The following is a 144,179-nucleotide window of genomic DNA, read 5'->3' on the forward strand; positions in this document are numbered from 1 at the left end:
CTTGGTAACCACTGGTCACTTCTCAGGGTCTTTGAGTCTGATGCTGTTTTGTTCCTTCTGTTATGCTTTGTTTTTATAGTCCACAAGTAAGTGAAATCATATGGCATTTATCTTTCTTCACTTAGCTTATGTCACCGAGCATAATACCCTCTAGATCCATCCATGTTGTCAAAGATGGCAGGACTTCTTTCCTTTTATGGCTGAATAAATTCCATTTTGTATATGTACCACATTTTTATTCATTCATCTATTGATGGGCACTTAGGTTGCTTCCATATATTGGCTATTGTAAATAATGTGGTGGTAAACATAGGGGTGCATATGTCTTTTCAAATCAGAGTTTTTGTTTTCTTCAGGTAAATTCCTAGAAGTGAAATTACTGGATCAAATAGTATTCCTATTTTTAGTTTTTTGAGGAACCATAATACTGCTTTCCACAGTGGTTGCACCAATTTATATTCCCACCAAAAGTGCAGGAGGGTTCCCACTTCTCTACATCCTTACCAACATTTATAATTTCTTGTCTTTTGGATAGTGGCCATTCTGACTGGTGTGAGGTGATATCCCATTGTGGTTTTAATTTGCATCTCCCTGATGATTAGCAATGTGGAGCATCTTTTCATGTGCCTGTTGCCCATTTGTATTTCTTCTTTGGAGAAGTGTCTTTTCAGGTCCTCTGCCCATCCTTTAATCAGGGTTTTTTTGTTGTTGGGTGTTCAGGCATATGAGTTCTTTATATATTTGGGATGTTAACCCCTTATCGGATGAAACATTTACAAATATATTCTCCTATATGGTGGGTTGCCTTTTTTGTTCTGCTGATGGTGTCCTTTGCTGTACAGAAGCTAAAGTTTGATGTAGTTCTACTTGTTCATTTTTTGTTTCCCTTGCCTGAGGAGATGTGTCCAGGAAAAAGTTGCCTATGCTTATGTTCAAGAGGCTTTTGCCTGTGTTTTCTTCCAAGAGTTTCATGGTTTCATGACTTACATTCAGGTCTTTGATCCATTTCAAGTTTACTTTTGTGTATGGAGTTAGACAATAATCCAGTTTCATTCTCTTACATGTAGCTGTCCAGTTTTCCCAACGCCAGTTGTTGAAGAGGCTGTCTTTTTACCATTGTGTATTCATGGCTCCTTTATCATATATTAATTGACCACATATCCATAGGTTTATATCTGGGCTCTCTATTCTGTTCCATTGATTTATGGGTCTGTTGTGCCAGGACCATACTGTTTTGATTACTGTAGCTTTGAAGTATAGCTTGAAGTCAGGGGGCATAATACCCCCAGCTTTATTCTCCTTTCTTAGGATTGCTTTGGCTATTCAGGGTCTTTTATGGTTCCGTATAAATTTTAGGACTATTTGTTCCAGTTCGTTGAAAAATGCTATCAGTATTTTGATAAGGATTGCATTGAATCTGAAATTTGCTTTGGTCAGGATAGCTATAATGATAATATTAATTCTTCCTATCCATGAGCATGGAATAGATTTCCATTTATTGGTGTCTTCTTTATTTTTCTCATGAGTGTCTTATAGTTTTCAGAGTATAGGTCTTTCACATCGTTTGTTAGGTTTATTCCTAGGTATTTTATTCTTTTTGAAGCAACTGAATATGGAATTGTCTTCCTGATTTCTTTTTCTGCTAATTCATTGTTATTATATAGGAACAGATTTCTGTGTATTAATTTCTTATCCTGCAGCTTTGCTGAATCCAGTCAACACCTATTTTTGTTTATTTTTAAAGAGGATAAAAGCCTTAGAAGAGCAGGTACACTAATATCAACCTTTTCAGAGAGCCCACTTAAAGTATTTTATGGTCATGTCCCATTCAATTTTTATCAATCACAGAATCAAATACTTATAGGTGATACCAATGCTTTACTTATGATGAAATGACATAAGGAACTGGAAGCCTACCCTGTTCATCTTTGTAAAAAAACATGGAGAAAAAAGTAATGAATATAAAATTATTTGGGAAGCCTTAGAACTGTACTAATAGTATTCTTATTGTAAAGACTATTATTGAAAAAACTTACCTAAACACTTCAAGTGTTTGAGAAGAAATATGGTTGAATTGTAAGATAGGGAGAAAGAACTGAATTGCATTATTCAGTTTCATTATTCATTTTGATGCTGATAAGACTGGAATAAAGTAAAGTATATGGCTTATGCAATCCCAGATTGCACACTGACACTTTTTCAATTATCAAGAGACACTTAATTAAGTAGCATCACACAGTTATGTGGGTCATTCTCACAACAGTAGCTGCACTCATAGCTGGATGAAGTGGGATTTCTCACAAAGGCATTCTGCCCTTGGTAGTATGTCTGACCTTTCTTTGAGACTTCCCTGCAAGGTCCCTGAAGGTCTCTCCTCTTGCACTGCTTTCAGACATGCCCTGAATAGAGCTGAAATGGAATCCTGCTATAAATCAAGGTCCATGAATGGATACCATAAAATTCCTAATTTATATGCTACATGGTATGTATTCCTTTGAGAGACATAATGTATGCAAATAGAGTAACTAGAAACCACTGATAGAAAAGGGCCACTTTGCTAAGAAAGGAAGAACAGAAACCAGTGAGATCCTTTCATGTGAGTGAGTGTCCCACCAAACAGGGTGACAGGGCAGCTGTAGAGGGCCTTGTAAGAAGTGTGGTGAGGCTATCAGTACAGAAGCTGATAAATTTGTAAAGCATATTGATGCTTGACTTTCATTTCCAAACTAGTTTGGTGTAGTGTGGTTGTCTTTCTTGCCATCTACTTGGAAGCTGTGAGAAACGATTTTGTGTAATTTGAGCCCAAACTGAAAGATATGAAAGAGTTGTATTTTCCCTTACTTCTTTTCCTGGGCCTCTCTCTCTTTGGTAAAAGAGTTGGTGGGAACATAAGCAGAATATAAAAAGCTATGTCCCTGCATATAAATGTTACGTTCCTGGTAATCAAGTCCCCATCTTTTAGATCCTGCTAGTCTGTAGATGACATATTACTTTCACAGTTCAAATGAGAAATAAGTTCAGAATTTTCAATGTGGCACTGATGTTAATGTGTATATCAAATATTCCACAATTTATGAATATTTGTCCAGCTGATTACTCAAAGATTTAAATTCTTTTAAATTTATCATAAGCACTCAAGATAGGGAACCAAACTGGTGCTTATTTATACATCTCCAAATCCACTTTTAAAAAATCACTTTTTAGTTTGACTTGTATGTTTAATCAGTCTTAAAAGTCTTGTAATACATCAAAGAATATGTCAGAAGAAATAAATTCAAGCAACTTTTCAGTATCTCTTGCTGCCTCAAAGGGCTAACAAATGATGCCACTTGACATTTTAATTTGTTAAACAGTATGGAGGGAAACCAGACTGTAACATGAAACACATATTTCAAATTAAACTTTGTGGTGCTTGGTTGATATTTATGTGCAGCATTGCATTTTAGAGTTGTGTTAGCACAGAATTTGAGTCAATTAATTTTGAGGCTAAATTATAAATGAAACGTGTTTTCTGTGAAAAATAGAGAATATTGTCCCAGGAGTTTGTTAGGCTTGTGAGTCCAGAACTTTTTCTCAGACTCTACTTTTTAGAAATGAATGTTGGAAAATCCCCATCTTTGAACCCCCTACACTGCTGGTGGGAATGTAAATGGGTGCAGCCACTGTGAAAAGCAGTATGAAGGTTCCTCAAAAAATCTGAAAATAGAAATGCCATTCAATCCAGTAATTTCACTTTTAGGAATTTATCTGAAGAAAACAAAATCTCTGATCTGAAAAGATATATACACCCCTATGTTTATCACCACATTATTTACAGTAGCCAAGACATGGAAGCAACCTAAGTGTCCATCAATAGATGAATGGATAAAGAAGATATGGTACATACATACAATGGAATATTATTCAGCCATAAAAAGAAAAGAAATCCTGCCATTTGCAACAACACAGATGGATCTAGAGGGTATTTTTATGCTCAGTGAATTAAGCTAAGTGAAGAAGGACAAATACCATATGATTTCATTTGTTTGTGGAGTATAAAAACAAAGCAAAACAGAAGGAACAAAACAGCGTTAGACTCATAGATACTGAGAAGTGACTAGTGGTTACCAATGGGGAGAGTTTGGGGTGGGTGGGTGGGAAGGGTGAGGGGGACAAAGGGGCACAATAAGTCACAATCACAATATAAGTTGGTCACAGGGGCAGTAGTACATCATGGAGAATGTAGTCAATAATTCTGTAACATCTTTTGATGTAGATAGATAGTAACTGCACTAGAGGGGCTGAGGATTTAATAATATGGGTAACTGTTGAAACACTGTGTTGTACATTTGAAACCAATATAAGATTGTATATCAATAATACTTCAAATTTTTAAAAATCCCCATCTTTATAATTGAACTGGGATTGAGAACTTGTGATGAATTAGAAATTTTTGAAAAAATAATGTGAGTTTCATATTATTATAAATAGCATAGTATGTAAGTTAAAGAAACAATGTTTCTTCTTTTTTTCAAGTCCTCCTTCATTTTAAGAAAGTGCATATTCATTAGCGATACTGGAAAATATAGAAGTTAGAGAAAAAAATCCTATTTGTCATTGTATCATCATCCAAAGAGAGGTATCATCTGTATTTGAGTTTCATGTATAATTTTTTTTATGCTTCTGAGTTTCTGTTTGTTTTCATAAATTTTTTTATTCTGCTCTTTTCAGTTAATATTATATAATGGCATTTGTCTATGTTAATACATAGCTTTAAAAACATGTTAAAGAATTGTACAATTTTCTATTAAATGTAGGCTCCATAATTTATTTATCTAGTCCCAGATTATTAGATATTTAGGTTGATGTAAGTTTTAACTTTCATTAAGTATACTACTATGAATATCTTTGTGCTTAGAAAATATTAATTTTGAATTTTAAATTATTTATTTAGGCTTTATTTATTCTCAGCAAGGAAATCATATTTAAGGACCTTTAAAAATAAGGACACTACAATCAGATACCATCAGAAATATATGAGAACACTTTGTTTTATGACACTATTGCAAGCATTGTATAGTGTTATATATATAACTTCCTGTAAAACATGGCACAATGACCATACATTCACTTAGTGACCATACAAAATTATATACATTCATTTTCATTACTACTCAAAGCTTCATTAAAAAGACAATAAAAGAATAAATTCAAAAAAGAATACATTCAAATTCAGAAGTTCAAAGAAAATGGGAACGAAACATGAGATTTGGACTAGAGGTAACTGTGACCCCAAGAGCTGACCAGGAGAACAAATTGACAATAATGCATACCCTTTGCTGGGGGTTGAGGCTATACGATATATACAACTTCTTGGCAGGAGATAGAAGAATTGTTTTCTTGACTAACTTAAGATCAGGAGAAAAGACCACCAAATAATAATATCTGGGGCTCCAAACATAAGTGGTGCTTACTGTCTGAAATATGGAGACAGAAACTTGGAAAAGAAAAGGGATAGAAAATACAAAGAAGAACATAATCATATGGAGCATGGAGAAGAAATTGAGTATATTGGAATACAATTGTTTTGCTTGTTCAGCATATTTTTTAAATTAAAGTATTGTTGATATACAATCTTATGTTGGTTTCAGATATATAACAGAGTTCAATTATGCACATTATTAAATCCTCATTTCCTCTAGTGAAGTCACTATCAATGTAGAAAAATATTATTGAATCATTGGCTATACTCTCCATGCTGTATTATGATTATCTCTGTGACCAACTTACATTGTGATTGTGAATTATTATGCTCCTTTATCCCCCTCACCCTCTCCTCCCACCTGCCCCAACCCCTCCTCCTTGGTAACCAACCACTAGTCAATTCTCAGTGTCTGTGAGTCTACTGTTGTTTTATTACTTTTGTTTTGATTTGTTTTTATACTCCACAAATAAGTGAAATCATATGGTATTTGTCTTTCTTCATCTGGCTTATTTCACTTAGCATAATACCCTCTAGATCCATCCATGTTGTTGCAAGTGGCAGGATTTCTTTTCTTTTTATGGCTGAATTATGGAATTTAATTTTAACTTATATTTAATGAGAGCTGTTGACTCAGAATTTTCAAAATCTGACAAGAAATATCAAGGCAGAGAACAAACTCTAGATTCCAAACAGGATAAATCCAAAGAAAATCATGTCCACGCACATCGTAGCAAAACTGTAAAAAACCAGGGACAAAGAGGGGCATCTTTTTTTTTTTTTTGCCAAGAGCAACTGACATTGTTTTTAATTATATCAATTGAAAAGGATGTTGCAAAAATACACATTTTGATGACCTAAGAAATGAATTCACAGGGAAACAAGCCAGAAAAATCATAAAATTAATCAAACTATCACATTAATAAGATATTTATTTATTATTGTATAAATTATAACACCAAAAATATTAATTGCAGTTTGTAATATTATGGTGTTACTCATGTATCACTATAACTCCCATGGCATTTTGTAAATCATTCAATAGTTTTAAAAGAGAAAGCTTTACATTTTAGTACCATTAGTGGCACTTCTCTTCTGCTTTTTTAACAAAGGATCCCATCTTTTTATTTCACACTCGGCCCTGCAGATTTTGTAGCCAGCCCTGTCTCCTACAGAGTGTTTTTCTGCTCCAAGCCACTTTCAAAGCTGGCAGCCTTTCATACCACTCAGTATATGGGCTCAGGCAGTATTCCCAGGTAGAATGGGCTGCATGCAGAGTGCAAAAAGGTCTACCAAGCACTGTGCTTCCTTCTTTGTAGATGCAGCTATGTTTTTCCATTGGAGGTAATGTCCTGCCTACATCTAGATTCCCTAAAATCCTTTAGTGCAGTGCCAAGTCCCTGGATTTTCCTAATGTCTATCCCCTACCCTGTGGAGCACATGTCATATCAGATTCCAGCATGTTAGCTGCTTCTTGTTTATCTTGCCTGATCGGCATGATGTCATCAATGTAATGAATGGATGGATATGATGTTCTACAGAATGCCCAGTCTAGATCTGTACAGACTATATCATAACATATAGTTATAATAGGTGTCTTAACACCCTGATCTGTTAATTCCTTCCTCTCTGCCATTTATTATCTGTTTCTATTGACTGATTTTTTTTCTAATTATTAGCGACATTTTCCTGTTTGGGGGCCTGTGTAGTAATTTTTTTAATTGCGGGCTATTGTGAATTTTATATTGCTGTGTATCTACATTTTGCAGTTTTCCTTTAAAGTGTACGTGTTCTTGTTCTGGCAGGCAAGTAAGTTTCTTGCAGATCAATTTGATATTTTAAGAGTTGTATTTAAACTTTAGTACTGTAGGTGCACAATACTTTTCACTCAAGATAGTTTAGCCCTATACTAAGGTATGAACTTTCTGGATTCTCTACTGAGTGCTCCTGGTAAACAACGAAGACTTTCCTTCTGGCTGGTTGGATCTCAAATATCTCTAACTCCTCTGAGAATTATTACATCTCCTTGGTCATTTCATTGCCTTACCTTATGATGCCTTTACCCTATGCATGCCCATCTTGGTGTCCAAAAATGTCTCAAATGGATATCTATGCAGATTTATGAATCTTTTCATCTACATAACTTCCTCCTCTTTGGAACTTTGCCCCACAATCTCCAATTGCCTCAGCCTCCCCCAAACTTAATCTCTGTATCCTTAACTCCTTTTTGTGGCTCCCTGGTTCAGAATGTGCCTCCAGGCTGAAAATTGGGGCAATTGTTTCCCTTCACACATGGATCATAGTCCTGCAATGACTGTTGTCCATTGTGTAAAAACATATATTTTGTGCTATTTTCTAGATGTTTATAGCAGGAAGGTTACTCTACTCCTACCACTCCATCATGATCAGAGGTGGAGATCTTGAGGTTATTAAATGTTTAAGTGAAAGATTATATATATTTCAGGCATCATGGTGAAAAGCAGTGTTGTATGCATAATGGAAATTTCATGGGAATTTTTCAACTAATAGCTGGATGTTTATCTTTTGGGAAAAAATGACTCTTTTTACCAAAACAATTATGAAAAACTAACTTAAATGATGGGAAGATATGTTTTTTAAATGTGGTGAGTCAAATACATAACTAGACCCCAAATAATATTACACATTCTATTCTGGATGTTACAAATATTGATCAGTTGTCAATTACTGTGTATTACGCTTCTAACAGGAATCCATAACAGCAATATTTAACCTTTTTACCCAACTGAAAACATTTATCTGAGACTTCATTCAACAAGGTGAAACAAGATTTGGGCTATTTTAACCTGTGGTTGAACAACATTTGCAGTCACAGGTCATCACAGCTATTATGACAAGTGAACTAAGGACTGCATGTTCTTTTTTTAAAAAATGTTTTATTAGGGTATTATTGATATACACTCTTATAAAGGTTTCACATGAAGAAACAATGTGGTTACTACATTTACCCATATTATCAAAGTCCCCACCCATACCCCAATGCAGTCACTGTCCATCAGTTTAGTAAGATGCCACAGATTCACTATATGCTTTATCTGTGCTGCACTGTTTTCCCCATGATCCCCACACCATGTGTACTAAACATAATACCCCTCAATCCCCTTCTCCCTCCATCCCCAACAGCCATCTCACACCCCCCAGCTTTGGTAGCCACTAGTTCCTTATTGGAGTCTCTGAGTCTGCTGCTATTTTGTTCCTTCAGTTTTACTTCCTTGTTATACTCCACAAATGAGGGAAATCATTTAGTACTTGTCTTTCTCTGCCTGGCTTATTTCACTGAGCATAATGTCCTCCAGCTCCATCCATGTTGTTGCAAATGGTAGAATTTGTTTATTTCCTATGGCAAAATAGTATTCCATTGTGTATATGTACCACCTCTTCTTTACCCATTCATCTACTGATGGACACTTAGGTTGTTTCCATATCTTGGCTATTGTAAATAGTGCTGCAATAAACATAGGGGTGCATATGTCTTTTTGAATCTGAGAAGTTGTTTTCTTTGGGTAAATTCCTAGTAGTAGAATGCCTGGGTCAAATGGTAATTCTATTTTTAGTTTTTTGAGGAACTTCCATATTGCTTTCCACAATGGTTGAAGTAGCTTACATTCCCACCAGCAGTGTAGGAGGGTTCCCCTTTTTCCGCATCCTCGCCAGCATTTGTTGTTCTTAGTCTTTTTGATGCTGGTCATCCTTACTGGTGTGAGGTGATATCTCATTGTTGTTTTAATTTGCATTTCCCTGATGATTAGTGATGTGGAGCATCTTTTCATGTGTCTGTTGGCCATCTAAATTTCTTCTTTGGAGAAGTGTCTCTTCATATCCTCCACCCATTTTTTTAATAGGGTTATTTGCCTTTTGGGTGTTCAGGCATGTGAGTTCTCTATATTTTTTGGATGTTAACCCCTTGTCGGATATGTCATTTACAAATATATTCTCCCATACTGTAGGATGCTTTTTTGTTCTGCTGATGGTGTCCTTTGCTGTACAGAAGCTTTTTAGCTTGATGTAGTCCCATTTGTTCATTTTTGCTTTTGTTTCTCCTGCCTGAGGAGATGCGTTCAGGAAAAAGTTGCTCATGTTTTTTTTTTTTTTTTGAGAGGACATCTCTCTTATTTATTGATCAAATGGTAGTTAACAACAGTAAAATTCTGTATAGGGGACTCAATGCACAATCATTAATCAACCCCAAGCCTAATTCTCAACAGTCTCCAATCTTCTGAAGCATAACGAACAAGTTCTTACATTGTGAACAAATTCTTACGTAGAGAATAAGTTCTTACATGGTGAACAGTGCAAGGGCAGTCATCACAGAAATTTTCGGTTTTGATCACGCATTATGAACTAAGCAATCAGGTCAAAAATGAATATTCGATTGATTTTTATACTTGATTTATAGGTGAATCCCACATTTCTCCCTTATTATTATTATTATTTTTTTTTTTTTTTAAATAAAATGCTGAAGTGGTAGGTAGATGCAACATAAAGGTAGAAAACATAATTTAGTGCTGTAAGAGGGTAAATGTAGATGATCAGGTCTGTGCCTATAGACTAAGTATTAATCCAAGCTAGACAAGGGCAACAAAACATCCACGGATGCAGAAGATTTCTCTCAAAACAGGGGGTGTGAGGTTCTAAGCCTCCCCTCTGTTGGTCCCCAATTTCTCTCCTGGTGGCCCCCCTGCGACTGTGCCTGTCTTAGGTTGTTCCTCCCTTGAGGAATCTTACCCGTCTCTGGCTAACCAGTCATCTTCCGGGGCCATACAGGGAAATGTAAAGTTGGTAAGTGAGAGAGAAGCAATATTGTTTGAAAAGGTTAGCCTTTTACTTCTTTGCAGATTTATGCCCTGTGGCTTCTATGCCCAGCATTTGTCTTGAGGTATCTTTACCACTTGGAAGAATTATGATACTCAATAATTTCAATATGAGGTACGAATTCTACTTAAGGGTTGTAATTTGGAAGGAAGAAGAAAAGCTATAGAAGTAGCAGACGGAAGAAAACATGGGAAGATTGATTATTTCTTTGACATAACTTCTTGTAGAGTAACATAAGCATGTATAGGTTTTAAACTACTAATTAAATTGCATACACACATTAACATAATAGGAATATAGCTACATGACCAAAGCAGACCTACCATTACCAGCCATCTCCAGTGAAACCAAGAAAACCAGTTAGGCACCCTAGGCATTTGTGAAAACTTATCTATGATATGATGGATATTGTCCAACAGAACTTGAACAGTCTGAGAGAAATAAGACAAATTAAAACAACCCATTCCTGGGAACTGTTCACATCCCATATGTTCTTTTTTTTTTTTTTTTTTTTAAATAATTATTTTTTATTGAAGGGTAGTTGACGCACAGTATCACATTACATTAGTTTCAAGTGTACAACACAGTGGTAGAACATTTATATACATAATTCTAGGTTCCAGCTATCACCCTACCAAGCTGTTACAATATCTTGACTATATTCCTTATGCTATACATTACATCCCGGTTACTTATTTATTTTACCATTGGAAGTCTGTCCTTTTTTTTTTTTTGTGAGGGCATCTCTCATATTTATTGATCAAATGGTTGTTAACGACAATAAAATTCTGTATAGGGGAGTCAATGCTCAATGCACAATCATTAATCCACCCCAAGCCTAATTTTCGTCAGTCTCCAATCTTCTGAGGCATAACAAACAAGTTCTTACATGTAGAACAAATTCTTACATAATGAATAAGTTACATAGTGAACAGTACAAGGGTAGTCATCACAGAAACTTTCGGTTTTGCTCATGCATTATGAACTATAAACAGTCAGTTCAAATATGAATACTCATTTGGTTTTTATACTTGATTTATATGTGGATACCACATTTCTCTGTTTATTATTATTATTTTTAATAAAATGCTGAAGTGGTAGGTAGATACAAGATAAAGGTAGAAAACATAATTTAGTGTTGTAAGAGAGCAAATGTAGATGATCAGGTGTGTGCCTGTAGATTATGTGTTAATCCAAGCTAGACAAGGGCAATAAAACATCCACGTATGCAGAAGATTTCTCTCAGAACAGGGGGGGTGAGGTTCTAAGCCTCACCTCTGTTGATCCCCAGTTTCTCACCTGATGGCCCCCCTGCGACTGTGCCTGTCTTAGGTTGTTCCTCCCTTGAGGAATCTTACCCGTCTCTGGCTAACCAGTCATCTTCCGGGGCCATACAGGGAAATGTGAAGTTGATAAGTGAGAGGGAAGCCTTATTGTTTGAAAAGGTTAGCTTTTTACTTCTTTGCAGATTTATGCCCTGTGGCTTCTATGCCCAGCATTTGTCTTGAGGTATCTTTACCACTTGGAAGAATTATGATACTCGGTAAATTTGATATGAGGCACGAATTCTATTTAAGGGTTGTAATTAGGAAGGAAGAAGAAAAGCTATAGAAGTAGCAGGCGGAAGAAAACATGGGAAGATTGATTATTTCTTTGACATATCTTCTTGTAGAGTACTTCAGCATGTATAGGTTTTAAGCTACTACTTAAATTGCGCACACACATTAACATATTAGGAGTATAGTTACATAACCAAAGCATATCTGTAATTACCAGCCATCTCCAGTGAAACCAAGAAAACCAGTTAGGCACCTTAGGCATTTGTGAAAACTTATCTATGATATGGTGGATATTGTCCAACTGAACTTGAACAGTCTGAGAGAAATCAGACAAATTAAAACAACCCATTCCTGGGGACTGTTCACATGCCATATGTTCTTTTAACAGTAAATAGTCTGTAGTTGTAAGACTTTGGAGCGCTACAATTTGCACTTCTCCTAATTCTTGGTTGAGTTCCAACAGTATAGATCCAGTCAAATTTGTTGTTTTACTGTATGCACAGGCCAGCTTAGTTATCTCCTTCCTCATTCCCATGGCAAGTCCAGGAGCTGGTGGGATGAGTGCATCTACAGCTGTAGCAGTGCGTGGATCTTTGTTGGGGTTTTTTGATGATGATCTTCTGGCATGAGTCTTCCAGAGAGTGCAGATGTTGGAAGTTCTTTTTCATATCGTATCTTAGTTCATTTTCGGGGTAGCCCAATTAGGCTTTGATCCTCTGTATAAACACAAACAGACCCTTTGCCAAAACTTTTATATGCCCTTTATACCCTTGTGTAGAACTCGTTGGAGGTTACCACACAGGAACTGCCCTTTTTTTTTTTTTGCTTTGTTTTTGGTATCACTAATCTACACTTACATGATGAATATTATGTTTACTAGGCTCTCCCCTATACCAGGTCGCCCCTATAAACCCCTTTACAGTCACTGTCCATCAGCATAGCAAAATGTTGTAGAATCACTACTTGCCTTCTCTGTGTTGTACAGCCCTCCCTTTTCTCCTACCCCCCCATGCATGTTAATCTTAATACCCCACTACTTCTCCCCCCTTTATCCCTCCCTACCCACCCATCCTCCCCAGTCCCTTTCCCTTTGGTACCTGTTAGTCCATTCTTGAGTTCTGTGATTCTGCTGCTGTTTTGTTCCTTCAGTTTTTCCTTTGTTCTTATATTCCACAGATAAGTGAAATCATTTGGTATTTCTCTTTCTCTGCTTGGCTTGTTTCACTGAGCATAATACCCTCCAGCTCCATCCATGTTGCTGCAAATGATTGGATTTGCCCTTTTCTTATGGCTGAGTAGTATTCCATTGTGTATATGTACCACATCTTCTTTATCCATTCATCTATCGATGGACATTTAGGTTGCTTCCAATTCTTGGCTATTGTAAATAGTGCTGCAATAAACATAGGGGTGCATCTGTCTTTCTCAAACTTGATTGCTGCGTTCTTAGGGTAAATTCCTAGGAGTGGAATTCCTGGGTCAAATGGTAAGTCTGTTTTGAGCATTTTGATGTACCTCCATATTGCTTTCCACAATGGTTGAACTAACTTACATTCCCACCAGCAGTGTAGGAGGGTTCCCCTTTCTCCACAGCCTCGCCAACATTTGTTGTTGTTTGTCTTTTGGATGGCAGCCATCCTTACTGGTGTGAGGTGATACCTCATTGTAGTTTTAATTTGCATTTCTCTGATAATTAGCGATGTGGAGCATCTTTTCATGTGTCTGTTGGCCATCTGTATTTCTTTTTTGGAGAACTGTCTGTTCAGTTCCTCTGCCCATTTTTTAATTGGGTTATTTGTTTTTTGTTTGTTGAGGCATGTGAGCTCCTTATATATTCTGGACGTCAAGCCTTTATCGGATGTGTCATTTTCAAATATATTCTCCCATACTGTAGGGATCCTTCTTGTTCTATTGATGGTGTCTTTTGCTGTACAGAAGCTTTTCAGCTTAATATAGTCCCACTTACTCATTTTTGCTGTTGTTTTCCTTGCCCGGGGAGATATGTTCAAGAAGAGGTCACTCATGTTTATGTCTAAGAGGTTTGTGCCTATGTTTTCTTCCAAGAGTTTAATGGTTTCATGGCTTACATTCAGGTCTTTGATCCATTTTGAGTTTACTTTTGTATATGGGGTTAGACAATGGTCCAGTTTCATTCTCCTACATGTAGCTGTCCAGTTTTGCCAGCACCACCTGTTGAAGAGACTGTCATTTCGCCATTGTATGTCCATGGCTCCTTTATCAAATATTAATTGACCATATATGTCTGGGTTAATGTCTGGATTCTCTAGTCTGTTCCATTGGTCTGTGGCTCTGCTCTTGTGCCAGTACCAAGTTGTCTTGATTACTATGGCTTTATAGTAGAGCTTGAAGTTGGGGAGTGAGATCCCCCCTACTTTATTCTTCTTTCTCAGGATTGCTTTGGCTATTCGGGGTCTTTGGTGTTTCCATATGAATTTTTGAATTATTTGTTCCAGTTCATTGAAGAATGTTGCTGGTAGTTTCATAGGGATTGCATCAAATCTGTATATTGCTTTGGGCAGGATGGCCATTTTGACGATATTAATTCTTCCTAGCCACGAGCATGGTATGAGTTTCCATCTGTTAGTGTCCCCTTTAATTTCTCTTAAGAGTGACTTGTAGTTTTACAAGTATAAGTCTTTCACTTCTTTGGTTAGGTTTATTCCTAGGTATTTAATTTTTTTTGATGCAATTGTGAATGGAGTTGTTTTCCTGATTTCTCTTTCTGTTGGTTCATTGTTAGTATATAGGAAAGCCACAGATTTCTGTGTGTTGATTTTGTATCCTGCAACTTTGCTGTATTCCGATATCAGTTCTAGTAGTTTTGGGGTGGAGTCTTTAGGGTTTTTTATGTACAGTATCATGTCATCTGCAAATAGTGACAGTTTAACTTCTTCTTTACCAATCTGGATTCCTTGTATTTCTTTATTTTGTCTGATTGCCGTGGCTAGGACCTCCAGTACTATGTTAAATAACAGTGGAGAGAGTGGGCATCCCTGTCTAGTTCCCGATCTCAGAGGAAATGCTTTCAGCTTCTCGCTGTTCAATATAATGTTGGCCGTGGGTTTATCATTGATGGCCTTTATTATGTTGAGGTACTTGCCCTCTATTCCCATTTTGATGAGAGTTTTTAACATGAATGGATGTTGAACTTTGTCAAATGCTTTTTCAGCATCTATGGAGATGATCATGTGGTTTTTGTCTTTCTTTTTGTTGATGTGGTGGATGATGTTGATGGACTTTCGAATGTTGTCCCATCCTTGCATCCCTGGGATGAATCCCACTTGGTCATGGTGTATGATCCTTTTGATGTATTTTTGAATTCGGTTTGCTAATATTTTGTTGAGTAGTTTTGCATCTATGTTCATCAGGGATATTGGTCTGTAGTTTTCTTTTTTGGTGGGGTCTTTGCCTGGTTTTGGTATTAGGGTGATATTAGCTTCATAGAATGACTTTGGGAGTATCCCCTCCTCCTCTATTTTTTGGAAAACTTTAAGGAGAATGGGTATTATGTCTTCTCTGTATGTCTGATAAAATTCCGAGGTAAATCCATCTGGCCCGGGGGTTTTGTTCTTTGGTAGTTTTTTGATTACCGCTTCAATTTCGTTGCTGGTAATTGGTCTGTTTAGATTTTCTGTTTCTTCCTGGGTCAATCTTGGAAGGTTGTATTTTTCTAGGAAGTTGTCCATTTCTTCTAGGTTTTCCAGCTTTTTGGCATATAGGTTTTTATAGTAGTCTTTAATAATTCTTTGTATTTCTGTGGAGTCTCTTGTGATTTTTCCATTTTCATTTCTGATTCTGTTGATTTGTGTTTTCTTTTTCTCTTAATAAGTTTGGTTAGAGGCTTATCTATTTTGTTTATTTTCTCAAAGAACCAGCTCTTGGTTTCATTGATTTTTGCTATTGTTTTATTCTTCTCAATTTTGTTTATTTCTTCTCTGTTCTTTATTATGTCCCTCCTTCTGCTGACTTTAGGCCTCATTTGTTCTTCTTTTTCCAGTTTCAATAATTGTGATGTTAGACTATTCATTTGGGATTGTTCTTCCTTCTTCAAGTGTGCCTGGATCGTTATGTACTTTCCTCTTAAGACTGCTTTCACTGTGTCCCACAGAAGTTGGGGCTTTGTGTTGTTATTGTCATTTGTTTTCATATATTCCTTGATCTCTTTTTTAATTTGTTCATTGATCCATTGATTATTTAGCAGCGTATTGTTAAGCCTCCATGTGTCTGTGAGCCTTTTTGTTTTCTTTGTAGAATTTATTTCTAGTTTTATGCCTTTGTGGTCTGTAAAGTTGGTTGGTAGAATTTCAATATTTTGGAATTTACTGAGGCTCTTTTTGTGAGGTAGTGTGTGTTCTATTCTGGAGAATGTTCCATGTGCACTTGAGAAGAATGTATATCCTGTTGCTTTTGGATGTAGAGTTCTATAGATGTCTATTAGGCCCATCTGTTCTAGTGTGTTGTTCAGTTCCTCCATGTCCTTACTTATTTTCTGCCTGGTGGATCTATCCTTTGGGGTGAGTGGCATGTTGAAGTCTCCTAAAATGAATGCATTGCAGTCTATTTCCCCCTTTAGTTCTGTTAGTATTTGTTTCACATATGCTTGTGCTCCTTTGTTGGGTTCATATATATTTAGAATGGTTATATCCTCTTGTTGGACTGAGCCCTTTATCATTATGTAGTGTCCTTCTTTATCTCTTACTACTTTCTTTGTTCTGAAGTCTATTTTGTCTGACATTAGTACTGCAACCCCTGCTTTCTTCTCTCTGTTGTTTGCCTGAAATATGTTTTTCCATTCCTTGACTTTTAGTCTGTACATGTCTTTGGGTTTGAGGTGAGTTTCTTGTAAGCAGCATATAGATGGGTCTTGCTTTTTTATCCGTTCTATTACTCTGTGTCTTTTGATTGGTGCATTCAGTCCATTAACATTTAGGGTGACTGTTGAAAGATATGTACTTATTGCCATTGCAGGCTTTAGATTCGTGGTTACCAAAGGTTCGAGGTTAGCCTCTTTAGTATCTTACTGCCTAACTTAGCTCGCATACTGAGCTGTTACGTACACTGTCTGGAGATTCTTTTCTTCTCTCCCTTCTTATTCCTCCTCTTCCATTCTTTATATGTTGGTTGTTTTATTGTGTGCTCTTTCGTGTTTCCTTTAACTGCTTTTAGTGGGTAGTTGATTTTATTTTTTTTGCCTTTAGTTATTATTTTGTTGGTCTGCTTTCTTTGCTGTGATTTTATTTTCTCTGGTGACATCTGTTTAGTTTTAGGAGTGCTCCCGTCTTGAACAGTCCCTCTAAAATACCCTGTAGAGGTGGTTTGTGGGAGGCAAATTCCGTCAACTTTTGCTTGTCTGGGAATTCTTTAATCCCTCCATCATATTTAAATGATAATCGTGCTGGATACAGTATCCTTGGTTCAAGGCCGTTCTGTTTCATTGCATTAAATATATCATGCCATTCTCTTCTGGCCTGTAAGGTTTCTGTTGAGAAGTCTGATGATAGCCTGATAGGTTTTCCTTTAAAGGTGACCTTTTCTCTCTAGCTGCCTTTAAAACTCTTTCCTTGTCCTTGATCTTTGCCATTTTAATTATTATGTCTCTTGGTGTTGTCTTCCTTGGGCCCTTTCTGTTGGGAGTTCTGTGTATTTCCATGGTCTGTTCGATTATTTCCTCCCCCAGTTTGGGGAAGTTTTCAGCAATTATTTCTTCAAAGGCACTTTCTATCCCTTTTTATCTCTCTTCTTCTTCTGGTACCCCTATAATACGATATTGTTCCTTTTATATTGGTCACACAGTTCTCTTAATATTGTTTCATTCCTGGAAATCCTTTTATCTCTCTCTATGTCAGCTTCTATGCATTCCTGTTCTCTGGTTTCTATTCCATCAATGGCTTCTTGCATCTTATCCATTCTGCTCATAAATCCTTCCAGAGTTTGTTTCACTTCTGTAATCTCCTTCCGGACGTCTGTAATCTCCCTCTGGACTTCATCCCTTAGCTCTTGTATATTTCTGTGCATCTCTGTCAGCATGTTTATGATTTTTATTTTCAGTTCTTTTTCAGGAAGACTGGTTAGGTCTCTCTCCTTCTAAGGTGTTGACTCTGTGATCTTTGTCTGCCTGTAATTTTGCCTTTTCATGGTGATAGAGATAGTTTGCAGAGCTGGCACGAGTTACGGCTGGAAAAACTTTCCTTCTTCTTGGTTTCTGGCCTTCCTCTCCTGGGATAACAGCATCCTCTAGTGGCTTGTGCTGGGGAGCTGCACGCAGATAGGGCTTCTGATTCCTGCCCGGCTGGTATGGAGTTTATCTGTGCTGTTGCTGTGGGCGTGGCTTGCCTCGGGCTGCTGCTCTGATATAAATGGAGCCGCGTTGGAGGGTGAGAGGCTGGGAGGCTATTTATCTCCATGAGGGGCCTCCGTGCTCCCTGCTGCCCAGAGTTTCCCCAATTCCCTGCTGCTGGACTAAGTGTCCCAGTTTGCTTCCATCTGGTTTTGGGGTCCCTGTCCCTTTAAGACTTCCAAAAAGCACTTGCAGAAAAAAAGAAAAAGCCGCTCGCTTTTCTTTGTCCCTGGGCGCTGGCCTCAGGGACCTGCTCACAGGTCTTGCTGCTGTCCTGTTTCCCTAGTATCCAGGACCCCATGAATGCACTGTGTCTGCGCTCTGGTCTAGATGGCTGGGGCTGGGTGTTTAGCAGTCCTGGACTCCCTTTCCCTCCCTGCTCCAACTCCTCTCCCCTAGCTGGGAGCTGGGGTGAGGGGCGCTCGGGTCCCTCCGGGCTGGGGCTTGTATCTTACCCCCTTCACAAGGCGCTGGGTTCTCGCAGGTGTGGATATGGTCTGGATGTTGTCCTGTGTCCTCTGGTCTCTATTCTAGGAAGAGTTGCCTTTGTTATATTTTCATAAATATATGTGGTTTTGGGAGGAGATTTATGCTGCTCTACTCACGCCTCCATCTTGGCTCCACCTCAAGTTGCTCATGTTTATATTCAAGAGATTTTTGCCTGTGTTGTCTTCTAAGAGTTTTATGGTTTTATGACTTACATTCAAGTCTTTGATCCATTTTGAGTTTACTTTTGTGTATGGGGTTAGACAATAATCCAGTTTCATTCCCTTGCATGTAGCTGTCCAGTTTTACCAACACTAGTTGTTGAAGAGGCTGTCATTTCCCCACTGTATGTCCATGGCTCCTTTATAATATATTAATTGACCATATATACGTGCGGTTATATCTTTGCTATCCAGTCTGTTCCATTGGTCTATGGATCTGTTCTTGTGCCAGTACCAAATTGTCTTGATTACTGTGGCTTTGTAGTAGAGGTTGAAGTCAGGGAGCGTGATCCCCCTGCTTTGTTCTTCTTTCTCAGGATTGCTTTGGCTATTTGTTGTCTTTTCTGGTTCCATATGAATTTTAGAACTCTTTGCTCTAGTTCGTTAAAGAATGCCGTTGGTATTTTGATAGAGTTTGCATTAAATCTGTAGATTGCTATAGGCAGGATGGCCATTTTAACAATATTAATTCTTCCTTTCCATGAGCATGGGTTTCCATTTATTGGTATCATCTTTAATTTCTCTCATGAGTGTCTTGTAGTTTTCAGGGTATAAGTCTTTTACTTCCTTGTTTAGGTTTATTCCTAGGTATTTTATTCTTTTTGATGCAATTGTGAATGGAATTGTTTTTCTGATTTCTGTTTCTGCTAGTTCATCATTAGTGTATAGGAATGCAACAGATATAATATGTTTATTTTAAAATTTAAAAAATACATTGCAGAAGAGGTACTCTATATAACATAGTTAAAAGGAAATACTGATTTCTAGGCAACTTTTAGCAAAACTTGCTAATTCTATTGCATTTCTTGAGTAAAAATTATTAGATATCTGTTGTCCAATGAGCACGTGGATATTATATATAAGCACAGGGACATGTTTTATGTTGTTCATGGCTGAAATGAACATTTGTCTGATTCCATTCTTCTGTTGTTACTCTGTACATATACACATAAGACATGCACAAGTATGTACATTGTTAATGTTAATTGTTGAAACCACTGTTTAGTAGAAAATTACGTACAGGCTAAAACTAAAGCATTTGAATCAAGGTCAAGCAGTGCATCAAAGTATGTCAGGCTATTTTCACAATTCCTGTAGATCTACACTCATTCTGCCTATAATAATAAAAAAGTATTTTACCATGCATTAGAAAAACTAGCATACATAAAATCTATTTTGCAAATACCTTACATAGGATAAGGCTAAATTTCCTGAAACAAGAAAAGTTGTAAGCACAGTACCAAATGATCTTTTGTTAAATCATTTGAGATTGAATTGCCTACCTGATATCACATCACCCCTTCATACTTTAGAGTGTACTTTCTTCAACCAGGACATTCTCCTACATACACACTATCATAAAAATTAGGAAATTACAGCTGATACATTACTACCATCCAATTTCTAGACCTTGTTCAAGTTTTGCTAGATGCTCAAATAGTGTCCATTAGAGCAAAAGGATCCATTTCAGAATCAGAATTGTTTTTAACTGTCATGTATCTTTAGCCTCTTTCTGTCCAAAGTATTCTTTAATCTCTGCTTTATTTTCATGACCTTAACTCTTTTGATCGTTACAAGGCAGTTGTTTGTGTAATGTTCCTCAATAGATTGTCTGATGTTTCCTCATATTTAGCTGTGGGTTCTGCATCTTAGCCTGGGACATACATTCTTCTCATTGCATCCATTACTTACGGAGGTATCTGCTAGGCTTGTGAACTCAAACTTTCCTGTTTTATAATTTATAAGCATTTTATGGGGAGCTACTTTGAAACCATGTAAATATTCCTTACCAACTGTCAATTTATCCTTTATTTTGTAGCAGTATGATTCATTGTTTCCTACTTTGACTAAATAGACTATAATTATTCTCATTCTCATTATTTTGGTTCCTTTGAGCAGAGACTGATATTTAGAAGCCAAGATCTGGGTACTGGGTATGACCCTGGCTACTGGGATACTGCAGGTCTCAGGCTTACTCAGTGGACTGAGCTAGGGGGCATATGTAGTTATATACACGTATACTTATATTCATATGGATATTTATGTCCATGTCCAATTATGTATATTGGAAACCATAAGTCATAGTGATTCCTCCAATTCCAATTCAACACTACAGGGTTTTAGTTTTCTACCTTTCCCTGTTTTGTAATTTCTTTTTCTGACAGAGAGAAAACTGGCTTCAGTTGTCTTTAACGTGTTTGTCTGACCCAGCATACACAACCCATCTCCATTGCCACTGCTGTCTTCTCTCTGCATGCTTTCTTCTCACTCCACATGGGCTCCAGCACCCCACACCAGTCTCCTGCTTCCTCTTGCATGACTTATTCACCCAAATGGGCTGACCCCCCTTTCCCGTGGACATCCTCCTCTAAGCATTCACATCTGCCTCTCAGGGGGGAGGCCACCTTATCCCATTAGGCTCTGACTTTCCCTGCTGAGCTATCCCCTTGCAGGGGGTCACCACACTCAAGGACTGACTCACCTTGCCAGGGTGTCCCTCTGTGGGGATGACTTTATTGCCCTGCTTAGGTCATGACACCACAGCTGCAGATATGTTCTTGTCACCATGCTGGGGCTCTGATACCCTAGTCCAGGCCATTTCCCATGGCGGGTGGGGGGGAACTCTCTTCACAGTAAGTGTGAGAGCTTGAGCAGGACACAGAGGGAATCCTCAAAGAGAGGCAGCCCAGTGTGGGTGTCGGCCTGAGTAGGGTAAGTGAGTGCTAGGCTCTGACTCTGACACTCAGCATCAATCTGCCTCCTTGAATGGCCTCCCTCCACACTGTTTAGGTTCTGACATCCTATCTGAGCTGCATGAACCCCTTCCTCACTTCTTTGAACTCTGACACCTGGTACTCATCCTTCCACGGACATTTTCCTCACCTCTCTAGGTGCTAAAGATTGAGAACCTCTTTAGAAAGACTAAGGAGGAGGACTTGCTCTTTCAGATATTAATACTTATTACAAAGCTATATTAACTAAGGCAGAACAGTATAGAGGCAAGGGATGGCCAGATAGATTAATAGCACTGAACAGTGTCAAGACACGTATGGATACTTGATTTAAGATAAAAATGGCATGCAGAGCAGAGGGGAAAGGGTGGACTTTGATAAATGAAGCATTAGTGTCTTGTTTAAAAAAATCATTGTCTTCTACAATGTCCCAAAGGTATTTTCCAATGTTATTACATAGAAGCTGTATTGTTTTGCCTTCACGTTAATATCTATAATCCTCTGATACTGAATTTTTATGTGCCTGTCTAGGAAAAAAGATAAGTAATGTGACCCCTACAAGAAAGTCTCAGGGTAGACTTCTTATCTTGTGGTTAGGTACTGACTGGAAGTGTTCCAAGAGGAGCTGTAAGTTCAAGATGCAGCTTTCTTAAGTATGACCTCATAAGTTTTAACATTCCCTTGATCCAGGGGTGCTCCTCTGTGAAGAAGATGGAGGTGTGAAAGATGCAAATCAAGTGGAGCCCTTGTTGTTCAGAATGGAATAGAAAAAGGCCAGCAGGTCAAAATTACAAGCTATCATATGAGATTCTGGAAGCAAGATTTCAAGAAAAAGCTTATGACTCTGTTTCCTTTGGAAGGTAGATACTGCCATGGTGTTTAAATTAGAGAATGGGTCCAGTAATGAGGCCTTAACAGTATTTGGTAATCAATACCTCCAACCCTACCTCTGGAAAATGGGAGTCTTGTGGAACTACTAGGTTCTCAATGGATCTTAAGGGCATACCGTGAAAACGCTGTAGGCATTTTTGCTGATTCAAGTTCACTATTAAAGCATTACTGAGAAATTTTAAAGAAGTGGACAATAGGTACATTCATATATGTATATTTTTTCAATTATTCTACAGTATTTATTAAATGTCATAGCAAAGACTGGCTAGATGCTGATCAAGTTCATTTTCTTACACTTCAAGGCCACAGCTAAACTACATTTTTGTAGCTTTACTTGGAATATGATGTTGCCAATGGAGTGGGTAGAGTGAAGTATACCTCTCCCTGGATTGGCCTATTAAATCTCATGCATGAGAAGGCTAATGTGCGAGCTTATCCTCTGGTGAGCATTTCAAGAATCTAGGATGTGGATCTGGAATCTCTGATTGACTGAAAGAGCAGGGCTTCCCAGGCTGGCCTGTAGCTGACTGTGATATAAAAGGTATGTGAACTTTGACTGTCTTAAGTCACCGAGAGTTGTGGGGTTGTTTGTCAAAAGTGGTTAGCCTTCCCTGATTAATACCAATACAATGCCTGTTCTGTGCCAGCCCATCTTCTGTACTAGGAACACAAGCAAACAAACAATAGGCAAGCTTCCTGCTCTCACAGAACATGTTATAGAAGGAGAAACAATAAACAGCGATTACTTACTTTCATATGATACTTTACAGTTTACAAAGCACTTTCATAGGCATCAACTCATTTGATTTTCATTACAATATTTATAGATGAAGAAACAAAAGCTCAAAGATTTTAAGTGCTTTGCGCAAGACAGAGTTGGAAACCAGACACATGGAGCAGAGTTTTCTGATTCCCAGACTGTTGTTCATACTGTGTTTCTCAAGTATGATGCTATGACAGAGTAAGGAGAGTGCTAGTCTTTATCAGAAAATTCCATTATTCAATTTAATTTTCAACATAGGATATTACACAGAAATATAAGAATCTTTTTGGCAGTACTGATTGTAAGAGACTGTAGTGGAAAATGAAGTAAATGTCCATCAGCAGGTATAATATTGCGGTATATTCAGAGAAAAGAACAGTGTATGGTAGGGAATATAAACAAACGAGTTGTTTCAGCAAAGATGAATCTCACAATCCTCATGAAGAATGCTGAAGGTAAGATGAGGACTATGACAGTATAAAGTCATTATGATGTTTGAAGGTATTCATGGGAATAATAAACACTGACTTTCTGATAAGGACTCCCCTGCAGGAGAGGGGGATGATACTGGGGAGGTTATACCAAGGACTTCGACTATATTGGCCATATTCTACTCTTATGATGTGTGGTAGGTACATTATTTTGGATTATCTTCCATTTGCCCCTCAGATCCACTTTCCACCCTCATCAATGGGTTCCTCTCCTTAAGAGGCCGACTTGTATGGTCCACTCCAGGTCAATGGGCTCCTTACCCTTTCAGCTTTAAGAGGATTGTAAGGAGGGAAGAGAATGAGGTCTCAGGTTCATGATTTTAAAGTGGCTAGCCAGTTTCTCCTAAACAAAGGTCATGCTCCTGCTAGAGGTCCCCTCTTCCAGCTCACTGTGGGTTTGGGTATTTGCGCAGTCTCCTCACTCAGTCAGGCGTAGAAGTGGAAATGTTCCTCCACTGTTAACTCTCAGTTACTTCACCTTTCCTTATGGTTTTCCAAAGCACTGCTTTTAATCCTTGCAACTAAGTAAAAAAGCAATCAAGGAAAAGTAAAAGTAATCTTTACTTTTAATCATTCATTTGGACCGATCCAACCCAGGTTCAAATGTTACATTTCATTGTCATGTCTCTTTAGTCTAGATCTAGAACAGTTCCTCAAATCTTTCCCTGTCTTTGGGACATTGGCATTTTGAAGAGGACAGGTCACTTATATTGTATATTGTGGATTTGTCTGTTATTTCTTCATGATTAGAATCAATTAAGCATTTGTGGCAGGAACATCACAAAAGATATACTGTGTTCTCAGTGTTTAATATCAGGGGATGCACAAAGTCAATTTGCCCCATTCCTGGTGATTTTAACTTTGATAACAGTTGAGAGAGAGTACCTGCAAGCTCTCTCCACAGTGAAGTTACTCTTTTGCTTTTTTAAATGATAAATATTTTGTAGGGAGTTACACTGGGACTGTGTAAATATCCTGTTCCTTAACAAACTTTCATCCAATTGTTTGAGCACCCATTGATGATTCTTGCCTGAATAAGTTACTATAACGGTTGCCAAACGGTGATACTCTTAATTTCATTACCCCCTGCAGGTTTATTGGTTGCCATTCTATATTGTACAGAAGAGCTTACTTTTGTCCCTCATTTATTTATTTACTTATATTAGTATAGGCTCATAGATTACTATTTTTTTAATGGGTTATAATCTGATACTATCATCATTTATTCTTATGTTCAAATTGCCTCCAGTTTGGCCATTGTGAGCCCTTTTAAATTAGCTACTGTATCTTTTTATAATCTCCAACACTTTTGGGCTCTGTGTTATATTCTGATACAATAAGACTTTGCAGAGTTATCTTATACTTCCTCTGCTCTGGGCCTGGAATGAGAACGTTTCTCCAAGAAGCGCTGATTCCTTTTCATGGACAGTGGAATTTAGAAACCAAGACCTGGAAATTAGGTGTCCTTATCACCATTAGGACCTTTTAGTGTTAGAGCTTTATACACACACACACACACACACACACACACACACACACACACACACACACAGAGTCTATAATAGCTATCAAAACCTTAAGTAACATCAATAATTTGAATATCAATGTAACACCACATGGTTCATTCCAGCCTTCATCCTTTCCATATTTGTAACTCCCTCCTCAATGAAAAACTTGGTTCTCATTATGCTTAACTTAGTTATTTGCTCATTTCTCCTTTATGTACTAAGACCCTGGTCTGCTTGATTATCTCCTTAGCTTTGGCCTTGGAGGTCCCACAGATCCCCTTAGCGCTGTTTCCTTGGCCCTAACTCTGTAGGCCATGGCCACCACTTTAACACTGACTCTGGCTCTGTAGGCCACATTAGTGAAGGACTTTAAGCAGGGGAAATACATGATCAGTTTTGTCTCTCACAACAATCAGCTTAAAGTTAGGATAGATTCAATGGATTAGGGGCAGTTAAGAGGCTACTGTATTAGTCTAAGCAAAGGCTTAAAATGGTGTAAACTAAATCTGAAGCCATAGGAATAGACAGAACACATAAAAGAAATATTCAGATGATAAACTCTATAGGACAGAGCGATTAATCTAATGTGGGGGTGATGAGGAAGAGGAAGGCCCCAAATTTTTAACTTGGGAGACAAGAGTAGACATATGATGTCACTAAGCAAGTTAGGGAGTCCAGGAGAAAAAGATTTTAAGGGCAAAATTGGGTAAACAGAAGATCATTGTTTCTTTTTGGTCATGTTGAATTTGAACTGTCTGTGAAACACTGGAATAGTAGTAGCTATTTGGGCAGAGGCTTTGGGCACAGGCCTAAACACTATTGCAAAAGTGCCTTTCTCTGTGCAGAAGTCCAGGAAAGCAAGCGACCTCCAAGGCCAAAGATTTTAAGAAATGCCAAGTTCTCACCTGCAACTCTGAAGTTCATTCTTCCTCCTGGAAGTTGGTTGGTTGAACTCTGCCCACAGTAGTTAAAACAGAAATCATCTGGCCAATGGGGACTTTGAGTTAAAACACTTAGGATGATGAGAAGAATAAAACAGGTACTGTGAGTGATAACATTTTATAAAAATCTCTTGTGTTTGTCCCTTTTTCATGCTTAAACAAAAGGGATCTGGGTGATTGTCTTAAGAACAGCCAGAAGGGCGGTTTTAGGAAGTTTATCTCACTCAACAGCTTGTTTTGTGGGGATAAAAAGGATGAAGGAAGGAGATGACAGCAAGGCTAACTAGTAAGTATCACAGATGGGGCTCTTATGCACTTGCACAAAATCCGTCCAATTAAATTATCACAAAACTCTACGAGGTAGACTTGTATTTTTCAGATACGGAAAATGAGGTTAAACAAGTTGCTCATGTAAACATGGGGGAGGGGAGCTGGAGGCAGAGGTTCCAACCCAGGCCTGCCTATCTTAATGCAACATCTGTGCTCTTAAGTGCCCCACAGCCCTGCTTTCCTGAAGATGCAAGGAAGCAGCAGCTTCCAAAACAGATGGCCAGCAAGCAGGAGAGCTTCCAGTCTCTCTGTACCTGAGAAGAACACTGAGGGTCTTTGGACTTGACTTTTCAAAAATTCCTGTTCCTGTATTTGATTAGCTCAATCCTGGGTCATAACCTATCAGGGGTCAACAAACTGGATTTCTCTAGAGTAAATGAACAAAGATTGCAAGTGATCTAAACATACTATGAAATACAAGGGGAAGTTGTCAGAAATGGCCAACCATAAAACATGACAGCCTCAAATACATAAGGAGTTACCATGTATAGAGCTTATTGTTTTTCTAAATCTAAGAGTAATCCATGAAATAATATTATGTGAAAATGTAGAAGTAATTCCATCAATAATTGGAAATATGTAAACACTGAATATGCATTTGGATAATGACTGAAGAATAAGGACAAATGAGACACTGATGTGTTTAGGTATGATACTGTGGCCAAACTGTGCCTTGGCTTTGTGTTGGTTTTTTTTGCTTCTTTTTAGTTTTGTTGTACAAAAAAGAAAATTTAACTAATAAAAGCAAACACAAGAAATACAAATGCTAACAATAAGAGAAAAGTGTTCAGCCTTTTAACTAATAAAAAAAAGTCGAACAAAATGCCATTTTCCATTTAACAAAACGACTGTCATTAAAAATAGATAATACTCAGCATTAGTAAGATCTCAGGAAATAAGATCTCTCTAGTACAGTTCTGACAAGCGTGCAAATTTATGCACATTCTGAAGAAAAATTTGACAAACTACATAAAAAACAATAGTGACAACCCTTCGATACAGCAATTCCACTTTTCAGAATATGTCCTAATAAGGATGTATGCAAAATTTTAGTTAAGAGGGTATTCACTGAAATATTGTTTATAATATATAACAAAATAACCTAAATGTTTATTATTAGTGAATTTGGTTCAGCAAATTAACCATACAGTAGAATACTAGGCAGACATTAAAAACATGTGGTAGTATATTTAATGACAATAAAGGCAGTTCATAATATGATAAACTGAAGAAAGTAGGTAGCTAAATTCTTTGCATGGTATGGTCCGATTTTTGTTAAAAAATATTTTATATATACATATACACACAGACACACAAATCACATATAAATATATAAAAATATATAAATACAAACATGTCAGTTGATTTTTGCTTCGTGTATATAAAACATTTCAAAGTATTTTACTTGACTTTACTATTTGTATTGCCTGTACAGCAAAAGTTATTAAATGTAATACATATGAGCTTTTCTCCACTACCAAATGTGGAAAGGTTTTTTAAAAAAATATGGATTAGGTAACACAAAGTTCACAGCACTTAGTGGATGATCAATAAATATTAGTTTCTCTCTCTTCCATCATGACAGGAGGTATTGAAGCACAAGTTAGAAAATGGCAGATGTGGGATGTAGCTGAAGAGATTTAGGCAACAGGTTTGCACCAGGGATCTCTAAAGCTCCTCTCAACCCTTAGTTATGAGTAATACAATTCTCCCCTATTTATCTTAAACAATTAACTGGGATAATACAAAAAATTACTGTTTTATTGAATAGCTGGTAGTTGTGTTGCTATTACCAGCACTGTCGATTGTGAATGGACGGGCGTGGTGGGAAAAATAAACTGGGGACCGGGAGGGCCGATGCCAATCTTAGCACACCTTCTCATTGACAGCTCTCTCACTCCCGTTTTCTTGAAGGAGCGGTGGTCCTAGGCCTCGACGCAGACACGATCAGTGAGAAACAACTTAAAACTGGGAATTACTTTCCTCCTCCGAGGAGCTGCAGGGCGGACAAAAGCCGAGTAGAGCACCCTTTCCAAACGCCTGCGAGTGTGGGGACTTTCAGACCCCTTGATTCAGTAGGGGCGAATTAATCAGTCAGCCGGGGAGCTACCTCTACCGGTGCAGTGAGAGCGCGGCGAGGGGGCCTCTCCTCGAAGGCGTAGGCGGGGCGGGGAGCGGCGGGAGGTCTGGGCTGGGCTCGCCGACAGCCCCACGTGCACGCCGGCCGCCGGGAGGCGGGGCCCGCGGGCGGGGGCGGGGCGCCAGTTGCGCGCGCTGGGCGGGGCGCGCAGCGCGGCCAGGCCTGCCCTGCGCTCCTCCTCCTACTGCGCTCAGGCCCGGCGCCGGAGCTCCTCCCCTGGCTCGGCCTCCCTCCCCTCTCTGCCCTCCCTCCACCCAACCGTTCCTCCTTCCCTCCTCCTCCTCCTCGGTAAGGCGTCCCGGCTCCCAGGCAGCATGGCGGCGGTGGAGACGCGGGTGTGCGAGACGGACGGCTGCAGCAGCGAGGCCAAGCTCCAGTGTCCCACCTGCATCAAGCTGGGCATCCAGGGCTCGTACTTCTGCTCGCAGGTAGACACCGCTCCCCCACGGCGCGGCCCAGCGGGCGGGCCCCCTCCTCTCCGCCTGCCCTCCCGGCGGGTCGGGGCGCGCTCCGGCTCTCCCCGCTGCGGGCGCGCGGGCGGCGCTTCCTCCTCCCCCAGCCGCAGCGCCGCCACCCCTCCGGCCTTCGGGGATCCTCGGCCCCTCCGGACGCGGGTGCGGTCCGCCGCCGCCATGTGGGCTAGGGGCGGAAGCAGGTTTGCCCCGCGTCGTCCCACCGCCTGGGGGCGCCCCTGGTAGGGGCTGGTTCGCGCCCAGTATCCTCTGCCTGGTGGGGGCGCCAGGTGTGCGGGCCGCCGGGACAGGTGGGGACTCCGAGGAAAGGGGCAGTCCCTGTCCTGCGAGTTCACAGTCGCACTCCCGCCAGGGCTCAGGTCTCGGTCTCCGTGGGGGTGGGAGGCGGGGCTGGGTGGTCACTCTGGGTCCCAACAGGACTGGGGGGTGGGAAGAGACCCGCTGGGCCTCGAGGAGTGGGTTGCCTGGGGAAGGTGGGAGGCAGAGAGGAGGAATGCTAGCTCCAGCCGCACTTCTGTCCCTGTGTTTTACTACCGCGCTTTGACACTTAAGGAACTTTGGGGGTGGGGATGGAGAAGGGTCTGTAATTCTTTTCCTTCGGCATCCAAAATTGTTAATTTAGAAAACCGTAAGTTACCGGTATGAGTCACCGCTCTCATTTACTGAATTCCCACTGAGTGAAAAAGACAGTTCCATTAAGGGTTATGCTTTAAGGCTGTAGTGTGTTTTAATAAGTTTTGTGCAGTGGAGCAAACCCATCATTGAATGGGCTTCTGACTGAAACGTGGGCTCGTGTTTATGTTTACTGAAGAATATTAGTGTTCTGGCGGCATTTCAGTACTCAGAATATTGGCAGGGCTGTAGTGGTATGGCTCCTAGTTACAGTCCAGGTTCGTTGAAGAGAGACACATGAATATTCAAGTTTTAAATTGGTAGTGTCTTGTGGGGCATGGCGCATGAACAAAGAATCTGAAGACCTGACCAGGGCCCTGCCCGTGCCAGTTACTGTGCCATCTTGAACTAGTCAAGTTACCTAACCTTTTTGAGCTCTAGTCCCACCACTGTACAGAGGGGAAGATGATACTTTTGCTTACATATTTTACAGGATTGTTCTGAGAACAACCAAATTATCTAACGAATGTGAAATGCTGGTAAAACGTTAAGGCTTAAAAAAAAAGGCTGCTAGGACAATTTAACACTGTCCTATATAAAAATATAAATGAATAGGATGAAACAAATTTATAAGAGCAATAAATACAAGTAATGTAAATATTTTAAATGTAAACATAAAGATGTATGGAAAATAAACATGTAAATAAAATCGTTAAGTCTCCACACTCATAGATAACCACTGTTAGAGATCTAGCTGTGTTGCATAGGTCTTGTTTTTACATAGGATATGAACCTTGACCTTGTTAGTATCATTTGGAAAAAGTTGCACATGGAGAAGTGTTGCTCCTTCTAAAAATAGGACTACTCAACATTTTAAACCTGGTGTGAGTCCTTTTGTATCTTTAAATTTATTTTCAAATTCTAATTTGGTGAGGCCTTTGTGAGACCTGGACTTAAAAAAACAGTAACTTCTTTTTGGAAATTGTGTGCCATCTGAGTAGAAAAAATACAGTTTATGTTGCATTTAAAATTAAGTGGCGTTTTGTAATGCTAGATGAATCAATATGTATAGATGCTTATATACTGAGATTTTTTTTTTTTTTTTAAATGTATATATTTTTTTTATTGACGGGTAGTTGACACACAGTATTACATTACATTAGTTTCAGGTGTACAACACAGTGATTCAACATTTATATACATGATAATTCTAGGTACCAGCTATCACCATACCAAGTTGTTACAATATTTTGACTATATTCCTTATGCTATACATTACATCCCGGTTACTTATTTATTTTACAATTGGAAGTGTGTACTTTTTTTTGGTTGTTGTTGTTGTTAGGGCATCTCTCATATTTATTGATCAAATGGTTGTTAACAACAATAAAATTCTGTATAGGGGAGTCAATGCTCAATGCACAATAATTAATCCACCCCAAGCCTAATTCTCAACAGTCTCCAATCTTCTAAAGCATAACAAACAAGTTCCTACATGGTGAACAAGTTCTTACATAGTGAATAAGTTACATGGTGAACAGTACAAGGGCAGTCATCACAGAAACTTTTGGTTTTGCTCATGCATTATGAACTATAAACAGTCAGTTCAAATATGAATACACATTTGATTTTTATACTTGATTTATATGTGGATACCACATTTCTCTCTTTATTATTTTTAATAAAATGCTGAAGTGGTAGGTAGATACAACATAAAGGTAGAAAACATAGTTTAGTGTTGTAAGAGAGCAAATGTAGATGATCAGGTGTGTGCCTGTAGACTATGTGTTAATCCAAGCTAGACAAGGGCAATAAAACATCCACATATGCAGAAGATTTCTCTCAGAACAGGGAGGGTGAGGTTCTAAGCCTCACCTCTGTTGATCCCCAATTTCTCACCTGATGACCCCCCTGCGACTGTGCCTGTCTTAGGTTGTTCCTCCCTTGAGGAATCTCACCCGTCTCTGGCTAACCAGTCATCTTCCAGGGCCATACAGGGATATGTTAAGTTGGTAAGTGAGAGAGAAGCCTTATTGTTTGAAATGGTTAGCTTTTTATTTCTTTGCATATTTATGCCCCGCGGCTTCTATGCCCAGCATTTGTCTTGAGGTATCTTTACCACTTGGAGGAGTTATGATACACGGTAAATTTGATATGAGGCACGAATTTTATTTAAGAATTCGTTGTAATTAGGAAGGAAGAAGAAAAGCTATAGAAGTAGCAGGCGGAAGAAAACATGGGAAGATTGATTATTTCTTTGACATATCTTCTTGTAGAGTAACTTCAGCATGTATAGATTTTAAGCTACTACTTAAATTGCGCACACACATTAACATAATAGGAGTATAGTTACATAACCAAAGCATACCTGTAATTACCAGCCATCTCCAGTGAAACCAAGAAAACCAGTTAGGCACCCTAGGCATTTGTGAAAACTTATCAATGATATGATGGTTATTATCTAACTGAATTTGAATAGTTTGAGAAAAATCAGACAAATTAAAACAACCCATTCCTGGGCACTGTTCACATCCCATATGTTCTTTTAACAGTAAATAGTCTGTAGTTGTAAGATTTTGGAGCGCTACAATTTGCACTTCTCCTAATTCTTGGTTGAGTTCCAACAGTATAGATCCAGTCAAATTTGTTGTTTTACTGTATGCACAGGCCAGCTTAGATATCTCCTTCAGTCCCATGGCAAGTCCAGGAACTGGTGGGATGAGTGCATCTACAGCTGTAGCAGCGCGTGGATCTTTGTTGGGGTTTTTTGATGATCATCTTCTGGCATGAGTCTTCCCGAGAGTGCTGATGTTGGAAGTTCTTTTTCATATCGTATCTTAGTTCATTTTCGGGGTAGCCCAATTAGGCTTTGATCCTCTGTATAAACACAAACAGACCCTTTGCCTACACTTTTATATGTCCTTTATATCATTGTGTAGAACTCATTAGAGGTCACCACATAGGAACTGCATTTTTTTTTTTTAATCATTAATCTACACTTACATGACGAATACTTTGTTTACTAGGCTCTCCCCTATACCAGGTCCCCCCTATATACTCCTTTACAGTCACTGTCCATCAGCGTAGCAACCTGTTGTAGAATCACTACTTGTCTTCTCTGTGTTGTACAGCCCTCCCCTTTCTCCCACCCTGCTATGGATGCTAATCTTAATACCCCCCTACTTCTCCCCCCCTTATCCCTCCCTACCCACCCATCCTCCCCAGTCCCTTTCCCTTTGGTACCTGTTAGTCCATTCTTGAGTTCTGTGATTCTGCTGCTGTTTTGTTCCTTCAGTTTTTCCTTTGTTCTTATATTCCACAGATGAGTGAAATCATTTGGTATTTCTCTTTCTCTGCTTGGCTTGTTTCACTGAGCACAATACCCTCCAGCTCCATCCATGTTGCTGCAAATGGTTGGATTTGCCCTTTTCTTATGGCTGAGTAGTATTCCATTGTGTATACTTGACTTTAAGTCTGTGCGCGTCTTTGGGTTTGAGGTGAGTCTCTTGTAAGCAGCATATGGATGGATCTTGCTTTTTTATCCATTCTATTACTCTGTGTCTTTTGATTGGTGCATTCAGTCCATTTACATTTAGGGTGATTATTGAAAGGTATGAATTTATTGCCATTTCAGGCTTTAAGTTTGTGGTTACCAAAGGTTTAGGGTTAGCTTCTTTACTATCTTACTGTCTAACTTAACTCGCTTGTTGAGCTATTATAAACACAGTCTGATGATTCTTTATTTCTCTCCCTTCTTATTCCTCCTCCTCCCTTCTTCATATGTTGGGTGTTTTGTTGTGTGCTCTTTTTAGGAGTGCTCCCATCTAGAGCAGTCCCTGTAGGATGCCCTGTAGAGGTGGTTTGTGGGAGGCAAATTCCCTCAACTTTTGCTTGTCTGGGAATTGTTTAATCCCTCCTTCATATTTAAATGATATTCGTGCTGGATACAGTAGTCTTGGTTCGAGGCCCTTCTGTTTCATTGCATTAAGTATATCATGCCATTCTCTTCTGGCCTGTAGGGTTTCTGTTGAGAAGTCTGATGATAGCCTGATGGGTTTTCCTTTGTAGGTAACCTTTTTTTTCTCTCTGGCTGCTTGTAATACTTTGTCCTTGTCTTTGATCTTTGCCATTTTAATTATTATGTGTCTTGGTGTTGCCCTCCTTGGATCCCTTGTCATGGGAGTTCTGTGTACCTCTGTGGTCTGAGAGGCCATTTCTTCCCCTAGTTTGGGGAAATTTTCAGCAATTATTTCTTCAAAGACATTTTCTATCCCCTTTTCTCTCTCTACTTCTTCTGGAATGCCTATGATTCTTATATTATTCCTTTTATATTGATCACTCAGCTCTCTTAAAATTCTTTCATTCCTGGAGATCCTTTTATCTCTCTCTGCATCAGCTTCTCTGCATTCCTGTTCTCTGTTTTCTAGTCCATTAATGGTCTCTTGCATCTCGTCCATTCTGTTTTGAAGTCCTTCCAGAGCTTGTTTTATTTCTGAATTCTCCTTCCTTAGTTCTTGCATATTTCTCTGCAAGTCCATCAGCATGGTTATGACTTTTGTTTTGAATTCTTTTTCAGGTAGACTGGCTAAATCTATCTCCCCAGATTCCTTCTCAGGGGAAGATGTAGCAGATGCCGAAGCTGTCTGGATTAGTCTTGTCTGGATCATATTTTTTTGCCTTTTCATGTTGACAGGTGCTATTGACTGTCAGCTGGGAGGGCCAAAATTTTCACTTACTACTGGCCTTTCTTTACTGGGGCAACTGCGACCCCTAGTGGCTTGTGTTGGGTAATTGCGTGTAGAGTGGGTCTTTGTGTCTTGCCTGGCCGGGAGGGAGAAATTTCCCTTTCTGTGGGCGGAATTTGTCTCAGGCTGCTTCTCTGCTTTCGCAGCGCCCGATGGGGTGATGGATGGGGGGGCTGCTTGACTGTTTGCCTCCGTGAGGGGTCTCAGAGCTGTTGCCCAGGGGGTTAGTGCACCCGGTTTTCCCTGTAATTTCCAGCTGCTGTACTGTGACCTGGGTTGTTTCCGTCAAGCTGTTAAGTCCCTGTCCCTTTAAGACTTTCAAAAAGCCCCCGCTTTTCTTTGTCACAGGGGCATCAGCTTCAGCACCCACTCAGAGGTCTTACTCCCTGTTCCCCCAGTATCCAGGGCCCCCTGGGCATGTACTGTGTCTGCGCTCTGGCCCGGATGGCTGGGGCTGGGTGTTCGGCAGTCCTGGGCTCCGTCTCCCTCCCGCTCTGCCTATTGTTCTCCCGCCGGGAGCTGGGGGGAGGGGCGCTCGGGTCCCGCAGGGCCGGGGCTTGTATCTTACCCCTTTCACCAGTCGCTGGGTTCTCACTGGTGTAGCTGCAGTCTGGCCACTGTCCTGCGTCTTCTGGTCTCTCTTTTAGGGCTAGTTGTGTTTGTTGTATTTTCAAAAGTATATATGTTTTTGGGAGGAGATTCCCACTGTCCTACTCACGCCGCCATGTTGGCTCCGCCTCTATACTGAGATTTTAAAAAGATCCTATGAAACTGTTACCAGCAGACTCTAGAACAGGGTCCTTGGTCGTTGTCTTCACATATGAAAAGAATTTAACACCTAGACTTAAGAGTATGCAAGGAAGCAGTGCGCTTAGTTGGAGAAGTGAAGAAACAGAAACACCCTGATAGACCAAGGTAGACTGCTCAGGAGAGAGTCAGCCCTGAGAAGAATCAGCATAGCTCCCATTATGGGGAGCGAGAAGGTTCACTCATTAGTTATTAGGTCACCTAGCATGAGTAGGGAGGGTTTCAGTTAGCACATGCCCAACTGGATTACATACATACACATATGTTGCAAAGACATCTCATGTAGCATTAGCACATAAACTCTTTACCCAGGGGTGGGAAATTTAGTAGTATAATGAAGAAAAGGCAACTATTGGACACCAAATTTTCCTTATTCCCTTGTTTCGGAACAAACAAGTTGTTTCTTGGTCCACTGGTCATCTGACCAAGGGGTCTCTAAACCTAGGACATGGTGGCTATAAAACTTATTAAAACAATAGGTTAACATGAAAAACAAGGCGTAGTGGAACCTTACAGAGCTAGTGGTCCGAGTCACAAGGCATTTTGTCAAGACTTAGGTATGTGGGGTTGGACTGGTCTCTCCATTTTTTTCTACTTATCTCAGAACCATGTTCATCAAGCATAGATGATAACTCTCTTTGACATGGTATTATTTAGTACAAAGAACATTGGCTCATAGAGTTTGTGGAAAAATGTCAACAGTTGTGAAAACATGCAGGGTTTATTCAATATGGTGGGATTGGAGGTATTCATATTGGGTTCTGCAGGTGATTTCTGGTACCATTGCAATCAATACCTGTAGTCAAACATATCCCGGGTGGCTTTCACAGCTGTCTCTCTTCTTTCCTATTACCACCTCCTATAGTCAGTTTTTAAAATTTCTTACTAAGTCAGTTGTGGTCTCTTGACTCCATTCCCTACTATAGGTCCCCACCTTGCAAACAAATACCTACAAACAAACAAAACATTTTGTACAGAAATAATTTTACTCCTAGCATAGCACCTCTAACAAGTAGAATTACTATTGCTTGCAGGATTCTAGCCCCATAATCAGGGCACCTCTTCTGAATCCAGCTTTATTCTCTTGCTCTAACCAGAGGCTATATTCTTTTCTTCACTCAAAATGTCACTTGTCTTCTGAAATCTCAGCCATTCTTTCAGGCCTAGCTTGAGACTTTGATCAGATCACTAGTTTTCCTAAGCCAATTTCCACATTTGTGATGAACTAGGGCTTCTCCTTGCGACTTCTCTGATCATCTTCACTAGGACTGGTCTCTCTTCTCTTTACTCCTTACCTCGCTGGTCCTCGCTGCTTGGCTGTCTGGCCAGCTTGACTTTGGGAACAAACTGAGAACAAAGCTTCAAGAGATTAACAGAAGTAAACCTTTCCCAGTTACTCTGTCACATCACCGTGTGTATTAACATTTTATACAATCTAATTATCTCATTTGTTTTCTTGTCTTTCAGTCAGAAGGTGAGCTTCAGGAATAAACTCTCTTAATCCCTGCCCTCTCCTCATTTCTCAACACAATGCTCTGTGTGCAGTAGGTGGTCACTAAATAAATGTATTAAAAGGCAGAGTAGAGAGGTAGATGCCGCATGTGAATCACAGTGCCATCATTTACTAGCTGTGTGACTTTGGGCTAATAACCTCTGTTTTCTGTTACATCCTTTCAAAATGGGGCCATTAATAGTATTTACTTCAGGGTTTTAGTGAAGACCAAATACTAACTATATGCAGAACACTTAGCCCATTAGTAAATTTAATCAGTTAGCTCTTTTTATTGTTACACTGCATTTTGTGCTTAAGATAGAAATGTGTTTATCTAAGACACAATTGTAAGAAAAGTTTTGGTCCCTTAGATGCGTAAAACCTGTTTTACTTGAAAATTGAGCTTTTCAGTTCCTGATGTTTGATGGCATTTTTTTTATAGAAGCGTCTGTTCTTACTTAATAGTCATTTACGAGTTATAATAGTAGTTTAGTAGTTTACTCCTAGTCCCTGGGAGTTAGAGTATTTTGAGAATGGAGGCTATGCTTTACTCATTTTTGTATTTCTCATAAGTGCCTTGCACACAGTAAGATACTCAGTTCACTAAGTGAAAGGAAAGATCGATGGACCTTTGAAGGAAAGCAAAGAGCATTTAAGCCCTTAGTGAACAGCTGGGGACAGATGCTATCTTGTCTTTAAAGGATAAGCTAAGAAGGATGGGAGTGATTTGTAACCATTGATAAGGTGTAAGTATTTTAAAGGTAGTGTAATGTAAGTGGAAGAAGCCTGGGGTTGTAGTTGGATCTGGGTTTAAATCTTTGCTCACGTGTCCTTGGGTAAGTCATTTCCTTCTTGTATGAAGATTAATGGTGTGCCTTCTTCATGGGGTTGAGGGTTAGGTGAATAAGAGAGAGCATGCAAAGTGCAGTACATGGTTTTATAATGCATATAGCCTCCCATTTACTATAGTCAGTTATACGGAAGGTTTAAAAATGTTTTAAGAGAGGTATCATTTGTTTACGTATGTTTTTGAGTAAGTTCTTGGAAGAGGTTCTTTCAAAGAAGCAGTGGCAAGGTAAGGTGATGAGCTAACTGGGTCTCCAGGAAGACAGTAAGTGGCTGGGCATCTTGTAAGTTGGAGTTGGAAATTGAGGAAGGAATCGCCCTTCCAACACATAGCATCTTTGAAGCGCAGCCCTATCTTCTAAAACTGTTCTCCTTTGGTAACAAAGTTCCTGACGGTGGGGAGTGTTCCTGAAACTCATTTTCATCATCAGTGGAGACATTACGATATCCTTAGGGATTTTCTTTAATTCCTTATGTTACCTCACACTGCCCCTAGATATTGCTGTAAGTTAGGTGATTGGGTACAACTGTCATAGCTTCTTATAAACAGAAGTATAGGATGAAGGTATAGAGAGGTTGTGATTTTTTTGTTTAAATAAAAATAACTTCACTAGTATGTTTTTTTGTAGAAAAATTAGAAAGTATGGGTGCAAAGTTACCCACTGATGATATCTGTGAAATTTTTGATGTGTAATCTTACATATTTATGTATTATATACATTTATGTGCATGTACTTGCATATGTTTTTACAAAAATGGCACCACAGTATACATAATCTTAGGAAATTTGCCCACCCTATATCTTAACCAATATACTGAGGGTGTCTGTTAGAGCTATATTTATGTTATCCTTTGTATTGGCTGAATAGTTTACTATAGTATAGATATACTGTCCTTTATTTACTTACCTATGGTTGAATTTAGTTCCTTTCAATTTTTTAGCTGCTGTTTACATACTCTTTAGTAAGTATTCATGTAAAATTTAAATCATTTTGATTTACTCAGGGACATGGAAAAATGGTGGGACTGGTACAGGACACTGTGTAGGGTACTGTGCATATAGCCCCCAGGACTGAGCCATTCAAGCTGAGAGTAGTTCTCACAGTGCAGTCACTGGATCATTGGTGGTGTGAGGACCTTCTGGTGGTCAGTGGAGAGCACCTTTTATTGACATGCTTGTATTATAAATACCTGTGTTGGGATTTTGTCATGAATAGATCTTGTATTCCAGTAGAAACTGTAGAAAGCAAGCATCATTTGGTTGGTTTGTAATCAAAAGTTGCACAAGTCTTTACTGAGTTAATTTTTTTAAGAGAATGGAAGGACTGTTGGAAGTAGGTGTGATCTTACACTGGTCATGTAATCTGTGACAACTTTTGGTCACTTTTATCTTTTTGGTATGTCTTTTTCAGGTTTGGCATATTTGCAAAGTTTTTAGTTTAGTTGTGTATTTGGTGGGAGTGACAGACATAAGCACATACCTAAGCATGTATCCAGGTTTAGGTGTTAGGAGGGAGAAGCAGTAGTGTGGTAGGTAACTTCTGAATTAATATAGAATTGTCTTTGGTGTTAATAACAAACCTGTTTATTAGATGTAACATAGGCAGGAGTACTGTATAGAGAACCATTATGATTTTCTCTGAATTAAAGTTTTAATGTAATGAAATACTAGTATAATTATTAGTCTCTGCTCAATCCTGAACCTCTCCTGGCCCCATAGTTTTAATGTCAAGCATTTGCTTTTTCACACTTGGGCAGGCAGTGCACCTGCTCAACACTTAGGTCTTTTTATTTTGGTTTCTTTGATTGGTAATGAATCTTGTGTCTGGCTTTGAATAAAGAGCAGTTCAACACAGTGTAAGCTAGGCCTGCCTTCCTCAATGTGTGTGTTTGACAGCTATAGTTGAACCTGAGAGAGGGACCCTGTGGAACTTCCCCCAAATTGTATACACATTATGAATAAGCTCTGTCCTTGCAGTTAGGCTAAGGAGAAGAATAGCTTGCAATAGCTAAGTTGTAGAAAGAACCTAAATGTCCATGGAATGATGAATGGATAAACAAAATGTAGCACATACACACAATAGAATATTATTCAGCCTTAAAGAAGACGCAAGTTCTGCAGTATTCCACAACATGGATCACTCTTGAGGATATTATGCCAAGTGAAGTAAGCCAGTCATAGACAAGTATGGCATGATTCTACTTACATGAGGTATCTAAAGTTATAGGCCAGTTCGTAGAATCAAAGAGTGGAATGTTGGTTGTCAGCGGGTGGAGGGAGGGAAAGTGGGCAGTTACTAATCATCAGGTATAAAGTTTTAGTAGGGACTTCTTCCTCATATACCAGAGCTGTCCATGTCTGTTCAAAGTATTTCTAAAAACCCTGTTAGTAGGGGTCTGCTAGAGTGGCATTATCTAGGTCATAGGTTTAGACCTCTAAAGAGTGGTTAGGGTATAAATTATAAATTAAATTATGACTTAAAGCAATTTCCTTATCATCATAAAGTGGGAGGCAACAGAGACTTCATACTGTAAGCCTATATTTAATGATGCTGCCTTGATAAAAGGTGGAAAAGGGCAAACTTTTGTATCAGATTCTGAAGATTTCCCTGTCTTAGCCATCAAGTTATGAATTTAAATCGTTCAATAAAATAGATAAATATAAGTGCCATTAGGTTTTAAACATGGCATGGCTTTTTTTCCCCCCAGAGCATGGCTTTGTGTGTGTGTGTTTGTGTGTTGTGGTGGGGGTGGGGTATTTATTTTATTCCTAATTTTGTTAGTTGGTATTAGTGATGGATTTGACCTTTTTGAGTACTGATACCTTTGCACTGCTCACTACTAAACAAATGTGGAGAAAAATACAGGTGCTGTTATACATGAGTAGTTAAGTATTATTTTTAAACAAGCTTTTAAGTACCTTAAAGATAGACAGGATCTATATATAAGCATTATTATTTTTTGCTAAATTACTTTTATTAGATGTTGAGTAGAATTAAAAACTAATAGTAAATCAACTGTGGGCTCTAAAGAAACATGCCATAGTAAATGCCTGTGTACTTACCACCTAACTTACTAAAAGGAATATTACTAGTGAAATAAGTAAGACCAGAAGGCTCCCGTGTGTCCCTCACACAAGAGGTACTCCCTATCCTGAATTTTGTTTATCATTCGTTTTACCATATTTTTGATTACTTGGATAATGCATTATGTACTTGATATTTTTGAAATTTTATAAATGAAATTATTGTATCACTGCTTTCTTTGTTTAACATTATGTTTCTGAGATTAATCTGTATTGCATGCAGTGCTAGTTCATTCATTTTCATTGCTGTATGATATTCCAGTGAATGAATGTATCATAATTTATTCATTCCTTTGTTAATGGGAATTTAGGCTGTTCCAGGTTTTTGCTACTAAAAACAGTGCTGCTCTAAACATTCTCGTACTTAACTCCTGCTGCCTGTGTGCAAGAGTTTCTCTTGTTATCCAGGAGAACATTTTGGTTCATAGGCTATGTACATGTTCAGCTATATTTTGATGGTGCCAGATTGTTTTCCAGTGTGATTCTACTTACACTCCCATCATCAGGAACTATATTGTTCCATACATATTCTAGCTAGGGCTTGGTAGTAATAGCCATTTTGATTTTTGTCTGTCTGGTCCTTTGTATTAGTTATGATTAGCAGCATTCATTGGGGTATTTTCATATCTGTGAATCTGAATTTAAAGGTGTACAGTTAATATGTAAGCTAAAAACATTTAACTATCCTGAAGAGGTTTATGGTTATTTGTATAGACAGAAAGTACTTAAAAAAGATAAATGACAAGGCAGTGCCAAGTAAAGTTATAGACAAGGATTTATTTTTTCCCTTTATTAAGCTTCCCTAGCTTTTTATTTTGATAAATTTCAAAAAGGCAAGTTTAAATAATAATATTAGAACTAATTGCAGTATACTCATCATCTAAGTTAAGATTTTGCTCTATTTGCTTTATTTATGTGTGCTGTATGTGGTCATGTATGTATTTGTTGAAACATTTGAGAATAAGTCACAGACAGTATGACACTATACCCAGTAAATATTCAACATGCATCTCCTGAAGACAGGACATTCTTGTTTGTTAACTACAATTGAAGAGACTAGTCAGTTGTCTTGTAGAATGTCACACATTCCCGATTATCTGATTATTTTCTCATAGTTTCCTTAAATTGTTCTTTTTTCCCCTTTATTTTCTATAAGCCAGAAATTATGTCCAAAGGCCTAATTAGATTCTGTCAAGATCCACTTGACAAGAAAACTCATAGGTGATGCTTTGTACCTCATATTGTTTCACATTGGGAGGTACAGATGCCTGGTTGTCCCAGTCCTATTGGAACTAAATTTGATCACTTGGTTAAGCAGGTTGTTACCAGATCACCACTGTAAACATACATTTTTCATTTTGCCGTTACCGTGTAGTCCGTGGGATGATACTCTGGCACAATGATAATTTCCATTTTTTCAGCAGTCTTTCCCCTAGTGGTTTTAGCATCCATGATGATCCTTGCCTGATAATTATTTCAGTGGGGATTGCAGTGGTGATTTCCACCCGCTACTTCCACACTCACTCCTCATTCTGTCATGTAATAGCTGGTATTTTTTTCCCTGTAAGGAAAAGTTTTGCCTCATTAACTGGTGAATAAACTATATCCCACCTATTCCTACTACAAAGACAGATAATATGTTGGTCACTTCCAATGGTCACAAGTTGTTATTTTCTCATTTTTCAGTTTAGGTACCTTTGGACTTTTTTCCTTCATTAAATATTAAAATTGATTACAGTCCCTTTTGATGTTTCAAATTGTCTCAAATTCTGTCAGTGGTACTATATTCAAAGTGGGTTCTATATCCTTTGGCCCTCTATTAGTCTCTGATTGCTTCCTAGCTTTCTGGCACAAGACAAATCAGATTTACCTTGTAATTTCCCTATCCTATTTACCTTGAATATCCCTATTGATCTGGAATCAATCCTGTCTCCAAGGAGCCCTGGTTTCTCGTAGGAATGCCTTGAGGAATCTAGGTTTGGGAGGTAAGTGTGCAACATGCTGCTAGGAGGAAGAGTAGTCTTCTTCAAGGAATTTTGTGGATGGCTCTGGGGAGGACACAGAACTGCCAAAGGGCAGCTCTCAAAGTAGCATAGTAAATGGGTGAAAAATGGTGTAGGTAAGGACAGGTCCTAGAAGGCCTCCTGGGAGAGGTGAGTTCTGAACTGGATTTCGATAAATTACAAAATTTGAAAAGGTAAATCAAAAGGTGTGTGTTAAGGTGAAGGAGAAGACTTTCTCTCCAGGGGAAGGATGTGTTACAGCAAGTAGATTTATTGTAGTGGAGAGTTTGAGGTACAGAAATAAAAGGAAATAAAATTACTTTTAGGGATAAGAGACCTTGCTGTTCCATTGAGTATATTTTTTTAAAGCATAAATATCTCATTTTGTTTTTCCTTATGAAAAGCAGTACATGATCTTTGCATAAGTTTAAAACAGAAGTGTATAAACTGAGGACTCCATCATGATCATTTAATAAGAGAATGTTGACTGTTTGGTTATTCTTTTCCTGACTTTTATCTATGTATTACATAGAGGTTAAGAGCATGGATACTGTCTTAAGAGGGCCTGCATTTAAAACCTGGTTTTACCATTAATTAGCTGTTTGTTTGTTTGACATGTTAACTAATCTGTCTGTACCTGTTTTTTCATCTGTAAATGGCATAGTAATAATTGTACCTACCTCTTAAAGTTGTCATGAGGATTAACAGCATTAACACATAGTTCCTAAATCAGTGCTTGGCGTGTAGTAGATGTTAAAATGTTAGCTGCTGTTTTATTTTTCCAAAACAAAAATGGGATCATTGCTCTTATGTTGAGCTATATAATTGTGTAACTTATTAAAAAATGGGTGTCTTTTTTCTTATTGTGGTAAAAACCATATAAACTTTTCCACATTAACCAGTAAGTGTGCAGGTCAGTAGTATTAAGTATATTTACATTGTTGTGGAAGAGATCTCTAGAACTTTCTCATCTTGCAGTATTGCAGCTCTGCATTTATTAAAACAACAACTCTCCTTTGCTCCTTCCTCCCAGTCCTAATAACCATCATTCTACTTTCTATATCTATGAATTTGACTATTTTAGGTACTTCATACAAATGGAATCATACACTGTCATTTTTGTGACTGGCTTATTTCACTTAACATGTCTTTGAAGGTTCATCCATATTGTAGCATGTGACAGGATTTCTTTCCTTTTTAAGGCTGCAGAGTATTCCATTGTTTGCTATACCACATTTTGTTAATTCATCATTTGGTGGACATTTGGGTTGGTTTCACCTCTTGGCTGTTGTGTATAGTGCTGCTATGAACATAGCTCTTTGACCTGTTTTCAGTTCTTTTGGGTATATATTCACAAGTGGGATTGCTGGGTTATTCTATTTAAAAATTTTTGAGGAACCATGGTACTATTTTTCATAGTGGTTACACAGTCTCACCATGCTTTACAATCCCACCAAAGTACCCAAGGGTTCCAACCTCTCCCCTAATACTTGTTAATACAGGTTTTCTTTTTCTTTTTTTGATAGTAGCCATCCTAGTGGGTGTAAGATGTTATCTTATTGTGGTTTTGATTTGTATTTTTCTGATAATTAGAGATGTTGAGCTTTTCATTTGTTTGTTGTCCATTTATATATATATCTTTTGAAAAAAGGTCTGTTCAAGTCCTTTGCCCATTTTTAAATCAGGCTGTATGATTTTTTTCTAGTTTATTTGTAGGAGTCTTTGTATATTCTCTAACTAGCCCCTTATCAGATATTGGTTTGCAAATATATTTTTTTCCATTTTCGAGGTTACTTCACTGTTGATTGTGTCCTTTGATGAACAAAAGTCTTAAAGTTTTGATGTAGTTCCTTTTGTCTGTTTTTGCTTTTGTTACCTGATTTTTTGATACTGTATCCAAGAAATTATTGCCATATCCAATGTCATGTCATGAAACTTTTCCCCTATATTTTCTTCTATGAGTTTTATAGTTTTTGGCCTTATGTTTAGGGCTGTAGTCTATTTTGGGTTTATTTTTGTATATGGTTTAAGATAAGGGCCCAACTTCATTATTTTGCATGTGGATATCTAGTTTTCCCAGCTCCATTTATTGAAGAGGCTGTCCTTTCCCCATTGAGTTGTCTTGACACCCTTGTCAAAACTCATTTGACTGTATACCTAAGAGTTTATTTCTGGACTCCATTTTGTTCCAGCAGTCTATATCTATGTCCTTATGGCAATACCACACTGTTTTGATTATTGTAGCTTTGTAGTATGTTTTGAAATTAGGAAATGTGAGTTTTCCATTTTTTTTCTTTTTTCAGTATTGTTTTGATATTTGGGGTCCTTTGAAGATTCCATGATTTTTAGCATGATTGCTTTAAAATTTCTGCAAAAATGTCTTTGGGATTTTGCTAGGTATTCTGTTGAATCTGTAGATTGCTTTGGGTAATAATGACATCTTAAGAATATTAAGTCTTTCAATCCATGAATATGGGACATCTTTCCATTCATTTGTATATTTAATTTTTTTCAGCAGTATTTTGTAATTTTCAGTGTGTTAAGTCTCTCATCTCTTTTGTTACATTAATTTCTAAGCATTTTATTCTTTTAGATGCTATTGTAAATGGAATTGTTTTCTTAATTTCCTTTTCTGATTGTTCGTTGTTAATACATAGTAACACAATTTTTGTGTGTTGATTTTTTATCCTGCGGCTTTATTGGCTTTGTTTATTCTAACAGCTTTTCACTTTAGAATTTTTGAAAGTTTTCTACATATAAGGCCATGTCATCTGTGAACCAAGATTATTTTACTTTTCCTTTCTACTTGGATGCCTTTTATTTATTTTTCTTGCCTAGTTGCTCTGTCTGAAATGTCTGATACTATGTTGAATAGAAGTGGTGAGAGTGGGCATCCTTGTGTTGTTCCTGGTCTTAGAGGTTAAAGCTTTCAGATTTTTACCATTGAGCATGATGTTAGCTGTAAGCTTTTCATACATGGTTTTTATTATGTTGATGTAGTTTTTTCCATTACTTGTTTGTTGAGTGTTTTGTCATGAAAGTGTTGAATCTTCTTATATATTTTTTCTGAATCAATTGAGATGATCATGTGGTTTCTGTCCTTCATTCTGTTAATATGGTATTACATCAGTTGGTTTTTCTATGCTGAACCATCTTCGCATTCCAGGAATAAATCCCATGTTGTCACAGTGTATAATTCTTTTAATGTACTGTTGAATTTGGCTTGCTTGTATTTCGTTGAGGTTTTTGCATCAATATTTATCAGGGATTTTGGTCTAGTTTTCTTATGGTATCTCTGGCTTTGGTTATCAGGGTAACACTGGCTTCATAAAATTAATGCATTGGAAGTTTACTTTTCTATTGTTAGTTGAGTCTTCTCTTTTCTTAGTTAATTTAAGGGTTTGTCAGTTTTTGTTGATCTTAAAAGTAATCAACTCACTTTGGTTGATTTTTTTTCTTGTATTTTTCCATTAATTTCTGCTGTTTTATTATTTTCTTCCTTCTGCTAGCTTTAGGTTTAGTTAATTTTTTTATTTCAGTGTTAATTTGAGGTATTTCTTCATTCTAATATACGCATTTATAACTATAAACTACCCTGTAACACTGCTTTTACTGCATGCTGTAAGTTTTGTTTTTGTGTGTGTGTGTTTCATTTGTCTCAAGGGATTTTCTAATTTCCCTTGTGTCTTTGACCCATTGGTTGTTTAAGAGTACATTGTTTAATTTCCACATATTTGTAGATTTTCCAGTTTTCCTTCAGATTTACCCATTTTTAAACCCTAAAACATTATAGACTTCTTTATATTCCCATTTTTTATAACTTATAGAGTTGTTTTGGGTCACAATTTATCTAACCCATTGTATATTGATGGAGAACTAATAATTTTTCATAATTATAAATAATGCATATATCTTCACTCATTTGGTTAAATTTCTGGAAGTGGAATTTTGGCTCAAAGTATGCTCTCGTGTGTGGGTATTTGTTTTTCTGTATTAGTATTTATATACATGTCATACTTTGATAAATACAGCCTTTTTAAGTACCAGTTGACCATTCAATGCTCTAATGCTGTATGGTGTGTTTGTTTACTCATACCTTCAGTAACATGGATTGATTTTCATTTTGAGATGGTGGAGAAGAGAAAGATAGTACAGGATCTTGAGATAGGGGTGGGTAGGTGGTGACATTATGAAAACCATTTAATGTTAATTCTAACAGCTGCTTGTAGGATGGCTGAAATCGGAAAAGTTTAGAGAGAGGACAGTGTTGAGGTAATGAGACAAGTTGGGAAGCTGTTTTAGTAGTTTGGCAAGTCAGGCCTAAAATGGGGTGGGGTGGGAGATGTTGAAATTAATTAGATAAGAGTAAAATAGGAAATAACTTGTTTTAGCAGTGAAATGAAAATACAGATTTCTTAACTCTGGTATAATTTTTTCACTCTCAAGTGATTCACAATGCTGAAAATAAATAAGAATCACCTAACATGGCCTTTCCAGAGATTCTGATTTAATTTGAGATGGGGGGATAGCAGGAATATTTTTAAAGAAAAGCTTTCCAGGTGATTCTGATATGTAGCTAGGACTAAGAACCACACTACCCTGTAGGAGATTCTAAAATTGGTAGATATCTTTTGGTGCTAAAGAAAAGTGTCTTCTCTTGGGGTGAAAACTCAAGTTTTACCTACTATTTATAAGAGGTAATCTATAGACAATGCTTTGGTACTATTAAATAGGTGGAGAATAAGGCAGTGAGACAAAGTGCTCTCAAACAAGTACTGAATAAGTGCATGTGAACTGTTAGGCCTCGGTGTGAGAGGGGTGTGGTGTGGACACTGTATGTGGAAGATAGCATTTGAAATAGACTTGAACAGATTAGTAAAGCATCTGTGGGAACAGATATAAAGGTGTGAGTGTTGGAAGCAGATAGACCGGGTTGTGCAGAAGAAATTGTGGTGTTGGTTTGGGGCACTCGAACCTACTTTAGTTAGGTCATTGGTGCATTTTTTCAGCAATGAGGAGGGAAGGATTGCCCAGTGAAGGAGTCAGAGGTTGATTCTTCAGGGGAATAGCTCAGGCTTTTGAGTGGTTTTACTTTGATATTGAATAGGAGAAGAAAAAGAGTGAGATTGTGGTTGCTTCATGGCCTCAGCGTTTATGAGGAGAGTGGGTATTCTTATACAGGTTAGAGGTGTTTATTATGAATACTTTGTTTCCTTCAGTACTTGAATCCTCATATATCTTGATATACAAGCCTTTAGCTAATTAAGCTATTTTGTGAGACAGTTCCCTAGTTTATTTAATGAGAATAGTCCTTTTTATATTCTTACTTAAAAGCCAGGATTTGATGTAAGTTTTATGAACCAAATATCAAGCACTCTGCAGTCCTCTGAGGAAAATACAGGGCTGTTTTGATAGCTACTTCTCAGTGAATATGAAGAATTCCAAACTGTTAGTTGATGATGGGTCTATCGAAAATGCAGTTGGAGAAAAATCAGTGTGGCACAAAGTTGATCCAGTGAATTGTAAGCTTCTTCAGAATACCAAGTAGTCTGAAAAATGTAAAGCATATTGTGCTTTTCCAGGAGTATGTTCATAATCTTATTCATAATGTTCTTTGTTTAACTGGAATCAAGGGTGATTATTTTTAAGCCTTGATATTTGCATGACAGCTTATGATTTTTCAGACTGAATATGAAAAGAAAATAGTTTCCCATGAATACTTAAGGTGTGCCCTAAACATTGGTCTTTAAAACACATTATGTTGGGTTTTTTACACTGCCCACCAGGAACTGAGGATGGAAAAGGGTATTGAAACATGGTTCCTTTAAAAAACTTATACTGCTTAGTTCAAAGTTTATCTGGGAATCGCATCAACAATAGAGATCACAGTAGAATAGATTAGTAACTGAATTATAGAGGCAGCAATTGCTAGAAGGTTTAGAAGTGTCTGTTCCCACTGGGGGACAGGAGGAGTTTTACAGAAAAGATGGTATTTAAAATCAGTTTTCATCTTGATTAACTCTGAATAAGAAAACAATTTGTTGTTTAGATGGAATTTTCATGCAGCTGGAAAATCACTGTAGGAAATGAACTTTAATATGTATGCACTGTACATTTTAGAGATTATATTAGTTTTCAACTATGGTTTTGGTTCTTGCTAAGACATGCACATGGCTTAGGGTTAAATATTCTATAATCCTCACACCCCCATACAATGTAATCTTTTTCAACACTTTTCCCCTAATTTTATTGAGAAATAATTGGCATAAAATGTTGTGTAAGTTTAAGGTGTACAACATAATGATTTGATATATGTATATATTGTGAAGTGGTTAACACAATGTTTATAGTTAATATCGGTTACCTCACATAGTTACAAATTTTTATTTCTTTGCAATGAGAACTTACAGGATTTTCTCTCAGCAACTTTCAAATATACAGTACACTTCTGTTAATTATAGTCATCATGTGTGTACTAATATATCTCCAGAACTTACGTTTCTTTCAACATTTTAAACAGATTATTTTGACATTTAATTCCCTATTTCAGAATAGCATGATTATATGGCTATGTCTTAATAATTTGTTTTTAGGCCTTCTTTTAGGCTTCTTGGAATGGAAAGAGAGAGTTTTAGCTATTTCACCCTTCACCTGTCACATGCCTGTGTTATGTCTTGTAAATTGTTTTTAAAACAGTCATGTAGTCTACTTGCCACATAATAGCTGTGTGACATTAGGCAAGTCATTTAATTAACATCATACACCTCAGTTTTCTCACCTATAAAATGAGTATGTAAATAGTATCTAACTCATAAGATTTTTAAGTTAATACATGTAATTAGAATAGTGGCTAGCATGTAATAGGCACCCCTTAAGTGTTGTCTATCATGATTCCTTTTTGGTTACTTTTCCTTTCCTGTGCAACTCATTTACTTAGGTTTCTACATACTTATCTTCAGTTGGCCTCAACCCTTCCTTTGTAAATCTCTTCTTGGCTTATTTAAGTATACTAGGTATTCTGTCACTTGATTTCATTTCATGTTTTTTGAAGAAGTCTCTTCCAGAGTCTTCTGACCATTCTAACCTGGTAAGAGAATTAACATATTTACAGTAATTTAAGTTCTGCGGATGAAAACATTTAATCTTCTGTAGGATGTTTATTAAGTGGTAAATATGATTCTGCTTGTGAGCAATCTTAAGCTTCTTCCTTTGACTTTTGCCTTTTCCCAGTTCTTAGTACATACTGAGAAATGTCTATATATTTCCATATATATATTTTCAAAGTTAAAATTATAATTTAGCCTTTTTTCTTAAATCTGTCTCCTTTTACCTCGATCTTACCTGCTTCCTTGTCCCTCTGTATGCTGCTAGACTGTGTTTGTTTTTCTCCATATTTACTGGTTTATTATGAAGTTACATTTCAAGGTCAGCCAGATGGAAGAGATGTTTAGGGAAGGGTATTGGGGTGTGATGGGGGTTGCAGATCAGTATTTTTTCACATTCACTGAGCTGTTCTTCAGAGCACTGCCCTGTGAGCCTTTTGGCTTTATAGAAAGAGAGCAGACTTTCTCTCTTTGGAGGCAGAGAACCCTATATTTAAATTTTAGCTCTGCCACCCAGAAGCTGTTTGAGCTTTTCAAATTATTCAACCCTTCCCCACTTTAGTTTCCTCATCTGTAAAATGGGAATATTAATAACCAGTTCCTAGGATTAGTGTGAATTCTGAATGAGATAATACAGGTAAGGTGCCTGACAAAAGAAGAGCTCTCAACTAATTGTAGTTCTCCTTAGCAAATGTCCAATGGAGGCCTGACAGGTTTTTGTTTATAATGAAGGGTGATGTTCTGCTAATCCAGCTTGATGGAACTTTCCTCTATAGATGTTCACCACCTGGTCTTTTTTACTTGTTAAGAAGATGACAGGGTTTTTTTTTTGAGAGAAGACTCTGAAGCAAAAGTAATGGCTTCTTCCCTATTATCTATTGTCTAGTAATAATAATGATTGGTGTTCACTCTGAAATGGCAGGTAGATAAGAAAGGAAAGAAAGACCAGTAAAAACACTCTGAATTAAAATACCCAGTAAAATATATTGAGAGACAGAAAATGCCCACAACTTTGCAAAATATTATCAAGTTGTGTTATTCAGAATAATCCACTGCAATCAGCTAGCTTATTTCAGGGAGGTAAAAATCATTAAATAATAGAAAAAAACATTAGTACATCAAATCATTATGCCAAATACAAAAAAATATAATTGCTTCCATAAGGGCTTTAAAATGTATTTGATAAGATTCTATACCAGCTGCTAATAACATTATTTTTGGAGAAAAAATAGAAAAAATTGTCTCCTTAATATAAAAAAGTATGATCACTACAATTTTGTTTTTTTCTTCTCAAAATTGTTTCAGCTATTCTAGTTTGTCTTTTCATGTAAGTTTTAATATCATCCTTTTATATATATATATATATATATATATATATATATATATATATATATATATATATATATATATATATATAAATCCTGTTAGGCTTTTGATTGAAATTGGTTAAAACATATATGAATTTGGGGAGGATTGACATCATGTTTAGTCTTCCATTCCATGAACATAGGAATCTTTCAATTTTTTTATTTATTACTTAGTCATATTTGATTTCTTTTATGATTGTTTCTTAGTTTTCATCTTACAGCTCCTATATGTGTTTTGTTAAACTTATACTGTTTATCTGATTTTGGGAGGAGTGATTATAAATGGTGTTGTTTTTGTGTAATTTTGCAATTATACATTGCCAGTATATAGAAGTACAGTGGGTTTTTGTATGTTGACCTTGTGTTTGTGACCTTGGTAAACTGATTTTAGTTCTGGGAGTTTTTTTCCTTTGTATTTTTATTTATATACTTTATATAACTATGTCATCTTTGAATGGGACAGTTTCATCTCTTCTTTCCCAGTCTGTATGCCTTTTATATTTATTTTTCTTCCTTTGTTGCATTGTAAGACTTCCAGTGTAATGCTGAAATGGAATATTGAAAGTGGACATCCTTGTGGTTCCTCATCTTAGGGGAAAAGCATTGTGTCCTTCACATTAAATATAACGGTAGACTTCTTTTTATTGAAGTATAGTTTGTATACAATCTTATATTAGTTTCAGGTATACAGCACAGTGGTTCACCAATTACTCACATCATTAAATCCTCACCCCAACTAGTGCAGTTACTATCTGTCCACATGGGAAGATATTACAGAATCACTGGCTAATTCTCCATGTGTACTGCCATCCTCATGACCAACTTACATTATGATTGAGAATTTTTATGATTCTTTACCCCCCTTGTCCTCCCCACCCACCCATCCCAGCACCTTCCTCATGGGAACCACCAGTCACTTCTCAGTGTCTCTGAGTCTACTGCTATTTTATTCATTTTGTTTTGTTTTTATATTCCACAAATAAGTGAAATCATATGGTATTTGTCTTTCTCCACCTGGCTTATTTCACTGAGCATAATACCCTCTAGGTCCATCCATGTTGTCGCAAATGACAGGATTTCTTTCTTTTTGATGGCTGAATAGCATTCCACCATGTATATGTAGCACTACTCCGTTATCCATTCATCTATTGATGGCAGTTCAGTTGCTTCCAAATCTTCACTATTGTAAATAATGTGGCAATAAACAGAGATGCATATATAATTCTAATTGGGTTTTTAAATTCCTAGAAATATGAAATTACTGCGTTATATGGTTGTGTTTTTTTAGTTTTTTGAGAAACCTCTGTGCTTTCTACAGTGGCTGACAGTGTAGGAGGGTTCCTTTTCTCCACATCCTTGCCAAGGCTTGTTATTTCTTGTATTTTGGATAGTGACATCTGACTGGTGTGAGATTATATCTCATTGTGGTTTTGATTTGCATTTCCCTGATGATAGAGCATGTGGAGCATCTTTACATGTGCCTGTGGCCATCTGTATTTCTTTGGAAAAATGTCTGTTCATGTCCTCTGCCCATTTTTTAATTGGGTTATTTGTTTTTTTTGGTGTTGAGTCATGTTAGTTGTTTACATATTTTGGATGTTATCCCCTTATCAGATAATTGTTTACAAATATATTCTCCCATATTCTATGTTGCCTTTTTGTTCTGCTGATGGTGTCCTTTGCCGTACAGAAGCTTTTCAGTTTGATGTAGTCCCACTTGTTCATTTTTGATATTTGTTTCCCTTGCCTGTGGAGATATGTCCAGGAAAATATTGCTCATGCTTATGTTCAAGAGACTTTCCCATGTTTTCTTCTAAGAGTTTTATTGTTTCATGTCTTAAATTTAGGTTGTAATCCATTTTGAGTTTACTTTTGTGTATGGAGTTAGACAGTAACCCTTCTCTTACATGTAGCTGTCCAGTTTTTCCAACAGCAGTTATTGAAGAGGCTTTCTTTTCCTCATTGTATATTCATGGCTCCTTTATCATATGTTAATTGACCATATATGCATGGGTTTATAGCTGGGTTCTCTGTTCTCTTCCATTGATCTATCTATCTGTTCTTGTGCCAGTACCATACTGTTCTGATTAGTGTAGCTTTGTAGTATAGCTTGAAGCAGGGGAACGTAATTCCCCCAGCTTGGTTCTTTTCAGGATTGCCCTGGCTATTCGAGATCTTTTGTGTTTCCATGTGAATTTTAGGATTATTTGCTCTATTTTATTGAAAAATGCCACTGGTATTTTTACAGGGATTGCATTGCTTTGGGCACGATGGCCATTTTGACAATATTCTTCCTATCCATGAGCACAGGATAGATTACCATTTGTGTCTTCTTAAAAAAAGAAAGTTCCTCATGAGTGTCTTACAGCTTTCAGAGTACAGGTCTTTCACCTTTTTGGTGAGGTTTATTCCTATGTTTCTTATTCTTTTTGATAAAATTGTAAATGAACTTGTTTTCTTGATTTTCTAGTTCATTGTTAGTATATAGGAATGCAACAGATTTCTGTGTATTAATTTTGTATCCTCCAACTTTGCTGAATTCAGTTATGAGTTCTAATAGTTTTTGGTGGAATCTTTAGGGTTCTGTATGTATAGTATTATGTCATATATAATGACAAATAGTGACATGCAGATTCTCTCCCTGAGCTGTGTCTCTTCTGCTTGTGGGCTGGAATGGGGAAGGGCTTGGGTCCTGCTTGATCGTGGCTCTGCCACTTTACCCTTCTCTGTGTGGTCTCTTCTTCCTCATCAGGTGTAGATGGTCTGTTCTGCAGTCTTCAGATTGTTTTAGGGTTAGTTAACATTTGTTTCACTGTTTAGTTAAATAAATATTTAACTAGTTAAATAAATAGTGTAAAATATGTGGCCAATAAGTACTCAATTCGGATCATGAATTTTATTACTTTTAAAAGCAAGGGCTTGGGTCCTGCTCGATCATGGTTCTGCCATTTTATCCTTCTATTCAGTTTTTAAATAGGGTCCATCTATTTAGTGTTTTATTTTGGCTTTTTAAAATTTTTCAGTTTTAAATTTTCATTTGGCTCCACTTCATATCTTCTATTTGGGAAGATTTTGTCTTTCCATTGGTTTCAAGTATGTTGGTGATTGCTTGTTTTGGAGCATTTTAATAATAGCTGTTTTGAAGTCTGTCAGTTAATGACAACATTGGTGTCCTCTTATTTAGCATTGGTATCTGTTGACTCACTTCCCTTGTGGGTTGAATTTTTCTTGGTTCTTTATATGTAATAATTTTAGATTGTATCTTGAAGGTTTTGGAAATTACGAGATCTTGAGTCTTGTTTAAACCCTATGGAGAATGTTGATATTTTTGTTTTAGCAGACTGCTAATCTGGTTAGATTTAGGCTGCAAGTTCTAACCTGCCTTCTTTGGGCTGTGGTTCCAATGTCAGTTTTGTTTTCAGAACCTTTGCAGTGCTATTCACATCTGTCCCAGTGCTTGATTGGAGACCTGGATGATGGTCGTACCTATCAGTTCTCTTCTCACAAGCATTAGTATTTTGTATTGTGAACAACTTTATGAAGTCACTTTCTGGAGTTTCTGGTACTTTCTGGTTCCTTGGGAATCCTCTCTTTTGGTCCTCTGGCCAGAAAGCTGGGGTTTTAGTTAACTGCCCTTCTGCACACTCCTATTACTGTGCCTGTGTCTGGTGACAAATCACAGGAGGACAGAGAGGAAAAAAAAGCAATGGGGTTTGGCCCTAGCCTTTCTGGACCATAACTTCACTGATCAGATGAAAATGCCTCTTCTCTGAATTTAGGTTCCCACAAGCTAATGTTTTGGGTCGTACCTCACGATCCCTTGGGGAATGGGGTATGAGCAGACAAAAAAGAGAAGGTGGGTGTTTGTATTCTTTGAGTGTTAGAAATTTATTTCCTGTTCCCTGAGCCACAGCTAGAGGATTTCCCCTGGAGTGCTCCGAGTGTGTGCCCAGGTGGTCACTCCCATGTTGCCCCTGCTGATTTTTGGGGAGTTGGTAAGCTCATCACCAGTTAGTGGTAGTTCTAATTTTGGTCTTCTGTAAGCAGGCAGGTTAGAACATTTTGGAGCCATCAAATAGAGCTATTCCATGCATTCTGTTCAGGTTTTATAGTTGAACTAAATTTGTGAGTCTGTGACCTTTTTGTGTCCTTTACAGTGTAGCTACTGATGTCTCTGTTCAATGTTTTCAATAATATTTTTTAAAGCCTTTTAAAGGACAACCTAAGGATTGTCTTTGTGTCTGCATAGCTATTCTGCAAAAGATGAGTCACAGGCTGCGCTCAAACACCTTGAGCCAGTAGCTTTCGGATTCTGTGGTGGTCTGTGTTGGCCAGAGAGCATGTTTGAATTTCACGCTGCATCCTCTTCCCCAGTGTGCTGCCTCCCTGGTCAGGGATAGTGAGACTAGTAAGATACAAAGCCCACAGTAACCAGTAGCTGCCTAATTGCAGTAAGTCTTTCAGAGCCAAGAATTTGGGTCAGGATTGCCACATACATCTTAAAGATAAATACTTAGGTTTGTCACCTTTTCAGATATAAAATTTCGATTGCTTTTAAAAGTAATAAAATTCATGATCAGAATTAAGTACTTACTGGCCACATATTTTACACAGTTGTTTTCCCTACATAATAGTTGAGGAAAGTGGAAATTAGAGATACTGAGATATTTTTCCTCAGTGTCTCACAGCTATTAAGTGACCAAGCTAGGATTCAAGTCTGGCTTGACTTCAAAGCCCATGATTTTAGCCACTGCCTAAACTTAGTTTTGAGACTGAATGTTTTAGAAAAACCATGTATGTTTTGAGTTATTCCTACTTATAAGTCCCTTATGAATTATGAATTATCCTTAGTAGTAAGCAGGCAATGTGGGGTTTTTTTTGTAGTATTAAAAAACTAGATAAATACTAATTTTTTGTAATATTTTAAATGCTGCTTTTACTTCTCCTCTTTGATGGTTCCTCCCCCACCCCTGGTTCTTAACTGAAATTGGCTTGTAAACTCCAGTGTTCTCTAAATGAATCAGTTTGAATAGAGATTTTTCTTATTTAAGGAAACATGTCTTGGCTTCTATGAGGGAAAAAAAAGATGCTAGATGATGCAAAACTATTTTGTTCATACTTTGAAAAGTTTTATAAATAGGTTGTATCAGATTGCCAACTATATAAAGGTGGGCTTTATTTTACAGTTTTGATATTCATGAATTTAGTTACCATAGTGAAGTTAAACAAAACCAGTCTCCCAACAACACAGTAATTACATAAACTACAAATTTCACTGCTAGCTCTCCAGTCTTGTGATCAATACGTAAATTACAGGAGTGCATCTTGATCACTGACCAGTGGCTCCACTTCTTGCAAAATGTGTCAGCAATTGCTCCCTCTGTATCTGTCATGCAGCCCTCCTGTAAAATTTATAGTTGTGCTACTTTCATGTTTCCCAGTGCTAAACATATGTGACATTTTACTTTAAAAATGGATAATAAGAAGAGGGAATTGACCACCAAAGATGAAAGTACAGCAAAGACATGGTGAGTGATAATGCTGGAAGGGAAATCTGAATCCAGCATAAATGAAGCTGTAGAAGAGATAGCTGACCACTGGGGTGTTGCATTGCTACCATTGTAGACACTCTAGACATGCAGCCAGAGGAACTCCATGAGGTAAACATTTTGACATAAATGGTGAAAATAGTTGTGATGACAGGAGGGACAGTATCTCAGGGAAAGTGACATCAACAAAAAGCTTTACATTAAAGGCACTCTCAGAGGTATTAAAACTGCAAAGGAGAAAGTTTGGAAGCTGTTTCAAACCTAGAAAGGAGTATGACAGTTTGCCAAGCGTAAAAAGGATGCTCACTCCATCTCATAAGTTATACAGTGGGAAGATGGCAAAACATTGTTCAAACAAGTCTTGATAACTTTTTAAATAAAGAAACATAACACGTGGATTCTCAGTATTTCCAATGTTTTTCATAACAGTGTACTGAAAAAACACTAGTTTTACTTTTTTTCCTCCAGTTCCCTGTATATTTATAAATGACAAGAAGAGAATTTTTAATGTTTTGACAAAAAATTTTAAAGGTCATGGGACATTTGTTTTTTTCCCTATTGATTATCAGGATTACTGTACAATCGTGCAGAGCAAGGATTGCGTATACTAAAATCCAGTGTCAGTCTTCAACAAAATACTAGCAAAGTGAATTCAAAAATACATCAAAAAGATCATCCAGCATGGCCAAGAGGCATTTATTCCAGGGATGGAAGGATGGTACAATATTCATAAATCAATCAATATCATACATCACATTTACAAAAAGGATAAAAATCATGTGATCATCTCAACAGATGCTGAAAAAGCATTTGACAAAATTCAACATCCATTCGTAATAAAAACTGTCAGCAAAGTGGGTATAGAGGGTAAGTACCTCAACATAATAAAGGCCATATATGACAGACCCACAGCCAACATCATATTTAATAGCAAAAAGCTGAAAGCTTTTCCTTTAAGATTGGGAGGAAGACAAGGATGCACACTCTCCCCACTTATATTCAATATAGTAGTAGAGGTCCTAACCACACAATCAGACAGCATGGAGAGAGAAAAGGCATCCAAATTGGTAAGGGAGAAATTAAACTACCACTATTTGTAGATGACATGTTATTATACATAGAAAACCCTAAAGACTGCACCCAAAAACTACTAAAACTAATAACTGAATTCAGCAAAGTTGCAGGACACAAAATTAATACATAGAAATCTGTTGAATTCCTATTCACTAATGATGAACTAACAGAAAGAGAAATCAAGAAAACAACTCCATTTATAATTGCATCAAGAAGAATAAAATACGTAGGAATAAACTTAACAAAGGAGGTGAAGCACCTGTACTCTGAAAACTATAAGACACTCAGGAAGATTAAAGAAGACACCAATAAATGGAAATTATCCTGTGCTCATGGATAAGAAGAATTAATATTGTCAAAATGGCCATCCTACCTAAAGCAATTTATGGATTCAATGCAATCTCTTACCAAAATACCAACAGCATTCGTCAACAAACTAGAACAAATAGTTCTAAAATTCATATGGAACCACAAAAGACTCCAAATGGCAAAGCAATCCTGAGAAAGAACAAAGCTTTCTTCTTGTCCAGGGGGATTATGCTCCTGGACTTCAAGCTGTACTGCAAAGCTACTGTAATCAAAACAGTATGGTACTGGCACAAGAACAGACTAGATCAATGAAACAGAATAGAGAGCCCAGATATAAACCCATGCATATCTGGTCAGTTAACCTATGATAAAGAAGCCATGAATATACAATGGAGAAAAGAAAGTCTCTTTAATAACTAGTGTTGGCAAAACTGGACAGCTACATGCAAGAGAATGAAACTGTGAATTATTTTCTAACTCCATACACAAAAGTAAGCTCGAAATGGATCAAAGACCTGAATGTAAGTCATGAAACCATAAAACTCATAGAAGAAAACATAGGCACAAATCTTTTGAATCATGAGCAACTTTTTCCTGAACACATCTCCTTGGGCAACGGAAACAAAATAAAAAATGAACAAGTGGTACTACATCAAACTAAAAAGCTGCTGTGCACAAAGGACATCATCAGCAGAACAGAAAGGCATCCCACAGTATGGGAGAATATTATTAATAAATGACTCATCTGATAAGGGATTAACATCCAAAATATATAAAGAACACATATGCCTCAACACGAAAAAACAAAGAAACTGATTTGAAAATGGGCAGAGCACCTGAACAGCAGACACTTCTCCAAAGAAAAATACAGATGGCCAACAGGCATATGAAAAGATGCTCCATATCACTAATCATCAGGGATATGAAAATAAAAACCACAGTGAGGTATCACCTCACACCAGTTAGAATGGCCACTATCCAAAAGACAAGAAATAATGAATGCTGACAAGGGTGTAGAGAAATAGGAATCCTCCTACACTGTGATGGCACTGAAAATTGGTGCAACTGGTGTGGAAAGCAGTATGGAAGTTCCTCAAAAAACTAAAAGTAGAAATACCATTTGACCCAGTAATTCCATTCCTAGTAATTCAGCAAAAGAAAACAAAATCCCTGTTTCAAAAAGACATATGCACTCCTATGTTTATCACTGCACTGGTGCAATAGCCAATATATGGAAGCAACCTAAATGTCTATCAATAGATGAATGGAAAAGGAAGATGTACATGCACGCAATGGAATATTATTCAGCTATAAAAAGAGAAGAAATCCTACTGTTTGCAACAACATAGATGAATCTAGAGGGTATCGTGCTCAGTGAAATAAGCCAAGCAGAGAAAGACAAATACCAGTGATTTCACTCATTTGTGGAATATAAAAACAAAGCAAAACTGAAGGAACAAACAGCAACAGACTCACAGACTCCAAGAAGGGACTAGTAGTTACCAAAGGGAGGGGTGTGGGAAGGATGATTGGGAAGGAAGGGAGAATGGGGTTAAGGGGCATTATAATTAGTACACATAATATAGGTAGGTCACGAGGAAGGCAGTATAGCACAGAGAAGACAAGTAATGACTCTCTAGCATCTTACTATATGCTGATGGACTGTGACTGCAATGGGGTGTGGAGGGAGACATGATAATATGGGTCAATGCTGAAACCACAGTGTAGCTCGAGTGAAACCTTTATACAATGGTATATCAATGATTCCTTAATTTTAAAAAAATGGGAAATATATGGCCATGAACAAGCATTTTGAAATCATGTTGTCTCCAGTATAAAATTCATTTTTAAAAAGGTTATCTTCCTTTTCTCTAGAAGCTAAATGGATCTTCTCTTGTTCCTGGTATTATGAAATTATGTAGGCTATGCCCTGGGCAAGTTGATTTTTATTCTTTAGGGGCCTTTTCAGTCTGGAAATTCCTGTCTTTCATTTGTGGTTAACTTTGTTCTTTCTTTGATCTCTCCATTTCCTTTCTGCAACTTACATTATTCAGATGTTAGACTTCATTTAATCCTCTGTTTCAACAATACCATCTTTTTATTTTCAACTTTTTGTCATTTCGCTATGCTTTTGGAGGAGATATTCCTAATTTTAAGATAGTTGTTTTGCTGTCATATTTTTAAATTTCTAAGAACTTATAATCTTCTTCCATAATTACTTACTAGATGGAACCATAGGCTTGTGGAGTTGAAGAGTATCAAAAAGATGATCTTTGTTAACTCCACTTTGTCCAGAAGTCTTTTCTATATTGTTCTTGACATTTTTTCCTCATTTTTCATGGTCTTGTGTTTCCTCCTATCCTAATTTCAGTGCAGGCAGGAGAAGGGATAGCTAGGCTGAGGGTACAAACTGCTGGTGCTCCCCCAACAATTGGGAATACCTTAGATTTTTAGATAGGGTGGTTTACATAAGGGACACAGAATCTGTCATTAATTTTTTCAGGGAAGACTATTCACAGTGGTTCTGCAATACTGGTTACATCAGTACCTGGGAGACATACAGGAAGCCACTTTAGCTGTACATAGTTCTCACTGGGCAGACATTAAATTGATTTATTTTAATCTGGCCTAGTGAAAATTGTACCAGGCATAGTTGGTGTGCAATGATGTGCCTGGTGCTAAGGAAACTTTAGAGTTAAGGCCATGATGTGAAGAAAAGCAGTGGTGCACCTTACATGCAGCCACTGTGGGATTTTGCTTCTGGGCCTGGCAGGTTGGGGTTCTCGGAACTGCCCTGAGCTGCTCTCCCCACTCCCTCCCTTCCCCATCCCTGGTCTCTCCTTGCTGACCTTCTTACAGCCATAAACATCTCTGCTATAGGCTAGATCGGAAGAAGGAAAAACAGTGACACTCCAGTCTGTCTTGTCATGTTTGCCATTCATAATCTATGATGAGAGGTAGTTTGGAATGGGGAGGAAAGGCTGAAATTGCTGACTGAAGCTAGTTGTATGCCTTTGCTCGCCCCATTTAAAGATATGGATAATTGGGAAGTTTACTCTTGTATATAGGTACATGTTAGCGAAAAAGCTTCAGAAAGACTATAATTAGTCTCTCACCCTGTTTCAGTGTAATAATTGGATTTATTCTTCTGGTGTGCCCTGATGTATTGTTAGTTATGTGGTTCATTTCCTGCTGCTGCTGTAACAAATTGCCACAAACTGAGTGACTTAAAACAACACATGTATTCTCTCACAGTTCTGGAGGCCAAAAGCCCAAAATTGGTTTCATGGAGGTTAAACCAAGGTGAGGGCCGTGCTCTCTGCAGAGGCTCTACCACATTACTCCGTTTTCTTTCATCGTACCTAACCTCCTTACCCTTCTGAGGATTAGGACGTGGATATCTTTGGGTGCCATTCTGTCTACCACATCTCCCATTCTCCTCAAAAGGTTGAGGTCAGTTTTAGCTTCACATCTAAAAACTAAAAAAAGCTTAGTTTTTCAAACTTTAAAACTTCAGAACTAAAAAAAGCAAGTAAGTAAAATCTTGAATTGAAAGAGTCCTGAATGTTCTGGATACCTTTTCATACGTTTGAAGACTGCTGAAGTCATAGATTTTGTAGGAAGTAATAAGTATGACCTAGATTTTCTTGACGTAACTGTTGGCAGACAGAGGAGGCAGGGAGAGGAAAGAGGAAGCAGTGAAGATGCTGGCCCCCGAGGGAGAAACTAATCTCCCAGAGACCCGTGGGCAAACCTGTAAGGAGAGCAGCCTTAGCATCACTGGTGTAATGTGGCTTGATTACTGTATAGTCTTAGGGATATCTTTTCTGTGTTTTTCTTTGCCTTATCCATGACATACTCTTTTATAAATTTGCAAAGTCAAACATTTTTAGGAATTTGTGAATTTTCTTATTATTTGTAATGATTTATTTAAATATCAATTCTTGGTAGGAAAGATTATAGAACTCAAAGCATAAATAAAATCTGTGGTTGAATTTGTTGATTGAGTTCATTACTTGAAGTCAGTTTATTACTGAAATATGTCATATGAAATATGTCATATGAACATATTTTCCGAAGTGAAAAGTCTAGTCTTTTTAGTCATCCATCCATTCTGATCAATCAGCAAATACTGAAACTCCACTGTGTGCCCTTGGCTCTGGGGATATGATGGTATCTGACACAGTCAGTCCCTTTCCTCATAGAGCTGACAGAGTAAACAAAGTGGGCAGGACTAACTAGGAGTAAAACTACTAAAAATAGTGAAATAATCTGTAAAAATTTCCTTTTTTTTTTTCTTCCCCTAAGTATATGATTGATTAATTGGCTCATGGTTCTTTTCAAATACTTAAATAATTGCTGGCATAAAATTGAAATACAACTACTATTTATAATATAAGCTAGCGTTTTTTGCTTATTTGAAGTAGTCTAAAATTTAGGTTGCTTTTTGAATCTTTAAATAGATATCATTATTTCTTAAGCTTTTCCAAATATTTAATGTAGTGAAATCACAGATGTTGATTTTTGCAAATAATGTTTCCAGTAACTACTTATATGTAACATTCCTTAAAATGTTTCTAATTAAGGAAGGCCTGACACTAATTTTCATGTTTGCTCTTTTAGGAATGTTTTAAAGGAAGTTGGGCAACTCATAAGTTACTACATAAGAAAGCAAGTAAGTAAAATCACACATCTCTTACCATTTGTCTTAGAAGTGGCTTTTTTGCAGAAGACAATGGTCTTCAGTTCTGAAAGTGTAATCCTGAAAGCTAGAATTGGGACACTTTTTTTTTTCTTTGTGGTGTGTAATCATGAAAATAAAACATGGTCTAGTGTATCTTTGTTAATCTTGTGTCACATATGTAACATGAAAGCCTCAGACACTTGCTGAGATACATGAATCTTGCTTGAGCAACCCCTGAGTGTCCCAATCTTTTGACCTCTTTCCTTGCTGAAAGTGTTTGCATATTGTAGGCAGGGGCACATGAGCTCTCTGGGCTATAAATTTAGCTGATCTTTTGTTTTTGTTTACTTTTAGTTTTGATTACTTTTTCCACTCAAATCATATTACTTCATTTTTTGGTGTTTTAATGTTATTATGTGCAGTCTAATATTTAATTTCTGTTTGGGAGTTACTTTTTGAGACACCACAAAGTGAAACTTGGCTGCTGCTTAGCTATTGCTGGGAGCCACATGGATCTGTCTCTGATTCAGATGGCCTTTTCTGCTCCAACTACTTACCTGTAAATTCATGTCATTAGTGTGGCTGGCTTTTTTTTACACAATTACGTGAACATTGACAAGGGCTTCCTGATCTTACTAGCACTGCCACTCTGATGAATGAAGGTTTGGGAGACAGCACATTGTTCTTGGTAATTGATCTTGGGATTTTTTTTTTATTCATTTACTTGTATATTTTTAAGGGATTTGCTGACTTACTAAAGTTTAGTAGAATCTCATTGAGGTCAGTTTAACCACCATTAAGGAAAGGAAATAAAAATTTAAAAAGACATTTTCTGTGGTTGTGTAAGGTGAAGTCTATAGTAAAGGAAAAGCTGAGCTACTTGGGGAGGAAATGTGGTTAGAATTGAGGAAAAGTGTGAATAAATAAAAGATTATCAAAGCATAAATGACAGGATTTGTTACATCAAAGTATAGTGGTAGGTTTGAATAATTACCATTTAACTTGTCCACTCATACGTTAAATACTTTAATTCTAAACTGTTAGGTATTTTTAGAGCTCTTTTGGCCAGTTATTAACATTTTATACCCAAGAAGTTAAAGTTCAGGTAAGTGAAGTTTGAGGCGAAACAGTATGTTAGTAACAGAGCTTAGAAAGGGTCTCTAACCTAAGCATTGCCAACTCATTGAAGTGGCCTTGTTTCTTCAATACTAGATTTCTAAGAGTAGTTAAGGGTCGTTATGGCCTACACTACAAGGAAATTAAACAACTGATGTTCCCTAAGTAAAAAGAACATAATTACTACCACGTGGACAGAGACTATTTGGGTTGTACTTACACCTCTAGAATTTAGTATGGTGTCATCTTTTAGATGGTACCCGCTTGCGTCTTCTGGGATGATTTTTCTTCAATGGTGAGCCTTGTGTTTGATCCCTTTGGGCTGTGTTGGATAGAGGCAGCTCTCAGCTGGCCAGTCCTGTATCGTTCATACACTATTAAATTGACTCCAACTATACCATTACTATTTTTGGATGACAGTCCTGGAGGAGGGAATGGTGTAGGGAAGGGTGATCTCTAGGCCAAGAAGAGTATCAGGAAAGGGATTAGGGAAAAAGAATGTTGGATTAGGATGTAACCAGGACATCTTAACGATCTTATTCCACAAAATAATAGTGAGATAATATATAGCAAGGGGTTCATATCATGAAGATGATGTCCTCAGGCTTTTTCTTTCTCCTTTTAAATGTAATGTGTACTGATACCTAATTAAAGATGCCCGATTTATATTTGTGGTCATGTGGGATATTGGTCTAACTTTTAATATCTTTGGTTTGGCTTTAGAGTAATTCTGGATTCATAAAATGGGAAATGTTTCCTCCTTTTCTGTTTTCTGGAAGAGGTTATGTATAATTGGAATTGTTTCTTCTGTGAATGGTACGGTTTACCAGTGAAACCACCTGGACTGGAGTCCATGATTGCACAAGTGAATTAGGCCTTAGGAAAATGTCAAGTGTGAGTTAGATAAATGAGTTGAAGACAGACTTTATTGTCTATGTGTCATAGTTAAAGAAAACTGATTCAATTGTAAAGCCCTTAGAGGCACATAGTGCTGATGCCTGGTTGTGTATTTCCCACACTCATCTCCTGCCAGAGTGTATGTAAATAGCGTTTGCTTTTAGTCTGATTTGTAGAAGTTGTAGCACTTCATATTTCACTACTATATTATTCTACACTCTTTTTATGTATCACTAACATATTCAGTGTGTTTCTCATTCTCCCATTTCCCTAAAGTATGAGGTAAAAGCATTTGGTAGGTATGTTTTGAATAACTGAAAATATGTTTAAAAATTCCATTAAAAAAATAACCTCTAAGTAATACTTTGTATTTTACTCCTCTAACCCTCCAAACTAGTGAGTGTGCTTGGTTTTGTTATGCAGTATTTCAGAACTAGTTCCACCAAGCAAGCTTTGTGAGCATGGATTACTTTAAGCCTTACCTCCAAAATGTTGAAATCATAGGTTTGTTGTGAAGATTAAATAAAGAAATCCATGTAAAGTGCTTAGCATATGTGTCAGTGCATAGTAAGTGCTCAACAAGTGTTTAATAATCATCTCTGGAAGAATGAGTCAGGGTTGTGATCAGAAAATTCTGTCCCAGGCAAAGCTTAGATGTGCAGCTCCTTTGTGTCAGCTGACTGGAGGAGGCAGCCTGCACAGAACCTTCTGAAGAGTAAAGCCCTGGGTGTGCTGTCCTCTGAGCCAGACCTTGCAGGTATCAGGTACTCTTTGACGGTACCTGGAGCTTACCTAGCTCTGTTTGAGAGGCAATTTACAGGTGTTTGTTTACACTGTCTGATGCCTTCACAGTTTTTTGAAAAAGACCAGTTAGTGCAATTTTTTCAATCCAATTCTTATTTATTAGGTGTCTTTATGTGTGTTGAACTTAGGGCTTCGATCAAATTGATCCTAAAATGTAAACTAACTTACTTTTGAAGTGTAAATTTCCCAAAGTAAAATTATATCTGGAGGTTAGAAGAGAAGAGAACTTGCCATATTTCAGTCTTGACTTGTCCAGATTGCTTTTGGATTATATTATTTGTTTGAGGTCTGCTTTCAGTTCTCTTTTGAAAATAATGGAAAGGTTGGAATTCAGGTCAGTAGGAAGCTTTTAGAGATTTTACATTCCTCCTCCTCCCTCTTCCCTCCCCAGGTTTCAGGTGGAATTATTCTTGAGGCTCATATTTCAGATAAAAGCACTTGATGCAGTTCGTAGCTGAAGCAGTCATCAGTTGGCCTGCATTTTGAACTATTTTCTATAACGTGTGACCCTGTGGCAGTGAAATGGAGTCCGTTTTTGTCCTAGAATGAGAAACAGTTTCCCTGTTGGCTTTCTTGAATTCCAGACAGAAAAAACATTGCCTACAATTCAGTAGCATAGTAGAGCTTTTCTTTTCCTTTTTTATTCTTGTTCTTATTTCCTATTCTTACTGTTTTCTATTCCTTTACTTTATGTATAAATATTATAATTCCAAAGTAATGTGAAGAGATAAGCTGTATTTTTGCATTCTTGTCAATTATACTTAAAGGGCTTCTCAATCCCAAACTGATCACATGCTGTGTGGAGGGAGTACTAGGCTAAAAACCAGCATCCCCACCTATCTCTGCCCACGTGAACCACATTGCCTCAGTTTCCCCATCTGTAAAATAAGCAAATTAGGTTGTCTTTGTGGTGTTGTTAGCTTTTTAGTCGCCAAGCCGTGCATTACATCCCCAGCACATAACAACTGCAATTTTGTCCCTTTTGACCACCATCACCCATTTCATCATTCCTTTCTAGTTAAACATTATATGATTCCGTCTATTCTCCCCATTTTGTATTTTAAATAGAATGTTTAAAGGGGGAGTTTTATTTGTTTTGTGCACTTCTAAAATTATTTAAAGTCTGACTTTGAAATCCTATGATAGCAAGACAACAGTCAGGAGAAGGTCCGTGTGCATTGGGAAGCACGTAGGTCGATACTTGGCGATAAATTCCTGCTATTTAAAGTCTTCAGTTAGTAGTTTTATTTTCCTTGTGGAGGAGAGATGTAGTCAGTGCTGACACCAGATGCCGCTGAGGGTCTGTTCTGTGTGAAAAGGATTCTTCAGTGTGTTTCAGTAAATACATTATGTATTAATAACTGGCAGAGAAGGGTTATGTGTGATTTTTATTCTTAGTTTTTCTACTGAGTTTTAGGTAACTTTCTATTGATTGATCTCTCGCCTTATCTTTGCCTTTTCCTACCTTCTTCTGTTACCCCTTTCCTGAAAAAAGGTAAATGATGCTCATACAGTTTTCAGAGCAGTTTGAAACACTGACTTGAAAGCTGTTCATCAGCTAAGTAGGAAATTTTTGTCTTTTACTTTAAATTTGCTTTGGCATTATTTAGAATCTGTTCTTTTAGTAAGAGCACAGAATCCATTTGTAGTATCTGCTCTCAGTTGGGAAGTTTTACCTACACTTGGATTTTGTATTTCAAAAAAATGGGCTGTCTATAAATCGACATTATGTAGAGTGAACATATTTATCATTTTCTCAAGAAAAGGAGTTCTGTGAACTGTTCCTATTCCATATTGTATAAAAACTTAGAATATGTTTAACTTGGGCTTTTCTCCTAAGACACTTAGATTTTTGAGGAGTCGGGGTTCTGAATATAGCGACGAAGCAGCAGCTTAGGTGACAGGCTAAGGTGGAAGTTTGCTGGGCTTTTGTGCCTGGGTCCTTTTTTTTTTTTTTTTTTAATTAAAATTTTTTATTAAGTTGCACTGTAAAGCTTAGCTATAGACAGTCCTCATGAACCCTAATATCATTTAATTACCACTCATCAATAAAGAACATGAGACCAGTAACTAAAAGAAATTAATTACAAATCAAAAAAAAAATTTTTTTTTTTGAGAGGGCATCTTTCGTATTTATTGATCAAATGGTTGTTAACAACAATAAAATTCTGTATAGGGAACTCAATGCACAATCATTAATCCACCCCAAGCCTAATTCTCATCAGTCTCTGATCTTCTGAAGCATAACAAACAAGTTCTTACATGGTGAACAAATTCTTACATAGTGAATAAGTTCTTACATAGTGAACAGTACAAGGGCAGTCATCACAGAAACTTTTGGTTTTGATCACGCATTATGAACTATAAACAATCAGGTCAAATATGAATATTCGTTTGATTTTATACTTGATTTATATGTGAATCCCACATTTCTCCCTTATTATTATTATTATTATTATTATTATTTTTTTAAATAAAATGCTGAAGTGGTAGGTAGATGCAAGATAAAGGTAGAAAACATAATTTAGTGCTGTAAGAGAGCAAAAGTAGATGATCAGGTGTGTGCCTGTAGACTATGTGTTAATCCAAGCTAGACAAGGGCAACAAAACATCCACGTATGCAGAAGATTTCTCTCAAAACGGGGGTTGAGGTTCTAAGCCTCACCTCTGTTGATCCCCAATTTCTCACCTGATGGCCCCCCTGCGACTGTGCCTGTCTTAGGTTGTTCCTCCCTTGAGGAATCTTACCCGTCTCTGGCTAACCAGTCATCTTCCGGGGCCATACAGGGAAATGTAAAGTTGGCAAGTGAGAGAGAAGCAATATTGTTCGAAAAGGTTAGCTTTTTACTTCTTTGCAGATTTATGCCCTGCGGCTTTTATGCCCAGCATTTGTCTTGAGGTATCTTTACCACTTGGAAGAATTATGATACTCGGTAAATTCGATCTGAGGCACGAATTCTATTTAAGGGTTGTTATTAGGAAGGAAGAAGAAAAGCTATAGAAGTAGCAGACGGAAGAAAACATGGGAAGATTGATTATTTCTTTGACATATCTTCTTGTAGAGTAACATAAGCATGTATAGGTTTTAAACTACTAATTAAATTGCGCACACACATTAACATAATAGGAATACAGTTACATAACCAAAGCAGACCTACAATTACCAGCCATCTCCAGTGAAACCAAGAAAACCAGTTATGTGACTGGGTCCTTTTAACTTGGTTTTCAAACAAGTGATTAAACTATGCTGCTGCTCAGCAGCTTGACCACTGAAGTATTTCTTTATCTCTCTCTTGTCTGTCCATTTCCCAGAAGATGAAAAGGCCAGGCGAGAAGTGTCTTCCTGGACTGTAGAAGGTGATATTAACACTGACCCATGGGCAGGTTATCGATATACTGGTAAACTCAGACCACATTATCCACTGGTGAGTAAATAAGGTAATAAAAATTTAATTTTTTTTTAAACCAACTTTCAGTTTCCTAAAAATGATAATCATTTGTATTCCATTTATGAATCTTGTAATCAAGATTAAGTTTATATTTTAGCTCTTTAGTTTTTATGGTACATTATTTGGAAGTTAGGAGTAATTGGCAATCATGGAGCAGGAGAAAAAAGTTTAGATGAAAGGATTAAAACACTCTTTAAAAAAGAATGAGGGGCTCTCTTGTCCCCTCCTGGCATGAGCCAGGAGCTCTTTCCTCTCATTTTATTTCTAAATAAAAACCTGTACCTTGCTCTCCTACCTTGGGTGTTTGTGAAGCTCATTCTTTGGCTTCGTGACCAAGAGCCCTGGCATCAATAGCACAGAGACAAAATGTAATAAATTGAGCAATAAAAAGTCTTTTGAAAATACACACTCCAAGAAAGGGGAGTGTGGGCAATCTCAGAGAGAAGGAGGTGCACCCCCACCACCCAAAAAAAGAATGAGTTAGAATAGATATTTTCTGGCTGGCACAATGGAAGAGTACATTATTACTTTAAAAATAATTTTTAACTTGATGTATTTCTACCTTCACTTAAATATGGCATTTCTGCCACTCCTATCCTTCCTGTGTTGGGGCAGACCGATCTGAGTCTTAACATAAGAACTGACTTGAGTTGAAATCTATTTGTCATCCTCAAATATTTAAATTCTCTTCACTGATGGTTTTTCTTTCTATAAAAGGAATGCATCTTTAATTTTTAAAAGTTGTAAAATATCAGTGTAAGAAAGTCTCTTTGCTCCTACGTCCAGAGACATGGCCAGGAGTATGTTGGTGTATATTTACTCTGAGACATTATTACTGGTTTTGGTTTGCTGGTTTGTTTGGAACAATACAGGTACCTAGTTGTCTGTATATAACCTTAAATCCCCAATGGCCTTGGCCACTCTCTCCCTTTCTTACCAAATATTCTAAGAAAGGAGGTGGCATTAGCCCTGAGAAAGCAAATTTTTAATCTTCATGAAATAGATACGATATTGAAGATGTCGCTTAAAACTTTTTTTATTTAAATGAAATGAATGCAGTTTAATCTTTAGTCCTTCTCTTCCCATTTTTATTTTCTTAGTTAGTAAATTTTAGTAGTGAAAGCTGCTTTCCCATTTGAACTGGTTTTAACTAACTTCTTCGGTGTTTTTAGATGCCAACGAGGCCGGTGCCAAGTTATATTCAAAGACCAGATTATGCTGATCACCCTTTAGGTAAATTCTGCCGTGCTGATTCTTCATTTTTCAGTGTGTGGGTTTGGCTGCTGAAAAGTAAAGGAGTGGTTGTTTTTTTCTATAGAAATTTTTCAGTGCTGGATTTCTAATAAATGTAAACATGTTTTGTTAAGACACACTAGAACATTTGAGGGAATTAAAGATTCTTTCCTCCCATTAGAAATCTACCCAATTCTGAAAACATTGTTCATATAGCTGTTAAAAGCTGCATTCAATGTAATTTATTTTGTGGTGTTAAATCAAGTTCTAGATTAAAGAAATAGCTTTGATTTTAACATGTTCTCCCTTAATTAAAATAATACCTGTTTAGATAAAAACTACCTTTGCTTTGTTCCCTAAGAAGTGGGAAACCATATTAAGTTCTTATGAATATAATTATAAAATTTAGTTGAACTCCACTATTTCAGCCAAATTGAAGGAAAAGATAGTCTGAATGATAGGTACTGCTGAGAATGTATAATTTCATTACTCTGTATTCAATATTCTTGAATAGTTGTAAATAATTAAAAATACATAGAAAAAATAAATTATAATAGTCTGAAATGTTATACAGTGAAAAGTAAGTTCACTCTCCAGATGTAACTACTGCTAACAGTTTCTTGCAGAACTTAACAGAGGTATTTTCCATGTATACATTAAACCTCCTGTCGCACCCCCCACCAGCCCCCCAGAACACATAAAAGGAACAAATTATATACACTTTTGACCTTGTTGCAGTCTCCTAATATATCTTGGAAAAATATTCCATAAAAGTCCATATAAAACCACTTCTTCCTTTTTAATGACCTAAGTATTCCATTGTGTGGGTGTTACAGTAATTTCTTAAACCAGGTTCTTGCTAATGTATGTTTAGATTATTTCCAGGTTTTTACTTCTTCCAGTTTGACCCCACTAATTATTCTTGTAATTACATCTTTGTGTTCCACAGGTTAATTGCCTAAACTAAAATAGCTGGATCAAAGGATACATACATTTTTTATATTGAGAGAGATACTGCAAGTTTCAGAAATTTTGTCAATTGTTACTCCCATTTAAAACATATGGGAGTGTCTTTTCCTGTATCTTCCTCAGCATAGCATGTTTTCACGCTTTACAATTTGTTAATCAGAAAGATGAAAAATGATATTTTGCTATTAATTTACCTTTTTAAATTTGAGTAAGTTTGAGCATCTTTTTATATATTATAAGTCATTTGTATTTCTTTTCCTTCTGAACTTTCTATTCATAGCCTTAGCCTTTTTTTTTTAACCCTGGTGAGGCTACTAGTTTTTTTCCATACTTACTAGTAAGTACTCTTTCTATATTATGGAAAATAATTCTTTGGTGTATGTGTTACACATATTTTCTCCCAGTTGAACACTTGGTTTTTTTTTTTGTAATAACATTATGTTTATGACAAAGTTTCAACATTCTTCCATAGTAAAATTTATCAGTGTTTTGTTTTAAGGTGTCGATGGCTTTATGACCTAGAAAGGACTTTCTGGCTCAGAGATTTAAAAAATATTTTCCTGTGTTTTCTTCCACTATTTTTATGGTTTCACTCTTTTTGTGTGGTGATGAAATTTTTGATCCATCTGAAACATTACAGGAGTTAAATAGGGATAGAACTTAATCATTTTCCTAGAAGAATATGTGGTTGTCCATAATTAGTTATTTTTAAAAAATCAGTTCTTAGTGATTTAAACTGCACCCTATATCATTATATTAAATATCACATGTCTTTGGGTCTGTTTTTTGTCTGCTCTGTTTCATTAACCTATTTGTCTAATCCTGTACCATTGCCAAACTCTTACTATTATTATAGCTGATATAATGTTTTAATATTTGGTAGGCGTTGTTGCCCCCACCTTTCCTCTTTTTCAGAATTTTCCTGGCTATTCTTGCATGTTTGTTTTTCCATGGGAAATTTAGAATCAGCTTGTCTGGTTCTAAAAAATATCCTTTTGCCATTTTTTATTGGGGTAGTATTAAATTTATAGACTAATTTTGGAAGAATTAACACCTTTTCAATATTGAGTCTTTATAGCCAAGAACAGGGTATATTTTTCTATTTTGTAGAAGTCTCTTTTTATGTCTTTTAGTGGTATTTTCAAATTTTCTTCATTAGGTCTTTTATTGTTAAGATTATTCCTGGATACTTTATCTTTTTAAGTTATTCTTATGAATAATATCTTCTGTTGTATTTTCTAGCTCATTGTTTGTATATGGGAAAGTTATTGATCTTGATTTATTTATTTTATAGTCTGCCAACTTGCTGCATTCTTTTTTCTCATCATTTACCAGGTATTCCTTGTTCTAGAGATATATAATCACATCTGAAATTGATAGGGATTTTGTCCTTTCCTTTCTAATTTTGTCTTACTTTCTCTTGTTTAAGTTACATCTGCTAGTATTGTCAGAACAATGTTAAATAGTGCTGTTGATAGCTGGCATTCCATGATGTTGGTCCTAGACTTGAGCTTTATGTTTATCATGTTAAGGTGGTAGCTGACCACGTTATGTTACTATCTTTGTAGATGATCATTTATTTATTGTTTCTTCCTTAGTCTGTAGCTATGATGAATTATATTAACAGATTTGTTGTTACCTATTCCTGCCTTTCAGATATGAATCTCACTTAAGTCATAGTTTACTATATATTTTTTGGATTCTGTCTGATATCTTATTTGGAATTTTTATGTCAGTATTTATAAAAAGGTTTATGATTATATTTTTTGTCACATTTTGAAATTATACTGGCTTTAACACTTTTAAGTATATGAATAACTTGAATTAAGTGAAATTTTTTTTTTAGTTTCTTTTTTTTTTTATTGAAGGGTAGTTGACAACAGTATTGCATTACATTAGTTTCAGGTGTACAACACAGTGATTCAACATTTATATACATGATAATTCTAGGTACCAGGTATCACCATACCAAGTTGTTACAATATTTTGACTATATTCCTTATGCTATACATTACATCCCAGTTACTTATTTATTTTACAATTGGAAGTGTGTTTTTATATATATATATATATATATATATTTTGTGAGGGCATCTCTCATATTTATTGATCAAATAGTTGTTAACCACAATAAATTTCTGTATAGGGGGGTCAATGCCCAATGCACAATCATTAATCCACCCCAAGCCTAATTTTCGTCAGTCTCCAATCTTCTGATGCATAACGAACAAATTCTTACATAGTGAATAAGTTACATGGTGAACAGTGCAAGGGCAGTCATCACAGAAGCTTTCGGTTTTGTTCATGCATTATGAACTATACACAGTTCAAATATGAATATTCATTTGATTTTTAAACTTGATTTATATGTGGATACCACATTTCTCTATTATTATTATTTTTAATAAAATGCTGAAGTGGTAGGTAGATACAAGATAAAGGTAGAAAACATAGTTTAGTGTTGTAAGAGAGCAAATGTAGATGATCAGGTGTGTGCCTGTAGACTATGTGTTAATCCGAGCTAGACGAGGGCAATAAACATCCATGTATGCAGAAGATTTCTCTCAGAACATGAGGGGGGAGGTTCTAAGCCTCACCTCTGCTGCTCCCCATTTTCTCACCAGATGGCCCCCTGCGACTGTGCCTGTCTTAGGTTGTTCCTCCCTTGAGGAATCTTACCCGTCTCTGGCTAACCAGTCATCTTCCGGGGCCATACAGGGAAATGTTAAGTTGGTAAGTGAGAGAGAAGCCTTATTGTTTGAAAAGGTTAGCTTTTTACTTATTTGCATATTTATGCCCCGCGGCTTCTATGCCCAGCATTTGTCTTGAGGTGTCTTTACCACTTGGAAGAATTATGATACTCGGTAAATTCGACATGTGGCACGAGTTCTATTTAAAGGTTGTGATTAGGTAGGAAGAAGAAAAGCTATAGAAGTAGCAGGCAGAAGAAAACCTGGGAAGATTGATTATTTCTTTGACATATCTTCTTGTAGAGTAACTTCAGCATGGATAGGTTTTAAAGTACTAATTAAATTGTGCACACACATTAACATAATAGGAATATAGTTACCTAACCAAAGCATACTTGTAATTACCAGCCATCTCCAGTGAAACCAAGAAAACCAGTTAGGCACCTTAGGCATTTGTGAAAACTTATCTATGATATGGTGGATATTGTCCGACTGAACTTAAACAGTCTGAGAGAATTCAGATAAACTAGAACAACCCATTCCTGGGGACTGTTCATATCCCATATGTTCTTTTAACGATAAATAGTCTGTGGTTGTAAGATTTTGGAGTGCTACAATTTGCACTTCTCCTAATTGTTGGTTGAGTTCCAACAGTATAGATCCAGTCCAATTTTTGTTTTACTGTATGCACAGGCCAGCTTAGATATCTCCTTCATCATTCCCATGGCAAGTCCAGGAACTGGTGGGATGAGTGCATCTACATCTGTGACAGTGCGTGGATCTTTGTTGGAGTTTTTTTTTTTTTGCTGATCATCTTCTGTCATGAGTCTTCGCAAGAGTGCTGATGTTGGAAGTTCTTTTTCATATCGTATCTTAGTTCATTTTCGGGGTAGCCAAATTAGGCTTTGATCCTCTGTATAAACACAAACAGACCCTTTGCCTACACTTTTATATGCCCTTTATATCATTGTGTAGAACTCATTAGAGGTCACCACATAGGAACTGCTTTTTTTTTTTTTTTTTAATCATTAATCTACACTTACATGACGAATAATTTGTTTACTAGGCTCTCCCCTCTGCCAGGTCCCCCCTATATACTCCTTTACAGTCACTGTCCATCAGCGTAGCAAACTGTTGTAGAATCACTACTTGTCTTCTCTGTGTTGTACAGCCCTCCCCTTTCTCCCACCCCGCTATGGATGCTAATCTTAATACCCCTCTTTATCTGCCCCCCCTTATCCCTCCCTACCCACCCATCCTCCCCAGTCCCTTTCCCTTTGGTACCTGTTAGTCCATTCTTGAGTTCTGTGATTCTGTTGCTGTTTTGTTCCTTCAGTTTTTCCTTTGTTCTTATATTCCACAGATGAGTGAAATCATTTGGTATTTCTCTTTCTCTGCTTGGCTTGTTTCACTGAACATAATACCCTCCAGCTCCATCCATGTTGCTGCAAATGGTTGGATTTGCCCTTTTCTTATGGCAGAGTAGTATTCCATTGTGTATATGTACCACATCTTCTTTATCCATTCATCTATCGATGAACATTTAGGTTGCTTCCAATTCTTAGCTATTGTAAATAGTGCTGTGATAAACATAGGGGTACATTGGTCTTTCTCATACTTGATTGCTGCATTCTTAGGGTAAATTCCTAGGAGTGCAATTCCTGGGTCAAATGGTATGTCTGTTTTGAGCATTTTGATGTACCTCCATACTGCTTTCCACAATGGTTGAACAAGTTTACATTCCCACCAGCAGTGTAGGAGGGTTCCCCTTTCTCCACAGCCTCGCCAACATTTGTTGTTGTTTGTCTTTTGGATGGCAGCCATCCTTACTGGTGTGAGGTGATACCTCATTGTAGTTTTAATTTGCATTTCTCTGATAATTAGCGATGTGGAGCATCTTTTCATGTGTCTGTTGCCCATCTGTATTTATTTTTTGGAGAACCGTCTGTTCAGTTCCTCTGCCCATTTTTTAATTGGGTTATTTGTTTTTTGTTTGTTGAGGCGTGTGAGCTCTTTATATATTCTGGACGTCAAGCCTTTATCGGATGTGTCATTTTCAAATATATTCTCCCATACTGTAGGGTTCCTTTTTGTTCTATTGATGGTGTCTTTTGCTGTACAGAAGCTTTTCAGCTTAATATAGTCCCACTTGTTCATTTTTGCTGTTGTTTTCCTTGCCCGGGGAGATATATTCAAGAAGAGGTCACTCATGTTTATGTCTAAGAGGTTTGTGCCTATGTTTTCTTCCAAGAGTTTAATGGTTTCGTGACTTACATTCAGGTCTTTGATCCATTTTGAGTTTACTTTTGTATATGGGGTTAGACAATGGTCCAGTTTCATTCTCCTACATGTAGCTGTCCAGTTTTGCCAGCACCATCTGTTGAAGAGACTGTCATTTCGCCATTGTATGTCCATGGCTCCTTTATCAAATATTAATTGACCATATATGTCTGGGTTAATGTCTGGATTGTCTAGTCTGTTCCATTGGTCTGTGGCTCTGTTCTTGTGCCAGTACCAAATTGTCTTGATTACTATGGCTTTATAATAGAGCTTGAAGTTGGGGAGTGAGATCCCCCCTACTTTATTCTTCTTTCTCAGGATTGCTTTGGCTATTCGGGGTCTTTGGTGGTTCCATATGAATTTTTGAATTATTTGTTCCAGTTCATTGAAGAATGTTGCTGGTAGTTTCATAGGGATTGCATCAAATCTGTATATTGCTTTGGGCAGGATGGCCATTTTGACAATATTAATTCTTCCTAGCCATGAGCATGGGATGCGTTTCCATCTGTTAGTGTCCCCTTTAATTTCTTTTAAGAGTGACTTGTAGTTTTCAGAATATAAGTCTTTCACTTCTTTGGTTAGGTTTATTCCTAGGTATTTTATTTTTTTTGATGCAATTGTGAATGGAGTTGTTTTCCTGATTTCTTTTTCTGTTGGTTCATTGTTGGTATATAGGAAAGCCGCAGATTTCTGTGTGTTGATTTTGTATCCTGCCACTTTGCTGTATTCCGATATCAGTTCTAGTAGTTCTGGGGTGGAGTCTTTAGGGTTTTTTATGTACAGTATCATGTCATCTGCAAATAGTGACAGTTTGACTTCTTCTTTGCCAATCTGGATTCCTTGTATTTTTTTGTTTTGTCTGATTGCCGTGGCTAGGACCTCCAGTACTATGTTAAATAACAGTGGGGAGAGTGGGCATCCCTGACTAGTTCCCGATCTCAGCGGAAATGCTTTCAGCTTCTCGCTATTCAATATAATGTTGGCTGTGGGTTTTTCATAGATGGCCTTTATTATGTTGAGGTACTTGCCCTCTATTCCCATTTTGCTGAGAGTTTTTATCATGAATGGATGTTGAACTTTGTCAAATGCTTTTCCAGCATCTATGGAGATGATCATGTGGTTTTTGTCTTTCTTTTTGTTGATGTGGTGGATGATATTGATGGACTTTCGAATGTTGTGCCATCCTTGCATCCCTGGGATGAATCCCACTTGGTCATGGTGTACGATCCTTTTGATGTATTTTTGAATTCGGTTAGCTAAAATTTTGTTGAGTATTTTTGCGTCTACGTTCATCAGGGATATTGGTCGTTAGTTTTCTTTTTTGGTGGTGTCTTTGCCTGGTTTTGGTATTAGGGTGATGTTAGCTTCATAGAATGAGTTTGGGAGTATCCCCTCCTCTTCTATTTCTTGGAAAACTTTAAGGAGAATGGGTATTATGTCTTCCCTGTATGTCTGATAAAATTCCGCGGTAAATCCATCTGGCCCGGGGATTTTGTTCTTTGTTAGTTTTTGATTACTGCTTCAATTTCGTTGCTGGTAATTGGTCTGTTTAGATTTTCTGTTTCTTTTTGGGTCAGTCTTGGAAGGTTGTATTTTTCTAGGAAGTTGTCCATTTCTCCTAGGTTTCCCAGCTTGTTAGCATATAGGTTTTCATAGTAGTCTCTAATAATTCTTTGTATTTCTGCGGGGTCCGTCGTGATTTTTCCTTTCTCATTTCTGATACTGTTGATTTGTGTTGACTCTCTTTTCCTCTTAATAAGTCTGGCTAGAGGCTTATCTATTTTGTTTATTTTCTCGAAGAACCAGCTCTTGGTTTCATTGATTTTTGCTACTGTTTTATTCTTCTCAATTTTATTTATTTCTTCTCTGATCTTTATTATGTCCCTCCTTCTGCTGACCTTAGGCCTCATTTGTTCTTCTTTTTCCGATTTCGATAGTTGTGACATTAGACCGTTCATTTGGGATTGCTCTTCCTTTTTTAAATATGCTTGGAGTGCTATATACTTTCCTCTTAAGACTGCTTTTGCTGCGTCCCACAGAAGTTGGGGCTTAGTGTTGTTGTTGTCATTTGTTTCCATATATTGCTGGATCCCCATTTTGATTTGGTCATTGATCCATTGATTATTTAGGAGCGTGTTGTTTAGCCTCCATGTGTTTGTGAGCCTTTTTGCTTTCTTTGAACAGTTTATTTCTAGTTTAATGCCTTTGTGGTCTGAAAAGTTGGTTGGTAGGGTTTCAATCTTTTGGAATTTACTGAGGCTCTTTTTGTGTCCTAGTATGTGGTCTATTCTGGAGAATGTTCCATGTGCACTTGAGAAGAATGTGTATCCTGTTGCTTTTGGATGTAGAGTTCTGTAGATGTCTGTTAGGTCCATCTGTTCTAGTGTGTTGTTCAGTGCCTCTGTGTCCTTACTTATTTTCTGTCTGGTGGATCTGTCCTTTGGAGTAAGTGGTGTGTTGAAGTCTCCTAGAATGAATGCATTGCATTCTATTTCCTCCTTTAGTTCTGTTAATATTTGTTTCAGGTATGTTGGTGCTCCTGTATTAGGTGCATATATATTTATAATGGTTATATCCTCTTGATGGACTGAGCCCTTTATCATTATGTAATGTCCTTCTTTGTCTTTTGTTACTTTCTTTATTTTGAAGTCTGTTTTGTCTGATACCAGAATTGCAACACCTGCTTTCTTCTCTCTGTTGTTTGCTTGAAATATCTTTTTCCATCCCTTGAATTTAAGTCTGTGCGCGTCTTTGGGTTTGAGTTGAGTCTCTTGTAAGCAGCATATGGATGGATCTTGCTTTTTTATCCATTCTGTTACTCTGTGTCTTTTGATTGGTGCATTCAGTCCATTTACATTTAGGGTTATTATTGAAAGGTATGAATTTATTGCCATTTCAGGCTTTAAGTTTGTGGTTACCAAAGGTTTAGGGTTAGCTTCTTTACTATCTTACTGTCTAACTTAACTCGCTTGTTGAGCTATTATAAACACAGTCTGATGATTCTTTATTTCTCTCCCTTCTTATTCCTCCTCCTCCCTTCTTCATATGTTGGGTGTTTTGTTGTGTGCTCTTTTTAGGAGTGCTCCCATCTAGAGCAGACCCTGTAGGATGCCCTGTAGAGGTGGTTTGTGGGAGGCAAATTCCCTCAACTTTTGCTTGTCTGGGAATTGTTTAATCCCTCCTTCATATTTAAATGATATTCGTGCTGGATACAGTAGTCTTGGTTCGAGGCCCTTCTGTTTCATTGCGTTAAGTATATCATGCCATTCTCTTCTGGCCTGTAGGGTTTCTGTTGAGAAGTCTGATGATAGCCTGATGGGTTTTCCTTTGTAGGTAACCTTTTTTTTCTCTCTGGCTGCCTGTAATACTTTGTCCTTGTCTTTGATCTTTGCCTTTTTAATTATTATGTGTCTTGGTGTTGCCCTCCTTGGATCCCTTGTCATGGGAGTTCTGTGTACCTCTGTCGTCTGAGAGGCCATTTCTTCCCCTAGTTTGGGGAAATTTTCAGCAATTATTTCTTCAAAGACATTTTCTATCCCCTTTTCTCTCTCTACTTCTTCTGGAATTCCTATAATTCTTATATTGTTCCTTTTCGATTGGTCACTCAGCTCTCTTAAAATTCTTTCATTCCTGGAGATCCTTTTATCTCTCTCTGCATCAGCTTCTCTGCATTCCTGTTCTGTTTTCTAGTCCATTAATGGTCTCTTGCATCTCGTCCATTCTGTTTTGAAGTCCTTCCAGAGCTTGTTTTATTTCTGAATTCTCCTTCCTTAGTTCTTGCATATTTCTCTGCAAGTCCATCAGCATGGTTATGACTTTTGTTTTGAATTCTTTTTCAGGAAGACTGGCTAAATCTATCTCCCCAGATTCCTTCTCAGGGGAAGATGTACCAGATGCCGAAGCTGTCTGGGTTAGTCTTGTCTGGATCATATTTTTTTGCCTTTTCATGTTGACAGGTGCTATTGACTGTCAGCTGGGAGGGCCAAAATTTTCACTTGCTACTGGCCTTTCTTTACTGGGACAACTGCGACCCCTAGTGGCTTGTGTTGGGTAATTGCGTGTAGAGTGGGTCTTTGTGTCTTGCCTGGCCGGAAGGGAGAAATTTCCCTTTCTGTGGGCGGAATTTGTCTCAGGCTGCTTCTCTGCTTTCGCAGCGCCCGGTGGGGTAATGGATGGGGGGGCTGCTTGACTGTTTGCCTCCGTGAGGGGTCTCAGAGCTGTTGCCCAGGGGGTTAGTGCACCCGGTTTTCCCTGTAATTTCCAGCTGCTGTACTGTGACCGGGGTTGTTTCCGTCAAGCTGTTAAGTCCCTGTCCCTTTAAGACTTTCAAAAAGCCCCCGCTTTTCTTTGTCACAGGGGCATCAGCTTCAGCACCCGCTCAGAGGTCTTACTCCCTGTTCCCCAAGTATCGAGGGCCCTCTGCCCACGCACTGTGTCTGTGCTCTGGTGGGGGTGGCTGGGGCTGGGTGTTCAGCAGTCCTGGGCTCCGTCTCCCTCCCGCTCTGCCTACTCTCCTCCCGCCGGGAGCTGGGGGGAGGGGCGCTCGGGTCCCGCCGGGCCGGGGCTTGTATCTTACCCCTTTCACCAGTCGCTGGGTTCTCGCTGGTGTAGCTGCAGTCTGGCCACTGTCCTGCGTCTTCTGGTCTCTCTTTTAGGGCTAGTTGTGTTTGTTGTATTTTCAAAAGTATATATGCTTTTGGGAGGAGATTCCCACTGTCCTACTCACGCCGCCATGTTGAATTAAGTGAATTTTAGTAGAGTAGATTCTTAGGGCAGTATTTTTCAAACTTTATGATCTAGAGTGAGAAGTGTATTTTATAACATGACTTGTGTATGTGTGTATGACCAGTAAACTGTTGTTTGTGCATACTTTTATGCAGTAGTTTTCTGCTTCAGTAGCCTACTTGAAAATTAATATTATAAGTAATCTGTGGTTAGTTGAAACTTTATTTCATTTACCCCTTGTTTTTTTTTTTAAAGAACAAGTATTTTATATTTGTCATTTTATTTTTAAGTATCATCATAACATAGGACAAAGTTTAAGGCTTTATATAAAGTTAAGCTAAAGCTCTTATTGTGTGTCTTTGTGTATAAATTAGCAATCAAACATTTCACAAGTCCACGTAACCCTACCCTGTATGATATAGTTTAATATTGTCTGTTCCATTTATTTAATTTAAAAAAGTGTTAGTCATAGCCCACTAAAGGGTCACAAAGTGCAGTTTGAGAAACACTGGTTGAGGTTGCTGTTTAAAAAAATAAATAAGTGTAATGATTTATCAATTGTGAATATAAAGTTGCTTCATAAGTGATGATCATGAAAGCAGTTTGTAAATTGTATGGTACTATTCAAATATAAACCATTTACTCACCTTATCAGCACACTGCCTGTCATAAGTACTCCATATTGACTCCTTTCTAATAGATCTGGAAGTTGTTTTTTAGAATTTTTTTAGCAAGTTTCTTCTCATGTTGAAAATATTTTTTCATAAAGTCTGACCTGGAATGTCTCAAATTATGAAATACCATTGTGTAAAATACTGAAGCTTGACTTTTATTATGTCATCAGGGAGAGAATTATGCTAATAATACACATCTTTTTGTTCACTTTGGTTTTACTCACTGATTTTCCTTTCCAGGAATGTCTGAATCTGAACAGGCTCTTAAGGGTACTTCTCAAATTAAATTACTTTCAGCTGAAGATATAGAAGGGATGCGACACGTATGTAGGGTAAGAGTTATTTTTTCCCCATGGGGTCAGACATGTTAAAGCAGTTACTAGGTGTGAAGCGGATGATTTGCTAATTTACGGAGCAGGTGTTATATTGTAAGACTACGTAAGACAAAGTATTACATTGTAAGATATTGTTAAGACTAAGATTAGCTACACTTTTCAGTACACTATTGTTTGTGCATAATTTTATGCAATAGCTGTTTTCTGTTTAAATAGCCTACTGGAAAATTAATATTAGAAGTAATCTATGTTTCAATTTTTTTTTTAAAGAACCAGGTTTTATATTTTGTCATTCTATTTTTAAGAGTCATCATAACGTAGGGCAAAGTTTAAGGCTTTGTTTAGAGTATAAAGCTCCTTTTGTGAAATACTAGACATTGGTTCCCCCTTATCCATGGTTTCAGTTGCCCATGGTTTCAGTTGCTGTGGTCTTTGCAGGTAAAACTTCTGATGTATCATCAGAAGGTAAATAATAACCTAACTCTATGTCACAGTGCATATATCACTCACCTCACACTATCTCATCTCGTAGGCATCTTATCTCATATCATCACAAAAAAAAAGAAGAGTGAGTAGAATCCAATAAGATACTTTGAGAGACCACATTCGTATAACTTTTATTGCAGTATATGGTTATAATTGTTCTGTTTTAGTATTAAGTTCTTACTGTGCCTACTTTATACATTAAACTCTATCATTAAGTATGTATGTAAAGGAAAAACATTATATATAGGGTTCTTTACTATCTGTGGTTTTAGGCATCCCCTGGGGGAATCTGGACGTCTCTCCTGTGGCTAAGGGGAGACCACTCTACCTATCAAGTGTGGTAGTGGCTGGGACTTACTAGGTGAAATTACATGTTTATATTTTTCTAAGGAAAAATAATTGGTACATTGGTATTGTTCATTTAGATGTGATGCTTAAAGTTTTTATTCAGTGCTTAAAAGTGATTCGGTAGTAATTTTCTTTTGATAATCTGGAGAAATTTTTATTTCTATCACTTACTTGCTGTGATTCTTAGAGGAAAATCATTAGTCTGTTTCTTTTATTTCCCTCCCAATTATAGAAATGTGGGGAGACTCAAACCTCCATCAGTTGATTGTTTTGATTATTCCGGATATGCATTTTCACATAGAAATCAGTCAAGCTTACTTATTTGCAAAGCTATTTGCTAGTTAGCCCAATTTCTTATATATATTCTCTCTCTCTCTCTCTCTCTCCCTCCCTTTCTCTCTCTCTCTTTCTCTCTCTCTCTCTCTCTCACACACATATACGCACACACACACAATTTATTGATGGATGTTAGAAATACAAATGGTTTGAAAATGAAAATTCAGAATTATAATACTCAAGGTGAGATTCATCTTATGAATCTCCTACAAAATCTAAGATAATACAGGTTTCTATTTCTCTTTCATTTCTTCTTGAGTATATGAAGGGTTTCTCTTTTCCAGCTTGCTAGAGAAGTATTGGACATTGCTGCTGGGATGATTAAACCAGGTGTAACTACTGAAGAAATAGATCATGCTGTACATTTAGTAAGAACTTTACTTTATGTTTTGAAAATGTTTTTCACGTTATTAGATGTTTTAGACTTCTAAGAATTAAGTAAGTTCTGAAGATCTAAAGTAATATGCATGGCTAAGCTAATTTAAAAGTAAATTTTTACTTTTGTTTCAAGTATAGAAAATACTCAACAGTTATTCCCATATTTGAGTATCAGTAATATTTAGGTCTGAGGTGAGTTTGAAATATTTTGTTTCTGGGACTTTACACTTCATAACATTTTCAGTTTAGCTTTATGAGATGATTAATTTTATTAGTGCTTCAAATATATCATGCCACTACATCAAATATTCTGAAATAAAAAAGAATACAACTTCTGGAACTGGATTAATAGAAAAAATATTCAATTTCATATTCACAATAAGGCAGTAAAAGACCAGATAAATATTTATAGTAAACATGGTATAGGGATACCTTTTTAATAAAAATTGCCTATGCAAGGGGACACCTTAAAACCCTAAGCAGATATATAGTGCACACATTACATGCATAGATTGTTCACAAAAGAAGGGTAACAACTAATAAATCATGTGGAAAACTAATTAAAACTGCTCAGGTAAACAATGTAGATCAGAAAGACCCACTAAATTAGTATTTTTAAGATGTTTATACCCAGTGCCTATGTGGAGGTAATGAAACTGATGCTCTTTTACATGATGGTGACACTGTAAGTTGAGACAACCCTTTTGAGAGGAAATTTGACAATGTGTCTTTAGCTATAAAATTTTTTTATTTAGAATTTGTAAATCCTGATTTTGGGGTATTGTTCTACATGTTACATAGCTCATAGAATATGCAGTAATAGCATTCTAAATGCTTCCTATGGGCCAGGTGCTCTTTTACGTGCTGCTTTCACTGATTCATTTAATCTCCCCAACTTCATGAGGTAGATACTCCTGTCATTTCCATTTTGTAGATATGAAAACTGAAGCAAAGGGATTAGTTAATTAATTTGTCCAAGTTTACACAACTTGTAAATGATGGAGTTGGCATTTTCAGTTAAGACAGTCTGCTCTTGTATGTCTTGCCTGCTATTTATACTGCTATGAGAAATATAGAGGATATCATTAAATGAGGGGAAACTCACAAGTAACTATTGGTTGTAGTATTTTTTGTAATTGAGGAAACTTTAAATTTCCAATAATGGAATCACAGTAAATGGTATATTCCACAAGTTGTATTATATGCAAATATTTAAAAATTGCATTATATGCAAATATTTAAAAGTTGTTAGTTTGAGGATTGTGTGAGAAAAAAAATTAAGTATGTTATGACTGTCATTGTGTAAAGACATTCAAGTAAAATAAGACTTATGGAAAACCAGATCATTTTCTTTTTTAGAAGTTTCCTTGTTCCATATGAATATAGTGATTAAAATGTCTGGAAATACTTCATAATCTCTAAATGATACTAGTATTCACTTTTTGGTCATATGGATATAGGCTTGTTTCTATGTAAGAAATTACAATTACATTTGAAGTACGTTACTATATACTTTAAATATTAAATTTAAATAATACGTTTTTCATAAGTAATAGTTAATTCTAAACTAGTATATCTTCATATAGTAGCATTTGTGTATATTTGTAAATATTGGTAATAATGTGTATTTGTTTTTTCTTTGAAATTACTAGTAAACTGATTTGTCTACATTCTGTGACACAGACTCTGCTGTTTAAGATAATATCTACAACAATTGCTAAAATAAAATTAAGCTTTTCATTATGAGATCTGTACAATAAATGTTTTCACTTTCTTTGAATTTTAAAATCTGCTTAATTGCATATAGATTAGTTTTTTCTTTTGCACATTCCAAATTATTTTCTCTGTATTTTAATTTATGTAGGCATGCATTGCAAGAAATTGCTATCCTTCTCCCCTGAATTACTATAATTTCCCAAAGTCTTGTTGTACTTCAGTGAATGAAGTGATCTGCCATGGAATTCCAGACAGACGGCCTTTGCAAGAAGGTGATATTGTTAACGGTAAGAAATATTTAAGTGTGACTTTTGCCACCACAAGCAAAGAAGCCATTTTTATGGCTCTAAGATACTTCCTGCTTAAGAGATGTATGGTGTATTTGGTACAGCATGTATTTCTTTAATGTGATTATAGTAAATAGGTGAAAGATGTCATTGAAATGTGGAGGTAAGGTTGATTCAAGTGAGATTTTTTCTTCTTTAGTCCACTAATGGTTTTGAAGAGATGAGGGCAGACTTTTCTTACAGATAAAGAGAAATCTTTAGTAATATATAAAGACCTTAAGAAAAAAACTGTAAGTCCTGCAGAAGTGCCTCCCTCCATGTAAGTTCAGAAAGTGGCTTTAAGGACCACTATGTTAAGCTTTCTTGGGAAGCTGCATGTGTAGGGCAAGAAGCTACCATGACATTTCCCTCTGTATTGATGAAGAAGGCTCCCCTAGGTGGTATTTTTTTTTAATTGAGGAATCATTAATATACAATCTTATGAAGGTTTCACACCAGCAACATTGTGGTTTCAACATGCACCCAATATTATCAAGTTTCCCCCACACCCTATTGCAGTCACTGTCAATCAGCGTAGTAAGATGCTATAGAGTCACTACTTGTCTTCTCTGTGCTATACTGCCTTTCCCATGCCCCCTCCCCCCCATTATGTGTGCTAATCATAATACCCCTTAATCTCCTCCCTCCCCCACCACTTCCCTTTGGTAACTGCTAGTCCCTTCTTAGAGTCTGTGAGTCTGCTGCTGTTTGGTCCCTTCAGTTTTGCTTTGTTGTTATACTCCACAAATGAGTGAAATAATTTCATTCTTGTCTTTCTCCACCTGGCTTATTTCACTGAGCATAATACCCTCTAGCTCCATCCATGTTGTTGCAAATGGTAGGATTTGTTTTCTTCTTATGGCTGAATAATATTCCATTGTGTATATGTACCACCTCTTCTTTATCCATTCATCTACTGATGGACACGGGTTGCTTCTGTACCCTACATGTATTTTTAATATAGGTGAATATTAATCCTATATAAGTAGTCATGTAAATAATGACTTAGGAATATATAAGTAACCATGTATCTTCAAGGAGCTACATATCAAATGAGGAAGTGTGAGCCCATGTTAGAGGCTGTGGAGAGCACACCAGCTCTGATGGTGGTGAAGAATAGCATAAATTTTTCTGTTTACTGATTTGGTAGGAGGAGGAAAAATACTTAAATAAGTAAAAGTATTTTCTGAGTAATATTGAAATGTAGTGAAACCCTCTATTTACTGTTACTAACTCAGGTTATTAGTCTTGCATTTTTGTATCTTGGATACATTTTCTTCTGCCATAAATTATCTAATTACTATTATAAGCGTATAAAAGTTGTATGGTCATGTCCCTGTTCTCCAGTGAGTTTAGTTGTGTTAATAGACAAGGAGTGCCTGTTGGCTAATAACTATATGTCTTGGTGTCTACTTTAAGAATGCATAAGTTTTCTTTCTCATTAAGCTACATGATGCTTTCCTATTGGAGAAAAACTTGACCTCAAATTTGAAATAAAAACAAATATTGCTCTGTATTTGCACATTCTTTTGCAGTGGACATCACTCTTTATCGCAATGGTTACCACGGGGACCTGAATGAGACATTTTTTGTTGGAGATGTGGATGAGGGAGCACGGAAACTGGTTCAGACCACGTATGAGTGCCTGATGCATGCCATCGATGCAGGTTGGTGTCAGGGCTGCTGTGTGGCCGGGTGGTGAGTGACTGGCCACTGCACTGTGCATCCTCCTCCCTGCCTGAGTGCACTCTGGTTTTTAGCAGTCACGGGTTTAAGGATGATCTGGGAATCTCCTGAGGAGGATGGACTGGATTATTGTGTGTCATCCTTTGTCTCTTTTGTGGTTTATCTTCTTGGCTTTGTCTGATAAATGAGGAGGAATATAGAAATAGTCCTTGAGTGTACTTTTTTCCCTACTTCATTATTTTGTAATTATAATGTTCTCATTATAAAAACTGGTTCACTAGATTATGAGAGAAAAACAAATGATCCTCCTTTACACTTGTCTGTCCTCTTTCCTTTTTGTATCTCTCTTTTCTCCAGAGATACCCACTTTTAACGTTTAGGTTTTTTTCTTCCCTGTGCATTTATTAACACACACACCTATGTGTATGTGTTTAGTTAGGTTAAATGGAATCATGATATTTGTCGTATTCTGTAATTTGGTACTTTTCCAACTAATATCTTTTAAGATCTTTCCAGATTACCATATGTACCCACATTCAAATGTCTATCCCATTCCTTTAAGGCTGAATATTTATTCTGTAGTATAAAAATTTCTCGAACTAACCCCTTCATGAATTTGGTGTTTTCCAGATGTCTAACTATTGTAGTGAGTAATATCTTTTGGTAAGTGTGTAGGAGTTTTCTCAGGTTGTCTATCTTTGTCCATAAAAACAATTGCTCCAAGTGTGTGTGTGTGTGTGTGTTTGTTTGTTTATGCTATATCTTGTGAGGAGAGAGAAGCAAAGTCTTGTGGTGAATGTTAACAGACTATTACTAAAAGGACAGTTTGAGGACAAATAACATTTCATTTGAAATCCACAGCATTTCAACTTTATTGTTCAGTGTATTGTCTGTCCTGCTCCATCCTCCTCAACCCCAGCCCCAAAAATAAACCTGATACATCAACAAAGTATTGGACAGGGCATGGTCCTTAGGCAAACATAATTATCTCTAATAATATAGATGCACTATATTATTTGTACTGTTTTTAGTCCACCTAAGATGTGTAGGAGATGATGAAATTTTTACTAATTTAATAAGGAGTAAAAAATGAAAGCATGTGATATTTTCATTTATCAGTATGTAAGATTTCTGTTTATTTATTATTCCCTGTTGATTATTTTAAAACTTTAATATTCTCCTGGTATTATTGTGAGATGAGAACTTGAGTGTTTAGCTTCTCATTTATGGAAACTTTCATTTTAAATCTTAAGGTTTCTGCCAGATAATGTTTTCAATGTTTATATCCTTTTTGCTTCTCTCTGAGTTGATTGAAGTACCAGACAGCTGGAATGTTGTTTTACAAAGACATAGGAATAAGACTTGCCAAGAAACTACCAGAAACCAATCTTCATAGCAGTAGCCAGAAAAGAACAAAAGCTGCTTAATCTCTGGCAAGTGCTGTTACACCCTTTGAATGCATCATCCCTGCCCCTTATTTTCCTAGTTTGGCTGTCCACCGTGGTGCAGACCACTGGAGAGCTGGACCAGTTGTTGAGATTATCTTCTAGAATAGGGCTTCTCAGCCTACACATTACTGGCACTTTGAGTGTGAGAGTTCTTGGCTGTAGGGGCCTGGTCTGTGTGTTGTAGGACGCTGAGCAGCATTCCTGGTCTCTCCTTGCTGGATGTTGGTTGCATCACCACTTCTAGTTGTGAAACCAAAAATATCTCCAGATGTTGTGAAGTATACCTTGTGACCAGAATGGCCTCGCATTTGAGAATTAGGGAGGAATCTCCTCTCTTACCCTCTGTCATTACTGTGAAACAGGGATTTTCTTTGTTCTACACTGTGCAACATGGGCTAAACTTTTGCTTTACTCCGCATTGACTGCGGGTGACAGGAAGGCTTTGATAGGAATGCAAGAAAATTATTAGGAAAGTCAGCATGGTTCCTCAAAATCATTAACCTTCCACCCCCCAAAAAGTCAAGCTGGAACATAAGGGTAATAAGAGTAAGTAATTGTTAATTAAAATGATTCCTTGAGCCATTTGCCCAGAAACTTGATTGGTTGGAGAAGATACATCGTACCTGAATCTCACGTTGGAAATGAGGCGGAGTAGGAAACTATAAGGAGTCAGAGGACCTTCCATTACTTCTTGGACATTCCTTTGTTCCCTGGTGCTCTTTCCTCTCTTACTTCTTCTGCTCACTTTAGTAGAATAGCACACTTGTCCTTAGGGAAAGAGAGAAAGAGAAGTGTTTTTTCCACTTTCTTGTTTATTCAGAAAGCAAAAGGTACCTCTCCCAACTCATCCCCTTAGGTACTGTGTACGTGTCTTCTTTTCCCGTATCAAAGGAGGAAGTACAGGTGCTCCTGGCTTGGCTCCATTTTGTCATGTACTGGTGGTCTGACCTTTCTTCACCTCGGTTTTCTTATCTGAAAGTTGGCATGTAGGCATATAAAGCATTCAGAAAGGTTCCTGGCACATAGATAGAAATTGCTTAGTAAATGTTAGTTATTATTAACTCTTTGTCATGAATATTTTCTTTTCCTTTTAGTGAAGCCCGGTGTTCGATACAGAGAATTGGGAAACATTATTCAGAAGCATGCCCAAGCAAGTGGGTTTTCAGTTGTTCGAAGCTATTGTGGGCATGGAATCCATAAGCTTTTTCATACAGCCCCCAATGTACCCCACTATGCCAGTAAGTACTGTCCAAAGGTTTGGTATTTGCTGACCATTTATTCAACAAATATTCATTCAAACACTTAACAGGACCTAGTAGTTTGTATTTATTAGAGTAAGCTATTAGCTGCTATAAATAGACCAAAGTGTGTGCTCAAACACTAAATACACAGTCATATCCTGTGCACATAACAGTTCAAAGCATGTGTGTTTGGTCACTTTTGGGGGCTGGAGCAGGTATTCTGTGACCCAGGCTTAGGCCTTTTTCTATCTGTAGCTTTCAGGTCACTTTGGGAATTGCCCTTCTAATCTATAAATGCTGAGGAGGAGGGGGAGAAGCGTAGAGGTGGGTATGCATGGAAGGTTTTAATGAGCCAACCTGGAAATGGCATATATCACTTATATTTTCTTTTCACTGGCAGGAATTCAGTCACTGACTACACTAACTTCAGGGGAGGTTGGGAAATGTAATCTAGCTGAGTACTCTGGAAGAAAATTAATTTGGGGGAATAGCCAGCAGTCTCTGTCACATGTCTTGCCACCATTATTCTGATTACTTAAGTGAAATTGGTTCAGCTTGTTTGACTTGAGTTCTTAATGGGTGCCAGATACTCTATAATGTGTTACTATAGAGGAGAGTAGGCAGCCTTCCCTCAAGTTGAGTATCATTGATGGAATGACATGGAAGTGTAGGATAGTTGATGACTTCCGGAAACCTTTTCTCCTGGAGGGAAAAGACATGCAGGAATAAGTCTGTTACTTAGTGCTAGAAATGAAAGCTGTTCACAGTAAGTGACAGGCATTCCTAAGAAGGAATTTTAACATATATGAGCCACCGCAGTATAGACACTCTCATATATCTCCTTGTGCTTGTGCATAAATTTTCTCATCTGTACAATAGTAAGGATGATACCTACCCTAGAACTGTTACTAGGATTAAGTGAGATAATATGTGGAAAATACTTAACATTAACTTTTAGAATGATGGTGATGATATCCATTATCTCATTTGATCATCACAACTCTATGAATAATTCTTTAAATCTTATTTTATAAAGCAGATTCTGTGCTTAGCTAATTTATTTACTGAAGTTTATACAAACCTAGTATATAAGTGCCAGGGCTATGACTGGTACCTGGGTTCTGTCTGGCCTTCTAGAATCAGTCTTCTTTCCTATGCTTGATGTTGCCTAGTAGGGACCAAAGCAGTCTTGTGCTAGGTTCTGTGGGAGAAATAAAGTGTGGTTGAGATTTTGGTTTGGTGAAGAAGATGAGGAAGAGCATTCCAGGGGGAGGTTGAGACTGGACCAAAGAAAAGGTAGGTTGGGTTATGTTAAGAACTACCAATGTCAGTGCCAGACTGATTTGCAGACACATTTTTGGGTGGAAGAATGGCCAGGTGAAGCTGCTTTCTTGGGAAGACAAATTGGGCAGTGGTGTCTGGGATGTATGGCAGGTGTGGGCAAGTCAGCCTGATGTACAGTTGTCACTGTGGTCCAGGTGTGAGGTGTTAAAACCCGACACATAGGTAGTTGTGAATAGAAAGGGAAATGAGTGAGACCTCTTAACAGGAGAAGCAGGACAAGCTATTTAGATCACATCATTTGATGTATTTCAATAAGCATTTATTAGAAAACCACATAGTTCATTTTATTTAAGCTGTGAATTGTGCTTGAAAAACAGACTTCAACTCCTACCTGGTAAACCTTGTAGTCACCTTATATGACTTTAACAGAGTGGAAGGAACTGTGCTGTTTATAGTGGTTCAGAGAGAGAGAGAGAGTGAGAGAGAGAGAGAGAGAGAGAGAGAGAGAGAGAGAGAGTGTGTGTGTGTGTGTGTGTGTGTGTGTAGAATGTGCAGGGGAGAGACTGAACCGAATTTATGGAAGAATGGGATGTGAGTCAGTGATGACAGTATCAGCAACATATGGTGCCACTGATAGAGATGCTGTTTGAGTTTCATATTAAACCATTTAATTAGAAATAAAAAATAATTCTGAAAGAAAAAAGCAAGGTCTGGGTATACTTCATACATTTGATGTGTTTATGAAAAGTCAAGCATAAAGCAGATTTATATAAATCAAAATATGGTGTGATCACTTTAGTTTAGACAAGTATTAAAGGCAAGTATTAAAGGAAACCACTGAGACCCTTTGTACAGGAGGGCCTTTTAAAAATGTGAACGATCTCTGTTTTGGCTTATAACTCCATGTTCCTAATCATCTGAGGTTGGAACCAGGAAGTGGTCCTGTAACTTTCCTCCACCCTCTGTATAAGGAAGTCCTGGTTAAAGGAGAGTATTTGCTGCTTTATTTAAGTCCTTAGGGTTGGAAAGTAATGATAATAACCTACATTTAGAATGCATATTATAGTAGTTCTGTGGGGTAGACATAGAGCAAGTACAATTTTTTTATGAAAGTACTTAGCATAGTGTCTGTACTAGTATAGTCACTCAGATAATATAAATTTGTTGAGTGAGATATGTTGAGAAACTGAAAGCATGAGTTGAAATGAATGGGAGTTGTAACTTACAGAATAATGACTCAGTGGCAGAAACAGGAGTGGGACTTCAATAAACTGAATCAGCACTGCCCAGTAGAAAATATATTAATGTACTTAAAAAGTTTCTAGTGGTCATATTCAAAAAGTAAAAACAAATCAGTGAAATTAATTCTAATAGTATGTTTTATTTAATTCATTACATTCAAAATATTTGCATGTCAACATTCAGTCAATGTAAAGGTTGAGAAATATTACATGCTTTTTTTGTCTTTGGAATATTGTCATTTTTCTTCTACACTTACATCCCATCTTACTCTGACCAGCCACCTCTCAAGTGCTCAGTAGCTACACGAGCCAGTGCTGCTCATTGGGGCAGCTCTAGATTCCTTTGTCCCGTTTTCTTTCCGTGACACCACCTGACACTCTTCACTTCTTTGTGATACCCCCAGGGAGTATGACCAAGTGTGTATGCGTACTGAATTGCATGTTATTTGGTGAGAAAGTTTATGAGATTAGAAATGAAGGGTTGAAATCTGCCCCTCAGATTTTATAACAAGAACTCCAGATATGGAATATGCAGAGAGTGTATTTTGACAATACCTAGGATAGTGGAAAGCAGCATGATAGCTAATTTACAAGGAAAGATGTGCAGCAATAGAAATGTGGGGGAGATCAGACCATACTTAGAAAGAGTGGCGTTTAGTAGATTCAGTCTTGGTGGACACTTAAAAATGTCATTCATTGCCAGAGTCGCTATCCTGAGGACCAATAGCTTTACCTAGAAGCCCTAAAGCCAGTGCTACTGCCATCTAGTGGTCAGTCCGAGCAAATGCAGTTATTTGTTTCTGGATGGCTCTTGTTTTTTAATTTGAAACTTAAACTGGTTCTCCATTTCTGTCTGAGATTGTCTACAAAGGTCTATCCTTAGGTTAAGATTTTGGCCTTTTTTGTGTGGATACTTTAATTCACAGTTGTGTTTTACAAGATGGCCCTGAAAAATACTGTCATATTAGTGGATTCTGACAAAAAACTACAAGTTTTTGGAGGGAAAAATGGAATTTCTATTTTCAAATAAAAACGAATGGTCTCATTAGCATTAAAAAAAAGATAGTGTGCAGAGCTTTGTACCCCTTTGAATACAAGAAAAAGAAAACAACTTACAAACTGTGTGAAAATCACGCAGTCGTGTCTGGGCTGTGCCCCTGCCCTCGTCCCCACCCCTGGACCCATCTGCCCACCCACCTATGGGGTGGGCGATTGGAAGCGTCTGTTGTTTCCCTTGCATTGTTGTGCATGGATGAGTAATGGAAGTTTGCTTGGTTCCCTCATAGCTGTTCTAATCCTGCTGTAACTTAAATGATGGTACTTTTCCTTTTAAAGAAGTGGTAACCACATCTGAAATCCAGCCCACGGGCATCTCTTTTTCCCAGAGAAAACATAAGCAGAATGAAGTGTTCCTAGGTGGTTATCGGTGCAGTACTTATGGCTGAGTGATCTGCTCAGAGGAGGGGAGAAGGTATCACTGATGGGATGTAGGGTGTATACTCTTCCCAGGGAGCTGTTGAATCGTACACACTAGTGTTTTGCTATGTTTTGAGATTTTTTTTTCTTTAATTTCAGAAAATAAAGCAGTTGGAGTGATGAAGGCGGGCCACGTGTTTACAATTGAGCCTATGATTTGTGAAGGTGAGAGAAAGGGCGCTGTCATGTCCTTTGGTGGATTTTTATTTATTTTGGTTGCTCATCATCATATTGGTAGTTGCTTTATTTCCTTTTGCTTCACTTCTACCCCCTGTTCCATCTTGAACCTGACTCAGTATGATGTGGAGAACTGGACGTTGTAAGAAACCAGTACCTCCATGGTAATTCTGCTATCAGGAGATGCTGAAGTACTTGAGTCTTGGTCCCTTTTCATGACAGTCCTGTCAAAGGGTGTGCTGTGATAATCAGGAGGCTCCATCAAGCCTGTGTAGAAACTTTTGCTTGACAAGTGGTTGGAGGAGGAAAAAAGTAGAGCCACTCACTTTGAGGCAAATATAGTTATATGATTTAACTCTCCACAACTTGGGAAGCAGGTGCTACCCCATTATACAGAAGAGCAGACTGGCCTTTGAAGAGGTTGCGTATCTTGCCTAAAGTCACCTAGCTAGTTATGTGGCAGAGTCTGTCGGACTATAAACTCGTGAGCTGTTGGGCCTCTTCAGGGTCTGCAGGTATGACCTGGCATCGTACAGCTGTTTTGGAGAGAGCACGGCACAGACACACCCAGGGCTGGTGGCCTTATATCCACTGTTGTTATTCCCTCGACAGACACATGGCCATGATGATAGACTCGGTGTTGTGATTAGAATTCCTCACTGAGCTTGTCAGACTGGTAACCCAGGCCTGCATTGTGAAGCTTTCACCTTTCTTTGCTGCCAGTTGTTTGTTGGACTAGGGGATGCAGAGTGAGGCAACACTAGGGGGGCTCATGTGCCTGAGCCCTGTGTTAAAGGGCTCTTCTCTGGATCATTCCAATCTTTTATGACCTAATCTTGGGAGTGACATCCCATTACTTCTTCCAGATTCCTGCTCTTAGAAGGGAGTCAGTAAACCCAGTCCACACGCACAAGGAGGATGGGAGCATGGGAGGTTGTTTAGAGGCTGCCTTCTTAATCTGATCTTCTGTTGCCTCTGTAAAAAGGAAATTACATTCTTTATCCTGACAACACCCCAAAGCTGCTTTAGGAACTAAGGGAGATGTTTTATATTAACACAAAGTACCTTGTGTAATTTAAAGGGATGTACAAATGTATGGTACTGTGTTTATCATTCTCATGGAACAAGAATATTCTGATCATGTGTAACCAATTGCAAGGGCAGGAAGTATATTAGCAAAGAAAGGCATGACAGACTTTTTAAATTCTAGAGAGGAAAATACTGTTTGGTTACATACCTATTTTCATTAACTGGCATCTGGTTGGTGAGACATAATGTGGTATTTCCAGGAGTAAGCAAATCACTTTCTATAGAGCCAGTTCAGATAACCATTAAATTATAACAGATACACTTTAGTGTAACTCAGCTAGGTTACATCCCAGCTCCAGAGTGTAAAGTCTCAAATCAAAGAGGAATTTGAAGTTCCTGAGAATAGTAGCCAAATAGGTTTGACTATACACTACTAAAGAACCTGTTTTAACAAATCATAATAAAATCAAAGAAATATTATATCTTAAATTCATTTGTGAGAAGGTCATTCATTACATTGAAAAATAACCACTTACTCTTCTTAGGATGTTTGACAAAACATGGATTAACTTTAAGTTATCTCATACTTCCTTTTTACACTGTGATTTGGTATCGGAGCAGTAGGTTACTTCAGTTGCAGAGGGCTGGGATTGTCCGAGTCAGTGAGACCTAATCTTTGATAGAGATTAGTCAAAATGAAGAATGAATTGATTTTTTTTGACATCTAATTTGGAGACAAGAAAGTCTCTTTTAAACACATATTTTTCTAGTAATATCCAGAATCACCTTTCTCATTTTCTCCCCCCACTTCTGCCTCCCCTCACCCCTTCTTCCTCTCTCCTCCCCACTCATGAGTGGTCTCTTCCATTGTCCCCCAGCTGCTTGTACTTGTCCCTTCATTTCCTTGCCTTACTTTCAACCACACCCTGATCTGACCCCTCTGCCTCATCATAGTGTTTTTATTCCTCACCATCTCCTATGATGTGCTCTTTGCCTCATTTTGTGGTTACAAGGGTCTACAAAGATTTCACAGTAATATCTGTTCTTACCATCTGTGTGCTTGCCATTTAAAAGTTATGTCATGGTTGAAATGCTATAATAAAAGTATTAAAAAGTTACATTCTTTCACAGTATACATTGGCTATATTTTACAGATGCCAAAGTTATACCAGGAAAGATCTAATAAATTCATTAATTCAGTTTTTTACTTGTTCTGTGGTGACTTGTATCAGTATGTTTCCCAAAATGAAACTCAGTGCCTTTCTTGTAGAAATAACCATCTTGATATAATATTTGAGAAGCATAAAAAATGTGAAGTTTTAATACACCTCAGGAAATTTAAATGTCATTACTTCATTGGACTAAAGACCAAAAGGACGTTGGAAAGGCTTTAGCTAAAACAATTGAACTGTAGGTAAGAATCTTAATGGTGAATTTTCTAATTCGTTTTCTGAGGTATCCAAGGATATCGGAGTACATGCAAAGACACTTACATAGAAAGTTCAGAAAACTGAGTGATTGATAAATAAATGATTTTTGTTTGTTTATTTAAGGCGGATGGCAGGATGAAACCTGGCCGGATGGTTGGACTGCAGTGACAAGAGATGGAAAGCGGTCTGCTCAGTTCGAGCACACCCTGCTGGTCACGGACACTGGCTGTGAAATCCTAACCCGGCGGCTTGATAGCTCACGGCCTCACTTCATGGCCCAATTGTAATTTCTTTGAGATGGTACATCTCAGTAGGACCTTTTGGCTGTACTATGCATTTTACTGAGAGTACAGAATGGGAGAGGACATTTTTTATTACTTGTTTTGTTTTGACTATAGATAAGGAAGGACTACAGCATTTGATGTTTGTCCTCAAGAACTTGTCTTGAGTCTGAAAAAGCTGAGAAGAATAGAGGAGACATTTCTTAACTCCTTTCAGTGCTCCTCTGTCCCCCTCAAAATCCCCACACTCCTCTCTTCTGATTTGCCCTTTGAGCACTTTTACTTAAACCTGCTTCTAGTTGCTTTTATCACTGCCACGATCGGGCCATCAAGAGCCAGCTGCTTTCCAGGTGAATGTTGAAGATGAGAATCCTTGCAACTTCAGCAACATATGTTGCTCCAGATTTATTATATATGTATGGATATATATGTGTGTACATTTTAAATTCCATATATGTAATTAACGAGTACAATGTGTTCTGGGGTTTGTGCTTTGACAGGTCATATGCTGTCATAAGTGGACCCATAGTTTGCAGTGATTTAATTCCTAGTTGGGAATTGGCCTCCCTCCTCCCCTGTGCTAATTATTTACTCTTGTGTGTAAGGAAGCACTGGGTCAATGAGACTCTCTCCAATTTGGACTCTGTGTTGGTGAGTAGATATGGCAAAATTCACTTTGGAAAAAGGTCGTCAGGCTTCTTAAAATCTAATTTATGGCAAAAATAGCCCTGCTCTAAGTGGTAGTGCTGGCTGTTGCAGAGCATGAGAATTCTGTAATACATTGCTCTTTCCGACCTCTATTTGGTCAAAATGGGAGGAAAAAAGTCCCTTGCTTCCCCTATTTTATTTCAAGGTCATCCCTTGGAGGTAGTCAGAGAAGGGTGGAGGTTGCACTATGGAGGTTGGTGGGGAAAGATAGCTCTGAAATCTGTCCAGCAGGGAGCAGAATAAGTCAGGTGGGCTGTGAGGTTCTAATGTTTAGTAAGGCTGGTGATGAGAAAGCAACTTCTTGAAGACTGGACTGTTTTCCTACAGTAGGCATGCAACTGTCCTTCATGTGCTGGTAACAGACTCACCTAAACATGGCTGGGAACCTCATTAGAAGTGACCTCAACTGCCCAGTATCTTACGTTCCTTTCAGTAGTTAGTCCAAATGGGAGTGTATCCAGTGAAGACATATAAGATCTAAGTCATTGTCATTAGAGAGTACTTGATTACTGCATATTTGGTAACTTACTTGTAAGATAATTTGATACCACTGACATGTTATATTTGTGTGAGAACATGTATCCCAGAGTGCCTCAGACCTTTATTGCTTTAAAATAATTATAATGTTTTCATTACTTTTATTATTTTAATGATTTAGTAAAGTGACCGAATCTAGTATAGACTTTTGGGGGTATGTGTGTGAAGTTTTTTATCGAATTGTAATATTTGTGAATGGAATGCCTTGCAATATGAATGTTAATATAATGTGTAAAGGGAGATTAAAAAGTTTGAATGATTATCCCGCCATGTAGTCATTAACTTTGCTGCATTTGTTTGGGATTTCAGAGGGAGGTGGTGGAAATGGGTGGCTGATTTCGTAATCTAAAATACACTCATGACCATTTGAATAAAAATACTTTTTCAACTCTAATGGCTTTATAAAAAGTCCAGTAACGTGTTCAGGTCAGCAGTCGACCAGCAGCATTTGAGATGCAACCATATTTTTGGGCATTTTTAAGACAGAGATTGTGAAATATGTAGGGGAGCATTTTATGTGCGGACAGTGGATTTAATATTGTGTGCTTATTCAGTGCCTATCATTAGAATATAAGCTCAAGGAAAAAATATTGGTGGGATAGGTTTTTTTATTATTTAAAACACAATGGTGGTGATGCTTTTCTCAGTTTGGGAGATTTTAAAATGGTATGGGCTCTAGTCTGATTGTATATACGTAATTACAAGTGTTTATTAAGTTAGATGACAAAACATCTAGTTTCATGATTCTGTCAACTTTTCAAAATAAGTCAGTGTATTAACTTTATTTTTGTATTGTTTTAAATGTTTTTGCCTTTTATCTTCATTTTTTGTCTTGCTGATACAGTAGATTAAGGTACATTACCACTTACTATGCACATGTCTAAATTAATAGGAAGAGGAGGTCTAGGAGTCTGTTTTGCCCTCATAGCTTAATTCCTTAGTTTGTTCTTTAACTGCCTCTGGTTTTTAACTGAGTTTGGTTCATATTGAGAGTAGGATGCTTCATTTTGCTAAAGCCCTCATAGTATATGTAACAGCTATTTCTTTTTTAGTTGTTTTTGCTTTTTTACTAACAACTTTTATTTTGAAAATTTTCAAAGTTACAGAAAAGTTGAAAGATATAGTACAATCAAGTAATCCTATCTTTTCCTGTATTCAGCAATTGGTATTTGCTACCTTTCTCTCTATAAGCACTTTTGTTTTGAAAGTGTGGCGTCATACTTTATTACTGTATTACAATATATCTCTCTTAAAACCTAAGTACATCTCCTGTGTGATCATAATACAGTTATCACACCCAAGGAAGTTAACACTGATACAGAATTGTCTAATGTATAGTACTTCCTCAAAATTGAGTCACTTCCCTTAAAATGTCCTTTAAAACTTCTTTTTTTAAACCCAGGATGCAAACCCAAGGCATTCTGCTGTCATGTATCTTCTTTTTTTGATCTTTTATGAACTTGACACTTGACAAAGCAGGCTAGTTAGTTTGTAGAATTCTGTATTTGTTTGCTTCTTTCTCCAGAGTAGGGTCAGGATAAACATTTTGGCAGAAGACTCCACAGATGGCATGTCCCATTCATTTTACCATGTTACATCAGGAGACTCATAATGTTGTCACATTACTGCCAGTGTAAATTTGATCACTTAGTTTCTGTCAGTTTTTTCCCCATTTTAAGAGTATCTTTTTCTTAAGCTATGATCTGACAGGAGATAATTAGAGACCGTTTGAATATCCTGTTCACTCAGTGGTTTTAGTGGTCATTGATCATCCTTGACAGAATCCATTCTTTAGTTACATTCGTGGCTGCAAATCGAGTTTCTGAATCTAGTATTCCACGTACATTAGCTGACACTCTTTTATAGAGAAGCACTTTTTTCCTTCCCTCTACCCACTCTTTTTAAGTAATAATGTGAGCGCATTGATTCTTTTAAAAAATTCTTTGTAATTTAATTGGTCCACGTTTGTGGGAGTACCTTGAAGCTTATTCATGGGTCTCAGTAAAGGGGTAGAGAGTACTGGTTGAAAAATTCTTTGAAGTAAATTTTGATCCTATTTTATTCCAAATTTTATAAACTGTAAGCTACTTTTTAACAATGCATGCAGTGGATTTTAGAGGCAAAACATGCAGTAGGAGTGGGGAGGAGATGTTGGCTGAGAAATAGAAATATTGGAACCTGTTGAGATAGTGTAAAATTCTATCTATATTTACTGGTGTTTGACTTCTACCAAGCTCTCTCTAGTTAAAAGATGAACAAATTATACCACTTGTAATGTGGATGTGTGGCCCATATTCCAGTAGAGCAGAGAAAAAATTCTGGACATTAATTTTTTAGGAGTAAATTGTTTTACAATATGGGCTGCATTATGCTAACATTCTAAAAGTCATTAACGTTCGTTGTAAAAATGAACATCTAAGGAAAGTTTAGCTTAGCAGCACAGGCTTCACGCATGGAAATTCTCTGGCCCCACTGTGTTTGAACTCTTTAGGGGCAAGCAGCTGTTGGTGGCAGCCTCTCTTAACCTCTTGGTGCTAAGCATGAAAAAAGTGGTTTGCATTTGGTTACTTTGAAAAAGAAAGGAATAAGGTGGCTTGGCTACCTATTGGCCACTGCTTTTCATTTTCAGGACTGTGGGTGGGCAAAAACAACTCTGTATATGGCAATTCTGTTGTTATATTAAAAATGTCAACACTGGTATATCTTACTAAAATGTGTCAAAAAGTCAATATATGGAGCACCCAAGAAGGGCTTCCAGAAAGATTTCCACTTATCACTAATAGGTTTGTTATAGTTCAAAGTATTTTAGTAATTTTTCTTATGGGTGGTAAGCCTTTTTACTATTACTCCAGGTTCCTCATCCCACTCCCAACAAGAAACACATGCCAACACGGAACTTGAACAAGACACATACAAGACCAACATTCGGGATACCAGGTGATTTCTCTAATTTTTTACCTAGTTGGATGGCTAGGATAAACCACTATACTTCTCACTGGAGACCTCCTATCTGTGGGATAACACAACTTTATTATTCTATATATAATGGGCCTATAAAGGAAATTTGCTTTATTTCAGTATTTGGGTCCAATAGAAAGTTCAGGCTAGATTTTTTAAGACTTTATCAGTAAATCTGAGCTGTGGGTGACTCTGAGGAAACAAAATAGCCAAATATAAAGACTTTGGTATTAAGATACAGATTAGAGAAAGAGCAACAGAGACTTCAAAGCACATTTCTGCTATTCTATCTTGCTTAACATAATCTTGATATTTTAGGCAGTCTCAGAGTATTTCAGTCTGTGTCTAAACTGGAGGTAATTCTATGGTGGATTGGCACTCCTTTCTTGAAAGAAGCATGTAACATATTTACCTCATCCCAAGGGATTCTGTTGGAATGTCCCTTTGATAAAAATCAACCTGCTTACACAGTGAAGACAAGTAGTGATTCTACAGCATCTTACTACACTGTTGGACAGTGACTGTAATGGGGTGTGGAGGGGGGACTTGGTGAAGGGGGGAACCTAGTAAACATAATGTTCTTCATGTAATTGTAGATTACAAAACAAAACAAAAAAAAAATCAACCTGCTTAAAAGCCCATTCCATCTACTTTGTTCCCATAAAGAAAAGTTCCACCAGAAGAAATTTGTGTAATGGACTCTGTTTGTATGTTCCTGTTCACTTCATAGTGATTTCTTTAAAGACAAAATTCCCTTGGTATATCTGTGCATTTATTGTCTAAATAATTGTCTAAATATACTTAATAAAATGTTTTCCAGATGTCTTTGTAGTACACTTTTTCTAGGGAATTTTCTGACAAAGAATCTGATCTTGTATGTTAATTGAAACAAAATTGGCTGAATCCAAAGTTTGTCTTTTCCCTGGGTCACAAAGTGTCTCTAGGGCCAAAGAGCTGTCAGTTACTTCAGGACTTTGATCATCAGCCTAATTGGAAGATTGGTATCCAAGCAGAAAATATTCTGAAGCATTCTGTACATGTAAAATATGTTCCCCCTTCCTCAAAACAACAGAGAATTTTGAGAACTACAAGCTATTTTGTATTCAAATGGGTAAAAAGGAAGTAGCATTATATATATTTCTGGAGCTGTAGTTGTATATGTTAACTGGCTCCACTGTGATAGTATTTTGGACGTAGTGCAGATTTTTCCTTCCCTCCATCCTAAAAAACCTCCATCATTCCACATGTTCTACTTTATATGTTAGTTCTCTGTACATGTAATAAAGAACTTGTTCCAAATTAGACATGTTTGTATATGGACTGTCTTTCTCCAGTGAACATCACTAGGTGTGTGAAATAGGAAGCAGAAGAGCCCAATATGCTGAAGATGGAACTGTAGGCGAGATTTGAAAAGTGCAAGGTACATGAAAAGTTGTCAGTGAAAAAGTTCCTTGAAGTTAGTTTCTAATTCTGGAACATTTTAGTTCCTCTAATTAAAGAATTTACTAGCATTCATGAAGTTAGCCATTTATGTTAAAGTTCCTTTTGTCCAGGAAAACAGTTTAAAGATACTTTCAAAAAAACTGCCAACAATATACTTATAAGGTGTTAAAATCCTAATGTTGGGAAACCAGCAGAGATTTGCTGACATGTACATAGTGGTTTTTACCCTGTGTTGTACCTATACTTTCTTATAAAAGCTACTGCAGCAATATAGGCAACATCCTAGATGCCACCCAAGAGGATGTGTTAAAAGGATCTTAAAACTACTTTGTCTTTATAGTTCATAATTCAAGAATCCTTAAGTAAGAATCTTATAAACTTGATTCTTTATACTAGTTCTTAGAAAGAGACTAGTGCTTTCAGCTGGAAAATGTTACTTGTTAAACCAAATTAGCTGGCTCAAGAATACATAAACTGACGAGTGAAAAGTAAACTCCTTAATTGGAGTTATATCATTTTAATGTCTTAAAACTGCTTTTTTATATTGGTGAACATAAAATGCTTGCCATTCTCAATCATGTATACCTTATGTATGAGAAGAAAAAGGGGGAAAAGAAACTTCAAAAATAACTACAAGCTCCCCTCTATATTACCTTACATACCCATTTTATTACTGCAGTTGCTCAAGGCAATAATAAACAGTTGATCCTTGAACATCACAGGTTTGAACTGCATGGGTCCACTTAAACACAGATTTCTATCAATAAATATGTTGGAAATTTCTTGGAGATTTGTGACAATTTGAAAAACTTTTGCTTAAAGAATACAGTATATAATACACAAAATAATGTGTCAGTATATGTTATTGTAAGTCTGGTCAACAGTAAGCTATTAGTAGTTGAGTTTGGTGGGGAGTCACAAGATATATGCAGGTTTTTGACTGTGTGGGGGACTTGGTATTCTAACCTCCACGTTGTTAAAGGGTCAACTGTACTTTACTCCTAGAAGGCTGGGTTAAACCTGATTAAAAGCACACTTCCTAAAGGTGTGTGTGGATAAAGTGAGAGTTCCTGTGACCAGGATTCTCACCTGGCCCTGGTTGGCTAGCTCACTGCACATGTGTGGGCAGTACGTTGCTATTGACTTGATATAAAGAGCTCTGCCTAGTGGTCTGGGCAACACGGTGGCATGGCTGCAAGGCTGTATGAAAGTAGAGCAGAAGCCAGAGTGCTGGCATCACCAAGGATAGAGGCCCAGAGGTGGGCTGTGTGAGCAGAGAGGCCCAGAGGTGGGCTGTGCTGGCAGAGAGGCCCAGAGGCAGAGACCAACTTGCTGCATGCAGACTCGCTCTGAGTGAACAGGATTTTAGTGATTGACCTACCACTGTGGAAATAAACCCTTAAACCCCAAGAACATTTTAACTGTCATTTTCTTTGGTCACACTGAATCCATAGTGAACTTGCTGGGGACTGAAACCCATTGGCAAGACAATTGGCGTAGTCAGTAGGATTCATTGTTGACCAAGGAAAAAGACATGCTGCCCTTATGGGAGGGGTGCTTCAGCGGGCTGCCCCTATGAATGGGGAGACAGTGGATTGTCCCCTAGTGAGTATGTGGTCTGAGGTGGCTTGCCTCCTAGAGGACTGGGCCCCACCCCAGGACTGGAGGCAAGTGGAGGTGAGACCTGAGGCAACAGGGGTGGCCCTTGGTATAGTAAGTAGGTCTCTTGAGAGAGAAGCGTGCTCATGAGGCAGTGGGAACTGTAGATTGGGTGCTTCTCACGGTATAAAAAAAGTCTACATAAGAGAAAGACACGCTCCTGAAAAAGACTCAAGAAATGGCAGCATGAGAATGCAAGTTGCAAACTGCTGTGAATTCACTGAAGAAGGAAATGGCATTGATGTGAGAGGAGGCAGCACAAGAACACTGGCAGCGAGGTGCAGTTGAAGAGGTAAAAGATTCCGTACAGAATAAGATGGTGGCGCTGCCAGGTGCTCTGAAGGAAGAAAAGGCCATAAAGGAAAAAGACGAACTCCTGGGGGAAGTACAGGCAGAGGTGGCATGAGAATGCTAGCTGCGAAGCATTGAAGTAAAGGTAAAAGAGCTGCTGAAGACTGAGCTAGTATTTCTGCAGGGCACTGTAGTAGAGGAGGCACTTGAGGGAGTGGAGAGAAAGGTGCCATCAGCCCCGGAAATGGAGGAGCTGGGGAAGAATGAAGGGGTGGTGCTGGGGGTGCTGACCCCTCCTACTGAAAGCAAGCCCAGTGGTTGTAAAGAAAATAAAGACCCAGCAGCCGAGTGTTCCCCAAAGAGAGGTGCAGCCCCTTCCCCAGGTTGTGGAGCACTCTATGCTCTGCCCCTATACTCAGGCTGAAGCAATAAGAACACGGAAATAAATGAAGTCTGCTACTCACAAGAAGAAGGTAAAGGGCTCCATGAAGGTTATGAGGACCCAGATGTGGGTTGATTTAATATGGGCAGGAGCAGATGGAAAGAAATTAGATGGAAAGCCAAAAGGATCTTGAGCTATGTAAACAACTGAAACCAGAGCAGCAGTTCAAGCCATTAAGACAAAGACGCAGAGGTTAAGAGACAGAGCAACAATATATGCCTGTGTCACACTCAGTCCAGCAGGCTGGGAACTAAGGAACTTCAGGCGCCCTAACCCCCTGGGTGGCGATGCAGCTCTGAAGCCGCTCATGGTGATAAGCAGCCTGTTGTTCCTTCCCCGCCGCCAGCACTGCAAACAAACTGGCTGACCCGCCATTGGCTGTGGAACAGCTGGGGAGCAGCCTCACCTACAGCAATGATAAAGCTTAGCATAGAGGCTTCTCCCTGAGCGTGGCTAACTGGCCCAGACCGAGAGGCTGCTCCCTGCCTGTGGTTGACCGGCAGAGATAGTGGAGACTGGCACAGGATCCAGGAGGCACAAAGGAGCTCTGTTCTTGCAGGAGAACACACACTGCTTGCCTGCAACCCCTTCCAGTGCCCCAGGCCATTCCAAAGGCTTCCCTGCCCACAGCAGCTTGGGATTAATGCAGAGGCTGCTCCCTGCATGTGGTTGACTGACACAGCCACCAGAGATGGGTGCGGAGAACAGGAGGCACAAAGGGGTTTTGCTCTTGCGGCAGAACATGTGCTGCTGGCCTGCTACCCCTGCCATTGCCTTAGCCTGCCCACAGCAGCTTAGGGGATTAACCCAGAGGCTGCTCCCTTTGTGTGGTTAACCGGCACAGACAGCGGAGACAGGCAAGGCCACCAGCAAGTAGGAAGGGACTACTGTTCTCCCAGCTGACACACACCACTTGCTGGAGACTACTCCCATTGCCATGAAAAGGGAGAAGAACCTTGTTTAGTTCAAAATCCCTCAAACACCAGAGAGAGCGTAGGTGAGACTGAAATAAAAAAATCTTCCTGAAAAAGAATTCAAAATAAAAGTCACGAGCATGCTGATGGAGCTGCAGAGAAATATTCAGGAGCCGAAGGGATGATTTCAGGAGGGAGATAACAGAAGTGAAACAAACAATGAAAGATATAAGAGCAGACTGGATGAGGTGAAAGAGACTGTTAATGGAATAGAAATCAGAACTGGAGTACAGAGAAGCTGAGGCAGAGAGAGATAAAAGAATCTCTAGGAATGAAAGAATATTAAGAGAACTGTGTGACCAATCCAAGTGGAAGAATATTCACATTACAGGGATACCAGAAGAAGAAGAAGAGAGAAAAAGGGATAGAAAGTATCTTTGAAGAAATAATTGCTGATAACTTTGCCAATCTGAGGAGGGAACTAGTCTCTCAGACCATGGAAGTCCCACAGATCTCCCAACACAAGGGACTCGAGGATAACACCAAGAAATAATAATTAAAATGGCAAAGATCAAAGACAAGGACAGAGTATTAAAAGCAGCCAGAGAGAGAAATAAGATCACCTACAAAGGGAAGCCTATCAGGCTATCATTACACTTCTCAGTAGAAACCTTACAGGCCAGAAGGGAAAGGCATGATATATTCAATGCAATGAAACAGAAGGGCCTCGAACCAGGAATACTGTATCCAGCAAGATGACATTTAAATTTGAAGGAGGTATTAAACAATTCCCAGATAAGCAAAAGTTGAGGGAATTTACCTCCCACAAACCACCTCTACAATGTATTTTAAAGGGACTGCGCTAGATGGAAGTATGCGTAAGGCTAAGTAGCTGTCACAAGAGAAGAAAAAACCACAGCAAAGAAAGTAGACTATCCAAAAACTAACTAAAGGCAAAATAAAATCAGCTATCCATAAGATCAGTCAAGAGAAACTCAAACAGGACAGAATAAAACACCTAACATATAAAGAGTGGTGGAGGAAGAAAAAGAAGGGAGAGAAATAAAGAATCATCAGACTGTGTTTATAATAGTGTAATAAGTGAGTTAAGTTAGACAGTTAGATAGTAAAGAAGCTGCCCTTGACCTTTGGTAACAAATCCGAAGTCTGCAATGGCACTAAGTACATATCTATTGATAATCACCCTAAATGTAAATGGACTGAATGCACCAATCAAAAGACACAGAGTAATAGAATGGATAAACAACACCCATCTGTAAGATTCCTCAAGGGAGGAACAACCTAAGACAGGCACAGTCGCAGGGGGGCCATCAGGTGAGAAATTGGGGATCAACAGAGGTGAGGCTTAGAACCTCACCCCCCCTGTTCTGAGAGAAATCTTCTGCATACGTGGATGTTTTATTGCCCTGGTCTAGCTTGGATTAACACATAGTCTACAGGCACACACCTGATCATCTACATTTGCTCTCTTACAACACTAAACTATGTTTTCTACCTTTATCTTGTATCTACCTACCACTTCAGCATTTTATTAAAAATAGTAATAATAAAGAGAGAAATGTGGTATCCACATATAAATCAAGTATAAAACTCAAATGAGTATTCATATTTGAACTGACTGTTTATAGTTCATAATGCATGAGCAAAACTGAAAGTTTCTGTGATGACTGCCCTTGTACTGTTCCCCATGTAACTTATTCATTATGTAAGAATTTGTTCTCCATGTAAGAACTTGTTCGTTATGCTTCAGAAGATTGGAGACTGATGAAAATTAGGCTTGGGGTTGATTAATGATTGTGCATTGAGCATTGACTCCCCTATACAGAATTTTATTGTTGTTAACAACCATTTGATCAATAAATATGAGAGATGCACTCAAAAAAAAAAAAAGTACACACTTCCAACTGTAAAATAAATAAGTAACCAGGATGTAATGTATAGCATAAGGAATATAGTCAAAATATTGTAACAACTTGGTATGGTGATAGCTGGTACCTAGAATTATCATGTATATAAATGTTGAATCACTGTGTTGTACACCTGAAACTAATGTAATACTATGTGTCAACTACCCTTCAATAAAAATTAATTATCTACAAAACAAAAAACAAACAAACAAGAAACAACACCCATCTATATGCTGCCAACAAGAGACTCACTTCAAACCCAAAGATATACACAGATTAAAAGTAAAGGATGGAAAAATATATTTCATGCAAACAATAGAGATAAAAAAGCAGGTGTTGCAGTACTTGTATCAGACAAAATAGACTGCAAAACAAAGAAAGTAATGAGACAAAGAAGGACATTACATAATGATAAAGGGCTCAGTCCAACAAGAGGACATAACCATTATAAATATCTATGCACCCAACACAGGAGCACCTACATATGTGAAACAAATACTAATAGAATTAAAGGGGCAAATAGAATGCAATGCATTCATTTTAGGAGACTTCAACACACCACTCACTACAAAAGACAGATCAACCAGGCAGAAAATAAGGACACATAGGCACTGAACAACACATTAAACTGGATGGACCTAACAGACATCTACAGAACTCTATACCCTGAAGCAGCAGAATACACATTCTTCTCAAGTGCACATGGAACATTTTCAAGAATAGACCACATACTAGGCCACAAAAAGAGCCTCAGTAAATTAAAAAAGATTGTAATTTTACCAACCAACATCTCAGATCAGAAGGGTGTAAAACTAGAAATAAATTATACAAAGAAAACAAAAAGGCTTGCAAACACATGGAGGCTTAACAACATGCTCCTAAATAATCAATGGATCAATGGCCAAATTAAAACAGAGATCAAGCAATATATGGAGACAAATGAAAACAACAGCACAATGCCCCAACTTCTGTGGGAGGCAGTGAAGACAGTTCTAAGAGGTAAGTATATAGCAATCCAGATGTATCTAAAGAAGGAAGAACAATCCCAAATGAATAGTCTAAATTCACAATTATTGAAACTGGAAAAAGAACAAATGAGGCCCAAAGTCTGCAGAAGGAGGGACATAATAAAGATCAGAGAAGAAATAAAATTGAGAAAAATAAAACAATAGAAAAAATTAATGAATCCAAGAACTGATTCTTTGAGAAAATAAACAAAATAGATAAACCCCTAGCCAGGCTTATTAAGAAAAAAAGAGAATCTACACACACAAACAGAATCAGAAATGAGAAAGGAAAAATCATAATGGACATCAGGGGAACACAAAGAATTAGAGAACACTATGAAAATCTCTTTGCTAACAAAGTAACCTATATGAAATGGATAACTTTCTAGAAAAGTACAACCTTCCAAGACTGACCCAGGAAGAAACAGAAAATCTAAACAGACCAATTATCAGCAATGAAATTGAATCAGTAATCAAAAAACTAATGAAGATCAAAACCCACAGACCAGATGGATTCAGCGCTGAATTTTATCAGGCATTTAGAGAAGACAACTTAATACCCATTCTCCTTAAAATTTTCCAAAAAATAGAAGAGGACGGCATACTTCCAAACTCATTCTGTGAAACCAGCATCACTCTAATACCAAAACCAGGCAAACACCCCACCAAAAAAAAACTACAGACCAATATCCCTGATGAATGTAGATGCAAAAATACTCAACAAAGTATTAGCAAACCGAGTTAAAAAATACATCAAAAGGATCATACACCATGACCAAGTGGGATTCATCCCAGGGATGCAAGGATGGTACAACATCTGAAAATCCATCAACATCATCCACCACATCAACAAAAAGGACAAAAACCACATGATCATTTCCATAGATGCTGAAAAAGCATTCGACAAAATTCAACATCCATTAAAACTCAACAAAATGGGTATAGAGGGCAGGTACCTCAACATAATAAAGGCCATATATGACAAACCCACAGCCAACATCATACTGAACAGTGAGAAACTGAAAGCTTTTCTTCTAAGATCAGGAATAAGACAAGGATGCTCACTCTCTCTGCTTTTATTCAACATAGTACTGGAGTTCCTAGCCACGGCAATCAGACTACACAAATAAATAAAGTCATCCAGATTGGCTATTGTAAATAGTGCTGTGATAAACAGGGGTGCATATGGCTTTTTCAAACTGGGCTCTTGCATTCTTAGGGTAAATTCCTAGGAGTAGAATTTCTGGGTCAAATGGTATTAATTACTTTGAGTTTTTTGAGGAACCTCCATACTGCTTTCCATAATGGTTGAACTAATATACATTCCCAACAGCAGTGTAGGAGGGTTCCCCTTTCTCCACATACTCATGAACATTTGTTGTTGTTTTTTGGATGGTGGCCATCCTAACTGGTGTGAGGTGATATCTCATTGTGGTTTTAATTTGCATTTCTCTGATGATTAGCGATGTGAAGCATCTTTTCATGTGCCTGTTGGCCATCTAAATGTCTTTTTTGGAGAAGTTCTGTTCATATCCTCTTCCCGTTTTTTAATTGGATTATTTACTTTTTGTTGAGGTGCGTGAGCTCTTTAAAGAATTTGAATGTCAACCCCTTATCCGATGTCATTTGTGAATATATTCTCCCCTACTGTAGAATGTCTTTTTGTTCTACTGATGGTGTCCTTTGCTGTACAGAAGCTTTTTAGTTTGATATAGTCTCATTTGTTCATTTTTGCTTTTGTTTCCCTTGCCCATGGAGATATGTTCATGAAGTTGTTCATGTTTATATTCAAGAGAGTTCTGCCTATGTTGTCTTGTAAGAGTTTTATGGTTTCATGACTTACATTCAGGTCTTTGATCCATTTTGAGTTTACTTTTGTGTATGGGGTTAGACAATAATCCAGTCTCATTCTCTTGCATTTAGCTGTCCAGTTTTGCCAACACCAGCTGTTGAAGAGACTGTCATTTCCCCATTGTATGTCCATGGCTCCTTTATCATATATTAATTGACCTATATGGTTGGATTAATATCTGGACTCTCTTATTCTGTTCCACTGGTCTGTGGGTCTGTTCTTGTACCAGTACCAAATTGTCTTGATTACTGTGGCTTTGTAGTAGAGCTTGAAGTTGGGGAGCGAGATCCCCCCCTACTTTATTCCTCCTTCTCAGGATTGCTTTGGCTATTTGGGGCCTTTTGTGGTTCCATATGAATTTAAAAACTATTTGTTCTAGTTTGTGAAGAATGTTGTTGGTATTTTGATAGGGATTGCATTGAATCTGTAGATTGCTTTAGGCAGGATGTCCATTTTGACAATATTATTTCTTCCTGTACAGGAGCATGGGATGAATTTCCATTTATTAGTGTCCTCTTTAATTTCTCTTAGGAGTGTCTTGTAGTTTTCAGGGTATAGGTCTTTCACTTCTGTTGTTATGTTTATTCCTATGTATTTTATTCTTTTTGATGCAATTGTGAATGGAATTGTGTTCTTGATTTCTCTTTCTGCTAGTTAATTGTTAGTGTATAGGAAAGCCACAGATTTCTGTGTGTTAATTTTGTATCCTGCAACTTTGCTGTATTCCGATATCAGTTCTAGTAGTTTTGGGCTGGATTCTTTAGGGTTTGTACAATATCATGTCATCTGCAAACATTGACAGTTTGTCTTCTTCCTACCAATCTGGATGCCTTTTATTTCTTTGTCTTGTCTGAACAGAACGTTCTTGGGATGAAAGGGTTTTACCCATTGGGGAGCGTTGTGTATTTTCTTCTGTCATTGTCCCCGCCGCCAGAAAGAACTGAAGGACAGAGACACAGTAGTGAAGTAGAGTAAAAGTTTTATTTAAAGTTATGTAAAGAGAGAAAAAGTATGGCCACCTCAGCAAGGAGATGCTCTCTGAAGGGTTGGAGAGAGAAAGTTTAAGATTAAAAGGTTACACACTTAGAGTAGGGAACATCCGAAAGAAGAGTGCATGAAAGTTTGGGGGTTCCCCCCCCTTTTTTTCTTTTGAATATATATTTGTTTGATTGTCTGGAATGTCATCTTCCTGCAAAGCTACTGATGTATAATATATTCCACTAAAAACTGGCATTGAGCCATTTTAACATGCAAGTTTAGACTGTGTTTCAAGGAATGAGACCCAGATAGTGACTTTTCTCATGTGGATCTTCACCCAGGTAGCTCATTTCTGTAGCCTAATCAGCATCAAATAGGGGGTACTGCCTTCAGTCTTCAGTTCACTTGTAGACACAGCCTGAGATACCACTGTCCTAGGAGTTTCTGACCAAAGTGCCACCTTGGATTTTAGTTCTTTATTCTGTGCTTCAAGAATGTTCACCTTTTCCTTGAGATTTTCAATTCATTTATTTTGTTCTCAAGTTATTTTTTAATCCTTCCATCTCTTGGATGACACTGCACAGGTTCTGGTGTTGGGAGCAAATCACAAACTGCAGATGAGAGATCTGCCCCTGGAGAAGGGAAATCTCCTTTGAAGACCTTGGCAGCTTTTAGTATATGTAGCATTGGATTTGAGTTGCAGCAGCTTGTTTTCCAAAGACCGTTTTTTTTTCTAGCAGTGTTCTCTTTTCTCTTTCTATTCTCTGGATAAGGTTCTCCCATTCTGTGATTTGATTATGTTTTTCTTCAAGCTTTTCAGCAACTTGATTCAGATTTTCAACATGTTGTTTCAATTTCTATTCTTTTTCAAGTTTATTAACCTGGAGTAAGCGTGTACTGTCCTCATACTTCTTTCTAACTTCTGCAGACTGTGTTTGGTAGGTTTCAAATAATCTCTGGGCCACATTTCTCAGAGCCGCTGCTCCTGCTTCTCTGGAGGCTTCCAACTTGATTTTCAATACTTCATTCTCTTTGTTCATTTCTACAAGCTGTAGGTTTTTTCCTTTCACTCTTTCCATGATCAGGTCCCAACTGCAACAAGAAGAATGCATTTCAGAATCACAGCCATTCTGAATGTTCCCACAGTGCTTTATATCCAGTTTGTGATTTGTACTGTTGTGTCCTATGTCATCTTTAAAAATTTGATTTCGGATCTTTTCCAGAGTATTTCGAATCTTTTTCACATACTCAGTTTCTTCAATAATGTGAGCTGATGTGGACTCATACAAGGCAGAATTATCTTCTGTCTTACCCCTTGGGGGAATTTCTGTGGTCACTGTTACTGTTGTCATTGTGAATTCTTTGTCGTTTGGACACCAAGTTCAAGGGTGTTTCCATCACAGAAAGGCTACCTTTCCTGGGGTGACAGAGCCGCGCCGCCAGCGCGGGGTCCCGGCGCTGCTCTCCCGCCGGCCAGGGTCGCCTCTGCGGGGCTCTGGTGGCCCCGCCCTGCGGACCCCGCCCTGGGCCTGGGGGTTCCCCCTTTTAAGGATTCTTCAGGAATGTGACTAAGGCCTCAGGTGCAGACTTGTTAAATGGTCTTTGGATAGTTAGAATTAACACAAGGAACTTCCTGCTCTGATTTCTCCCTGGGATACTGGAGTCTTGGTCTGGGAGCGTATCAGACTGCCTGCCCAGCCCCCACAGTGTGCTGAGTTGTCTGTTTGGTAGAGAGTATGTTAAGAATCTTAAATTTTCAACTTCCTGGGTATTAAAATACAATCCTTCCTGCCTTTCACTATGTTGTTTATGGCTGGGCCTGCATGATTAACACAATAGACGTGGGCTATGCTAAAGTACCCTCCTTTTTATCTGGGGAATATTCAAACATTCCAGGCCAAGTTTCTCCTGCTTTTTTGATCTTTAATTGATTAACTTTGGGTATTTTTGGTGGACTTTCTGGCCCTTTTCTCTTTCCACCCTGCTCATACCTATTTTCTTGCCTAACGTATCCAACTTTATTTCCATGGTGGCAGGTCAATCAGTAGAATTAATCCCATCTACTCACAGCGAGTCTGCATGCAGCCAGCTGATCTCTGCCTCTGGGTCTCTGCCTGCACAGCTGTCTCAGTCTCTGTCCTTTGCTCTCCTATAGCCTTGCAGTCATGCCACCATGTTGCACAGAGCACTGGGCAGGTTTCTTTATATAGAGTCAATAGCAAAGTATTGCCCACACTTGTGTAGTGAGCTAGCCAACCAGGGCCACATGAGAATCCTGGCTACAGGAACCTTCACTTTATCCACAAAAGTCCTGACCTTAACTGCCACTTTTCAATCAACTAACTCTTGCTCTCTCAGAAACACAATGTTCAGGAGCAATTAAGTACATCAGTCAAAAGTTTGAAAACCATGTGGTTTCAATCCAACCGGAAGTTACTTAAGTGATGGCATATGTGATGTTATCATACAAAAACAGTCTAAAATACACGATCCTGGAAAAAACAAAAGGGCACATATGAGTGTTAATAGTACTCCTTTGTGTAATTTTTATTTTTGCTATCATTAATCTACAATTATATGAAGAACACTATGTTTACCAGTCTCTGGCCCTCACCAAGTACCCCCCCCACACCACACTACAGTCACTGTCCATCAGTGTAGCAAGATGTTGTATAATCACTACCTGTCTTCTCTGTGTTGTACTGCCCTCCCCATAACCCCTCACAACACTATACATGCTAATCGTAATTCTCCCATTCTTCTTCCTCGCCCTTATCCCTCCCTTCCCACCCATCATCCCCAGTCCCTTTCCCGTTGGTAACTGTTAGTCCATTCTTGGGTTCTGTGATTCTGCTGCTGTTTTGTTCCTTCAGTTTTTCTTTGTTCTTATACTCCACATATGAGTGAAATCATTTGGTACTTGTCTTTCTCTGCCTGGCTTATTTCACTGAGCATAATACCCTCTAGCTCCATCCATGTTGTTGCAAATGGTAGGATTTGTTTTCTTCTTATGGCTGAGTAATATTCCATTGTATATATGTACCACATCTTCTTTATCCATTCATCTACTGATGGACACTTAGGTTGCTTCCATTTCTTGGCTATTATAAATAGTGCTGTGATAAACATAGGGGTACATCTGCCTTTTTCAAACTGGGCTGCTGCATTCTTAGGGTAAATTCCAGAAGTGGAATTCTGGGTCTAATGGTATTTCTGTTTTGAGCATTTTGAGGAACCTCCATACTGCTTTCCACAATGGTTGAACATTCCCACTAGCAGTGTAGAAGGGTTCCCCTTTCTCCACAACCTCGCCAACATTTGTTGTTGTTTGTCTTTTGGATGGTAGCCATCCTTACTGGTGTGAGGTGATATCTCATTGTGGTTTTAATTTGCATTTCACTGATGGCAAGCAATGTGGAGCATCTTTTCATGTGTCTGTTGGCCATCTGAATTTCTTCTCTAGAGAACTGTCTATTCAGCTCCTCTGCCCATTTTTTAATTGGATTATTTGCTTTTTGCTTGTTGAGGTGTGTGAGCTCTTTATATATTTTGGATGTCAACCCTTTATCAGATCTGTCATTTATGAATATATTCTCCCATACTATAGGATGCCTTTTTGTTCTATTAATGGTGTCCTTTGCTGTACAGAAGTTTCAGCTTGATATAGTCCCACTTGTTCATTTTTGCTTTTGTTTCCCTTGCCCGGGGAGATACGTTCAAGAAGAGGTCACTCATGTTTATATCTAAGAGATTTTTGCCTATGTTTTTTTCTAAGAGTTTTATGGTTTCATGACTTACATTCAGGTCTTTGATCCATTTTGAATTTACTTTTGTGTATGGGGTTAGACAGTGATCCAGTTTCATTCTCTTACATGTAGCTGTCCAGTTTTGCCAGCACCATCTGTTGAAGAGACTGTCATTTCCCCATTGTATGTCCATGGCTCCTTTATTGAATATTAATTGACCATATATGTTTGGGTTAATGTCTGGAGTCTCTATTCTGTTCCACTGGTCTGTGGCTCTGTTCTTGTGCCAGTACCAAATTGTCTACTGTGGCTTTGTAGTAGAGCTTGAAGTTGGTGAGTGAGATCTCCCCGCCTTTATTCTTCCTTCTCAGGATTGCTTTAGCTATTCGTAGTCTTTGGTGATTCCATGTGAATTTTTGAACCATTTGTCCCAGTTCATTGAAGAATGCTGTTGGTAATTTGATAGGGATTGCATTGAATCTGTATATTGTTTTGGGCAGGATGGCCATTTTGATGATATTAATTCTTCCTAGGCAGGAGCATGGATGAGTTTCCATTTGTTAGTGACCTCTTTAATTTCTCTTAAAGAGTGTCTTATAGTTTTCAGGGTATAGGTCTTTCACTTCCTTGGTAAGGTTTATTCCTAAGTATTTTATTCTTTTTGATGCAATTGTGAATGGAATTGTTTTCCTGATTTCTCTTTCTATTAGTTCATTGTTAGTGTATAGGAAAGCCACAGATTTCTGTGTGTTAATTTTGTATCCTGCAACTTTGCTGAATTCCAATATTAGTCCTAGTAGTTTTGGAGTGGATTCTTTAGGGTTTTTTATGTACAATATCATGTCATCTGCAAAAAGTGACAGTATAACTTCTTCTTTACCAATCTGGATTCCTTGTATTTTTTTGTTTTGTCTAAGTGCCATGGCTAGGACCTCCAGTACTATGTTGAATAACAGTGGGGAGAGTGGGCATTCTTGTCTTGTTCCCAATCTCAGAGGAAAAGCTTTCAGCTTCTTGCTGTTCAGTGTGATGTTGGCTGTGGGTTTATCATATATGGTCTTTATTATGTTGAGGTACTTGCCCTCTATACCCATTTTGTTGAGAGTTTTTATCATGAATGGATTTTGAATTTTGTTGAATGCTTTTTCAGCATCCATGGAGATGATCATGTGGTTTTTGTCCTTCTTTTTGTTGATGTGGTGGATGATATTGATGGATTTTCAGATGTTGTACCATCCTTGCACCCCTGGGATGAATCCCACTTGGTCATGGTGTATGATCCTCTTGATGTGTTTTTGAACTTGGTTTGCTAATACTTTGTTGAGTATTTTTGCATCTACATTCATCAGGGATATTGGTCTGTAGTTTTCTTTTTTGGTGGGGTGTTTGCCTGGTATTGGTATTAGGGTGATGTTGGCTTCATAGAATGAGTTTGGGAGTATTCCCTCCTCTTCTATTTTTTGGAAAACTTTAATGAGAATGGGTATTATGTCTTCTCTGTATGTCTGATAAAATTCCGAGGTAAATCCATCTGGCCTGGGGGTTTTGTTGTTGGGTAGTTTTTTGATTACCGCTTGAATTTCGTTGCCGGTAATAGCTCTGTTTAGATTTTCTGTTTCTTTCTGGGTCAGTCCTGGAAGGTTGTATTTTTCTAGGAAGTTGTCCATTTCTCCTTGGTTTTCCAGCTTGTTAGCATGTAGGTTTTCATAGTATTCTCTAATAATTCTTTGTATTTCTGTGGAGTCCATCATAATTTTTCCTTTCTTGTTTCTGATTCTGTTGATGTGTGTTGATTCTCTTTTTCTCTTAAAAAGTCTGGCTAGAGGCTTCTCTACTTTGTTTATTCTCTCCAAGAACCAGCTCTTGGTTTCATTGATTTTTCTCTGTTGTTTTATTCTTCTCAATTTTATTTATTTCTTCTCTGTTCTTTATGATGTCCCTCCTTCTGCTGACTTTAGGCCTCATTTGTTCTTCTTTTTCCAATTTCGATAATTGTGACATTAGACCATTCATTTGGGATTGCTCTTCCTTTTTTAAATATGCTTGGATTGCTATATACTTTCCTCTTAAGACTGCTTTTGCTGCGTCCCACACAATTTGGGTCTTTGTGTTGTTGTTGTCATTTGTTTCCATATATTGCTGGATCTCCATTTTAATTTGGTCATTGATCCATTGATTATTTAGGAGCATGTTGTTAAGCCTCCATGTGTTTGTGAGCCTTCTTGCTTTCTTCGTACAATTTATTTCTAGTTTTATGCCTTTGTGGTCTGAAAAGTTGGTTGGTAGGATTTTAATCTTTAGGAATTCACTGAGGCTCTTTTTGTGGCCCAGTGTCTGGTCTATTCTGGAGAATGTTCCATATGCACTTGAGAAGAATGTGTATGCTGTTGCTTTTGGATGTAGAGTTCTATAGATGTCTATTAGGTCCATCTGTTGTAGTGTGTTGTTCAGTGCCTCTGGGTCCTTACTTATTTTCTGTCTGGTGAATCTGTCCTTTAGAGTGAGTGGTGTGTTGAAGTCTCCCAAAATGAATGCCTTGCATTCTATTTCTTCCTTTAATTCTTTTAGTATTTTTTTCACATATGTTGGTGCTCCTGTATTGGGAGCATATATATTTATAATGGTTATATCCTCTTGTTGGACTGAGCCCTTTATCATTATGTAATGTCCTTCTTTATCTCTTGTTACTTTCTTTGTTTGGAAGTCTATTTTGTCTGATACTAGTATTGCAATACCTGCTTTTCTCTCCCTGTTGTTTGCATGAAATATCTTTTAGCATCCCTTGACTTTTTAAAAAAAATTTTATTTTGGTATCATTAATCTACAATTACATGAAGGACATTATCTTTACTAGGCTCTCCCTTCACCAAGTTCCCCTCCACATCCCTGTTCACAGTCACTGTCCATCAACATAGTAAGACGCTGTAAAATCACTACTTGTCTTCTCTGTGTTGCACAGCCCTCCCCGTGCCCCCCCCACACTATACATGCTAATCGTAATGCCCCCTTTTTTTCCCACCCTTATCCCTCCCTTCCCATCCGTCCTCCCCTGTCCCTTTCCCTTTGGTAACTATTAGTCCATTCTTGGGTTCTGTGATTCTGCTGCTGTTTTGTTCCTTCAGTTTTCCTTTGTGCTTATACTCCACATATGAGTGAAATCATTTGGTACTTGTCTATCTCCACCTGGCTTATTTCACTGAGCATAATACCCTCTAGCTCCATCCATGTTGTTGCAAATGGTAGGATTTGTTTTCTTCTTATGGGTGAGTAATATTCCATTGTGTATATGTACCACATCTTCTTTATCCATTCATCTACTGATGGACGCTTAGGTTGCTTCCAATTCTTGGCTATTGTAAATAGTGCTGTGATAAACATAGGGGTGCATCTGTCTTTTTCAAACTGGAGTGGTGCATTCTTGGGGTAATTCCTAGAAGTGGAATTCCTGGGTCAAATGGTATTTCTATTTTGAGCATTTTGAGGAACCTCCATACTGCTTTCCACAATGGTTGAACTAATTTACATTCCCACCAGCAGTGTAGGAGGGTTCCCCTTTCTCCACAACCTTGCCAACATTTGTTGTTTGTCTTTTGGATGGTAGCCATCCTTACTGGTGTGAGATGATATCTCATTGTGGTTTTTATTTGCATTTCTCTGATGACAAGCCATGTGGAGCATCTTTTCATGTGTCTGTTGGCCATCTGAATTTCTTCTTTAGAGAACTGTCTATTCAGCTCTTCTGTCCATTTTTTAATTGGATTATTTGCTTTTTCATCCCTTGACTTTTAATCTGTGCATGTCTTTTGGTTTGAAGTCTCTTGTAAGCAGCATATAGATGGGTCTTGCTTTTTTATCCATTCTATTACTCTGTGTCTTTTGATTGGTGCCTTCAATCCATTTACATTTAGGGTGATTATTGAAAGATATATACTTATTGCCATTGCAGGCTTTAAGTTTGTGGTTACTAAAGGTTCAAGGTTAGCTTCTTTACTATCTTACTAACTTAACTCACTTATTGAGCTATTATAAACACTGTCATGATTCTTTCTCTCCCTTCTTATTCCTCCTCCTCATTCTTCATATGTTGGGTGTTTTGTTCTGTGCTCTTTTTAGGAGTGTTCCTATCTAGAGCAGTCCCTCTAAGATACCCTGTAGAGGTGGTTTGTGGGAGGCAAATTCCCTCAACTTTTGCTTGTCTGGGAATTGTTTAATCCCTCCTTCATATTTAAGTGATAATCATGCTGGATACCGTATTCTTGGTTCAAGTCCTCAAGTCCCTTCTGTTTCATTGCATTCAATATATCATGCCATTCTCTTCTGGCCTGTAAGGTTTCTGTTGAGAAGTCTGATGATAGCCTGATGGTTTTCCTTTGTAGGTGACCTTTTTTTTCTCTCTGGCTGCCGTTAATACTCTGTCCTTGTCTTTGATCTTTGCCATTTTAATTATTATGTGTCTTGTTGCCCTCCTTGGATCCCTTGTCATGGGAGTTCTGTGTGCTTCTGTGGTCTGAGAGGCCATTTTCTCCCCCAGTTTGAGGAAGTTTTCAGCAATTATTTCTTCAAAGACACTTTCTATCCCTTTTTCTCTCTTCTTCTTGTACTTCTATAATGCAAATATTGTTCTGTTTCGATTGGTCATGCAGTTCTCTTAATATTCTTTCATTCCTGGAGATCCTTTTATCTCTCTCTGTGTCAGCTTCTCTGCATTCCTGTTCTGATTTCTAGTCCATTAATGGTCTCTTGCATCTCGTCCATTCTACTTTGAAGTCCTTCCAGATATTTGGGTTTTATTTCTGTTTTCTCCCTCCTTAGTTCTTGCATATTTCTCTGCAAGTCCATCAGCATGGTTATGACTTTTGCTTTGAATTCTTTTTCAGGAAGATTGGTTAAATCTATCTCCCCCAATTCCTTCTCAAGGGAGGATGTGGAGGATGTCCGGGTTAGTCTGGTCTGGATCAAATTTTTTTGCCTTTTCACGTTGATAGATGCAGTGGTATGCCGTTGACTCATCTGTCAGCTGGGAGAACCAAGACCCTTTTCAGTTGCTCCTGGCCTTTCTTTACTGGGACAACGGCTACCCCTTGTGGCTTGTGTTGAGCAGTTGCATGTAGACTGGGTCTGTTTCTTGCCCGGCTGCTACGGAGGAAGCTCCCTTGCTGTGGGCGTGGCCAGCCTCAGGCTGCTACTCTGCTATGGTGGGGCCGCAGCAGAGGGGGAACAGGTGGGGGGCTGTTTATCGCTGTGAGGGGTCTCAGAGCTGCTCTGCTGCCCAGGGGGTTAGGGCGCCTGGAGTTCCCTGGGATTCCCAGCTGCTGGGCTAAGTGTCCCGGGACACTTCTGTCCAGCTGTGGGGTCCCTGTCCCTTTGACTTTCAAAAAGCACTTGCTTTTCTTTGTCCCAGGGGTGCCGGCTGCATGGACTCGCTTGCTCGTTTGCTGTCCCGTTTTGCTAGTTTTCCGCACTCCTTGCACTGTGTGGCCGCGCTCTGGGTACGGATAGCTAGGGCTGGCTATTTAGCATTCCTGGGCTTCCTCTCCCTCCCTGCTCCAACTCCTCTCCTCCCACCGGGAGCTGGGGTGAGTGGTGCTCAGTTCCCGCTGGGCTGGGGCTTGTATCTTACCCCCTTTGCGAGGCGCTGGGTTCTCCCAGGTGTGGATGTAGTCTGGCTGTTGTCCTGTATCTTCTGTTCTTTTAGGGATAGTTGAATTTGTTGTATTTTCAAAAACATGTATGTTTTTGGGAGGAGCCCACTGTCCTACTTACGCTGCCATCTTGCCTCCACCTCTCCTTTGTGTAATTTTAAAGAATATGCATAAATACTATTATATGCATAGGAAGTTCTAGAAAGGAAGTAAACTGGTCACCTGTTTTTCATGGGGAGGGGAGTGTAGGTTTTCTACGATTTTCTCTATTTGAATTTTCAAACTCTTGGATATATTGCTTTCATGAGTTCATTTTTTTGTCAATAAGATTACCTGGATGACAAGACTATGATCATTTTTGTTCGTATCTTTATACTGCTCAGAATAAAAAAGCCTAAATGCTACTGTGGATAAAGTTAAGGTTCTTATGGCCAGGATTCTCACCTGTCCCTGGTTGGCTAGCTCACTACAAATGTGTGGGCAATACACGTTGCTCTTGACTCTGTAAGGAGCTCCGCCCAGTGCTCTTGGTGACACAATGGCATAGCCACACTGCTGCATGGTACAGGAGAGCAGAGACTGGAGTGAGTGGTGGCAGCACTGAGGACAGAGACTGAGACAGCTTAGGGGTGCAGAGAGACCCAGAGTTTGAGACAGGCTTGCTGCATGCAGACTTGCTCTGAGTGGATGGGATTCTAATGATTGACCTGCCACTGTGGAAATAAAGTTGGGTACAACCCTTTCACTCCAAGAATGTTCCATTGTCATTCTTTGGTATCACCCAATCCACAGTGAACTTGCCTGGGGTTGAAATCCACTGGCAAGAGTTACTTAAAAGTACCAGGAAAGGAGAGACACATTTGAGTATATTAATATAAAAACAAACTTGTATTAAAATATATAAAACTGAAAACAAATTGGCATCTAAAAGAGCTCCTAAAAATCACTTATAAAGAGAGAAATAAACCAATAGAAAAAGGAGCAAAAGATGTGAATAGTTATTTCACAAAAAAGGAAATACAAATGGCCAGTAAAATGAAAGACTTCAGTAATTGAGGCAAATGCACACTAAAGTCACAATGAAATATTATTTCCCACCTATCTGATTCACAAAAATTTAGAACCACTTGAGAGAGCAATTTGCCAATTTCTAGTAAACTCGAAATGTGATTATTCTATGACATACATCCTAAGTAACTAACACGCTGAGCACAATGTACAACAATGTTCCACCAGTGGTGTTAGCAAATACAAAAAATAGTTTTGGGAAACAACTCTTGCCATCAACTGGAGAACAGATAAATTGTAGTAGTTCATATAATCAAATACTACTGCACAGTAGTAAAATTAGAATAAAATCATATACAACATGGATTAATCACACAATGAATGAAAAAGCTGCAGAATGAGACAGTATCAGGTTTAAAACATGCACAATACTGGAGACTAGAAGGTTTATAGAGAAAGTACAGGAACATATATATGACAGTGAGAAACACCAATTTCTGGGTGGTGACTATCCCTGGAGAGGGAAGGCAGTGTGGTGTGGAAGAGGTAAAATGTTAAGATTTGACAACAGTAGGTGCTTGGAACTTGGATTTTCAGTATATAATAATTACATTTTCTATGTTCAAATAGTTTAGAGTCACCAGTAACATATCCACCTACTTAAGCACAAAAGGTAGTTTCAGTGAAATTTTGGTGCCCACTGTAGGCCAGATACCATACTAGGAACTGGGGTGTCTAAGTTTGAGGGGTATCTGCCCTCAAGAAAATGATCTCATAGAAGCAGACTTGGGTTCTGATTAATTTTACCTCTGAGGGCTAGGAAAATCGCTCTTTAGTATTTACTAAGAGGCCTGAGACTCTTGAGACTTAAAAAGTTACTGAGGACAGCAGAAGACAAGACTCAGACACTCACCACTGCCCTGGCTTCCTCTGTCTTTCCTTTACAGAATGAAGACAATGGGGAGAGGAACTATGTTAAAATATTCCTTAATAAGCTAGCAATTATTCATGTCAAAGTCCAGAAAGCAGATTTATAACTGTATTAGCCTTACCCTTGATTAGAGAACTATGAGAATGAACTCAGTGTAAGAGATAACTTCCACAAATGCAGAAATTACTTTTATTATGTTAAAATATTCCTTAATAAGCTAGCAATTAGTCATGTGAAAGTCCAGAAAGCAGATTTATAACTGTATTAGCCTTATCCTTGATTAGAGATCTGTGAGTCATTCACTAAACATCACTCCCTAGAGCAGGTTGCTGGAGGTCGAAGAGTCTGTCAACTTGGAAGAGCTTCTGCCTGCTTGTCTGGCTGCTCCAGTCAGACCACAAAATCTTTCTCTTGAATTTAAAGCTTTATGACAGTTCTAATGCTGTAAGAAAAGAAAGCAACAAACATAGGTTTTGAATGATTTCAATACCACAAACTTTTTTTTTTTTTTTGGCAAAATATAAGAACTGTTTATTTATTGTGAATCTTTTCTTTTTTACTTGAAATTTTCCTCTTGCAATGTTTGGCAGAGATTCAACCTGAAAACTTAATTTTATATTATATAGAATTATTAGATTGCCATAATTTTTTTTTTGAGGGCATCTCTCATATTTATCATATGGTTGTTAACAACAATAAAATTCTGTATAGGGGACTCAATACACAATCATTAATCAACCCCAAGCCTAATTCTCAACAGTCTCCAATCTTCTGAAGCATAACGAACAAGCCATAAACTTTTTTTTTTTACCCTTCTCCCTCTGTAAACCCCAAATCTCTACTACATTCTATAATGTATAGCCAAAGCAGCAGCTTACCTCTTCCCTGTATGCATCAGTTCAAAGGCTTCATTAATTTGGTCAAAAGACAGATTGTGAGTCACAAATTCATCAACTTTTATCTTTTTAGACATATATTCGGACACCAACTTTGGGACACTTTCTACACTCTTCCATCCTAAAAGAAACCATACATCTATTTATTGATTTTCCCAACAACTCTACAGTATGCTTATTACTTCCTGGGTGACACAAAGGCATTTAAGAGAATAAATTTTTTCATGAATTAAAGAGGAATGAAAAATTTCAAATTATCAGCAGAGGGGAGGACTACTTCAATGACATCTTTAGTTAAAGTATGGCCTTTTCAGTATTTTCCTTTTTATGTATTAAGGTTTACTAAAATCTCATTAAGGATTGGCCATTTGAGACTTTTAAACTATCCAGGATAGAACCCTGGAAGCCTTAGAATAAGGTTATATAATTAGGTCAACAAGAGCAAAGATTTCTGTATTCATGAAATTCAAGGAAGAAAAAAGTTCATGTGATACATGACTTCATTTCTTTGGTTTTAAATTCAACAGTGAAATAGGGATACCATTTAAGAACAGAAAACTGAAACTGGAAAGCAAAATGACATCTTCAGCTACATGATAAGATTTCAAACAAAAAATCAAATGCCTCAGTTTTTCACTTGTATTAAAAGCAGCAATAAACTGACAAAGCCTTCTCACCTTTTAAACCAGGGATGCTCTGGTTCATATCTCAAACCTCTTGTTAAGCCTTTTCCAAATCTCCCTCCTTACACCCTTTATCCATTATTTTTCCTCTACAAACTGTGGGGCTTTTTCTTAAAGTTTTAAGTCTCCAGGTAATTGAGACAATTACACTATTTTCCAGGTCAAGACTTCTATTTACACCTGTGGGTCATATTTTTTCAACTCCTATGGGTCCCCAATCTCTAGCTTATTTCCGACCAGAATGTGCTAGGATAAGGAAAATTTGCCATTTTCATGGCAAATTCTGTACTATAAAGGAAGATTGGGCCAACCCCTTCATTTTAGCATACTTTCCTGATCTTTTCCTCTGGCCTTCAAAAGCTGGCATAATAGGAGGTAGGGAATCTTAACAGATACCTTAGTAAACACAAATCATTCAAAAATCATGCTATAAGATTTTTCCTAAGAGGGTGGTGAGGATATATATTTTTAAAAATCTAAAAATTTCAGATTTCATTCATTCATTCAGTTGTTGGGATATACAAACATGTTTTAAAGTCTTTTCCATGGCTAAGCAACTGTGAGAAAGATGGAAACTTTTTCTCAGCATTCTACTAGAAGGGAGGCAACCCCAAACAATCATGTACTTTTTAGTATCACACAGGGAAAAAGGAAGTCTGGCAGCTTTTCAGTTACACGGTTTTGTCTAATTCATATTTTCAGTTTAAGACTTTATATTAATTATTGCTGAAATCAGTACTATTCAGACAAAGGTAAGATCACATCCAGTGATCACTGCACCCTGGAAAAATGAGTGAAAATGCTGGTAACTTATTTAAGTTCACAACATGACACAGGGTGACTGACACTGTTGTTTGCTTGCCCTGTAATCAGCTTCTCACTCCTGCCCTACCCCTAACTGTTGCCTCTTAACACAATATTGATTTGTTTTTTTTACTGTGTAAAAAGTGGTTTTGTGCTTCTGGAGAGACTGAGCACCTTCCCTGGGGGTACATACTGACTGAGTGTGAAACCCTTCTATTACAGTATCTTTGCACGCAACAATTTATGAGAAGGTGGTCCATGAAAATTCTTGTTAAGATAAGAAAATCAGCTGGAGATTAAAAAAATTTTGCCAATGGAAAAAACAGAAGAAAAAATGTACTCCTCTCATTCATCAAATTACCTCCAAAGGCAGTGCCTTTCCATGTGCGACCTGTTACCAGCTGGAACGGGCGAGTGGCGATTTCTTGCCCTGCAGCGGCTACGCCGACCACCACACTGACACCCCAGCCCTTGTGACAGGCCTCCAGGGCGGCTCTCTGTGGGCAGAGGAGACCAACCACACAAGTCAGCGTCTTTACTCCAGGACAAGAGGCTTACAGAAGGTGCTGCTCAAGGCTGCTGAGTTACTGAGGCTGATGTGTATCTAATGGTAAAGCCCTTGCCCTCTGCAACTGCAACATTCTGCTTTTTCATTTAAGGAAACATACTCAAAGATTTAGAATACAGTGAAGAGCAAAGAAACATTACTCATCATTTCTCATTTGTTTTCCCTTCTTCTATTAGAATAATTCTTACTGAGACTTTTCCTTTGTAAAAACAATTTTTAATCAAAATAATTCACGTAAAAAAAAGCAGTTCCACCAAAAAATGGGAATGAGGCCAACCATACTTACCATGACCTTCACATTACCAGTACATTCAAAGGAATAGTCCACTCCTCCATCAGTCATCTCAATGAGCACTTCCTGAATAGGTTTACTGAAATCCTGGGGGTTAACACATTCAGTGGCGCCAAAATCCTTGGCTCTTGTGAATTTATCTTTATTGATGTCCACACCGATGATCCGAGATGCGCCAGCCACCTTACAGCCCATAATGACTGCCAGGCCAACTCCTCCCAGGCCAAAGACTGCACAAATAGAGCCAGGCTCCACCTAGTAGTAAAGACAGTCTACAAGGTATTTATTGTGCAAGAGTAAGAGGAACCATTAGGCTTTTAAATGACTGAGCCAATTTCACTATTTCAACAAAGCTTTGTATCAAATTAGGAGGTGGAAGCTAAAACCCAGGCCAATCTCTTACCTTGGCTGTGTTTACAGCAGCACCATAACCAGTTGAAATACCACAACCCAGAAGGCAGACTTTATCTAAAGGTGCTAAAGCGTCAATTTTAGCGACAGAGATATCAGCCACAACTGTGTATTCAGAAAACGTGCTGGTTCCCATGTAATGTAAAAGTGTCTTTCCTTTGCAAGTAAATCTGCTAGTACCATCTGGCATTAATCCTTTCCCTTGAGTGACTCTAAAGAAAATATAAAAGGAAAAAGGCAGGGTAGAATCAGGTTTCCTAAAACCCACAGGAAAAATTAATCAGTTCCAAATACAAAGTCCAGTAAATAGAGAAGTGTACTAAAACCAAAAGTCTAATTTCTAATGTATTTATTAATGATTTAGCACCTTTCAGCAAAGCCTTACTGGGGAAACTTAAAGGAGTTTTATAATCTTGCTATCTTTTCCAATATTCAATATCTTTCTAGATCTTATTATAAGAGTATTGAAATAATTTTAACAAGTATAATTTATAGTTCAGATGAAATGATTTTAAAATTCCATCATAAAACTCTGAGCAAATGTAACTTTATTCCATAAAGGCCAAATCAGAATCTACATAAACAGAGATTACAAGCAGTTATCTAGATCAGCTGATGAAAAGAGATGTCCAAACTGGCTAATTTAGATCCTTCAGGATGCTTTTTTCAAAAGGATAATGGTTCTAAAGGATTCAAGTTCTTTTCACTTCTCTTTGTTTTTTTACCTGTGTAGATGGTCACACCAATAAAAGAAAAAAAAAAAAGAACTCACAAAGCCAACCAATACGATAAAAAGTAACAAAGAGTTTTTGATGTTTTAATTAGATAGGTGATATAACCATCTCACTAGAAAATGCAGAGAAACAATCATAACTTCCTTCCTTCCAGATGGCTGTAAAATCAAATGAGATGTCATGTGAAGTGCATGTCATGCCTGGTGCTGAGGGTTTAATAAATATTTGTTATTTTTAGTAAAAAATAAGCACTATAATTTGATATATACTTTAGACTAATCCTTTGGAATACTTGCAAATAAACAAATATGTAGATGAATAGAAAATAGACTGCCTCTTGACTCAAAAGTAAATACATTTCCTTTGAGAAAAATAAAAATATGACCAGAAACAAACAAGTGACAAAGCTCTACTGTGAATAGTTGTTCTATCTTTATGAGAACAACTTGTTTGTTTAGCTCTCCTTAACTGAAATACCACTTTTGTCCCAGAGAATTTTCTGGAACAAAAGGTGACATGGGTTACATTTTATGTTTTGAAATAACTTGTTCCTGTAAAAGGTTAAAGACAGCCACAAAAAGATTACAGCCCATTACCATTACTATACTTGATGTGTAAAAAGCGTTTCCAGACTGTATTTGAAATTCCTCCTCAAAATAAGCTGCTTCTAGCTTTGTGTAAAGTAACTGGATTTACATTATAAAATAAATGGAATACTGTTTTCCAAAAATATAAACTAAATTTGTCAATAGCATTAGAAAACAAAGGAAAGAACAAACACATTTTCCGTACACTGCTGAAAGGAGTGTATCCTATGACTCAGTGATTCCAATCCTGGGAAAATACCCAAGAGAGAGTAGAAGTTAAATACATTTTAGATGACCCACCAAGAAGACGTCTGTAAGAATGCGTTGATCACAACAGCACCAAACTGGGAGCAACTTAAATGTCCGTCAACAAGAGAATGGATAACCAGTGATATTTGGAATAGAATACAACAATAGAGGACAAAAAGAACTACTGATGAGGCACAGAGAAGTTATACATCCCATAGAATGTATGAATGAAAGGACTAGGCAAAAGAGCACATGTATGTGATTCCATTTATATGAAGTTCTATAGTGAAAGAAATCAGAATAGTGGTTAAATCAGAATAGTGGTTACCTTTAGGGGAGGCAAATGTTGAAGGACACTTGGAAGGGACATGAAGGACTTTGTGGGTACTGGAAAAGTTCTGTATCTGGATCTGGGTGTTGGTTATAACCACTCAGTGTATACATACATAAAAATTCACTGATCTGTACACTTGAGATCTGTATACTCTTAATTACTTTATTACATGTATGTTCTACCTCAGTAAAAAAAAGAGGGAACAAATGCGAGGAGATCTTAAATTGCCTCAAAATAGTTCTTTGAATGCTATTACCTTACTACAATAACTACCTGTTTTGTTCAAGGGGTTATGTGATCTCATATAGTCTTCCCAGTAACCTTATGAGTTTTATTACTTCGATTTCATGCACAATAAAAATGGCTCATAAAAATGCTTTATTTAATTTTGTAAGCACATCTCTCTGTACTACGTATTCTGGCAAAATTTAGCCTATTGTTATGGAAAGAGAATGGGTTCAGAAAATCTTGTTTTCTCTCTTAATAGCTGATAATGGCTAACCACTTAATTTCTAAGTCTTAATCTTCTCATATATGAAAATGGGGATACCAAAGATGATAGTGAGGTTGCTATAAAGATGGAATGAAATAATTCACATACAGTGCGCTGTGTTAATTACCATGCTATTATTAATATGACCTCTTGTTTTAAGAGTCAAATGAAAAATAAAAGACACCAACCTTATCTTCTGGCAAAGGTTCGTTTTAGGGTTTAGACAAAATTTGCATTCTCCACACTGTGGAATGTAAAGTGGGATGACAGTATCACCTGGAAAACAAATACAAAGACGTTATCCTAAATAGGTAGCATCTATTTTGAAATGAAAATACCAGCCCCTGAAAATTCCCATTCCTGTCAATTCATGTGACTTTGCAAAGTTAATAAATTCAAGGCTTAGAACGTCACCTGCATAACATCATTCAGATAGTGCCCAACTATGCAAAAAATACGTGTCAACATTTCTACAGAAATGGAACTCAAAACATAACTGCAGAACAAGAAAGTCATGTGCTCCAAAATACTGACTCACTGATGCAGCTTTAAAAATGTTTACTCAACTGGGCAAAACTGACTTTTGAAATGTACTTAAATACATTTTAGATGAATAGCAGTCTGCAAAAGCAGAGAGAAAAAAACTAAAAAATTTGTGCTTTCCACATGAGGAATATAATCATTCTTGACAATGTAGTGATAACTTGTTCACAAATAAACAATGTGTAGTTTATTGGAAATTTAATTTCCCTATAGAAATAAGCCAAAATTTTAAATAAGTGGTTCAAGTATCCTCCTTACCGGCCTTCAGCTTAGTAACTCCTTCACCAACACTTTCCACGATTCCGGCACCTTCATGTCCCAAGATCACTGGAAAACTCCCCTCAGGATCAGCCCCACTCAGAGTATAGGCATCAGTGTGGCAAACTGCAGTGGCAAGAATCTATCAAAATATTAAAATAAAGAGCATTTATAAGTGTGTTTGCATGCAATTCAGAGTGAGGTAGAGGCCAAAGGAGAATTTTTACTTTGATATTTCATTGATTCTAACATATATTTCTTTCTCATTTTAACCTCTCTAAAATCAGCATATGGTTACTATCCACAGCATCTTAACAATTAGAATTGGTAGCACTTTTTTAGTGGCATATAAAAGTAATGGTGTATTTTTATGCACTTAAACAAGGTACACCTATTCTCTTTTTCAGTGCATGTTAGCAAGAGAAGGTAATTTTATGGGGCCTGTCTTCAGGTGTGGAGAGCAACATGGCGTGTGTACAAATCAGGTGGAGCCCATCTCACTGCTGGCCTTCTTGTGACTGTTGACAAACGATTTCTAAAAAGGTTTTGACTATGAAATATGCTCTCTGGCACAGGGCCAAAACTCACACAGCTTTCAGTGGAATAGACTCAACTCCCAACTCAGCAGTCACACACAATTTCTACTTAAACAAGTCCTTTGTCTCTATTTCTCTGGCTTTCAAGTATCATATCTTTCTAAACCACGAATAGCACAGAAAGGAAGTCTTGGAATATTTGTATTTATGCTTATCTGCTTCTAAACTATGTACCTCCTTACAATGTAACATTCTATCTGTTAGAAATTTCACAGGGAAGACAGCTGAACTCAATATGCCCCATACAGCTCATCTTAGTACACCCAGAACATTTTTTCAGTGGCAAAATCACAATCAGGTTAATGTCTGAGTTTAAAGGGAAATGTACAATTTTACAGTTAAGATTTCAGATTTCTGGGTAAGGATCTTAAGAAGTTATTTGGCCCTGGGCTTCACAACCTGATACGTGGGATGTGGGATTCACAATTCACTCTAATTCACAGCAAAATAGAGCTTATTTTTCTAGCATGTTAGTTTTTATTCAATGGTCATTACTACTTAAAAGCATTAATTTTATTTCAGAACTAGTATAGAGTAGAATGCTAAAAATAGCTGGCACCTTTGTGCAGTATGCCTCTTTAGGGGTAACTTCATTTCTCTGCCTCAGCACTACAGTAATGCTGTGAAGCCCTAGAATAATGAATCCCCTGAACTCTAGACTTGTTTTCAAGGGTCAGTACATTTTAAAGCTCTCGAAGCAAGCTGACTTTACTTGCTTATTCCTCTAGTGAATCAGGAACCTCTTCCCAAATCTTATTTGAAGTCTCTCATAACAAAATTGAAGACCACTTCTTTTTCTTTTGTTTATAACATGTCATCATACATTTTAAGTTGTGGGATCAGCAGAAAGAGGAGCATCCTACAAAGGCACCTTAAACCCAGGCTACAGAGGATAAAGTACTGTAATCCAGTGATCCATGGGTATGGCTGTTCAGCTCAACATCAAAGTTAAACAGATGGAGAGGAGTGCTGCAAACATGAGGGGGATAAAGTAAGAAAAGGATGTTGTGACTCCAAGGTTGGATGACTTTCAATTCCTTCGCCTTGACACTGTCCTTTGGGGTTTATGCTCTGCAGACCTCAGAGGAGTCATCTATCCAGAGACCTAATTATAAGTCTTCTTTTCCAGTGCCTTAGCTGTTTCATTACCTTAATCCGAACTTCATGAGCCTTTGGGGGTGCCACCTCTACCTCCTCTATGGAGAGGGGCTTTCCAGCCTCCCAGGCAACTGCAGCCTTGCACTTGATGATCTGAAATGGGGAAAAAAAACAGCAAGTTGTTTATCCTCTGAACTAGTAATAAACCACCTATGAAATTCTTTGCTTAGGCTGGTTTAATTAACATTGGTTTAGTGCAAAACTACAGGGAGGGAAGGGTCATAAAGGATATCAGAATGGGCTAACTTTAAAAAACAACTATCCCTTTTAGCTGTGCTATCCAATACAGTAGCCACTTGAGAAGTATGGCTACTGAGCACCTGAAAAACGGTTAGTCTGAACTGAAATAAATTTTAAGTGTAAAATATATATAGATATGAAGACTTGGTACCTGTGATAAAGTTTAATTTAGGCACACTAAGATTCACAATAACTAGTAACAGAGTAAGTATTCTATTTTATCTATTGTAATAGAAGTTATGTGAGTGTGGTCCCTCTCAAAGTATCTTGTACTCTACTCACCCTCTTTTCTTCTGATGATGTGAGATGGTAAAATACATATGTGATGAGATGAAGTGAGGTAAATGATGTAGATATTGTGATGTAGCATTAGGCTACTACTGACCTTCTGACAATATGTCAGAAGCAAAACCTCGGATGAAGGGGACTACTGTATATTGGATTTAATTTTAATATGGCCACTACAAAAGTCAAAATTACATATGTGACTTGTATTATATTTCTATTGCACAGTGTTTCCTTAGAGAGTCTAGTCAGTCTGCCCCTCCTTTACCAGAGAATTAAGTATAATATGGAAGGGTTTAAAAAAGTTATTTATTAATTTTTATTTAAGTATAATTGACATACAATATTGCATTAGCTTCAGGTGTATAGCAGTGATTTGACATGAATATACATTATGAAATAATCACCACGGTAAGTCTACTTATCATCTGTCACCAAAGTTATTACAATATTGACTGTATCCCCTATGCTGTACTATACATCCCCATTACTTTATTCTGTAACTGGAAGTTTATACCTCTTATCTCCTTCACCTACCACCCACTGCCCCACCCAAAGAGGAAGTTATGTGATTAATTCATTATGTGATTAGTTCACATAATGCTTATGAAGTGTGCAGACAGAATAAAGGTTACAAACTGCTGGGTATAGGAGACGGGCTTTAAAGTCAATAGTTTTAAAAAGTGAGTTGGGCACAAAGTGCTACAAAATGCACAAACTGGACAAAGTGCAACTTTTGGGGGTAGGTTTGGGAAAGTTTCACTTTTAACTGGGATATTGAAGGATGAGGAAAAGTTACAAATAATGAGAAAACACCTACAAATAGTGATAAAACTACTGAGAGGAGTTAATGAGAATGAACATGAAGTCGCTAATACAGTCCTCCGTACAGCGTAGCTTTGCAAAAATAAGGTAATTTTTATTTGTGGCAGTAGACAAAGAGTGGGGGGGGGGAAGGGGAGTTGAACTATATACAGATGAGTGTCTTGAATAAATTGGTGAGGCTGGAAATGATCACTTTAAAAATTAAATCTGACGGCAAAAAGAATTCAGACACCCATTAGAATCTGTTTTCACCTCAATGTACTACGAATCTCAAAACAAAATCACAAAGGCCAAAATCAGAATTCCCTTACTTCAACATTCGAACCATCACAGTATCATAAATATTTTTCACGTTCTCAGAACAAAGGCAGAAAACAATGGCACCACAAACCTCTCTCACTTTTTGTAAGTAAAGCGGGGTCGATAACACGTCGCAGAGGTGTTACGGGGGGATTAAAGGAGAATATAATGCTCCGGCGCCGGGGTGCTCAAACATGTTACTTGGTGGCACAGTAACCGCTCAGTTTTGAATCAGTCACCAAACGGAAGCAACGCAGAGGTTAGAAGCACTGCTCTGGCTGCAGCTTTGCCACCTTCTAGTGTCGCCCGGGGCAAGTGACTTATTTTTGAGTACACAAAGCCTGGCCGCTGCTAGGCCTTCTCTGCCAGGATACCCCCGACCGCCCACTGACCCCCACTCCGCTCCGGCTGCCCGGGCAAGGCTCTCAAGGAGCCACAGCAAGTGCCCTTCCTTTCCTTTCGGCTGAGCAGCTGCCGGGAAGCTCTGCTTCAGCGGCGGCAACTGAAGACCGTCTCCCGGCAGGGCCCCGCGCGACCCCGAAGCCAGCGGCATGATTCCATCCCATGCTTTCCCTCCCCACTTCCTTCCTCGGACTCGGGCCTGCGACTCGGCAACCGTTACCTGGTTCGCCATCTTCCCGTTCCAAGAAGAGCGAGGAAAACCACCGGAAACGCCGCACTAGGCCAGGAATGTGGGCGGGGCGTGCGCCGGGGGAGGGGACTGCTTCCGCCGGGGGCGGGGTTCCGAGGGCGTGGATGTGAAGGGCGGGGCCCGAGGTGTGGCCCTGTCGGCGCTCCCAGCAGGCGCCTGGGCTCACTCCCGAGGTTGGCGAGGTTTCGTGACTTACCCGACAGACCCGTTCAAAGCATCTTTCCCAGTGTGGCTTTAGCCCCGGCAGCGTGGATAAGCTTTACAAAGGAGAGATGTGGAAGGTGAGGAACCAGAAATTTCACCGGAAGCATGTGAGAAACAGTGAGAGGACTGCACTGTCTTCGTGCTTCTTCTACATACTTGGTGTGCGTTACATCTTGACAGAGATGAGTGAGATACAGCTTTTTAAGGGACTCATTATGAAGAACGATAAAGGGGAACTCGGGGAAACTTCCCAGGCTTCTACTTCTGCTGTTCCTGAAGGGTGAGTAGGGTTTTTGGCGGTTCATAGGAAATGGAGAGAACTTTGCAAGAAGTGGGGGAGTGAAAAGTCTCCAGAACATAGACTTGTTTGATGTTTTAAGAGTGGGCCATAGTCTAGAGAGTTTGGAATGTTTGCCAGTTGAACCTTAAACTCTTTTATGGACACTGAATTTTATTAAAATAGCTCTGCCAGACAGACAAGCTTTTTAAAAAGCCTCCCATCTGATTTCTCTGTTGTGTGGCCCCTGAATCTGATGCACTTCTAGATTAATGTCCCTTTAGTGATCTTTCCAAAACATACATCAATCCATGCCATTTTTTTTCACCTTTAGTAATTTTTGAATGATGTGGGCTATAAATAAATAATGTCATTAATTTATTTAAAAAATTTAAAGGGCTGAGAGAGAGACAAAATCCAAACTCTGTATCTTGGCCAGCCAGGTCCTCCATAATAGGGTTCTGCCTTATCTCTCCATCCTTATTTTCTGCTATTCTGTCACACAAGTCTCGCTCCAACCTTACGGAGCATTTGTAGTTCCTTAAAAGGATTGTTCTCTTTTTTGATTCCTGGTCTTTTTTATGATAAAACTTCTGCTTGGAACGCAGCAAGTGAAGAAAAGGGCTTTTAGCAGAGAGTTAATTTGCTTTTCCCTATGCAGATATATCTGACTTCCAGAAAGAAACATCAGCATTTTTGTAGTACCTTGCTTAAAAATAATCTATAGGACTTCTAGTTTCTAGTCTGGCATGTAAGGGAATTGGAAGTTGTTACTCTACCCTAACAGCAAGTAAAAAGCTGAACAAACTGAGAAATAAAAAATTCCCCTTAGGTCCAGCAGAAGGGTGAGATCACAGACAAACTGCTTACCCCAAAATTGGAGACACAGAGAATCACAATTTACTGGAGTAGAAATCCATGTCTGGGGGAACCGGTACTGGTGATGGAAAATGTGAAGTGTAATTGGTGAATTGCTAGAGACTTAGTATGCGTAGGTTTGAATTAAAAGGGATCCGATCATGAGGGGTAGGGGCTCACACTTTTCCCTCTAGGAGCTTTCACAGGTTTTTATAGTGAAGACTGAAGAGGAATTCCTCATGCTTTTGGCTGAGGAAGGGGAAAAGGAACCATTTTCAAATATGCCAGAGCACTCTGTTCTTAACAGGACTTGTCCTCAAGAGAGACTACCTTATCAAAGCCTAATCTACTGAGATAGAGTTTAACTCATGTTTCGGAAGGGAAATACCCAACTGCAGCCCCCTCTAGACATCCTGTACCACTGAACGGGTGAAGAAAATTGAGAGAACATGTGTGAAATTTGCAACCCAGGAGCACAGAATCTCTAAAATACTGAGATTTAATCATAGGAATATGGAAAATTTCCCCTTATCTCTGCTACATTACTAAGGGTCTATTTACCACCTTTTTAAGCACGTATATCATGTCTGCCTTTCAATAAAAATTACAAGGCATACTAAAGTGCAAAAAAAACCCCAACACAGTTTGAAGAGACAAAGCAAGCATCAGAACTAGACTGATATGTCAGGACTGTTGGCATTATCAGGAATTTAAAGCAACTTTGATTGATGTGCTATGGGCTCTAATGGAAAAATAGATAACATGCAAGAACAGATAGATAATGTAATCAGAAAATGGAAATTCTAAAAAAGAAACAAATGCTAGAGATTAAAACCACTGTATTGGAAATGAAAAATGCCTTTGATGGGTACATTAGTAGATTGTATACAGCTGAAAAAAGGACCTATGAGCTTGAGGATATGACAATAGAAACTTTGCAAAATGGAAAGCAGAGAGAAAAATGACTGAAATAAAGACGACTATCTAGGAACTGTGGGATAACTACAAAAAGTGTAGCATACACATAATGGGAATACCAGAAGAAGAAAGAGGAACATAAATAATATTTGGAGCAATAATGACTGAAATTTCTCAAATTAATGTCAGACACCAAACCACAGATCCAAAAAGCTCAGGGGCTAAATGCCAAAAACAAGTACTCCCACCTCCACCCCCTAAAAAACCCCCAAATCTCTATACCTATTCAAACTACAGGAAATTAAAGATAAAGAAAAAATTATGAAAGAAGCCAGAGGGGGGAAAAAACACCTTACCTATAGGAGAGCAAAGATAAGAATTACAACCAATTTCTCAGAAACTAACCAAGCAGAAGGATTGTGGGGTGAAATATTTAGGGTTGAGAGAAAAACTTTCCCATGTAGAATTCTGTATACTGAGACTTTTTCTTCAAAAGTGAAGGAGAAGTAAAGACTTCCTCAGATAGATAAAAACTGAAAAAATTTGTTGCCAGTAGACCTACATTGCAAGAAATGTTAAGACAGTTCTTCAGAGAGAAGGAAAATGATATAGATAAGAAACTTAGATCTTTATAAAGAAAGGAAGAGCATTGGAGATGTAAGTGAAGGTAAAATAAAAGCTTTTATTTTTCTTATTAAGTTTGTTTAAAATAATAATAGAAATATATTTGATTGTAGTTATATATAAGTGAAATGAATGATAGCAATAATACAAGGGATGAGAGGGAACAAGTAAGATTATTTTGTTATTCTGGTGAAGCAGTATAATGCTCTTTGAAAGTGAACTTGGATTAATTATAAATATATATTGCAAACTCTGGGGGTAACCACTAATTTATTTTTTAAAGAAGTATAATTGATATGCTAAAATAAAGAGAAAATGGAATCCTGTAAAGTGCTGCAGTAACACCAGAGAGGGCATGAAAATGAGGTAAAGACAAAAATAGTAACAAGGGCAACAAATAGAAAATGGTAACAAATATGATAGGTAGTAATCCAACTATATCAATAATCACTGTAAATGTCAGTAGTATAAATGCATGTTTAAAAGAGATTGTCAATGTGAATAAAAAAATGAGACCCAAATATATATTATCTACAAAAAACACACTTTAAATATGAAGATACATAGAGACTACTAAAAACGGGGTGGAGAAAGATATCCTAACACTAATCAAAGAAAGCTAGAGTAGCTGTATTAATTTCAGACAGAAAAGACTTCAAGAATTATGAGGAATAAAGAGAAATATTACATATGTCAAAAGACATAATCCTTAATATGTATGTGCCTAACAACAAAACTTCAAAACACATGAGACAAGAACTGATAGAACTGTGAAGAGAAATAGATAAATCCACATAACAGAGATTTCAACATTCCGCTATCAAAAATGGATAGATACAGAGATTCAAGATAGTAGCATGAGAGGTGAGATAGAGAACTCCTCCCAAAACCACAGACAGTGCAAAAATATAGTTAATACAACTAACCCTAAAATGGCAACAGAAAGAAGGCTGCACCAGACTGCATACAGACCTCACGAACAGAGCAGACCTCACGAAACAGGATAACGTACCAAAGCCTTGATCCGGTGGGACCCAGGCCCTTCCTCTACCCCAGTGCACTGGCAGGAGGAAGAGAAACAGAACGGGGAGGGGGTGGAAGCCTGGGACTGCTGAACACCTGGCCCTGGAGATCTGCTTTGTGAGCAGAAACCTACATTGTGTGGTGCTCTCGAGGATGGGGAGCTGGGACAGGCAGAGTGACTGAGAGACAGATTCCAGCCATTTGTGGAGGACGAGATCCACAGCCAGCCATCCTGGGACAAGGGAAAGGCAGGCTGTCTGAGAGGCATCCTAGCAGCAAGAGGGCTGCTGAAGGGGCAGGGTTTGCATGGAGATTGCTGTGCAGAAGAAGGGATAGGGCGACAAGGTTGTCAGGGTGTGCTCGGCCTAGCAGATTGGGAACCTTCAGGAGCTTCAGGCGCTCCGCCCCCTAGCTGGCTACTCAGCTCCAAGGCCCTCCACTGTGACATGCAGCCTGCCGAGCCTTCCTCCTGGCCTGATGGCACTGGAATGCAAACCGGCAGTCACTGCACTGGCGTTCAGCCAGTCAGAGGGAAGCCCTGCCTACAACAGCTAGAGACGCAAAGCACAGAGGCTTACACCTGTGTGCTCAGCCCACTGGCTCTAAAACTAAGACAGGCATGGAAGACAGGAATCAGGAAACAGATCTTTCCTCCCCCCAGGCACCATCTCCACTCCCCTATGACCCCCAAATTCAATCAAGGGGCTGAGCACCTCCACGGACTGGTGCTTCTGGGTGCTAGAGGGCACCACACAGAAATATGAAACATCAAAAGAATATGGTTCAGACCAAAATCTCACAAATCCCAGAAAAAGGGCCAAATTAAACTGAACTCACAAATCTTCCTGAAAGAGTTAGAAATAAAAATCATAAACATGCTCATGGAGGTACAGAAAAATATTCAAGAACTCAGGAACAAATTTAAGATGGAGATTCAATCATTAAGAAATTCCATATCTGGAATGAAACATACAATGGAGGGATTTAAAAGCACATTAGATGTAGTAGAGAGATGGTAAATGGAATAGAAATTAGAGAAGAGGATTGCAAAGAAACTGAGACCCAGAAAGAAAAAGAATCTCTAAGAATGAAAGAATATTGAGAGACCTGTGTGACCAATTCAAACAGAACAATATTCTCATAATAGGGGTACCAGAAGAAGAAGAAGAGAGAGAAAAAGGGATAGAAAGTGTCACTGAGGAGGTAATTGGTGAAAACTTCCCCAATATGGGGAAGGAGATAGTCTCTCAAGCCATGGAGATATACAGATCTCCCAACACAAGGGACCCAAGGAAGACAACATCAAGACATATAATAATTAAAATGGCAAAGATCAAAGATAAAGACAGACTTTTCAAAGCAGCTAGAGAGAGAAAAAAGATCACATACAAAGGAAAACCCATCAGGCTATCATGAGACTTCTCAACAGAAACCTTACAGGCCAGAAGGGAGTGGCATGATATATTTAATGCCATGAAGCAGAAGGGCCTTGAACCAAGAATACTCTACCCGGCAAGGTTATCATTTAAATTTGAAGGAGGGATTAAACAATTTTCAGATAAGCAAAAGCTGAGAAAATTTACCTCCCACAAACCACCTCTACAGTGCATTTTGGAGGGACTCCTATAAATGGAAGTATTCCTAAGGCTAAATAGATGTCACCCAAGGGATAGACAAAGAGTACAGAATATGATTCATAACTTACAAAGAATGGAGGAGGAAGAAAAAAGAGGAATAAAAAAAGAATCTTTAGGTTGGGTTTGTAATAGCATATGAAGTCAGTTAAATTAGACTGTCAGATAGTAAGGGAATTACCCTTGAGCCTTTGGTAACCATGAATCTAAAGCCGGCAATGGCAATAAGTACATACCTATCAATAATCACCCTAAATGTAAATAGTCTGAATGCACCAATCAAAAGACATAGAAAAAGCAGCAGAATACACATTCTTTTCAAGTGCACATGGAACATTTTCAAGGATAGATCATATAGCAGGCTACAAAAAGAGCCTTAGTAGGTTCAAAAAGATTGAAATTGTACCAACCAGTTTCTCAGACCACAAAGGTATGAACCTAGAAATAAATTACGCAAAGAAAATGAAAAATTACACAAACACAAGGAGGCTTCACAACATGGCTCCTAAATAATCCAGGGATCAATGACCAAATATAAAAAGAGATCAAGCAATATATGGAGACAAATGACAACAATAATTCAACACTGCAAAATATGTGGGACACAGCAAAGGCCATGTTAAAAGGAAAGTATACTGCAATACAGGCCTAACTCAGGAAAGAAGAACAATCCCATATGAGCAGTCTAATCTCACAATTAATGAAACTAGAAAAAGACGAACAAATGAGGCCCAAAGTCAGTAGAAGGAGGGACATAATAAAGATTAGAGCAGAAATAAATAAAATCGAGAAGAATAAAACAATAGAATGAATCAGTGAAAGCAAGAGCTAGTTCTTTGAGAAAATATACAAAATAGATTAACCCCTAGCCAGACTTATCAAGCAAAAAAGAGAGTCTACTCACATAAATAGAATCAGAAATGAGAAAGGAAAACTCACTACGGACACCACAGAAATACAAAGAATTATTAGAGAATACTATGAAAAATTATATGCTAACAAACTGGATAAACTAGAAGAAACAGACAACTTTCGAGAAAAATACACTCTTCCAAGGCTGACCCAGAAAGAAACAGAAAATCTGAATAGACCAATTACCAGCAACGATATTGAACTGGTAATTAAAAACCTACCTAAGAACAAAATGCCTGGACCATATGGTTTCACTGCTGAATTTTATCAAGCATTTAGTGAAGACCTAATAACCATCCTCCTTAAAGTTTTCCAAAGAGTAGAAGAAGGGGGAATTACTCCCAAATTCATTCTATGAGGGCAGCATCACTATAATTCCAAAACCTGGCAAAGACACCACAAAAAAAAGAAAATTACAGACCAATATCCCTGATGAACATACATGCAAAAATACTCAACAAAGTATTAGCAAACCGAATTCAAAAATACATAAAAAAGATCATCCATCATGATCAAGTAGGACTTATTCTAGGGATGCAAGGATGGTACAACATTTGAAAATCCAACAACATCATCCACCACATCAACAAAAAGAAGGACAAAAAACATATGATCATCTCCATAGATGCTGAAAGTGCATTTGACAAAATTCAATATCCATTCATGATAAAAACTCTCAACAAAATGGGTATAGTGGGCAAGTTACTCAACATAATAAAGGCCATATATGACAAACCCAGAGCCAACATTACACTTAACAGTGAGAAGCTGAAAGCTTTTCCTTTCAGATCGGGAAGAAGACGAGGATGCCCACTCTCCCCACTTCTATTCAATGTAGTACTGGAGGTCCAAGCCATGGCAATCAGGCAACACAGAGAAATAAAAGGCATCCAGATTGGCAAGGAAGAAGTTAAACTGTCCCTGTTTGCAGATGAAATGATATTGTACATAACAAACCCTAAGAACTCCACTGCAAAACTACTAGATCTCATATCTGAATTCAGCAAGTTGCAGGATACAAAATTAATATGCAGAATTCTGTGGCATTCCTATATACTAACAATGAACTAGCAGAGAGAGAAATCAGGAAAACGGTTCTTTCCACAGTTGCATCAAAAAGAATAAAATACCTAGGAATAAACCTAACCAAGGAAGTGAAAGACCTATACCCTGAAAACTACAAGACACTCATGAGAGAAATTACACAAGATACCAATAAATGGAAACACATCCCGTGTTCATGAATAGGAAGAATTAATATTGTCAAAATGGCCATCCTGCCTAAAGAAATCTACAGATTCAGTGCAATTCCTATCAAAACACCAAAAGCATTCTTCAATGAACTAGAGAAAATCATTCTAAAATTCATATGGAACCACAAAAGACCCCAAATAGCCAAAGCAATCCTGAGAAGGAAGAATAAAGCTAGTGGGATTATGCTCCCAACTTCAAGCTCTACTACAAAGGCACAGTAATGAAGACAATTTGATACTGGCACAAGAGCAGACCCATAGACAATGGAACAGACTAGAGAGCCCTAATATAAACCAACCATATATGGTCAATTAATATATGATAAAGAAGCCATGGACATACTATGGGGAAATGACAGCTTCTTCAACAGCTGATGTTGGCAAAACTGGACAGCAACATGCAAGAGAATGAAACTGGATTATTGTCTAACCCCATACACAAAAGTAAACTCAAAGTGGATCAAAGACCTGAATGTAAGTCATGAAACCATAAAACTCTTAGAAGACAACATAGGAAAAATCTCCTAAATATAAGCATGAGCAATTTCTTCCTGAATGCATCTCCTTGAACAAAGGAAACAAAAGCAAAAATGAACTCATGGGACTACATCAAACTAAAAAGTTTCTGTACAGCAAAGGACACCATCAACAGAACAAAAAGGCGTCCTACAGTATGGGAGAATATATTGTAAATGACATATCGGACAAGGGGTTACCATCCAAAATATATGAAGAACTTACATGCCTCAACACCCAAAAAGCAAATAACCCAATTAAAAAATGGGCAGAGGATATGAAGAGACAGTTCTCTGAAGAAGAAATTCAGATAGCCAACAGACACATGAAAAGATGCTCCACATCACTAATCATCAGGAAATGCAAATTAAAACCACAGTGAGATATCACCTCACACTTGTAAGGATGGCCAGCATCGAAAAGACTAAGAACAACAAATGCTTGCGAGGATGCAGAGAAAGGGGAACCCTCCTACACTGCTGGTGGGAATGTAAGCTAGTGCAACCATTGTGGAAAGCAATGAGGAGGTTCCTCAAAAAACTAAAAATAGAAATACCATTTGTCCCTGGAATCCCACTCCTTGGAATTTACCCAAAGAATACAGCTTCTCAGTTTCAAAAAGACATATGCACCCCTATGTTTATTGCTGCACTTTTTACAATAGCCAGGATTTGGAAGCAACCTAAGTCCCCATCAATAGATGAATGGATAAAGAAAATATGGTACATACACACAATGGAATACTATTCAGTAGTATGAAAGAAACAAATCCTACCATTTGCAACAACATGGATGGAGCTGGAGGACATTGTGCTCTGTGAAATAAGCCAGGTGGAGAGAGACAAGTGCTAAATGATTTCCCTTATTTGTGGAGTATAACAATGAAGCAAAACTGAAGGAACAAAATAGCAGCAGACTCAGAGACTCCAAGAAGGAACTAGTTTTTACCAAAGGGGAGGGGTGTTGGAGGGCACGTGGGGAAGGAGGGAGAAGGGGATTGAGAGGTATTATGTTTAGTACACATGGTGTGGGGAATCACGGGGAAAACAATGTAGCACAGAGAAGGCAAATAGTGAATCTGTGGTATCTTACTACACTGATAGACAGTGACTGCATTGGGGTATGGTATGGGTGGGGACTTGATAACATGAGTGAATGTAGTAACCACATTGTTTTTTCTTGTGAAACCTTCATAAGAGTGTATATCAATAATACACTAATAAAAATTAAAAAAAATTGCAGTCAACCATCTAGCCTTCTACTTTAGGTAAGTAGAAAAAGAACATGTTAAATCCAAAGTAAGCAGAAGAAAATAAATAACAAAATTTAGAGTAGAAATAAAGGAAATTGAAAATAGTAAGTCAATTGAGAAAATCAAGAAAACTAAAAACTGGTTCTTCAAAAAGATCAATGAAGTTGAAAAGCCTTTAGCCAGGCTAATTAAGAGAAAAAGGGAGGAACACAAATTACTAATACCAAAAATTAAAAAGATAACATGACAGATCCCATGGACATCCAAAGGATTATAAAAGTATGAATAATCCTATGCCCATAAATTTGATCTAGATCAACTGGACAATTCCTTGAAAGACACCATATGTGCAAAACTCATGCAAAAAGAAATAGGCCATTTGAATAGGTCTACATGTCTTAAATCAAATCAGTAATTAATAAACTTCCAAAACAGAAAGTACCATGCTCACATGGATTCACTGGTGAATTTTGCCAAGTATTTAAGGAAGAATTTATGCCAGCGGTCTACAGTCTTTTCCAGAACTAGAAACAGAGTAAGATAGATACTTACTAATTCATTCTGTGAGGCCAGCATTACCATTATACCCAGACAAGACAAAGCCATTATAGGAAAAGAAAACTGCAGACCAATATCTCTCATAAACCTACATGCAAAAATCCTCAACAAAATATCAAATTAAATCTAAAAATGTATAAAAAGTTAAATGGTATGACCAATCGAGATTTATCCCAGGTATGCAATGCTGGCTCCACATTTGAAAATCAATTAATGTAATCCATCACATCAAAAGTCTAAAGAAGAAAAGTCACATGATCAC

At 37.9% G+C, this 144,179-nt stretch overlaps 3 protein-coding genes and 1 pseudogene across 3 annotated transcripts in view; 2 read left to right on the top strand and 2 right to left on the bottom strand.

Annotated features, from left to right (window-relative positions):
• The first annotated feature begins 28,971 nt into the window (after positions 1–28,971).
• On the top strand, positions 28,972–98,575 carry METAP1 (methionyl aminopeptidase 1). The gene is made up of 11 exons (XM_036914056.2): positions 28,972–29,160; positions 62,821–62,872; positions 69,011–69,123; positions 70,320–70,380; positions 81,959–82,050; positions 83,508–83,591; positions 85,466–85,604; positions 87,179–87,310; positions 89,872–90,015; positions 94,119–94,184; positions 96,779–98,575. The coding sequence occupies exons 1-11, from the start codon at positions 29,047–29,049 to the stop codon at positions 96,940–96,942; spliced, it is 1,161 nt and encodes a 386-aa protein (XP_036769951.1). The 5' UTR covers positions 28,972–29,046; the 3' UTR covers positions 96,943–98,575.
• Positions 98,576–111,821: 13,246 nt separating this feature from the next.
• On the bottom strand, positions 111,822–113,088 carry LOC118926734 (coiled-coil domain-containing protein 68-like; annotated as a pseudogene).
• A 10,067-nt stretch (positions 113,089–123,155) lies between these two features.
• Positions 123,156–133,956, bottom strand: LOC118926733 (alcohol dehydrogenase class-3). Its single transcript, XM_036914059.2, has 9 exons — positions 133,859–133,956; positions 131,578–131,679; positions 129,833–129,974; positions 129,220–129,307; positions 126,627–126,846; positions 126,218–126,478; positions 125,725–125,860; positions 123,859–123,997; positions 123,156–123,422 (listed from the first exon to the last, which is right to left on the bottom strand). Exons 1-9 carry the CDS (start codon positions 133,868–133,870, stop codon positions 123,398–123,400), a joined length of 1,125 nt encoding a protein of 374 aa, XP_036769954.2. The 5' UTR covers positions 133,871–133,956; the 3' UTR covers positions 123,156–123,397.
• Positions 133,957–134,103: 147 nt separating this feature from the next.
• The window catches only part of C5H4orf17 (chromosome 5 C4orf17 homolog), a 260,042-nt gene continuing 249,966 nt past the window's right edge, over positions 134,104–144,179 (top strand). The window contains 1 exon segment of the mRNA XM_057502468.1: positions 134,104–134,372. The gene's annotated coding sequence lies outside the window, so the exon portion shown is untranslated.

Source organism: Manis pentadactyla, chromosome 5 (assembly GCF_030020395.1).
Source record: "Manis pentadactyla isolate mManPen7 chromosome 5, mManPen7.hap1, whole genome shotgun sequence".
Taxonomy (NCBI): domain Eukaryota; kingdom Metazoa; phylum Chordata; class Mammalia; order Pholidota; family Manidae; genus Manis; species Manis pentadactyla.

Coding starts and splice junctions, on each gene's coding strand:
- METAP1 (XM_036914056.2), top strand. CDS start 29,047: ATGGCGGCGGTGGAGACGCGGGTGTGCGAGACGGACGGCTGCAGCAGC. Junction 87,311..89,871: donor GATGCATGCCATCGATGCAG/GTTGGTGTCAGG, acceptor TTTTCCTTTTAG/TGAAGCCCGGTGTTCGATAC. Junction 94,185..96,778: donor TGAGCCTATGATTTGTGAAG/GTGAGAGAAAGG, acceptor TGTTTATTTAAG/GCGGATGGCAGGATGAAACC.
- LOC118926733 (XM_036914059.2), bottom strand. Junction 126,847..129,219: donor AACCTTTGCCAGAAGATAAG/GTTGGTGTCTTT, acceptor TATTTTCTTTAG/AGTCACTCAAGGGAAAGGAT. Junction 126,479..126,626: donor CTGCTGTAAACACAGCCAAG/GTAAGAGATTGG, acceptor CTTTACTACTAG/GTGGAGCCTGGCTCTATTTG.